Source organism: Hermetia illucens, chromosome 1, assembly GCF_905115235.1.
Source record: "Hermetia illucens chromosome 1, iHerIll2.2.curated.20191125, whole genome shotgun sequence".
Lineage (NCBI taxonomy): Eukaryota > Metazoa > Arthropoda > Insecta > Diptera > Stratiomyidae > Hermetia > Hermetia illucens.
In genome coordinates this window covers 40,718,304-40,847,016 of record NC_051849.1, presented here as the reverse complement: position 1 = coordinate 40,847,016, position 128,713 = coordinate 40,718,304, and the positions used below count along the sequence as shown (strand labels likewise).

At 40.5% G+C, this 128,713-nt stretch overlaps 8 protein-coding genes across 17 annotated transcripts; 6 read left to right on the top strand and 2 right to left on the bottom strand.

The window, feature by feature from the left end:
- The first annotated feature begins 290 nt into the window (after positions 1–290).
- On the top strand, positions 291–1,869 carry LOC119661168 (non-structural maintenance of chromosomes element 4 homolog A-like). The gene is made up of 6 exons (XM_038070384.1): positions 291–608; positions 669–898; positions 1,032–1,202; positions 1,267–1,359; positions 1,420–1,662; positions 1,716–1,869. Exons 1-6 carry the CDS (start codon positions 542–544, stop codon positions 1,758–1,760), a joined length of 849 nt encoding a protein of 282 aa, XP_037926312.1. The 5' UTR covers positions 291–541; the 3' UTR covers positions 1,761–1,869.
- Positions 1,870–6,662: 4,793 nt separating this feature from the next.
- Positions 6,663–23,894, bottom strand: LOC119652833 (microtubule-associated protein RP/EB family member 1). Of its 4 annotated transcripts, none has more exons than XM_038057171.1 (9): positions 23,575–23,894; positions 16,603–16,730; positions 16,399–16,544; positions 15,947–16,205; positions 14,104–14,246; positions 12,100–12,182; positions 11,961–12,033; positions 7,822–7,845; positions 6,663–7,288 (listed from the first exon to the last, which is right to left on the bottom strand). In XM_038057171.1, the coding sequence occupies exons 2-9, from the start codon at positions 16,721–16,723 to the stop codon at positions 7,238–7,240; spliced, it is 900 nt and encodes a 299-aa protein (XP_037913099.1). In that variant the 5' UTR covers positions 16,724–16,730; positions 23,575–23,894; the 3' UTR covers positions 6,663–7,237. The 4 variants fall into 4 exon arrangements, with proteins under 4 accessions (XP_037913099.1, XP_037913105.1, XP_037913114.1 ...); XM_038057177.1 differs by lacking the exon at positions 15,947–16,205 and adding an exon at positions 15,192–15,429 and having other exon boundaries at positions 23,575–23,893; XM_038057186.1 differs by lacking the exon at positions 7,822–7,845.
- A 297-nt stretch (positions 23,895–24,191) lies between these two features.
- LOC119661326 (vacuolar protein sorting-associated protein 4) lies at positions 24,192–30,131 on the top strand. Of its 3 annotated transcripts, XM_038070626.1 has the most exons (8): positions 24,192–24,344; positions 24,397–24,532; positions 28,084–28,257; positions 28,323–28,458; positions 28,517–29,239; positions 29,293–29,377; positions 29,536–29,679; positions 29,734–30,131. In XM_038070626.1, exons 3-8 carry the CDS (start codon positions 28,122–28,124, stop codon positions 29,833–29,835), a joined length of 1,326 nt encoding a protein of 441 aa, XP_037926554.1. In that variant the 5' UTR covers positions 24,192–24,344; positions 24,397–24,532; positions 28,084–28,121; the 3' UTR covers positions 29,836–30,131. The 3 variants fall into 3 exon arrangements, with proteins under 3 accessions (XP_037926554.1, XP_037926552.1, XP_037926553.1); XM_038070624.1 differs by lacking the exon at positions 24,397–24,532 and having other exon boundaries at positions 24,197–24,344; positions 29,734–29,875; XM_038070625.1 differs by lacking the exons at positions 24,192–24,344; positions 24,397–24,532 and adding an exon at positions 24,977–25,139 and having other exon boundaries at positions 29,734–29,875.
- Positions 30,132–48,754: 18,623 nt separating this feature from the next.
- LOC119661145 lies at positions 48,755–58,709 on the top strand. Of its 2 annotated transcripts, none has more exons than XR_005250557.1 (5): positions 48,755–48,888; positions 57,307–57,600; positions 57,659–58,331; positions 58,388–58,507; positions 58,568–58,709. XR_005250557.1 is itself a non-coding variant. In XM_038070354.1 (5 exons), the coding sequence occupies exons 3-5, from the start codon at positions 57,348–57,350 to the stop codon at positions 58,401–58,403; spliced, it is 942 nt and encodes a 313-aa protein (XP_037926282.1). In that variant the 5' UTR covers positions 48,772–48,802; positions 48,865–48,888; positions 57,307–57,347; the 3' UTR covers positions 58,404–58,709. The 2 variants fall into 2 exon arrangements, 1 of the variants encoding a protein (XP_037926282.1); XM_038070354.1 differs by having other exon boundaries at positions 48,772–48,802; positions 48,865–48,888; positions 58,388–58,709.
- A 4,000-nt stretch (positions 58,710–62,709) lies between these two features.
- LOC119661128 (CDGSH iron-sulfur domain-containing protein 3, mitochondrial) lies at positions 62,710–67,051 on the bottom strand. The gene is made up of 4 exons (XM_038070327.1): positions 66,896–67,051; positions 63,064–63,184; positions 62,910–63,003; positions 62,710–62,834 (listed from the first exon to the last, which is right to left on the bottom strand). The coding sequence occupies exons 1-4, from the start codon at positions 67,025–67,027 to the stop codon at positions 62,711–62,713; spliced, it is 471 nt and encodes a 156-aa protein (XP_037926255.1). The 5' UTR covers positions 67,028–67,051; the 3' UTR covers position 62,710.
- A 6,242-nt stretch (positions 67,052–73,293) lies between these two features.
- LOC119646175 (acidic mammalian chitinase-like) lies at positions 73,294–82,243 on the top strand. Of its 4 annotated transcripts, none has more exons than XM_038046558.1 (4): positions 73,294–73,460; positions 73,515–73,685; positions 73,755–74,757; positions 82,069–82,243. In XM_038046558.1, exons 1-4 carry the CDS (start codon positions 73,391–73,393, stop codon positions 82,166–82,168), a joined length of 1,344 nt encoding a protein of 447 aa, XP_037902486.1. In that variant the 5' UTR covers positions 73,294–73,390; the 3' UTR covers positions 82,169–82,243. The 4 variants fall into 4 exon arrangements, with proteins under 4 accessions (XP_037902486.1, XP_037902485.1, XP_037902484.1 ...); XM_038046557.1 differs by lacking the exon at positions 82,069–82,243 and adding an exon at positions 74,817–75,012 and having other exon boundaries at positions 73,296–73,460; XM_038046556.1 differs by lacking the exons at positions 73,515–73,685; positions 73,755–74,757 and adding exons at positions 80,766–80,936; positions 81,006–82,008 and having other exon boundaries at positions 73,307–73,460.
- A 6,294-nt stretch (positions 82,244–88,537) lies between these two features.
- On the top strand, positions 88,538–122,334 carry LOC119646644 (ras-related protein Rab-3). Its single transcript, XM_038047157.1, has 5 exons — positions 88,538–89,039; positions 115,721–115,945; positions 121,040–121,158; positions 121,246–121,417; positions 121,525–122,334. Exons 2-5 carry the CDS (start codon positions 115,721–115,723, stop codon positions 121,669–121,671), a joined length of 663 nt encoding a protein of 220 aa, XP_037903085.1. The 5' UTR covers positions 88,538–89,039; the 3' UTR covers positions 121,672–122,334.
- Positions 92,468–93,502, top strand: LOC119647174 (histone-lysine N-methyltransferase SETMAR-like). Its single transcript, XM_038047981.1, has one exon. The coding sequence runs from the start codon at positions 92,468–92,470 to the stop codon at positions 93,500–93,502; it is 1,035 nt and encodes a 344-aa protein (XP_037903909.1).
- Positions 122,335–128,713: the final 6,379 nt, after the last annotated feature.

Sequence of the window (128,713 nt, the reverse complement as noted above, 5' to 3'; positions counted from 1 at the left end):
GCTGCAGCCCAAAAAACTCTTATATAGATCCGCTTGGGCATTACGTTGCGGTTTTGTACAAATAAAGCAAAATATGTACAACCCCGTTTACCCCTTTTCTGAATATATATATTCTTTACGATGGTGTCCGGATTTCAATGTTTCTCATTATATATTGTCTCTTCAAATGATGTTGCGACTAAAAAACAAAATAATTGGGTAACGATGTATTTATGCAATGGAATAATTTATGATATTATGACTATCAGTTGCGAGATAACAGTTTCCCATTGATAGACAGACTGTAATTTCAGTGCAGTGGCCACCGGGGCGTTCCTACTGAACGTAAGTGTTTGTTTTGGCGCTGTGTGTGGCGGGAGCTCACAAATGACAGCTGAGGTAAACGGTTTGTTTACGTGCTTGTATCGTTGAAATTTTTGCTCGAATCTAAAACTGATCAAACTAGAAAGGAAGTAGACAAAACCTACCCTTCAACAGCATATTTATAGCAGGAGAGCAACCGCGTCTATGTACAAATTTCACGAGTTCAGCAGTGACTACAATGAATACTGAGGAAAGGAAACGTTTTTATAACAAGTTGATCGACGGTGTAAGTGAGCTTCATAAAGGTATCTATGCTTTATTCTAGGCTTGTTACCAGTGATTTGTAAGTTGTTTTCTTCCTTCAGAAATCTCGGCAGATAGCGTGGACAATTCAAGCGCCATAAACGAGGTTTCACAACTCATAAACCAATCGAATGATCTGATCAGGCTCACAACACCCAATGACCATGTTAACAACACAGCAGAAGTCGTTATGGATGCGCAAGTTATGCAAATGGGGCATGAAATCGTGGGGGAGATCGTGAATAGAGTTTGCACCTTGGAGTTCTCCACGGAGGAATACTGCGCCGCAATTGTAAGTGATATTTCCGCGCCTTTGAGTGACACCTACACATCCCCAATCTTTCCTACTGTGGGAAAATGTCTTTAAAGCCTGAGGCACCTACACGATTCTAGCACCATTAAACTATGATTCTGAATATTTCCAGCAAAGCAGGTTTGGCGGCAATGGTTCAGTCGATTGGAATACACTAGCAAGCGTCGTTGCAGGGAAGTTTGCAGCACATAAGAATAGCATCTGCCTTCTGGGTTCATTTAAAAACGAATCGCCAGAAGTTGTGCAAAAGGCAGCGAGAGCAAGACAACCTAAATCGGCCCCGGTAAGTCTCTGTTAAAGGAAACAACTAAAAAAGTCAGAATTTACGGCATTACTTCCATTATCAGTCGGTTCTTGTCCAGCCTGAAGATGTGAAGAAAGTGGAACCAGAATCACAGTCAGGGAAAAACCTGAACATATTCCTGAGCAAAATCGCTAAGGTATTGAGCGCTTCTCATTTCCTTGCTCAAAGCAGTGAAACTTTTAAGTAACCCTTGCAGGTGTTTATAACCAACAAAAAACAACCAATCCCGTATTATAAAGTCATTATTGACCCTGCGGATTTCATGCAAACAATAGATAATGCCTTCCAGGTTGCTTTTCTAGTCAGCAATGGGTCTGCTGTGATTGAAGAAGATGAAGACGGAATGCCAGTGGTCAGACCGGTGTTGGACAAATCTGAAAGTAACTCTAAAAAGGTGCCAGTGCAAGCTGTGTCCAATGTTACAATGAGGATCTGTCAGGTAAGAGATAAATGTTGAAAATTCGAAGATTTGCTGAGCGAACTTACTTTCAGGACATGGCCAAACGTTACAACATAAGAGAACCTCTAATTAAATAGTTAAATTGCGGCGAGCTGGATTACAGGTTAAGGCAACGGACAAAATATTTGGAAGTATTTTTTTTGCTATGTTTACTGTTAAAAAAAAGAATCCTTTTGATAATCCGAAGCTTGCATTTTTGTTTTTCATAGTACAGATTCTTGGTATGGTAACAGAGACTGTTATTGGGTTAAATTGCCGTCACCACTAATTCTTGGCTGTGTGCTTAAATTGCCGCCAACAATTCTTTTTTAGGCGTTGGCCCCTTCGGTAGCGGGACTGGCTCGTCTAGATCGAATCGATCGCCGATGTTCATATATCAAATGTCACCATAGCCGATCCAACGCACTGATGCTTTGTGAAACGCCACTTCACCCAAGTTGTGCTGATACGTGAAGCACCTTTACAGCATAATTCACTGTTGTCTGATAGCATTGATCCGAGGTGCTTAAATCGATCAGTTTTCGGTAGATTGCTGCCGATGATTGTGATAGTCCCTGTTTCATTGGGTTCAGTTATCAAGACCACGTTACATGAGGCTATCATTACAGTCAGGAAAACATCATCGGCATAGAGCACTATTTACGGCGCAGTGCTTGGATGCCCCGTGTGCCAGGGTCCATAAGAACCAAGAGAAGTAGCGAGTGCTTCCTTGATTAACATCGAGACAGACATGGGACAATTCTATTATACATACCACTCTCTGGATCGCGGTAACGCAATTTGGCGCAGCATAAGAGTTCCTTTGACAGTAGGTGTTGCCACAATGCCTACTAGATGACTGCCTATGGCACACTATCAAACACCTTCTCTAAATCCAGGAATGCGATGTAGACAAGGCGAAACCGCTGGCGTTGTTTTCCCATGAGTAACCGCACAATGTCTATTGTAACGGTAGTTTTACAATTTTTGACAAACCTGGCCTGGTTCATTGTTATTTGAACGATGTCGCGAATGCGGTTGTCAGAAATACATTCAAAAATCTTCATGCTATGGTCATTGGAACATTTTGCTGGACTAACTTTTCTTACTTAATTGTAAACTCCATTTATATTACAATCACCCGTATTTCAGGAAGAATTTATTCCCTTCTTCAGTGCAATGTGTTCTCCTTCCACACCGGATAACAGCAATCACCTTTGGTTTACTGATTGACATTCTTGCAAATTTGCTAGCGTGTTATCCATGAAGCACTTATGATAGGGGCATTTCTTCGCACGAACCAGATTTGAATATCCAAAGCCAAGTATGTCGGTTGATGAATAATTTGTCGTTTTAAAGTGTGTTGTGGCGATACTTGCCTGGATTTAGGACTTATTCTAATTACCTTCCAATGAAGTAATCTGCTCGCTAAAAGTTAACTAATTGCTAGAGAATTAAGTAGAGCAGTCACTCGGTAGAAAACGGGATCCGCTCACTGCCCTCACTTTGTGGACACTACGATGAGAACCAAATCAGATGTTGAATTCAATTAAACTCATTCCAGTTTATAAATAGGTCTTTGATTGAATTTCTGCTTCCACCATTAACATCACCAGGTAACTGTTAAAGTGGTGATCCCCAGTTCAAAAGAAGAATTGCTGGGTGCCATATAAACAGAAAAGCAGTGACAACGAGAATGGCGAGAAGAAGCAACACGAGTATGACTGCAACCACGGTAAACTGCCTCCCAATATTTGCGCGCTTCAATCCCCTCGTGCCTGATATTTGGTTCAAAGTAGTGGAGACAGGGTTTGTGAGGTATAACATAACAGACGAACAACAACAATTTTTGCAAATCATACCACTACTGCCGCCGAGGTATTCCAACGAAGTCCACGACATAATTATAGATTCGATGACAATAAGCTCATACAGCCGCTTAAGCAAACAATTAATAAGGCGGTTGAATGCCAGCCCGGATGACAAAACGAAGCACCTCATAGGGAGTGCTTTCATGGGTAAGGAAAGACTCTCCCAGTTTCTCCGTCGCCTGCAATGTCTTGGCGGTGCCTCTAATATAAAGTCAATGGCTAAGACGCCTACCATATTTTGTTTGGATTGAGGGATCCTAAGTCTGCATCCACTTGATGTCGGACCGGACCAAATAGATAGCAACTTCGTCCCTCTTGTTTTGCTCCACTTCGTTTCAAGAGCATCATCCCAAACCTGTTAACCACACAACAAAACGAGCTGCTTTGTATTTATTTAAAGACGCCTCCAAGCAAAGGTAGTCTCCCCAACGTGTGTCATGAGCAGATTTAAGGCCGAAACTGCAGCTATGACATTGTCCGCAGCTGCTTTAATTTTCTCAAAAGCCCTCAAGGTGCTTAATTGTTGATTTTCACTATTTAATAATCTCACCGATCGATACAGGACACAGGGTCGAGATTTTTGCCTTAATTAAGGTGACTACTCCGGGGTTATCCATCCGCTTACCGATCGATTCAATATGCTAACTCTGCTTTGTGCCTATTCAATAATATTCCCGCATTTCTGGCATGTTGAGTCTTAGCAGACTATCGAAAGAGATGTTCGAGAGGTCCGGCCCTGTGCTCCCTTCGACCTGATTTTTATCTTTTTCTGGCCCGTAGCGTCTTATCGGACGTGGAGCAGACTCTCAATATGCGCAAAAGATATCCTGGCTCGTTGAATGAATTGTCTAGCATATCTGCAATTTTAGGGAATTGGATGCATTTCTGATATCAAGACTTTTGAGACGACAACAACGGCACTGTGCCTCAGTTCGATGAGTGGCATCCACAATCTCAATGGTAATATCCAGTGTGGATTTTCCAGCTCTAAAACTGAACTGTCTTGGGGATGATTCCGCGGCAGCACATATCGCTTCGGCAAGCATACTCCTCATGAGATTTTCGAGTATTCTAACAACTGCATCAAACATATAAAATGTTGACTGAAACTCAGGATCTCCTTTGCCTTAACTTATCTACCCCAGTCTTAATTTATTCCTGCGACAAGGAAGCGTTGGGTGCGCAGAGGAGTAGGTCCTGTCCATGGTGGGACACCAGCTTGTACACCTTTGGCAGAGTACCCTCGGGTTCTGCCGCCTTCTTATTTGTTATGGAGAGGACTGCCTTTTTCAGGTCTTTCATGGTGAAAAGTGTGTAATCCATCTATGTTTTTGGCACTAAGTGAACAGAACCTCGGTCTTTCTGGTGATCAGTTTATAACGGAGCCCATGACGCTGCGGAGTCTACTTTTAGCTGATCCATACCTTGTCGTTGTATTGCGTACCGTTCTCCGTCATGTAAACGTTGTGCTCAACGGCAAAACTAATGACATTCTTTCTGCAGGTCTGCAATAGGAAGGATAGGATAGGAAAGTATAGAAACCCCGTAGGATGTCGTTACTATAACTGAATTTACGGCAGAGTCGATTATAGCACTATCCTCTCCGTCCACTGATTCCGACGCGAAGGTCGGGAATGCTTTCTTCACACTCTACCACTGCCAGTCCCGTTCTCATTTCCGTTATTAAGATCTGTTTCCCTTTGGAGTCTGAATGGGCAATGTTCTATCTTATTCGTTATTACATAGCCGCTGAAAAGCGGCACTGTTGGCTGATTTGCACTAGATCAGTTTTGAGCTCCGCAGCGAAAGACCGTTTGGGATTGTATCTCAGGCTGTACTGCATTTGAGTTAGAACAAAGTTTAGACCACTGTGCTGATAGTACTGTCATGGATATGGCCAAGAAAAGTGGCTTTTAAGAGGAAGACAATATTCCATTTACTATTCTAATGTTTAGACAGGAACTACAGAATCCTTCCAACTTCTGAGTCAGGTAGATCATGAGTTGTTCGAATGGCACAGTCATCATCATCATCAACGGCGCAACAACCGGTATCCGGTCTAGGCATGTCTTAATAAAGAACTCCAGACATCCCGGTTTTGCGCTGAGGTCCACCAATTCGATATCCCGAATGGCACAGTACACAATGTAAAGATTCCCAATTCTTGTAGGAACTAACATGATACTCAAATAATGATATTATCGATCAAAAGTTAAATTCAGCGGTTAGCTGCGACTCCTAGGATGAAAAATTGAACATACGGGTTTCCCATGTAGAGGCAATTAATTTTGCTAATGGTTTGCTTAAGCGCGACTAAGCGGAGCTTTACCCCAAAATTGTTGCCATACACATAACATTGTAGAGATAAAGCGGTAAGGCTACTGTACCACCTAACTCCACCAAATCCGAATATCAGCTTCACCTGCATTTTTCGTGCGATTTTCTCACATATCACTTTAGCGTTTTATTCTTCTGGTTCCTTCAACACACAAAACACATCATGATCTGGAGGATTCGCCATGTTTCAGCACTCTTTTCTCAATTTTCAAAGGTCACCAAATGAAGAAATAACGCAACTTTTTTTACGGATTCGGCCTCTTTTATGTGCTCTAACACCCGGGTGTGGATTAACCGTTTTGATTACCCTACATAAATCATCTAGTGTGGGCAGGAAATCTTATAAATGCCACTTTTCTCGGCACACTCTTTTTTATCCTGGACTGATTGTATCCGGGTCTTTAGTAAGTATGGTCTACTGGTTGAGGTGACCCGGAATCCACTTTTATGTAGTTGCCTTTTGACGTTCTTCTTCAAAGTCAAATCTTTCACTTAGATTCCATAGCAGCCGTGTTCAGCTCAGTAGAAGTTTCCTTGCTAGCCCGGTTAATATGCGAAATGGGGCAGGAAACAAACAACTCAATTAGCTCCTGGCTGCATTTTCAACCAAAACTGCCTGCAAGTACCAATACAATATTGTTCGAAATGAAAATACCAAAAACGTGTAAAGTGTAATATTGTTTTATTTTTTCCTGTTAGTGTGTTTATGTTTGCTTTGTAGAGCCATTTATACAATTGTATCCGAATTGAGCAAAGTTCCATACAATTAAAAGATCATGAGCAAGATTTTCCTTACTTTAGAAATATTTTATATATATATTTTTAGAAAGGAGCACATTACATCGTAAATGCAAATACAACTATAATAAGAGAGAAAGTACAGAGATAACCACAGCGTAGTGCAGATAAAAAGCAATAAATCGGGGGCAATTTGAGATTCTCATTCAAAGGGACAACGTAAAAAGCAAGAAAAACATTATACGATACTGAAAGCGATCTATATTGATTATGTCGAAATGCAGTCACACGTCTGCACAGCACTGCGGCGATATGATTGACATGAAACATCAACTTAATAAAGAAAACCAATTACAATAGTTTTTATTTTAATCTCTCGATTATTGTTACAAAGAAAACGTCCTGAATATTTTTCTCCATTTTCATTACAAATCAGTAATAAATATTCACTGAATATCGGCGTAAATGAATAGTTTTATAAAAGTATAATCGTATTTTTGATCATTAAACGTTACATAAATGAGAAATGTATTCGATGTAAGATCATCATCAATAAATTGTTCCTGGTTTTACAACAAACTGCTTAACCAACTTTGCATTCTGACTAAATACAATAACTCAACTTTCTTTTAGTATTCCTCATCCTCCGCTGGTAGTTCGTCTGGGGGTGCAAAGCCGTCCTGGAAAATTAAGAAAGGAGCTCCTTAGAATAATTCAACATCGTTACAAGCTAAACACATAAAGAACGAATTGCTTCACGTATTTAAAACAGACGAAGTATCCGATAACGTTCCTAAATCTACTTTTAGGCCAACCTTCACATACTGACGATGAGCACAACAACGGAATTTACGTTGTTATTCGCCAAATTTGCATCTGAACTGGATTCACCGTGCAATGAACTGCAACATTACAATACATGTTGCGTCCCATGAATTTTGAACAAAAATGAATGAAATTGGTCAGAAACTGCTCGGTCGTGCAAATGTCAACGAAGATTTTAAAAGACAAGGCGTGCAATTACAGAAACGATCAAAAACAAAGATACCATCATGCATCATAGAAAGAAAAGTCCCCCTTCGACCATGACAAACTCACATTTCTGAGTGGTTCTACGTGGAAGTTTTGAAACATTTGAAAGATACTATCAGAAAAGACAGATCGGAAATGTAGAGATACATTAAAAACGGAAAAATGAGAAAGAAAAACTTACCTGGTTCCGGATCGTTTTGTCGACCTGGAACGCGGCGTACAGTAATAAAAATAAATAAAAGAAAATGATAATCAACAAAAGAAAAGAACTGTACGTAAAAGTGAAATATAAATTGCAAAAAAATCAATACCCACGCACCGAATCAAACTAAGTAACGTTTTGGCTAGTTTTTTTCCGACCATGAGCAATAAACCGACAAAAATGACTCAATTCCAGCAAAAATGCGAAGAAAATTTTAGCAGACTAAAACTGATCGAAGCCGAAGGAAGATATAAAGATTGTTGAGATATTCACATAATAATTTCTTTTTGTTTCATTGAGTAAATCGTGCACGATAACCCAAAGGTATTATTCTAGGTTTAATGGATCTGAGTGATTGATTTCAAAAACGCAAAGGCGTACAAAAATTAACTAATTTTAATTGCAGACGCTGTCGACATTTTCGATGGAGCACACCCTAAGGACACTAAAGGTAACACAGGGGAATCCCGATAATTCGTACAAATCTGTTGTCCCTAGAGTTAATTTTCTTCATTTTGCACTCCTGATATTTCGTACTAAATCGTCGGTCCCTTAACGATATGAATCATCGGGATTGTACTGTACAAACAACGACTTTGTTTTCTTTCAAGTGGTTACCTGCCTCCTGAAGGTCAATCTCGAGTTTCACAGTCTTGTTGCTTTACTCGCCCGCGACGCAGTCTACCATACATATACATATATACACCCAACCTAATTTGTTTGATAAACATTTTTTTATGGTAAATATTAATCTTTCACCCCCTGCTTAAGTATAAAAACTACTCTGCACATAAACATAACCATCGCCCAGAAATTTTACAAATTAAAATTTTCTTTATCGATCGGGTCTTTTCCTATTTTTTCGATCCTACACATGAAAGTATTGTACAACGAGCTAACCCATGTGAATGTGAATGACGTCGAGGAACAAATTGTTAAGAACTGCGTCCACTATTTCAGACCACCGTAGCAATATGCAAGCACCTACCGACGGACACCTCGATAGAAATACATTAGGTCTACCGGAAAGTTCTGTCCGACAGTATCACTTCAAGTTGATTTGAGACATATATGATTATCTCTCTTTATTATTGCATTTACACACATGTACTCTCCTAAATAAAATGAAACATAGATGCCTCATGTCATTATTAAGTGAGACACGATCTGGTTTTGGTGCAGGTGGAGTTTCTGATAGAACGTACAGAAGATGGTTTGAAAAATTTGAATCAGGTGATTTCGACCTTAGGGACAGCCACGTTCAGGTATCACGACTATAATAGAGCGAGATCCCTCTTTGACAACATCGGAGATTGCAGCTGAGTTAAACTCAACAAACCATTTCCTACCATATTCAGAAGCTAGGATTGGTCTATAAATATTCCAGATGAGTCCCCCATGAGCTAAGTAAGAAAAATTTACATGATCGGGTCGTCGTATACACATCTCTGCTTGTTCGATACAAAAATGAACCTTTCTTGGACCGGATGATAACTGGTGACGAAAAGTGGATTACATATGAAAACATCGTGAGGAAAAGAGGATATTTTCAAGCCCGCTCAGCCTGTCACCTTCACTTTTAAGCCAAGCTTGACCCTGAAGAAGAGAATGTTGGGTATATGATGGGACATCCAAGGACCAATACATTATGAATTTTTGAAACCTGATGAAAAGCTAAATTCGGAGAGATACTGTAAGCAAATTGATGATTTAAATAAAGCAATAAGAGAAAAGAGGCTGGCGATGTTCAATAGAAAGCACGTTATACTGCATCGTGATAATGACAGACCGCATGTTGCTTTGGCTACTCATCAGAAAATCACAGAGCTAGGCTGGGAAATTCTGCCGCATCCCCAGACCTAGCACCCTCCGTTTATCACATGTTTCTCTCGTTGCAAAACTTTTTACAAGGGAAAAAATTCGAAACTGAAGCCGATATCAACCAGGCACTAGCTGAGTTTTTCGTCTCTAAAAATAGAGCACTTTTTAAAAATAGCATTTACAAGTTGCCAGTGCTAGCAAGAAGTCATGAGTAACGATGGAAAGTATATTCTACAATAAATTTTGTTATATGAATGAAAATTGTGTTATTTTCTTTCAATTCAAAAAGAAACGGAACTTTCCGATAGATGTTATATTCAAGTGCACCCGAATCATCACTTTCTCATCAGGAACTCTGGTTCTGGTTTCGTGATTGTTGAAAAATAACTCCCGGTACCTCGGTACGCCTCAGTATGGAGTTCATTAAAATGTCATGGCGAGCGTAAACAAAAAGTCATGACAAACTTTGTTTCACTGAAGCTGAACTTGTCGCTAGTAGCATAAATTCGTAAGGATGGTTAGTGACATACTAGAATAAAATTTTCTGGAGAAACTCCCTGCCTTGGTAGCTAATGGGACTAAGGAAATTTTCGGTATGACGAAAATTCCCCTGATATCTCGAAAAAACATAAAATATCTTTATATAGCATCGCATATAATCGTCAAGAACCGCATTTTTGCGTCTTCAATCATGTTCAATAAATAAGATACTTTTAGATAGCAACCGTTCACAAATTACAAAATCATTGTCAACCTTATCAACATGAGGACCGCAGTCGAAATGATGGTATGACACTCGCAAAGATATTTGATGTATTTTCCTTAAAAATTCAAATTGTAAGATTTTAATTTAGCGATGGAGAGTGTACTGCTCAAATAAATGCCTTCAGCAATAGTCAATAGTCATTTTAAGGATGCGAATCTCATCGAGACGTCAAAGCGCAATCATTAGACAAGAATTTTTTAACTTTTACTACGTATTCGTCAAAGAGAGTAGATGCGGCTTTGCGAGTTTCCTGCCAATTACTAAAAATTATGGCAATGTACTATTATTAACTTTATTTGAACAGGTATCGGTATGGATGGTATTTCAGAGCTCAGGCACCATATAGTGGCAGTCCCTTGATTTTTTTTTAGATTTTTCGGTTGGGTAGTTTCTGAGAATGGGTCCGAAGCTAGAGAAAAAAAATATTGGTATGGAACTCGACCTGGAACATACAACTATCTGGCATCACGCAAAAATACATATAACCAGAAACTCCGATCGTCATGAGTTGAGTGTGATACGCAGCTGAAATGTGTTGATAAGAACAAGGGATGCTAAATCCTCAAAGCCTAACTCGATCGATATGCATGATGTCCCACCAGAAGGGAATCTTCCAATATGAAGTAGATTACATGATTGTACTGTCAACCCGAGGGAATTATGTCAGGCAATTGCATCACGAAAACACATTTCTTTCCCAACTTTTTCGATAGCTCATTAAAAATTTGCTAAAACTTGTCCGGGAAGTTTTGATGTATATACCCACTCTCTCTGCCCCAAATTATAGGACTCATTATTCCATTCAAATGGTGGCTACCTAGACGACTATTTGATAGTATTGATTGCCGAGATAATATTGCTTTAGCTAGAAGGAGTAGTCCGTATCTATATATCATTTTGACTTACCCATGAAAGATAGAACTTCATGAGACACAGTTTCACTTCGAATCATGATGAAACGATCCTTCCAGTTCTTAAAGTGGTTATCAATAAGAACAAAAAGCGTACAACTAGCTAATGTATTAATGAAGCCATTAAAAAATTTGCGGTTTCCTTCAAATTCTTTGTCGATTTTAGGTGTTATATTTTCCTCCATGGCAGGGGCGAATCAAATGAATGTATTGTACTTTTCATTGCTTCCATACAGATCGTGTGCGTTCAAATTAATACTTTTTTTTATTTTCATTGTTGGTGGGAGATGCAATTACGATTCTGGTAGCTTTGGGATCTAAGGAACATACAACGCACTCGTCGAGTTTAAGACATATGATAACCATGTACACCTTCCTCAACTGGTTAACATAACGGCGCAGAGATATGCTGTCGATTACTTTTGTGGATTAACACTTGCCCTATGCGGCAATTCCTCGTTAACTATTCAATGTAAAGTATAGATCTGCCCTCGTAGTTCAATTGCCTTGTTTCAATGATGATAACATATCATATCCCCTATGTTTTATTTCCCCTTAACCAAATAAGATCATCATCATCAGTTGGCTTTTAGGATTCAATAAAATATATTCACACTCACCTCTGTTGCATACAAAATGTCCAGAATTTTTTGTACCAGGGGATTAGGTTCCGCATCGTCAACATCTTGACATCTGCATCGAAAAATCACAATTAGCATTGAACGAATCAGGAAAACAACGTTTGTGTTAAGAACTTACAAAATCTCAATATCCCTCAGTTTGCTAAAGTAGAAATCACGTTCCTTTTCTAATCCTTCCAAATTCAAACGCATATCCATAATCTGAAATTATAAAATGTGTTACATTATCATTAAATAAGATGATAAATATCAATCAATCCAATAAAATTGAGATATAAGTTTGTCCCGTTTATTTTCGGTCACTCTACCTACTCATACTGTTTGTTTAAGTGAAAATATAGCTTTTAAACTGATATTAAATCAGCATCAAGCCCACCGCCACTTCATATCGACTTTAAACAGATCATTTGAAACATTATAAAAGATACTCAAGATTTACCTCGGCGTTAGTTATTGGTTGGGAGGAGGCGGGGGCCCGGGCAATTTCTTGAATCTTTGCAACGAGTGCTTCCGAAATACGTCAATCGATATAGCCGTTTCTGGGGAACGTGCTTGAGACAGACAAAGAGCCGATTTTAATAAGGTTTTGTTTTGTAAACAGACCCACATAAGAATAACAAACTTTCAAGCTATACTGCCAAGGAAAGGAAACTCTACGGTGCAGGTATCTGAGTGAAGCAAAGGAATTTTTACTTTTAAGTAAAAGTTTGCAGACATTATTCTAAAAATCAAGCGTACGTAAATCCAGGTAGGAGTCAAGTTGACAGTTATTGGCGGCAGCCTCCGATGACTTCTCTGCCTTGGACGAAGCCGCAAGTCGTCTATATATGTATATTAAGGTTCTAGCCTATAACAGAGAGGTCCGCGAACCAGAAACTGAGAAAGAAAGTTTCCAATTGGTCCGGCTCGCCATAAGCGCACTCAGATGCCTCATATCCCTAAAAAAAATTTATTCCAAAATAAGTTATTTTCCCCAGGTTCCCCTCTCGAATGTTTGAGACCCGCGTTGACCGCTGTTTACAATGAACTGGCTTGAATAGAGTAGGCGGATAACTATCTAAGCTGACAGAGAGCCTTCTACAAAACAGCTTTAAAAAAATGACGAAATCCGACCGTGCAGATTTCGCCAGTAGCGACGACATTGAAATGTCCCGTCAACTAGCACGTGACGATATGTTAGTCAAACTCAGGGATGTGGGCAGGCCCTAACATTTCAGTGCCTTTCGCAGTTGCGTCGAAATGGAACCACAGTCCATAGGTAAGCAAAATCGTAAAAAGAATCGTATTTTCACTAGTCGAAATTGGAAAATTTAAGAAAAATAAAACCAATTCAACCACCTGAAAATCCGGAAAGACTCAGACTTATTTGGCGTGGAATGAGAATCTCATTTAGAAAATCGACAACAATTTAAAATGCAGTATTTTGACAAAGTCATGACTTCGAAATGCCAAGGTAGGAAGGTCCCAAAGTAGCTGAGACTTGAGGTTATCAGAGGCAAGTTGATACGTCCGATGAAAATGTATAAACTATCACGATTGAACTCAAAACTTCCAAGTGCGCAAAAAGATTGATAACGAAGATACTATTCGTCCGGGAGGGTCATGTAATATGTCTCCCAATGTTTAAGTTTACAATGAAGTTGTAGATGGAGACATGGAGAAAGTAACTACCGCCTTAGGCTGCTTATGATCCTAGACAGTGGCTGTATCCTTTTTGAATTGTATGTTGTGCGAAATGCGCGAAACGACCTAATAAATGCAGAACTACAAAGTATAACTGAGGAGACTTTGGCGAGCTGATGAGAAAAGCAGGAGGAAAAAAAGCCCGAGGTAGTAATCCAAATAATATTGTATAAAGAAATTATCATATTTTTTTTCCCAAATTTCCAATAAATGATTTTCTGAGAAGACATTTACATTTTGTCATCGGTACATTTTGTCCCCTCATCTTTACATATTAGAATATTTTTAATTTGGGACTAAGGAAGAGGCAATTTTTTTCCATATGACAATAGTTTTTGCAGCATATACCCAACTATCAGTTCCGAAACAATTATAGGAGTGACCAATTATTTTGGGGATGTCATTATATTTACAAATTATACAAATTTCATAAAATTACCTGATTGGAAAGCTCTTCAATTTGTTGAGATGTTGCAGAATTATTCGTCGCATTACTATCTCCCGCTGATTTCTTCGTAGCATTCGTAGTAGTTTTTGCTGTATGTGTTGGAGCGGTCATGGTTTTTGGTGGAATTTTCGCGGCTGTGTATCATTGTAGAATGCGGCAATTTGGAAAATAAAACAGAAATAAGCATATTTATTGATAAAGGAACATGCAAAGTGTACACAGAAAAATGATAAGCGAAAGTATGTGTACAACATCTAAGGGAGCAAATTAACGGAATACGATGAGACAAAGAGAAGATGTCAATTGAATAAATGGATTATGGTGGAGCTAATAGTGCCATTTGTGTTTTTAAAAATTGCCTGATTTACTGATTTTAAGTTTTGGGGTTCAAATATAATTTGTTAATCCTAATTTTAATCTGATTTCTAAGCCGTTTTTTGAATAGGTGCAAAATAGTAGGAAAATATGTATCAAAAATGAGATAGGGCTGTTAAAGGTCTTTCCTTTGGTTGAAAGATATTTTAATTTTTTTTATTTTTCGTTATTTCCTAAGTAAATTCTAGGATTAATTGGAAATGCTAATGAAATTTCTTAAGTACCCAAATTAATAACGTGTCGTTATTCGTTTCATAAGATCTTGGATTATTGAATGTTGTATCAAGTTTAATTTATGTATTGCAGTCGGATATTAACGTAAATGAAGGGTTGTCGATCGAAATTCTTAATTTCTACTCAATTTACTTCTTGCAGGATTCCACCTACCTTTCACGGGAAAATAACTTTATCATAAACATGTCAGAACTTGGGAATTTCAAGAACCTAAAAATAACTACGATTTAAGACAGATGGCTACGATAATCGAAATTGTAAAAGCTATTGATCAGACAACGAGAAATGGAAAAAACAACTCTACCAGGAGAATTAACTTGAATCTGTAGCTTTGACCATATCATTTACACCCCGCGTGTTGCAGGAACAAGGAAGAAATACTTGGTTAATAGTAACTAGCAAAAATAAAGAAGCACATGAACATTTCATTATTTCTTAAGATAGATAAAAAGTTGAATAATGTGACATACTCGGCTTAGCGACACTACGCGGTGCACTCGTAGTTGTCGGAACCGTTGGTTTTCTGATCGAACTTGCTATTGATTTTCCACCAGCCGACGAACCGAAACCCATAGGTACATTATCTCTTGCGGCTAGAGCATCATAATCTCTACCATCGTAATTAGCATCAAAGAATTTCTTAAACCATTGTAAAAATTCAAAGTTATCTTGAAACCGACCTTTAATTAGTCTATCAATAGGTATAATCTAGAATGCAAAAGAAAACAAGAAATTAAGAAAATTAAATTGTCAAAACAAAAGAGAAACTATCGAAAAAGAAAATTATAAAATCAGAGAATCTGAAAAGGAATTGAGAGGATGAGTTCGATCTGAATCGGCGGATTACGTTCATTTCCGAATTGCACTCTGCTGTGAAATGCTACTTATTAGGTGTGCCCATCGGTTTGTGTTTAAAAAAAATGCTGAAAATGAATTTTATATGAGCAAGCGTGCTGCAAACAAGCTCCAATTGTCTATGTGCTTCCAAGGAGAATTGCTAATTGAAATGAACACATCACGAACACATCTCAGATTAAGCTTGTTGGCAGCACATCTATCGAAATATGAGCGAATTAATCTAAACAAATAAAAATGCTGCAAATTAGTCGGGACTGATTAAAAAGAACAAAAAAAATTATAAGCGTTAAGACAGAAGATCGTGCTCCCTTTTTGGTTTGTTTTGATGATGACGAAAAAGCACAAATGTTTTAACAACGAAACTAACTGCCTGTATTCAAAGTCCGCATGGCCGGCATATTCGACGCTTTAATAGAATGTTGAGAGCGATGTTGTTTCTCGATATGACCTCCGCCAGTTCCTAATTCGTTCTGCACCGCATTTCGTCCCAGCTGTATCCCACCACGGGCTGCTAAAGGATCATACTCACGCCCGTCATAGTTTGCATCAAAGAATTTCTTGAACCATTGCAGAAATTCGAAATTATCTTGAAATCGTCCTTTGATTAATTTATCCACCGGAATAATCTAAACATTGTTTTATTTGATTGAGAAAAACATTTTTTTTTCACCATTTTTTGCTTTCTTAGAAAAATCTGAATTAATTTTAACTGTGGTCCTTATGACTATTGAAATTTATAGAAAGCACAGTGAACTTTACACCAATGTAACCTACAGGAAATTCTCACATCCGTAAGAACACAAGATGCTATCTACTCACTTTATCCACACTCATTTTCTTGAAGGAAGCTTGTAAGACTTTGAAATTTTGAATGTATTCATGTTCGAGATTCGTACGGAACTTTACGCGCTTCATCTGCACACTGCCAGGGAATAACATGTCCATGAATTGACAATATGCTGCCCCTGAAAAGAGAAGTCAATCAGCACTAACACGTAGACCAATGACCATCCAGCAACTCACCTGTACATAATTCCTCAATTTTGCCAAATTGAGCCTGTAAACAGTCATTCACCCATGATAGCATGTCATGTCTAGAGAGGTTATCACTTGTCACATTTGTTGAATAAACATTTACTGCCATTTTGTTGCTATTGGATGAGAACGGTACAATATTTCAGAAAAATACTGATGTGGTGGTCATAATTTAGTCATTGCCTTATTCTATTATAAATCGCTAATTTAATCAACTAAATATCTATAGTTGGGTTAGTTACAAACATATGAAACGCCTTTTTTGATATTTCGAGACAGGATTTGTCATTGTTTATGCATCCGCCAATTTCTAGCGGATTCGTTCGTAATTCAATTTGTATTCGCTGCTTATTTTCCTTCTCGTTAATAATTTTGGTGTGGAATTCTATTTTCAATGGTGTTTTCAAATGATGGATTTCCTTTGAGGATGTTCACTCTGTAAGGTTATAAACACAAAAACAAAGACCGACGATTGGCAATGAGAATTCACCAATCTTACCGCACAGATCAACGTGATAAACTTCGACGCGTAGGAGTAAATGTTTCAAGTGTTGATTTGAATCAAGCAGTGTTTGAACACTATTACACAATTGACAACAGTTCGCTTTCTTTCGTTCGGAGGCTTTCTGCAACCATTGCAGTCCATTGAACTTCGCTGAAGAAACGCTTGGATTGTTGTTGTCTCAAAAGCGAAGTGAAATTACCTTTATTGCCTAACCCATAACATCCATTGCTTCATGGTGAAATATCAGAGTCATGCCATTTTCTATCAAAGGATGTTTCCGTTTGGAGCAGACATTACCGAAGAACGTAGATTCAATCCGACGTTCAAGGTAATTTCTGCTCGAGAGAGTAAACCTTTATTTCGTTTGGTGCATGTTCCCTGTTTACTTCTTTGTGGGGGTTTAGAGCAACCCCACAGTCGCTGTTGTTTGTCACACAACCCGTGGACCCTCGAATTTTTATTTCTATAGTGAACGTTGCATTGCAGATTGGGCGCTTTCGAGTTCCAAACCAGCACTACTTTTGTTACGGCTATTCAGAAGAAACGTCCTAAATGCTGCTTATCACGATATGATCGATCTAATTAGAATTTCGTTACCAATCACTCGAAACCCAATCGACCTTGTGGTAGCCCGTGCACTCAAGAAATGTTCCATCGCTGAAAGTGGTAGGGAGAAACCTACAAACGTTTCGGTATTGTTGCTACAGTTACTAAAACTATCTCTCCTCATCGCATGTTTAAACAGCAATAACGATCACAATATCTCCCCAACGAAGCTGAGCTAAGTGCAGTCGCTATGAATAGCATCCTTATCCTCTATATCGAAAAATTCAGTTATTGCGTAGCATTGTACAATTGTGATGCTCCTTTGGACCTGAATCTCAGTCAAGATCTTGTCGAAAACGGATTCCTAATCATGAGAACGCGCTTTGAGGTAGGTATCAACAACGGCCCAACATCTGATTTGCGTGGAATTGGCCCGATGGTTTGGAAAAATGACGACCATATTCCAAGCGGAGATTTATGACATTGGCAGTAGAAGAATTTTTGCGACGAAAAAGGAGGGGTCGTATCATTCGAGCTTGTTCCGACAGTCGGAAAACATTATCAACTAAACAGGATCGACATATCAAGCCAATTAGTTTGAATTTGTTTCTCATTAGGTGCTGCTGAAACTTGGCCAACTGAACGAAACATTCCTGATGTGGGTGCTAGGACACTCAAATATCGCTGGCAATGAGAAAGATGACAAACTGACTCACCAAAGGCCTGGGTTCGCAATGGTGAGTCCAGAACCAGGTTTAGGCAACCGGCCATCCACTGTCAAGTATACTCTGAAGGGTGAAATTGAAAAGAATCACGCAGCCGAGTGGAGAGTCGCTAGAGCGGCATTTTTGTTGTCCCCTAAGAAGTAGGGCATGAATACCTTGGTAGGGCTTTTAACACGACATTGCTCCTTAAATTACCATATGGAAAAGATTGAGGCGGTGGTTTCGGCCATATGCAACCAATCGATAACAGGATGCGGCTTTGGCAGCTTCCGCTTAGAAATTTAAATTCCTCAGAATTTTTACTTCGATGACTTAATTAACTTTTAACATCGTCACATATCGCTCTGATAACAATTTTTAATTTAATTTAATACTCTCACTATTGACACTGTCAACAATCGCGAACCAGTTTTTCCGACACCTTATGCCATTCCCGAAAAATTAGCCATTGCAAACACCAAATTGATATAATGACATTAAGATATATTTGAAGAATTAGGTAGTCAATTAAATGTCGAATCGTTAAAGAATTTTAGACCCAAGAAACGAAGACGGTAGAGAAAGATATTAAATCCCAAACAGAATAGCATGAGTAGCAGATGACTGATCAATGAATTCCCAGACAGCTTCAAAGGAAAGGTACAAGACATGCATTTACCAGAAACATTTGGGGACAAACGAGAGTTGGAAGAGTCTGTCACAAGCTCCTATTCAAGGATATAGCCTCCACCTCGGACACCACCTTGTCGTGGTGGGGGAGCTTGTGGTAGTTTACTACTACACTAAGAGTGTCCAAAAACACATGAAGATGGAAACAAAGCATTGTAACTCTCCAAGTGGTAAGAAGTCACAGACTTCAAATCCACCCGCGACTCTGAGAAATGCTGTGGCCGAGGCACGGATTTTGGAGGCCTCACCTAATTCATGTTCCCCCACGGAGAAATTTGTGGAAGACAGGCTCTCCACTTCAGTGGAAAACCTACACCCGGTGTCTACGGCGCGGTCAGCCAAAAAGGATAGTATAGCAACTCCCTTATGGGAGAAACTGGAAATCTGACTACAGCCGAAAGAAGGCGAAGTTTCTTGGGAATGAGAACATGGACGTTGCTACACCACCAAGTATGGCAATATCCAGAAAAATCGGACGCAAGAATGCGGAACTTTCGGTGGAAGGTGAGGACAAACTGGTAACCCCGGTGAGATGCACACTGAACGCAGCAGACTTTTCAGTTAGCGGCGGTTTTCATATTAGACTGCCTTTATGGCTACAAACATAAGAGTTAGTCAAATCAACCTGCAGCATGCCAAAGCTTCTTCCTATCTACTGGCGGCAAAGCTGGCAAAGTTGCAGGACTGTCCTTATATATTTCTGGTTCAAGAGCCATGGGTTCGTTTTAACAGAATCTGTGGTATTGGATCAGTCAAGGGGACGAAGAAGATCCTTCGATGAAAGATCTTCGAGATCGAGGGCCTGGGTTCTGATGTCAAAATTGTTAGAAGCAACCATGCTGAGACAATTCTGTTCCCAGGACCTTCCTTGTTGCGGTCAACTCATAATACCAGGTTAATGATAAGAGGAGAAACGTTTTAGCTGCCTCTGCCTACTTACCCTATGATTCTTTGTGCCCGCCGCCGACGCAAGAACTAAGGGACCTGGTAATGTATGCAGAATCAAGTGGCCTTGAACTTTTAATAGGTTGTGATGCGAACGCTCAGCATATTTGTTGGGGCACTAGCAAATCCAATCCTAGAGGAGAGAAGCTGTTTGATTTTATCACTTCAGCTGGTGTGATGACCGTGAAGGTAGGGTGCACTGCAAAGAACGGTGTGTCTGCGTATCACTGGCGCCATGAGCACGACACCCGGCGCAGCTCTGAATGCATTACTCAATTTGCAGCCCCTGGATATATTTATTGAAAGCACTCCAATGAGAGCAGCTCATAGACTAAATTTATTAGATCTATGGGGAAACAACGGATGTGGGGGGCACAGAGCATTGGAAGAGTTACTGGGAGGACAGAATCCAGTTCGTATAATGCCTTCCGATTCTCGTGCCCCCATACATCTGTTTGGTAGAAGATATGAAGTTACCCTGAGGCGTAGAGAAAACTGGGAGGTCCCAGAGGAATGCGTGGCGGGATATTCGGAAATCTTCTACACCGATGGCTCGAAAACAGAACAAGGTTTTGGAGCCGGAGTCTACCTTGCGAATAAAAACGAGAAGTGGGCTTTTCCGGCAATATGCAATGGTTTTTCAAGCTGAAGTTTATGCGATCCTAAGGGCGACAAACTAGGTGATTGACGAGCGATTGAAGGGCAGACGCATGGCAATCTTCAGTGATAGCCAAGCTGCATTGAGGGCGTTGAGTAGTCCTTTGATCACCTCGAAAATCGTTCAGGAATGCAGAAACCGTTTGAACTCTATCTCTAGATTCAATACGGCGGAACTACTCTGGGTACCTGGTCACTGTGGCGTAAAAGAAAATGAAACCGCAGATGCTTTAGCGAAAGAGGGGTTAATCTCCCCTATGCCGGAACCGGAACCAGCAATTGGAGTATCAGTAGCATTGGCTAAGTCTGTTTTCAAAAACTGGGAACAAGCTTCCCACAATAACAGGTGACAGAGCCTAAATGCTGCTCGACACAACAAACTTTTCCTGCCAGAACCGAACATGCGTGCCGCAAAGTTAATCTTGTCGAAAAACAGGACTTGCAGGTGCATTGTGGGCATTCTGAGAGGCCATAAATCACTAGCTGGGCATATGTTTAGAATAGGAATTACACAAGATGAAACGTGTCCCTCCTGTAATGAGGAAGCATTTCCTATGTGAGTGCCCCGCCTATGGACGCATCAGGCATCAGATCTTTGGTGCCGATGTTCTACAGTTGCGAGGGGTAGCATCGCATCCACTAACGGGAATCGTGCGATACGTCAACGAATCCGGAATATTCCGTTAGACGGGGTTGGCGAGTACAATTTGCCAACACGGCCTGAGTGCTCCGAAGCTGTAGCTTCTCCCTCACCACACACAAGGATATGGTCACCGGAAAATTTGGAGATGAGGATTTCAGGAAGAGGAAAAACCAAAAGAAAATTAGAGCCGAAAACTGCTTTGAAAGCGTACATGTATTCCCCGACCTTTGCTTTTTGAAGTATCTACTTGAAGCGTGATAATTTATAACCAGCTCCTATGTTTACGTGGCACAGTTCTTATAGGTGATGTCAAAATCGCAGGCTACTTTGCTGAATCTTTCACTAACACCAGAGATAAATTGCTTATCGACTGGCATTGACGCTAAGCCCTCACTTAAAGTGACCGGTACCATATGGTCTTATACGGAAAACTTCCGAATATAGTCAAAAAAATAAATACAAAAACAATGAGGTCAGTCCCACATGGCAAATACTTATGTAAAACTCGTTTGACCGTCACTTTATAAATCATTCCTGAGAACACTTCCCAACTCTTATGGTTATCCATCTTCGTATTTATTTCTGTCGCAACTGTGTGGGAATCAACGTCACAAATAGTTTGAATTTTGAAGACATAGATCACCGAAAATATGCAAAATCCAGTAATAAACTTTCTTCGACTTGGCTTCCCAGACCCAGAATGGTATCGAGCCATGAAATCAGATGCTGATTGCTTACGATCGTCAATAGATAAATCCTACGCAGGTAAATTGCTTGAGAACTTTAGTTCTAGAGTGGAACCAAGTATTATAGCATTACGCATAGTTCTTCGCAAAACAGTTGCAAATGTAAATGAAAATAATCAAATAGAAGCCAACAGTTTGGTAAGATTTCTAGAAAATTAGGAGCAATTACCAATTTAATGCCTGGTGAACTCCTGACAAGCCCGAGTGTGATTAATTAATCATTCTCAGATTTGTCATGCGAAATTTCAACAAAGTGACTCATGTCTGGTCGGAAGAAATGCACTTCCAGCTAACCTCACTTAGTTTAGATCAATTTATTCGGCCATTTCCCTTTCAATTGGCAGGGGTAAGGTTCCCTTCCCTTTATTCTGATCCGAATTATTGCATGAGTTCGCGCCCAAAGGCGGGAGCCCCTCCATTAACATGCAGCTCTCGATGTCCACTGCTAAACGCATTCAAGTTTCAATTTTGCTAGATTTATAAATAGAATAGCCACTTTGTGCGCTCAGATGCAAATTATTTTCTGCGCAAATAAGAATAAAAATGTTATTTCCCGATGAATAAGACCGAAAGAGCTGGGCGGCGAAGACAACTCACGAAATCTCTCTAAAAACAAACAAAAACGGAAATCGAATCGTAGAAAATTGGCTCATAACCACGGGTCATAAATTTCAAGTCGATTGCGAGGTTACGCATCCAAAGAATGTGTGCAGCTGCTGCAACTTTGTCCAGATTTGGGCCTGTTCATGCTTCACGGGGTGCCCAATCGAGCTGGGCGCAACTCCCAACTTCAAATTCCACTTTCCCAGACATTTCATCCAGTCCCCTCTGTTCGCAGACAATGCACGGGTATTCCAAGTACACGGCGGCTTGCTCGCCCAACCCCAGACGGTTGCCGGCTCATTAGCCATGACCTAGACAACTTCCGCACGCACTGAGATTTTCCCAGCCGTGGATCTGCGCCCCGGTAGCACCGATCACGCCAACAGCACAGGCTGCTGGTTTTTCTTTCCGCTGTAGCTCCCAAAGACTTGAATTCTATCCAAAACGGTTTCGTCGTTGACGGCCGCATACCGCGAGGCATTAATTCCATCCGAACGCTGACACATAATCCACGATCCGATGCTCTCTTTGCGAATAATCTTGGAGAAGCGGCCGCGGACGCATTCTCCAAGATTGTCGATGATGCGTAAGCGTCGGTCGGGCGGCTAAAAATGCCAGATTCCCGTTGTTTTTTGAAAGCGATCTGCGAAAATGCCAAACGACACACTTTGGGTTTATTCTTTCAATTTATGGATCTTTCAACTTGCGATTTTCACCCGTTTTCACTGGCCCCCGGCTACCGTTCCGAATTACAAGCAGAAAGTCCGCTTTTCTACGAACTCCTGCCCGTCCCCCACGTTCATGTCAACCGAATATTTTTCTTGTACAATTTCAGCCGCAAATCATGGGCACGTTCCTTCCGATCAAACAAATCAAATGCATAGCATTGTAATTTTTGCGAACACAAAGCAGCAAACTCACCTTTTCTTTGATTATTGACAAAAAACAGTAAAGATATGGCCGTCGCACCGCAAATGCTCACACACACGAAACGTCGCACGAACTCGTGGAAATCCAGTAGTCAGGTAGGTCGGTGCCGGCTTGTTCAGATTTTCTAAGCTTATTTCAACTTTTCTCTCAAATCACAATGAATTTTTCTAAAGATTTGCTTCTACATTTACTCTTTCGTCGTTTACTATTTTAGTACTTGAGCTGAATCGGAATATATTTCACAGAAAAGTTTTCGAAACGATTTGCAATGTCATATGTCACTGAAATTTCTCGCAACTGTAGTAATGTGCACACTGGTTTGAAATGTTCTAAAAAACGTATTTGTCACTGAAGCGACGACTGCGACATCTGAGAAGTCGATTTGTTTTCAGGTGAAAGTGGGAAAGAGAACTTTGGACACGAACCTTCAAGACTGTACAACTTTGCTTTAGACGGAGTAATTGAAACTTAAAAGGGACCTGGAACACAAAATATATTCTGCGCCACATTTGCCGCTTAAAATTCTTATACTTAAAGCAATATTTTAAAACCGCAATTTAAAATTCAACAATTTAGTACACTTCAGCGCTCCCTCTTCATTCTCAATTAGACTGCCGCGCTTATCCGTTGCACGAAGTCTACATTGCGTCGAGAACGAAGCCCTGTGGTGATTGATTTTGACAGCACGCAAGATACTTGATGCTTGCAATTTGTGAATTAGTTTAAACAGAATTTGAAACTCGAGACAACCAATTGGAAAGGTGAGATTGTTTATTTAACACTCAGTGATTGCAACGAATCGGTCGTTCACAGAATTTCGGTTGGTTTGAGGCTCCAAGCTGGATGGCATTGCTTGCTATTAGTCATCTCGAGGGAAAAACTTATCCAAACTAGTACCTGCCTTGAATTTATGAATCTGTTCCGTGGAAATCGGATATTCAACTAAGTGGTAAGTGGTAGTGTCGTAAGGAGTCCCTGTGGGCTGTTTTTGTTGCAAGAAAACGACAGGACGGTTGACCTTCAAGCGAATTGCGACTTATGAATTGTGCAGGACAAATTAGGGGTGGAACGCTTCGAAATTGGTCTGGGAGCAATCCGTATAGAGGGCGAAGTCCTGAGGGTCTTTCCTGTCCATTTTCCATGAATTTTCACCATCAGAATAGCTATAATCGAACAAATTGATTAACATTCTCACGGCTGACAGGTCATTTTGGAGATGACACTTCGTCGCTGACTCATGAAATATTTTTATTTGATATGGGACGGAGCAATGGTAGCAGTCTTTCTGCTGATAATTACTGCGTCGGTTAACACTAGCATAGCCTCAACTGGTTTTGTGGAGGAGGCAGGTAGGAACTCAGCACGGAATCTCATTGTTTTGCCGCAGGGCCAAGGGCAAATGCACACTGCTCGGGGTGATGTCACGATAAATTGTTTATGACAGTTACCGTTCGTCGTCTGACAGCTCTCAGTGGCTTGTGATTCGCTTTGTTTATTCTTTTGGTTGTAAATAGAGGCGGATCGCATTACGTGCACAATATACTCGTAAACAGTTGGTGAGTTGGTGGGTAATCAAAAGTGCTTTGCATCCTTTTACTAGAGGTGCGGTACAGCGTAAATTACCGAAATATTCTTTATTGTTTCTGATGTCGCCCACTTGCAGCGGTGAACTACTAATTAGTTTACAGTGCGAACATCTTATATGCATCCACATAAGGTTTTGACGGAGGAGAATCAAACGATCATCTTAAGAGGCGTGCAAGAACGTGTCAATCGAGCACTTTAATGGAGCTTCAGTCTTTGCGGGCGGACTTTCACGGCCAATTTCGCGAGCTTTTTAGGTTTCTGGAATAGTTCTTCCCTCTAGGTCTTTCTCAGCCACTTAGGATGATCGTCTGATTCTCCTATTTCCACAAGGTTCATTACAAATGGCGCCCACCGTGGGGCTTGACACTTCCTTGATTCAGGCCTAATTTCTTAGTTGCAGGTTTTCTGAATGAGTGGAAGATAGCCTATTTCGGCTAACAACTTCGTTTGGTGGTGTCGGATATAGAATCAATAGATTCTCAACGTTGTTCTCCATTCTCCTCCACATTTCTAGTTTTAGGTTTCACGCTTTTTCCCCGGAAGCCGCCCATTGTTCGGACCAAAACTTGGCCGGAGTTAAATAATTTCTTTTTAGGGATTGAGAAGTCCTAAGTTAGCATTCATTAAATATCGGACCGGAACAAATGAAGAGCGACTTGCTGGTTTTGGTCCGAACGCAGCCAAGTTTTGGTCCGAAGTATGGGCGGATTTACGCTGAATATAATTTGTACCCTTGTTGTCTTTTACGAATTATAAAAGGGAGCGTACAACAACTGCGAGCCGCTTTGGTCACGCTGCTCCCAAGGCAGAGGTGAGGCAGCATCTGAGGATTTGCCTCTGCCCTGGTAAGAAACCGTAGCCGTCTTCGTCCCTCTTTTTATTTCTGAACTTCGGGTGTTAACAAAAAAAAAGGAGTCCGTGGAATATAAAGAGTGGGAGCAAGTTGCTCTCCATTTTGTCCGGTCCGAAATTAAATGAATGCGGACTTAGCACTCCTCAATCCCTAAAAAGAAAATCTTTTTCTTCCTCGTCTAAATTTTGTTGTACCAATTCTGTGTTGCAATACTCAACAATTTTTGTTTGGAAAGTGGCACTTCAGAAGTATTAATTACGTCAAATATATCCTCTTCATCGATTTCATCAAAACCTATAGTTTTCACAATCTCAAGAATTTCTCTGTTGATTTCTGAATCGCTGCCGATATCAATGCCAGAAGGAGACTCAACCGCTTCTATCCAGATTTTACGCCAGGCTTTGTTCATTGTGCCACTAGCTACCTCTTTCCAAGAAGCTTCAATATTTTCAACAGCCTAGAGAATACCAAAATTTTTCTAGATTTCTTTCGCCCGAGATTATTACCCTGATTTGACTCAGCTACTCATTCACAGCTGATTCGACTGGCATCCGACGTCAAATCACGATACAAATTCCACTGTCACCAGTGAGATTTGAACCGCGACCTCCGGTACGACAGCCTTGTGCTCCAACCACTCAGCTATCCGGACATCATAATATAATTGCTTATCTTTATCCAATGCTATTGTATCGTCTAAACGTTCCACCAACTGCCTGAAAGTTCGTTGCAGAGACTATGCTTTAAAGGCAGCAATTACATCTTGGTCCATGGGTTGCAGCAGAAAAGTGGTATTTGGCGGTAGGAAGACCACTTTCACATTCTCATCGTTTTGGTTGAGAGTTACAGGATGTCCAGGAGCATTATCGACTAATAGCAAAACCTTGTGCGATAAGTTCTTCATCTTACAGTATTCTTTGTCACCTTGACAAAATTCATTTCTAAACCATTCAGTGAATAACGCCGAAGTTACCTAAGCCTTTTTATTATGTCTCCAAATAACTGGCAGTGTGGTTTTCGAAATATTTTTTTAAGGCTATTGGATTTTCCGAATGGTACACTAGTAGAAGCTTCAGTTTGTTTGTGACCGACGCATTAAGGAACGTTTTAAATTCAAAATTTATATCAGTGCCGTCTGACCTGCCACCCTCTATGATTGTGAGTAATTGCCGACTGTCGAATATAACGAATGACGCCTCGCGATAATGGAGGTAAAGATGTTGCGTTGGACCAGTGATGTAACACATCACATCCGAAATGAGAACATCTGCGATCGATGTGGGGTTGCGCCGATCTTATAAAAATTGCGAGAGAGGCGACCGATGGTGTGGACATGTAACTCGTGCTGACGAGAATTCACTAAGATTGGTCCGAGCATCGAAATCGTAGGGAAACGACCAACATATCAACTCTCTCCAGACCAGGCGAGAAAACTGGCGTAATCGATCGAGAACAGGAGAAAGGTTAGAGAAGAAGAAAAACTGTTCTTGTCGAAACCTGCCACTACAAGGATAAAGTTCCTACTGTACAAGACAATGATCTTACCAATCCTTATGAGAGACACTTGAGTCCTTAGCTAGAAAAATTTCGAACTCTTGGTGGCGTTCGAGAAGATAGACGGTGAAATTTATAAGCGATATCATAACCATTTGGTCATGGAATAAATTCGGCTCAAAGGTTGAGAGTGATCCAGTCCGTCAAGTTTATAGCGGCAATATTTACTTAAGAGAAAAAAGACGTTCCTAATCGCACCTCAGTTGGTGTGATGAATTAGACGTGGATGTCAGTCGACTACTAGGGATATTGAATTGGCGGATCTCGGCGCAAAACAGGGCTGGTTAGAATGGATTTAGGGGATGTTCCCTGTTCTATAATATTTTTAAGATTTCAAATCAGGATATAGTTCGATATTTACATATATACAATTGAGTCTTCTTGGTTACCAGCTATTTTAATCATTTATATTGCAATTTCTCCTTCTAACAGTCTTGAAAAATGCCAAATTATTCAGTCCGCTAGTTTAACTCTCATCCTTACCATGTTTGTGTTATTTTCAACAGACCTAATCTTCACACAATAGACATAATTTTGCGTCCAAATGGCAGCAGGAACTACATTACAAAAAGCGATAGATTTAGTGACGCGTGCAACGGAGGAGGATCGTAATAAAAACTATGCAGAAGCGTTACGACTCTACGAACACGCTGTAGAATATTTTTTGCACGCAATCAAGTGTAAGTCCTCTCTGATAACTGATCCAAGTTGATATTCTTATTTCCGATCATCTATTTCCTTCTAGATGAAGCACAGGGTGATAAAGCTAAAGATTCCATTAGATCAAAGTGTTTACAATATTTAGACAGAGCCGAGAAACTGAAGGAGCATTTGAAGAAGGGAAAAAAGAAACTGGTTAAAGAATCAGATGCTGGATCTAAGTGAGTTTATAAATAGTTACGGTTGTGTCGAACTGTGTCTAGCTATTTGCCATTTCAGAGAGGATAAGGACAAGAAAAGCGATAGTGACGACGAAGATGGCGATGACCCTGAAAAGAAGAAACTTCAGAGCAAGCTAGAAGGTGCAATTATCATCGAAAAGCCACAGATCAAGTGGTCCGACGTAGCTGGATTGGAATCGGCAAAAGAGGCCCTAAAAGAAGCTGTCATTCTCCCGATAAAGTTCCCCCATCTCTTCACAGGCAAACGAATCCCCTGGAAAGGAATTCTTCTGTTCGGACCACCCGGTACTGGCAAATCATACTTAGCAAAAGCAGTTGCCACCGAAGCAAACAACTCAACATTCTTCTCTATCTCAAGTTCCGACTTGATGTCGAAGTGGTTGGGTGAGTCGGAGAAACTTGTGAAGAATCTTTTCGAGTTGGCACGACAACATAAGCCGAGTATTATATTTATTGACGAAATCGATTCGTTATGTTCCGCCCGTACCGATAATGAAAACGACAGTGTACGTCGTATTAAAACTGAATTTCTAGTGCAGATGCAGGGCGTAGGCAACGACAATGATGGCATTTTAGTGTTGGGCGCAACGAATATACCGTGGGTCCTCGATTCGGCTATTCGTCGACGATTCGAAAAGAGAATCTATATACCGCTGCCGGAGCAGCACGCTCGCCTTGTTATGTTTAAACTTCATTTAGGAAATACTACACATGTTCTAACAGAGAGTGATTTGAAGGAGCTCTCCAATAGGACAGACGGGTATGCTACCTGGTTGGGCAAAAATAATAATTATTAATGATGACTCGTTGTAGGTACTCTGGAGCTGATATCCAAATTGTGGTGCGGGATGCATTAATGGAGCCAGTACGAAAGGTCCAGTCGGCGACTCACTTCAAGGTACGTACTATCTTACAAAAAAATAATCTTAAAGGAACAGTAGTCGTAAAGAAATCACTTTTCCTATGCAACTTTTCATTCAAATAGTTTGAGACTTCTCATCTTACTGCATAATTTGCAAATCAGCCATAATCATGAAATGAATTTAACTTTCACAGAGAGTGAGTGGCCCATCCCCTGTCGACAAAGACACAATATGTAATGATCTTCTCACTCCGTGCTCTCCCGGTGATCCGGGAGCGATGGAAATGACCTGGATGGAAGTGCCGAGTGATAAACTGTACGAACCACCAGTAACTATGGTAAGCGATTAACCTCAACATTCTTTTGTCTAAGCGCTCATAATTTATCTACAGGCTGATATGCAAAAATCACTTTCACGTACAAAACCAACGGTGAACGAAGATGATCTTAAGAAACTGCAGAAATTCACGGAAGACTTTGGTCAAGAGGGCTAAGGAAGTCATGGCTAGTTGATTGGTTGGGTTTCTGTTGTCACGCCCTACCCGTTTTTGATTATTCAATATTTCGTTGTTCTAGAGCCATTTCATTGATCTATTTTGTTTAAGAGCAAATATAATTTAGGATTTAACACCGAATGCAAAATAATTCTCACACTTAAAAATGAAACTGGTACGGAAATACAGAGAGAGGGGAGAGAGCTGTCTTGTTGTTATTTCCAAGTGCTTATACAAAATATATATGAAAAAGAGCATTATATATAATAAAGTATTGATGAAAATAACTTTTTAAATTTTCTTGTTTGATTTAACATAAGACTTGAAAATGGGCCTCGTAACTACGTACACTATATGAGCATAGGTTTAACGCAATAGCGAATAATAATTCGTTGAGTGATACTAAGCTCGTGATAACCTAACATTCCTTAAAAGATCAAATTATACCACGCCAACTTGTATCCTATCATAAAAGATGGGTCAAATCGGAACACAATCGCAATGCCTTTTGGTAGCCTATAACCGACACAAAACCACTTTAAAAATGTAAATCGGGTACAGAGGATTGCAATAATCGAATACACAGGCTCTGCTTACTCTGCCACTGCGGAGGAACGTTTATTATGTATCTTGTCCATTCATATATAAATGTTCCTAGTGCAAGACTTGTAATACATATATAGAAAGCTGATGAACCCTCCGTAATTGAGCTGCGACAAATCAGAGCCCAATAATTATAACTGACAATTTGACCGGATGGGCCATTGAGTGAAGAATCCGACCGACGAATGGTAGTGAACGTGCCTTGCTGGAAGCATTTGTGGTGGAAAGATGTATACTTTCCAAAGAAGATTAAGACAGATGGTAGACTTCGCGTATGTATGTTGGTGAAAACCTAATTCACAGTGACCGATATATTGGAATGGGTCAAGTAACATCACTAGTAGAGTACATCAAAATGACTTTTCGAGTCACTTAATGTTAGATGGGAGTATGTCATGGCATCATACCCACAAAGATTTAAAATTGTTGAAAAAAGGGTATGGGAGAAAAATAAAAATGTGTACTAATGCACAAAACCCAATAAATTACTAACAGACACGACGCTCTACCGACCTACCTTTCTATGCTATAACAGGCGGTTAACATGGAAAATAATAAATGGCAAGTTAGTGATAGTATGGGTCCTATTTTGTATGTGAGTGGATCTGTGAGAAATGCGGCAGCTTGACGCAGTTCCACAAGGCAGTCCCATCATCTCACTTCCCTTAGACCCTAAATGGCCAACCTATATCACTGGAATTCTCTCTGAAGTTGGTGAAATGGAGCATCCTGGGGACCTTCAATACCAAGAAGCGAAACCAATCATAAATCGTTAACAATAGCCCAAGGTCGTAGCTATCAGGTCCGTCCTTACCCAAGGAGGTCTTAACGTTTCGGTAGCAAGAAGATTCGAAATCTGGTAGCAGACGAAAAATATATTTCTGTACAAAAACATGTGGTGGACCGATATATTTCAAACAAGCTGAATTAATTATTAACGTTGTGGATTTGTTCGACTGAGTATTCGGATCCAAGCAATCGACGAGAATAGAATACTTTTCTGTGGTTTGGACGTGTAATTTTGAAGCAGGAATAATTATAAATACCATATGTTGTCCAATTTAATCCAATAGAATTTAAGCAAAGCAAGCACAAAAGATTTAAATAAAATAATGAAAAGTTGTGTTTAAATTACCAGGGCAAACGTTCTATATTAGTGACCCCGACAGAAAAGAAAAACGTGACCAAAGCCTAAATCAAGGTTCGCACAAAGAAAGATAACGTTGTTGATGTCACTCTCCACGTATTTGAGCCTTACCAGAACGGACCTGATACCTACAAGCAGGCTGGCTTGGCCCGTGGTGGTTAACAGTTGGTCAAATTAAAGAACAATTATCCTAAGTGCTGTAAAGTTACTTTTTGTAATTTCGTTAAGAAATGTAAAACTTTTCCCTTTGGAGCAAAAGGAAGAATATTTTAAAGAGTTTTTATTGTTCGCCAAACTGATAACTGCAACATAGTTGGAATCGAACGTTGTCCTTAAACCAGTATTTTCCATTGTTGGGTATTTAGTTTTTTCGTTTAAAATAATCGCGTTGGTTTCCCAATTTCTTGAAGTCTATTTTTAATAAAAAAAAATGTTAAGTCCCCTACTGCAATTGATTTTATTTTTGGGCAATGCATGCATTTAGGGAACAACAACTGCTACTGGGTGGCAGGGTTTTTATTTTTATTTTTCCTTCACTGCAGTTTTATTTAGATTTCTGTTTGTTCGAAAACGAGCGTGTCCCTTTGAATTCGTTTATGTCAGCATAACGTTTCGTTTCTCCTTACAATCAATTTGCGGAACGCATACGCGGTCTAACTCATAAATTTTGAAAAAAAATACATGAAGGTGTGTTGCCTTAACTTAGCTCCGCTCAAGTTCGTTTACAACCATATTCAACCACGCGCTCGTGGGGCTCCTGGCCGATACTCTAAACGAGGGCTCCTACCCTCGACTCAAGAAGAAGTTCCTCAGGCACCTGTTGGTGAGACAGCAAAGTTGAATCACTTGCTGACGAACTTAACGCAACGGTAGGGGATAAGGTTGACGCAGAGCTACTGAAGTCTTTGTGGCTTCAACGAATGCCGGAGGGCTAGCAGACTATACTAGGTTTGGCCGCGATGACCGGTAAACTACATGAGGAGCACATGCATCCCGCGATTGGGGAAGTATCGCCCGAGACCGCAGAAATGCGGGGACAAGTGGCTGCTCTCACGGCCAATATGATCACGCTGGCAGCGGCAGGGAATGCTGTGCGTTCGAGAGGGCGGACTAGAACACGTTCGACATCCACCCCACAAAATGAGCTGTCGGGCAGTCGCGCGTTGCGGTCCACATCCAACTCCGGCGTGTGCTGGTACCGTCGCAGATTTGCAGACAGAGCCATTAACTAGTACATGGTCTGGGATTTTCCCCCGGGCCCGGACTTTTATCGGGGGCCGCGGTAAACATTTCAATGAAAAAAGCGTAGTGCTTACCCCAGACTCATATAATTTTCCGGGCCCGGATTTTCTCTCTACGGCCCTGACGAAATCACTTTCTGGTGGACACAGGCGCAGAAGTTTCGGTCCTCTCCTTCACCAGACCCAACAAATTATTTCCACAGCAGCTAAACTTAGCGGCACGCCCATAAACGGATACGACTGCAGACTGGTGGCACTCCATTTTAGCCGACATCAGTATTCGCATATTGGGCGCAGACTTCCTGTGGTAGATATGTAACATTGGTCCTTACAGACCCCACAACCTTTTTTAAGTCGTCAAGAACAAGTTCAACCTATTCGAACAACAAGATTCTTTCTAATATTTTTCAAGATATCTCTGATCCTTGTATTCGCGCACTCCTTCAAAAATACCGCAACATTACTACCGAATGTATAATAGTATCTCCTAGCCAGTTAAGCATGATGTTCAGCACCATGTCAACACTAATGGCTCCCCAACCTTCATGAAGATGTGTCCTTTACAACACAACAAGCTCGCTTTGCGCAGAAAGAATTTGAACAACTACTTAAACAGACGAGATGTAGATTTTCCAATAGATGTTTGCCATCTCCGCTCCATATAGTCCACAAGCCTAATGGCGAATGGCGCCCTTGTGGACATTACAAACGCCGGAATACTCAGACGATTCCAGACCGATACCAGTCTTCACTGAACTAACTTCACTGAACTAAGTGCATAACTTAGCAAACTATTGTGTTTTCTCGACCTTGGAGATCGCCAAGGCACCACTAAACCCCTGTAGCTCCAGAAAATATTCCAAAAATTGTAATTGGCATACCTTTCGGACTCTTCGAGTTCACACAAATGACTTGGCCAATTTCTCCTTAACATCTTCCTACCAGGGCCTGAAACCAAGCAATTGCAAGAGATTGTGTGGATTTCAGAAGCAGCCCGCTGGTAGACGCTACAAGTTTGGCATTCTCTCAACAGGATCGTCGGTGCCTCAGACATCGCGGTGGGTGCTGCTCTTCAAAAGAAGGTGAATCAAAGCTGACAGCCGTTGAATTTCTTCTCGAAGCAGTTGAATTCCGCTTAACGGAACTTCCGCGCCTACAATCGTGCACTATTATCCGGATATTTGACATTCAAATACTTCCGTTTTTCCTTGAGGACGGGTCGTTCACCTTGTTTACTTCGCCGATCTCCGAAATCAACATCCCAGCTGCAGTTAATTTTTTGGTAATCACTGTGGCACAGAAAGATGATGAAGTTTTTCAGAGCCAGTAGTTACACTCCAAATACTGAAGCGAGATTTCCGAAAAGCGATCTAGGCCATATATTCCGACCGCTTTCCGTATGGAAGTATTTCGTTCAGTGCATGATCTTGCGTCTTATCTTTGAACAACGAACTGACTAGTCGCTAGCAACTACTTCTTCCGTTCATGAACAACGGCGTTAATTCTTGGGCCAAAGAGTGCATAACATGCCAAGAGTATAAGGTCACATGTTAAAAAGGAAGTAAGAGTATTTCCTATGTCAACAAAGTGTTTCGGTATCATACATGTCGACATTGTAGCCCCTTTGCGAAACTCGGCTACAAGTATTGACTCACAATTTTTTGTTTAGATTTAAAATTTTGATGTAATCAGAAATATGAAATGAAAGATTTTTATGATCTAAAACATAGCCGTTTTGGACTTTTTCAAATATAAATCTCTTCCTAGAAAAGTTTAACCTTCAATTGTTGATAGACCAGAAGCAACGCAGTGACGAATAAGGATAGCCCTACGGCCCAGGTATTGCAGATTAAATTGTAAGTTTCTCCAATCACATTTTACACAATCATTTATCCTTAAACGTACTCTCTCCCTCATGCGTGCCAAGTGGTGGCAGATGCGAACCCGGTATTGGGTTGCTTCTGATGGCTTACGAAAGGCGCGCTATCTTCACCGGACGGCCGGTTTCTGACAGATTTCTAACTGCAAGATTCTGGTCCAGATTAAGGAGCACCATAATTGTACAGTGTTACGCACCAACGAAAACTTCCGATATAGTGGAGAAGGATACTTTCTATGAGCAGTTAAATGTGGTTCAGGGAGGCTTCGTAAAGGTGACATTGTGATCGCGATGGGTGTTCTGAATGCCAAGGCGGAATCTGATAACACCTTGCTCGCACATTTGATGAGGAAACACGGTCTTGGCGACTGCAACGGGAATGTTGGCAGGGTAGGGGATTTCGGCAACTTGCACCGCGTCGTCATTGGTGGCACATTGTTCGAGCACAAAGCCTGCCATAAGGTCAGTTAGATTTCAACTGATCGACAAGATAACAGCAATCACATCGATTACTTCGCAAGCGACAGTAGATTTAGGAGTTGTTTCCTGGATGCAAAGGGGATTCTCCCAGGCCCTAACTTTTATCAGGGGCCTGTGATACAAATTTCAATGAAAAAATGGATAATATGGGGCCGGCATAATTTTTACCATATAATTTTCACCCCGGGCCCGGATTTCCTTTCCACGGCGGATCTGCGTGAGAAAATAGGTGCTGACATCCGCTTAGAAAAGAAACAATATCAATGCTGATCGGATGGCAGATACCCTGACTAACCCGCCTGAGAATATCGATGAGCTTAGGCCGCTATCAAAAATGCATTTTTCTCGGGAGCTAAGCAAGTCGTCGGTCACGTCCTGCGAGGGCTGACTGCGAAATTGTGGAAGCGGATCAATGAAGGAAGGGCGATGCGAGTGATGGTGGGTGTGATGCCCTCGAATTAAGATACCGAATGAAATCCCAAGAAGTTCTGCGTAGTGTGCGCGTGACAAAAGGGAATTTGCTGTTACGCTGGTCAGGAAAGCCGAAGATGCCGCAGAAGTGTATACCGCATGTGGCCGCAAATTTTTTGATGGTCTGTGAAGGACGTTAACGGTCGACTTCTCAACCACAATGACGAGCAACTGTAGAGATGGAAAGAACACTTCACCACGGCTCTTAACCGTACCACAACCGGTGAGATTCCACCTCTTGTGTATGACCGTTACCGTAACATGCGAACACGGACTGTTCCTCCAAGCAGAAGGGAAACCATTTCAGGGATAAATGTACTCAAACAGAGTAAAGCTGCTGGGCTTGAAGGTATCCACGCAGAGTTATTGCACATCTACTTCCAGTGAGACAATTGAAGAGGTATCTACGTGCTCCCTGCCGTCGCAAACATAATAGCTGGATTGCATCAAAGAACACCACGAAGAGAGCAGAGGGTTCCACTCGGGATTATCCTGCATCGACTACATCAAGACCCTACGGATCTTTTTGGAACAATGCGCTGAGTTTAGATGTTCGTTTCATCTGTTGTTCATCAATTTCGAGAACGTTTTCGATAGCGTGAATAGGGAGTGTATTTAGAGTGCTGTACGCAGGAGGGGCATTCCATTCCATTATCAGAGCAAAGTAAAATCTCGGAGGACTTGAGGTGAAAAGCGGAGTCTGGCAGGGTTGCATCCTATCGCCGATACTATTTCTTTGCATTATCGATGAAGTTTTCTTTGCTGTTTTGGATGAATTCAATGGACGATGGCATCTTTCCTCAAGCACCTCAACTACGCTGATGACATCTGTTTGCTCTCTCATCCACCTTGGTTCTCATGGACCTTGGCCGAGTGGCCCTTGATTTGGAAAGAAAAGCAAATAGAGTTAGACTGAAGATAACCTCCAACAAAACCAAGATTCTCAGTCAGACGGGTTATTGCACTATTCATATCTGTATCGATCAATTTGTATATCTAGGAAGCGTGGTTTCTGCCGGCGGTGACACCGAATTCAATGTTGCTCGACGCATTACAAGTAATAACGCTACATCTGCTTTCGCTGCTTTGTCTAGAATCTGGAAATGCAGTTGTCTCAACAAATTCAAGTTGAGAATGCTCTATGCTAGTTTTCTAAGTGTGTTGCGATATGGGAGTAGAACATGGAAAGTAAACCTCACTGTTACGCAAGAGCTCCAAGCCTTCGTTAATACCTGTCTGCGTTGTATCACCAGAGTACGCTGGCCTGATACTCTCTCAAACGAAGAACTTGGCCGGCGCGCAGTAATATCATAGGTCACATTTTAAGGAGGGGCGACAATTGCATTACTGGGAGTTGCCCCAAGGGCACTTGGCGCAGAATAGTAGAAAAGGAATGCGGGCACCTTGGAAATTCGTGGGGAGAGCTGAAGCGCTTTTCATGTGACCGCAGGCGATGGCGATGTAGTTTGCACTAAACTTATCAGTTCAAGTCCTCTATTATCATTTGTATTGCTGAAAATGCGTAGGGTAAAGTTAAGCTTATGGGAATTTCTAAAATATAGTAACTTGATCATTTTATTATGTTTTTTTTGAGTACCATAAATACAGGAATAGAGTGCCTTTTATGGTCTAGATTTCATATAGAGACATCATCAGTCGTTTTAAAACTTTTCCGTTGAGTAGTTTTTGATAGTGAGTCTGAGTCCTGTGCTACTCTAAACCATGTCATTCACTGCAGGCGGTCAGACAGACAACGGACAGATTAGTTTTGACAAAGCTTTGTCTTGTACGTGAATGACATAGTATACGAAAAGTTGTTCGCCTGTATTGAGGGAGACACACCTAAAAAAGCACCCATTTTCTGATCTCCGGCTTTGTAGAATTCATAGTTTTACTCACTCAGATATATCTATCCTTGGGGCTGTGTTTGTATCTTTTCCCTTCTTGAATATTGAGTCCATTTTCTCCTCAATGGATGCATACATTTACTTTTTCAGGATGTGACAGCCTATTCGTCCGTTTTTATGAAAATCTTCATGAATCTCACGTTAGAATACGATTCATCACTTCCCTATTGCGTGCTTGACGGCGACTGATAAGGATATTCTATGACAGCCTCAAGAATGTGAGGTTTAGGAGCGTCGATCAGACACGTGACTTCTTAACCGATTAAATTGGCTTTTGAAAATCGGGTGATAACTACTCACGATGGTCATGTGGGTTTCAATTTGTCTGCAAGTGCAATGTGTTGATATCACCCCTAATGAGGTTTTTATTGGGTAATATCCTGGAAGAATGAAGGAGGCAGTGGTAAGGGGTTTACCCTCCGCTTCATTTCCAAGCGCATACATATATTATTTGTGTCTTTTTAATACTTTCATACTTTTATATCGATGATATGTATGTACAATATATATATCAACTTCGTGAAAATACATACATATCTTTGCATAGGATATTTTTTAGCCACAAATAGCTCTCCATCACGCGTAAATATGAATAACCAATAGCTAATAATCTTTTCATGAGGAGCTGGTTTCGAAATGGTGTTAAGGATTAAGGGGATGAAAATAGGCTTAGTGGCACGTGTTGACTTTATTTGAAATTTATTTAGGAAATCTCACAATCAGATAAAAGGAAATGGGAGAAGTCAAATGGCAAGAAGACCTAATTGAAACCTAATAGCATTTCAAATCAAATTATTTCAGTTTTAGGAAACATAAATTGAATGAGTTTGAGATTCTTACCGATTTCCCATTTTTTGGGAGGGATGGGGGATTCTAAAAACCATTAAATATATCTTCTTTTGCTGTTGTACATTTGAGAGACTACTCCCTCCCTCACTTTTATTAAAAAAGCAAGAATATTAATTTAATTTGAATTATTTTCAGCTAAACAATATTGTTATTTTTACAATAGTGGGAAGTAAGGTGCACTGGCACCGTAGAAAAGGTAAATAATAAAAAATTATCAATGGAAAAAAATATAAGGAAATTCAAAATCTTTTGCAGTGTTCGGTGAAAAAGATTGCAAATGTTTTTAAGTTTGAATGTAAACTGGAAACTTGAGGTACGAAAAGAGCAATGTCATGGTTATCACTTAAAAAGCTAGTCCTTTATAGCAAGACGAACCCTTTCAAGACGGAAACCCAGTTAAAAAACGACTGTGATAGCTACTGCTCACCGAAGGTTGACAGGCAATCATTTAAAAGTTCGACAACCTAGAAAAGTTCCTCTTCAGTTTGTCAATGAGACCGAGACTGAGCCCGCCTTGGCAGGCCAAGGAACATTTTATGGTCTAGTGAGTGCAATATCGTTTTGTAGGGTGGTAGAAGGTCCTGCAGCTATAAGGCGGTTTTGACCCTAAGTACACATTAAAAACAATTAAGTACGGCATTACAAGCATTATAGTGTGAAACTCTATATGTTTGTTTGAATATACTGTCAATTTGTATATACTGCAGTTGCCTTATACCAGTGAGAAAATGCCAATAAAGTGGGTCTTCCCGCAAAATAATTACCCGAAACATAATAGCGAAATACAAAATACTGATTTGAGGACAATAGGGTAAAGTTGTTAAAATGGATAGCGCTAAACTAGACCTCAGTCCTTTTAAAAACTTATGGGATGCTCCTAATGTTGAAAAACCTGAAAACAACACCATGTTTGGCGCGTGGTATTATACATTAATCATGAAGTACCATTTCTGCAGATCGGTGCCAATGACTTGTCGACTCAATAAGCAATCGCTGTAAGGTGGTAATTCTCCCCCTCGGACACCACCTTGTCGTGGTGGGGGAGCCTGTAGTAGTTTACTACTACACTAAGGGTGTCCAAAAATATGAATATGGAAACGATGGATTTAAACTCTCCAAGTGGTAAGAAGTCACAGACTTCGAATCCACCCGCGACATGATTGCTCATGGTCGCCGAGGCCGAGGCGCGGATTTTGGAGGCCTCACTACATTCATACTCGCCTACAGATCAATCTGTAGAAGGCATGCTTTCCGACTCAGTGGAAAGTTTGCACTTGGTGCCTACGGCGAAGTTAGCCAGAAAGGAAAGTACGGAAATTTTCAAATTGGGAGAAACTGGAAATCCGACTACGGCTGAATTCTACCCGTCAGAACCTTCTCCTTCATCCTTACCAGGAAGAGCGGAAGAACGGGAAGCTGGTGACGTGGACGCTACTGGTTTAACGCCGGTGTGTGGAAATGGATCCAAGCGGTCCGGACACCGTGAACCTGGAAAGGCCCGAAACCGACGGCAGAGGAGAGCACTGCGAAGGAAGATGAAGCACCTTGGGAATGAGGACATGTACCACTAGGCGCGGTAACGCCCAGAGAAATCGGACACAAGGAAGCGGAATCTCCGACGGAAGGTGGGGATAAACTAGAAACCCCGGTAAGATCCACACTGGACGCACCAGACTCTTCTGTCAGCGGTAATGCGCGCAAGAAGCGTAAGACCAACACATCTGCTGTGGACAACGCTTTATTGTGCTCCGCACCAGGGCTTATATCCACGCGTCTCGCGGGGATTAGGACTGGTGTGCAGTACAGAGTGAATCCTACCTGCTAGTAACTTCTCCTACACCTTCCAAGGAACAGGCGGAAGGAAGGGAAGCCAGAGACGGGAACGGAACTGACTTGATGCCAGTTCGAGTAATCGAATCTATGCAACCCGGACACCGCAAACCAATTAAGGTGCTAAGTGGAGAACAGACGAATGCTCTGCGGGATGAGATGAGATCTTTCGTGGATGAGAACATGGGAATTGCGGTACTTCCAAGTACGGCTATTCTCAGAGAAATCAATCACGAGGGGATCGAGTCTCTGGCGGTACGGTGTGGGGGAAACCCCGTCATACGCGGACTGCCGCATACGCTTCTAACTGTTTTCCATAAGACAATAGACTAAGTTTATGTCGAAAAACATAAAGATTGGTCAAATCAACCTGCAGCATGCCAAAGCTCCCTCCTACCTGTTGACAGCGAGAATGACAAAGCTGCAGAATCTCCCCTATATCTTTCTGGTGCAAGAACCGTGGGTTCGATTTAACAGAATCTGTGGCATTGGATCAGTAAAGGGGGCTAGGATCTTCTACGACGAAAGATCCATAAGACCGAGAGCTTGCGTCCTGATGTCAAGACGGTTAGAGGCAACTATGCTGAGACAATATTGTTCTCAGGACTTAGCTACGGTCATCATACAATACCAAATAAATGGCGAGAGGAAAAACATCATAGTTGCCTCCGCTTATTTACCCTATGATTCTTTGTATCCTCCACCGACGCAAGAACTTAGGGATCTGGTGGCGTATGCAGAATCAAGTGGTCTCGAACTCTTAATAGGTTGCGATGCGAATGCTCAACATATTTGTTGGGGCAGTAGCAAATGCAATCCAAGAGGAGAGAAGCTATTTGATTTCATCACTTCAGCTGGTCTTATGACTGCAAACGTAGGGTGCGTCCCTACGTTCGTGGGACCGAGAAGAAGCGAAGTAATTGACCTAAAAATCTGTACCCCAAAATTGTTAGAGTTGATTACACACTGGCGAGTGCTAGACCAGGTCTCACTGTCAGATCACCGATATCTAGAATTCAATCTGACTATTGCGGGCGAACAGTCTGCAGTACAAAGACGGAACCCTAGGAAATACGGATTGGGCAAAGTTCAATGAACTTCTTGGCAATAAAGTACAGTTCCCTAGGCGACTAAGGACTCCTTTGGTGCTGAAAGATGAATTGAAAACTCTGAACGGCACACTTTTAGAGTGCTATGAAAAGGCTTGTCCTATTTCCCGAGGTCAAAGCGGTAAAACGGTTCCTTGGTGGAACCGAAAACTACAAAAACTCAGGAAATCAACCAGGCGACTTCTAAATCGTGCTTGCAAAAGTAATAAGGACGAAGACTGGTTAAATTTCAGGAACTCACAACGTGAATATAAGGGGCTCGTGAGGTGTTCGAAACGAGACTCCTTTAGAGCGTACTGTGAGGAACTGGAAGGCGAAAGGGAGACTTCAAGGCTGTGCAGAGTCCTCAAAAGGGATGAGTCGGCCAAGTTGGATTCTCTTAGAAAACCCGACGGTACTTTCACGAGCTCCAGACTGGACTCAGTACAGACCCCCCTGGAAGTACACCACCCGGGAGAACGGGTGAGAGAAGTGGTAGGGGGAGAGTTGACGGTTCTTGCAACCCCTTCAACACGCAAGCGTTGCAAGGGGAACTGGAACACTGCGGAAGCGGTTGTTACCCATGAAAAGGTGAGAGCTGCCATACTGTCCTTTGAACATTTCAAAGCACCTGGCATGGATGGCATCTATCCGGCAATGCTAAAGGAGGGTATGGAGCATTTAGAGCGACCTCTAAGAAATATTTTTCGAGGATGTCTTGCTCTGGGCTACGTGCCTTCTTCTTGGCAACAGGTTAAGGTAGTTTTCATATAGAAACCTGGGAAAGATGACTATTCTAATCCAAAGAACTTCAGACAGATCAGCTTGACTTCATTCTTGCTGAAAGGTTTGGAGAGACTGGTGGAGCGTCACATTCGTGGAAACGCACTTAGGTCACACCCACTTAGTGAAAACCAACATGCTTTCCAACATGGAAAGTCCTGTGAGTCTGCTCTTCATTCTTTGGTCACAAAGATAGAGGATGCAACTTTGAATGGTGAGTACGCGATGGCAGTGTTCGTGGACATTGAAGGGGCTTTTGACTGTGTGCCTTTTCAAAAACTTTGTGATGCCGCCAGAGCGCATGGTGTTGATGATGCTTTAATTAAGTGGATCCATGCTATGCTAACGCGAAGATTGTTGTGCGCTGAGGTAGGGGTCGATCGCTACCTGACTACGAAAGCGACGAAGGGCTGCCCCCAAGGAGGTGTGCTTTCGCCGCTTCTGTGGAGTATGCTGATCGACTCACTGCTATGCGAACTGCAAAATTTGCCAATACACGCTCAAGCTTATGCTGATGACGTGGCTGTACTTGCTGTTGATCGGGATCTTGGTACGGTGTGTAGGAATATACAGCGTGCCGTTGATTTGATAGACAGCTGGTGCCTTAGACATGGTTTGTCAGTTAATCCAAATAAAACCACAATGGTTTTATTCACAAAAAGGAGAAAACAGGATGGACTTTGTCTCCCTGAGATGAGGGGTACTACCCTTCAACTCTCCGAAGAAGTGAAATATCTGGGGGTCACTCTAAATAAAAAACTTCTTTGGAACAAACATGTAGAAGTAAAGATGAAACGAGCTCTCACAGCTTATGGGCTGTGCAGACGGACCTTTGCCTCGACATGGGGACTCAGGCCTCATGTGGTAATGTGGATATACGTTGCCATCATTAGGCCGATGTTCGTATATGCATCCGTAGTGTGGTGGGTTAAGGTGAGACAAAAAAGTTTTCACCTTAAACTAGCCGCACTGCAAAGAACTGTTTGTCTGGGTATCACTGGTGCCATGAGCACGACATCCGGCACAGCTCTGAATGCACTACTCAATTTGCAGCCCCTGGATATATTTATTTAAAGCACTGCAATGAGAGCAGCTCATAGACTAATTCGATTAGATCTATGGGAAAACAACGGATGTGGGGGGCACAGAGCATTGGAAGAGTTACTGGGAGGACTAAATCCAATTCTTACAATGCCTTCCGATTCTCGTGTCCCCATACATCTGTTTGGTAGAAGATATGTAGTTACCCTGAAGCGTAGAGAGGACTGGGAAGACCCAGAGGAATGCGTGGCGGGATATACGGAAGTCTTCTACACCGATGGCTCAAAAACAGAAGAGGGTTCTGGAGCCGGAGTCTACCTCACGAATAAAAACGAGAAGTAGGCTTTTCCTTTGGGACAATATGAAACGGTTTTTCAAGCCGAAGTTTATGCGATCCTAAGGATGGCAAACTGGGTGATTGACGAGCGGTTGAAGGGCAGGCGCATCGCAATCTGCAGTGACAGTCAAGCTGCACTGAGGACATTGAGCAGTCCTTTGATCACCTCGAAAATCGTTCAGGAATGCAGAAACCGTTTGAACTCTATGTCTAGATTCAATACGGTGGAACTACTCTGGGTATCTGGTCACTGTGGCGTAGAGGGGAAATGAAATCTCGGACGCTTTAGCGAAAGAGGGGTCAATCTCCCCTATGCCGGGACCGGAGCCAGCAATTGGGGTATCAGTAACATTGGCTAAATCTGTTTTCAAAAACTGGGAACAAGTTTCCCATAACGACAGGTGGCAGAGCTTAAATGCTGCTCGACACACCAAACTTTTCCTCCCAGAACCCAACATACGTACCGCAAAATTTATCCTGTCGAAAAGCAGGAGGACTTGCAGGTGTATTGTGGGTATTCTGACAGGCCATAATTCACTAGCTGGGCATATGTTCAGAATAGGAATTACCGAAGATGATACGTGTCCCTCCTGTAATGAGGAAGCGGAATCCACGGAGCATTTCGTATGTGAATGCCCCGCCTATGGACGCATCAGGCATCAGATCTTTGGTGCCGATGTCCTCCAATTGCGACGGGTAGCATCACATCCACTAACGGAAATCCTGCGATACGTTAACGAATCTGGAATATTCCGTTAGACGGGGGAGGCGAGTACAATGGGCCAACACGGCCTGAGTGTTCAGAAGCTGTAGCTTCTCCCCCACCATACACACACACACAAGGGGGTAATTAAAAATAACGGTCATATAATAAAAGATTAACCATAAATTAAAGTTTTCTACTCATTCAAATTTATAAAAATTTATTTTTTTTTTTAATTTTTCAACTACTATTTTTTTGAGCACTTGTTTTTCTGATTGTTGATACTTTGTTTGAATTTTCTGAAACAAAGTTGGTCAAAGGGTAATATAGGCCCCAGGGCGAAATGTATATTGGAGCGCGATGGAGCATAAAACCTGGGAAACGCCTGCAGAACAAACACCTACAACTCTACTACCAAACCCTATCTCCACCTCCATGCGGTGACCGCTGGGAACTCTTTCTTAACGAAAAACTGCAAACTGCAAACAGGTTGGGGGTTGGGTAGGGCTGACAATCCTATACTGAAAACAACTTGTTACGAAGCCACAACAGGAGCCCCGACAAACCCGGCAACGACAAAGGAATAACGTTTTGCGTATTTTCTCATGGAACGTGCGCTCCCTGTACAGAGATGAAGGTGCTGAGCAGCTAGCCGATACCCTGTCCTAATATAGGACTGATGTAACAGCGTTACAGGACCGCTTTCAACCAAATTGACCACGTGTTGATCGTTGCCGCCACCTCTCAGTCTTGATGAATGTCAGAACATATAGGGGGGCCAATATAGACTCGGATCACTATCTCGTTGGCATGGTGCTCCGAGCTCGAATAACAACAATACCCAGAATCCCCTCTGACAATCAGGTGATAGCTAACACTGAAACCACCCACAACACAGCCCTTCACAACACCTATAAGAGGGAAATGGATACCGCAATAACCGCAGTCAAAAGAGATCCTGGAGATGAAGCATCAACAAATGATCTTCACAACCACCTGAGGAACGTTATCATAAATACGGCCACAAATATGCTTGGCCCCAGCCGCAAAAAGAGTCGGAACGGCTGGTTCGACGATGAATTTAAGCTAGCAACGGAACAGAAGAATGTCGCATACCGCATACCGAGTAATATTGCATTTTCAAAGGACGCGGGCCCGTGCGGAGACTTATCACGAACTCCGGCGAGCGGAGAAACGATTTCATCATCATCATCATCAACGGCGCAACAACCGGTATCCGGTTTAGGCCTGCCTTAATAAGGAACTCCAGACATCCCGGTTTGGCGCCGAAGTCCACCAATTCGATATCTCTAAAAGCTGTCTGGCGTCCTGGCCTACGCCATCGCTCCATCTCAGGAAGGGTCTGCCTCGTCTTCTTTTTCTACCATAGATATTGCCCTTATAGACTTTCCGGGTGGGATCATCCTCATCCATACGGATTAAGTGACCCGCCCACCGTAACCTATTGAGTCGGATTTTATCTACAACCGGACGGTCATGGTATCGCTCATAGATTTCGTCATTGTGTAGGCTACGGAATCGTCCACCCTCATGTAGGGGGCCAAAAATTTTTCGGAGGATTCTTCTCTCGAACACGGCCAAGAGTTCGCAATTTTTCTTGCTAAGAACCTAAGTCTCCGAAGAATACATGGGGACTGGCAAGATCATAGCTTTGTACAGTAAGAGCTTTGACCCTATGGCAATTCACACCAATATTTTTATATTGGTCACATTGTGCGACATGGGTATGAAGCAAAGCCAAATAACAACAGAGGTGAAAATCTTCTCTTTTTTCTTGAACCTAAGTGTGCTCTTATAAAGGTATCATTTATTACGGTTTATCCATACTTTTCGATACCATCACTTTTCTGCTTCCGACGACATTGATCATGAGACATACCCTGGCAGAACAGGAGCCTACCCAAAATGGGCATAGAGTCGCGATAGCTCTTCAACCGAGTAAACAGACTGCGGACTGGCCAAGGTGCAGAAACACACTGATGACGTATAGCAATGCGATCAAGGAAACAGCAAAATAAGTTCAGGAAATTCTGTAAAGGGATTGAACTCCAAATCTTTCAGACCAATCCGTCTGATATCCTCAATACAGAAAACAGTAGTCCCAGACAACTACATTAGGTCTAACGTTCTAACGCGTAATTCTTTAGGTTCATGCCAACATGCTTCCCCGGGCAGAATGATCAGCCGAAGCTGCCCTGTATTAGCTAAAGAATGTATTACGAAATTAGAGACAGCAAGATGCAGTTTTGGATATCCAAGAAGCTTTCGACAACACATAATACAAAAATACGGAATGCCTTAATCCGCAAACGAGTCAGGGACACCCAGACCTCTTGGATGAGCAAAATGAAGTACCAAAACGTACCAATTATTTTGTCATGAACATAGAACAATGTTGTGAGAGTGGGGTACTATCACCACTAATGTGGAGTTTTGAAAAAAGTTAACAAATATTGACTAGAGGACAAAATCCAGTTGGGCTACGCTGAGTATCAATCCAGTCAAGATTGCCATATTATTATGCACTAGAAATCGCAAGTTTGACCACTTAAGAAGCATTAGATTTCGTGACTCGTAAGTTAAATAGGAAATTGTGGCGAAATATTTGGCAATTACACTTCATCTAAAGGTACCTTGGAAGGCGCACGTTGGACACACGTGTAGGAAAATTATAAGAGCTCAGATTGACTCCTCTTCATCTTCAGAATATCCAGCGGTATAAACGAGTCGGAGGGCTGCTTCAATAGGAGAAAGATTGACATTATTTCTAGGTGATATTCTGAATTACTTATACCGAGGGATAGTAGGACAATGAAGTTTATTTTCATGAGCAATTTTGCAAAACGATGGAGCAACAGGACGAACTGGGGGAACTCGGTGGTGATCTACTGCTTAACCCACCAGCAGATTATTGGGTATACTGACGGGTCCCTCTGTACCAACAGAAGCCATTGGTCCAAGAAGCACTTACTGCGAATCAGTGGCTACCAATATATGATATTTCAGGCGGAAATATACGGCATAGATAGGTGTAGGCTCGCTAAATGAAGGACTATACTGTGGCATCTGGTTCGTGGCCATGACAATAAGGGAGGAAGAGCAGGACCATAGAGAGAGAATCCAAGCCCGGGGTAAAAATTATGCGCTCCCCCTTTATTCCATTTTTCATGGAAATTTCTATTCCAGATATCCGAGAAAATCCAAGGCCAGGGAATTCTTCCCACACTTCACTCGTCAGACCTGACAAAAAGGAATAGGTGAAAGCAAACATACCAGGAATGAATAGTCCAGGTTGCCCGTGTATGAATATGAACTGAAGCGTTCGCAAGATTGTTTCAACTTCACCCAGAAGAGCCTAAACTACTGCCTGTGGAAGCTAGGGATATCTACGGATACTGTTTGCAGATCATGTAGAGATATAATGAGAACATATGTCAACAACCGCCAGTGATTGTTTACTATGCTTAGATATTTATATGAGTTTAATAGTCAAGTCGTTTACAGGCAGAAATAATATTACATTTTTATTAAAAGCATTATTCAAAAGATATGCTGTTTCTGAAGAACATTAATAGCGAATCTTCCAAGATAATGACATTATTGTCGCGCGAGTTTTAATTTAAAAGGAACCTCTTGATCTATGAAATAAACAATGCAAGATTTTATCAAAGAGCTTAAAATGGCTCCTCCTTTATTCACTTGGACTGTACGAGGATACGTGCATATCTATAAGCACGCATATTCGGTTTTTAGTCACTCAGCAAGACTCCTGTTTGAAACAAAATACATTTGAACAATGGCCGCTAGGTGTGTATATAACAAAATTCCTTTAGTCCACCTTTTCATTCCTACAAAACACGCCCCTTTTAGATAAACAGACATACACGTGTACACAAATCTTGAAAATCCCCTTCTCCGTTTGATTGTCCAGCGTTGCTGATTGAAATGAGAAGCAACCCCATAACAACATTCAGAACTATTATATATGGAATGTGTACGTGAAACATTTTCGACTGAGTTGTTATTTAGTCTGGTTTGCTTGTGGCTTCATTCAGGATGGGGTGGTTGTCCCGTTAGATCAAATTTTCACAAAAATTAAGTGAAAAGAGCGAAGTGTATGCCAGCTTGACTGGATGTGTTTTTAGATTAGCGTTAATTCTCAGACGAGGATTTTAATTGAGCCTCCCCTAATCGAGTCATAATAGTAAAAGATATATGCCACATACATATATATTCATTAGGGTTTGGAATGTCTGATATGTTTTATGAATGTCAACATTCGAAATTACTATTTTCATAAGGAGTAGACTAAATATAAAGCGAAATATTCATGTTTGTTTTATACATTACAAAACCTAATAGGGCAATAGTAGCTTTTTTAGATTCAATCCAAAAGAACGGCGAAATGGCAATCCTTCCAATCTTAATATAAAGTGATTTTTCCTTCCAGTTACCAACTGTTCGGCTCCACCCCTGAAGGCGTGGCAAATTATATAAAGGATTTTCACGTAGATGCGCTGATGAAATGTTTGAATTAAAGTCAAACGTCGGGATTACGCCAAAGTGTGAGGGTCTAGTGTAAATTTGGTAAAAAAAATTAGTTTATCATCACTTACAATAAAACTTTAAATTTTCCGATTTGTTTGAAGGTAGCTAATGAAGCAGTTAATTCAGTGAGTTGTAAAAAAATGTCGAACATAATTTTGCATGTGTTTTTGTTGGTTTCAAATCTTTAACAGTGAATAATTCAAGCCCATGTGAACTGTGCCATGTATAGTATGAAGTTGAGTTAGCCGATATTTGGATAAATGTGGAATTGTAAAAAAGGTGAAGGGCTCCAATTGTAAAACACCGTACTATTGTCTACATTGATTGATTTCTGTAAATTCTCCCTAGAAGGCTGTTCGAACAAAATCATAGAAACAGTAGGTGTATCTTCAGAGCAGATTCGATTCCTTTTTTGAAGCAAGAATATTAGTACGGTTTGAATATTTGAGCTATTTTCAAAAATGGGACCGCATAATTAGGTAAAGTGTAGAATTTAAATTTGAAATACAAAAACAAATCATCCAAAGCACTAGTAGTGCGTAAAGGGACTTAACATTTACCACCGGAATCAGCATAACTGCAGGAGCAGGAGTCTCAAAGCAATATAACATATGTATGGGGATAATAAGAATCTTTAATTTGCATTTTTTTCTTAATTTAGATACTTTACTTTAGTAATCCCTTCTTTTTAATGTTTTGTGTAAAACAAGACCCTATTAGAATCATGTCTGTCACACCCGATTTGTTCGGAAACCACTAAAGCTATTAGGACGAACTCAGCTGAGAACATATGGTCTGTAAATTCCTTTACATACAAAAAGTGACGCCATTTTGTGTTAAGTTTAAAGAGAAGTTTCCCATGTACGTGAAAGGGGGTATACATTTTTTTTCACAGAATATGGTCATGTGGGGTATCAAATGACAGCGACTGATTAGTACTCTGTTCTTATTTCTAATATTGGATGAAACATAAGAGCTGAGTGAGAGCTCAAAATGCATGCCCCCGAAAAGTGTCATTTAGAACTTGTCCAACCGAAAAATCTGAAAAAATCATAATGGCGTATCTATACAAAATGTAGGCCTTAAAATACATCCCATTCCGGCATCTGCTCAAATAAAATTAATAATGGCATGTTACCATATTTTGTAAATTTATCCGGAAACTCCTCTAAGTTAATCCTAGAGGTATAAAATTTGGTACCGCCATAAACGATAATGTAATGTAATGTACATAGTTTCGGAAAATTTGAAAAAAAACTATTATTAACAAAGTTACAGAAGATCAAAGTTTTATATTTCACCTGAATTTATCACAATCTAACACTTGTTCGACGTCAGCATCATAAGTCAACTGATACGAACGGCGGGGTTGGATATATCAAGGAATATTTCTAGTTTTTAGCTATGTACGAATGGAAAAACGTACATAGGAAATTCCTTATATAAGATGAACACAAAACTTTTATACCCGATTTGATTTCTTAAACCTGATTTTGCTGTTTTCCTATCATTTGGGAGAGGGGAAACGTCTCACTATTGGGTCAAAGCTCTTACTGTACAAGATAATGGTCTTGTTAGTCCTCATGTATTCCTTGGGGACGTGAATTCTAAGCAAGAAAAATTGAGAATTCTAAGCTCCGTTCGAGAGAAGAATGCTCCGAAAATATTTGGCTACCTACAGGAGGATCGACGATTCCGTAATCTATATAACGACCAAACTTATGATCGATGAAACGATCATCTGGTTGTGGATAAAATCCGGCTCAATTTATTGTCGCAGGCGGGTCATTTAATCCGTATGGGTGAGGATGATTCAGCCCGGAAAGTTAATAAGGGCAATATCCATGGTAGAAAAACTCAGAACGAACGACGGCGTAGACCAGGCCGTCAGACAGCTTTTAGGGATATCGAATTGGTGGACCTCGGTGCAAAACCACGATGTGTGATGTCTCTTACTAAAGTAGGCTAAGGAACTACGGGGGGCAGAACAGAGCTATTCTCACTGATAGCCAAGCAGCGATCAAGGCACTTAGGTCCAACCAGGTGAACTCTAAACTGGTATGGGAATGCCTTGAGAGACTGAATACACTCGGCTCGTCCAACAAGGTCTGGATACTTTGGGTTCCAGGCCATGCTGGGTTGGAAGGCAATGAGGCAGCGGATGAACTAGCCAAGAAGGGAGCAGGGATGCCTTTACACGGGCCAAAACCCTTCTGTGGAATCGGAAACGGTTTCATGGCTATGAATCTAAGAAACGAAGAGAAACGGTTGAGGGAACTATATTGGGCGGGCCTACCAGGGATGGAGCAGTCCAGGGTGCTTATTGGGGGATACGAACCCATGCGCACAAAGGATTGTTTAAACCTCACCAAAAAGAACCTTCGAATCATAGTGGGAATTCTCACTGGTCATTGTCGGCTGAACTATCACCTAGGGAAGCTAGGGATATCTACGGACACTGCCTGCAGGTTCTGTGAGGAGGAGGACGAAACCTCTATGCACGTCCTGGGACAGTGTCCGGCACTTGTGCAAAGTAGGTCGATACATCTGGGAGAACACTTAATACCAGATGCAAAGCTGAAACTTCTGGAAGTGGGGAACATACTGAAGTTCCTAACGGTTACAGGCCTGCTTGAGATACTATGATCAACATGTACACTATAACCAGTAAAAGGGGCACAATAGTTCTTCAAGGACGCGGTGCGACTTTCCCTTAACAGAATAATAATAAAGTAGGCTAGGTACCGGTTGTTGCGCTGTTGATGATGATGAAGAAGTTGAGGCCGAATTTATTTTATGCATGATATTTCATTCGGGAAGACCATCTCAGAGTTGATTTTTGTCAACCAAAAGGGTTGAGTTATACTCACTGTGGAATGCAACGAATAGTGGCCATTCAAGTATCTTTGTACTTAAGTGCAGCTTCGCAGAAGTATCTGCCGACGCGCGAATTCTATACAAATATCCATCCGCCAACCGAAGACCGTCGGATGGTTTTCTCTGACCACTTCGATACTTCTTGCTACCGTTTTCGTTTCGTATTGTTTAATTCCATCATTTAGAAACCCCTCATGATGACTATCGTCTATTGTCTGCTTGCTTCTAGGCGTTTTTGCGTTTTTTTTTCATTCCAATTTGAAGTATGCAGTGCATCTATCTAATAATTGTTTGTATTTGTTTTTCTGTGGCCAAAGTTGACTCCTCTGAAAAAAGGTATGTGGCTGTTGGAAAGCATATGTCCATTTTTAGTAATCTGAAACTAACAATTCGAACGTATACTTCTTCTGTATATTGGCCTTTGCCATCCGAATCACGATTATAATTTTATCTTAAAACACATTAAAATAGCGAAGCTGTAACAATAAATTTTCAAAAATCGCGTCTATTTTCGTTGAAAATTCGGAGTAAAAACGAGAAATTATTAACGAAAATACATAATCGGACGAGAACTACGAGAATAATGTGTAACTATTTCAGTCTGATTCGTTCAACAGAATTTCATTTGTGCTTCTCACCAGTAAAGTTTTCGTTTTGTATGCACCTCACCATGCTGCATGCTCTCCTATTTGCTGTAACTTAGTAAGAATTTTTGAATTTCCAAAATTTCTTCAGTATACTCCCAATATGTTATATGTTTATAAAGCAAAAAAAAGATTTCTGGAAACCGTCACATAGGAAAGCCTCCTCATACATCGAACAACTTTCAGTAAAAAAAGACTGGAAGTTATAATAGTTTACTTTATTGGCTAGTAGTAATTTAAAATATATACAAATATGTATTTCGGGGACCAGCTATCCCCTTCTTCAGTGTTTTATCTAAACAATACATATAGCAAATAAAGGCAACTATCTTCCAAATCAATCTTTTTCATTAAAGTTTGGATAACTAATTTTTCATTATAAAATAAAAAAAAATATGCATTTTTATTTTAAATTAAATTTTCAAAATATAGTATTATACTATTATCAGCTTGATTGTATTTTGGGCTCTAAACTATATATAGGTGTATCCCCGCTATTTTTTTCAGGTTTTTCTATTAGCGATTTCTAATTATACATAGGTCCTGTTTCGTTTCATTTTGGTAAATTTTGGTTTTTTGCTACTCTACTTTCCAATTAATATCAAAACTAAAATCTTTTGTAGAAAGTATTTAATAATTTGGCTACACTTGAAGAAAAATAGTAACTTTCGATACTTCCGTAGGCATTAGGAACATTGTCCTCACAGCTTTGTTGTTTAACCGTCTGAATATTGGGGAGAAACTCTTAATATGAGATCAACCTGTGTTGTAGAACTGAAATGACTTCAGATTTTTTTTTTAAATCGTCAAACTTTTGTACCGCAATATCCGAGAGATGGGTTGGTTTTAAGTTCTAACTCCTCGGTACAGTTGCTCGCGAGAACCAACATGTCTATGAACTCAAGAAGCCAGCAAGATAAAGCCATATACACCCCGATGTTCATCCTGTCGAGACAAAGGGAGAAAACTGATTTCAGGCGGCATGGGCTAGGTTGAGTATTTTGATGAACTGTTCAACAAAAATAATATTGTCGAATTGGAGTTCCGGCCAATTGATGACGACGAATAAATGCTGAGAGAATTTAGTATCCCGATAAAATTAATAAGACCGACTAGGCTGATCCTGATCAATGTGCGAAGCCAGATAAAAGCATAATCTGGCCCTGGGAAAAGTGATCCATGATGCTGATGTGAATCTGAGAGGCACCATCCTCTTCAAGTCCACTCAGCTATAACCCGTGATCTACAAACTGCCTTCATCCAGATCAGGTAGGCTGTTGCACGTGTAGCCAAGACAAAATCCATAGTGGCAACGTGCACAATAAAAACGAAAGAAACAACATCAAATGACACTGGTTAAACGCGAACAATAAAGATAGGAGAATAGAACTTTGTAACCATTGACAATTTCCCCTACCTAGGGTAGAATATCACAACCGACGACGAAATCCGCGCACCACTATTGGCAGCCTAACATAAAGAATCTATTTCAGCCTAAAATAACTGTTCCACTCAAAATGTGCGACCATAAGGTCTAAGCTCTAACTTTATAAGGTAATGATCTTGCCAGTCATCAGTAAAAAAGGAAATGTGGAGAGTGGACTATTCCGTAGACTTTATAACGATGAAGCTTATGAGCGATACCACGGTCTGGTTGTGGATAGAATCCGGTTCAAGACGTCGCGGATGGCGGGTCACTTAATCCGTATGGGTGAGGTTGATGCGGCCCGGAAAGTCTATAAAGAGACTATCTATGGTAGAAAAACAAGACGTTGGGGATCTTGCTTGAGATGGAGTAATGGCGTAAGCCAGGATGCTAGACAACTTTTGGGGATATCGAATTGGCGGATCTCGGCGCAAACCCGCGATATCTGGAGTTTCTTACTAGACAATAACATGAAATATAAAATGAAAAAAAAAAAATACAATTATTGGCTTTACAATTCTTATACATTTGTTCCAAAAATGTTAGTATCTGCCTTCAAAGATTTTAAAGTGTTGGTGAAAACGCTCGCTGGTTTCGTCACCGTCGGCGCACAAGCAATAATAATAATAATCTTTGGCGCGACAATCCAATAGTCTGACGGCATCGCACGCTGCAACGTATTTAATGTGGAGGTCTAGGGAGAGGAGCTGCAGGAGTACATTGAGAGCATCTGTCGGGCAAGACTGCAGAACTCTAGTAGCACCTGCACACGTGGTTCTTTGAATCCTATTAAGCTTCATCCTCTTGTATTTTTCCTTCACGTTAGGATCAGACGCACTACAGCGGTGTACATCCGGAGACCCCATATCTTTGCAAAGGTTCCCTTGCAGGCATAGAAGGCTATACAGGCCTTCTTAACCCTCAGTTCTATGTCCAATCTCCAATTTAGCTTTGGATCCAGGATTACACCCAGATACTTTATATTAGAGGAAAGAACCAATCTTTGTTCATTCAGCCGTGGTAGATGGAATTCAGATATCCTTGTCTTGATGGTGAATAGCATCAGTTACATTTTGGTTGGGTTTATGCTGAGTCCGTATCTTGCGGCCCACAGGCACACCCTTCGGAACGCTCCTTCCATAATATCGCTCATAACGGACAGAAACATCCCTGATACTAATATCACCAAGTCGTTGGCATACACCACCACCTTCACCTCGCTGCTGTCCAATGTACGTAAAATTTTGGCCATTATTATTAACCAGAGCATCGGTGAGATGGCGTCACCCTGGGGTGTGTCTCTGTTCATAGCTTTGGTCAAGTGGTTGCTTTTCAGATCCGACTGGCTTATCCTGGTACTTAGCATGCATATAATTCAATGCGTGAGATACCCCTCCAATCCAATACCAGTCAAGGCTTCCTTGATGGCGTTGGTACTAACGTTGTTAAAAGCTCCCTCTATATCCAAGAAGGCAGCTAGGGTATACTGCTTGTACTGCAGCGACCGCTCAACCGTGCCAATTACCTCGTGGAGGGCGGTTTCAGTGGATTTTCCTTTGAGGTAGGCATGCTGGGACTTAGAGAAAGGCGTACTCTCCATAATCGTCCTTATGTGAATGTCCAGAACGCGCTCTAGAGTCTTCTGCATGAAAGAGGTCAGGCTGATTGGTCGAAAGTCCTTCGCGGACTCATGACCGCGCCTGCCCCCTTTCGGTATGAAAACCACTCGTGCGCATCTCCAGGACTGTGGTACGTATTCTAAAGAGATGCAGCTCCGGTAAATCTCAACAAGGCCCGGCACCACCCTTTCCTGTTGCTTATGTAGCATAATTGGCATTCTGCCATCTGGGCCTGGAGATCAATCCAGTCAACAATTTTAAAATTTTGCCTATTTATTAATATGCGGCGAAGCTGTTTATAGCCCAGCCGATCTTATCCTCGGTAATTATGGATTTGACAGTCTCGCACAGCTGGGGTGGCCGCAAACTCTCTAAGCAAGGTTCTGACTCACAGTCCTCCTCGCTGGAGGGAAAGTGCGTTTGAACCAGCAGCTTCAGTTTCCGTCCAGGAGCCTTCCGACTTTTTAAGAAAAGATGGGCTCTTATGTTCCTTGGACAGAATCTTACTGAGCCTCGCGGATTCACTGGTGCTTTCGATGTTCTGACAATAGTCCAACCAATTTCAGTTTGACTCTCTTTGAAAAAAATATTTTTTTCATCACTTTCTTTTTATTTGCTAAAATGCTCCTCTAACTCCTTGAAAATTATATCTGTTTGTAATGACATTTTTTTCAAATGGCCGAAAAAGTCTTGGTGTCGATTTGCAAGCAATTTGGGAACAAATTTCGCCATTTAACTTTAGAGTTTTTTTACCCATCAAACATAATATAAATAAATAATGTGTTATGGATTATCGGTGTTTATTAGTCTTTTAAAATATATCACTAGATGTCTCTAGTACTTGAGATATAAGAGCTCATGACAAAAAGTCCGTTAAAAAACGCAAAATAGGCTTTGTCGTGAGTAACTCGTGCTTCTCGCTATTAAATTTTTATATATTGTAATATATTATAAAATTGACTGAAATTATATGTAGAAAAAAAAACAGCCCAATTGGAGATATGAAAAAAACTTATTTGAGTTTCGCTTTATCAACAAATTTCTAAGAACGAGAAACTCCAACATTATTTATACCCCAAGAAAATTCATGGTGATCTAGTGAAATACATAGGATTTGTTCGATTGATTAAAATTTAACTATTTTATGACCGATTTCAGCTCTTTTTTTAGAATAAAGCAAGGTTTTATTGCAAATTGAGGGCACTCTGTTAAAAATCAATATTTTCAAAATATCCTACGTACTTCACTAAGTTTTTGTGTCTATTTCTGAAATTTTTTGCTTTTTTCCTCTAGATAGAAAATTAAGACCTGCAGATTTTCGCTCATTCATACAAAAAAGGGGCTTCATTGAATCAGCTCTTTGGCCGCCATTTTCTTTTACAATGATGTAGAAATATTTTTTTTTATACATTAACCCTTACATTAATTTTATAACAAAAAAAAGCAGAACTGAAAAATATTAATCCTTTTTCTTTTATAAATCGTAAAACATGACCCTTCATTTCTTGCACACAAAGTAGTATTACTCCTTCAATAATTAGCTCATATTTTCTATTTGAAGTACCTTTTCTCCTGCTCATCCTAACTTCCGTAGAACACTAACCCCATAGCCCACGCCTCAATAACAACTGAGGTAGAATGAGGCATCAGATAGGATACAAACTGTTTGGTATCTTTCTCCCTTGTTCTTGACACCCGGATTAGTGAGATGCTGGAGCCCACTCGCGTGCTTGAATTAATTTTTTTCCACACGAAGTGATCTTTTTCGGATTTGTAATAAAAAACCCGGCAGAATTTACTATAGATTTCATGCAAAAAATGGTTGTGATCCTTTGCTTTCAACTTAAAATTAAATACTATTAATGAAAGGTTTTAACTGAAACATGCTCAAATTAACCCTAGTCAAAGTTATCTGCTCAAGATAAACTGACATAACTGGGAAAGTATAATAAGATCTTATATTTCAATAACTTTCAGACCCTAACTTTCGAAAAGAATGAAATTCATCCCTAAATAACATGGACTGGACTGATCAAGACGAACGCAGCTCAAGCTCATCCCCTGGAAGCTCTTCCGATAACGGAAACAAAAAATGTCCCCGAAATCTAACCAATATAATGGATTATTCCGAAAATGAAGTATCACGCTACGTCCACCTTAAAAGGGAAGGATTCAGCAATGGCCTATATTTCGAATCAGATGAAGAATTTTCCGACTTTTCACTCAACGATACTGACGAGGATGAGCAACAGAGTTGCGCAACTGAGTCCGGTGAGTAGCAGCCTTATATTGTTACATGTAATTTTCTGAAATGTATACTTTTTCCTAGATCCACTTTTACGGAGAGAATTGGGTAGCTCCAGACATGCAATAGTTCCTGATTTACCACGTAATTGTGTAGTTCGAAGAGTTTTCACCAATAATAGAGAACGTTGGCGTCAACAGAATGTCGCTGGAGCTTTTGCAGAATTGCGAAAATTAGTCCCAACACATCCACCCGATAAAAAACTATCGAAAAATGAGATCTTACGAATTGCAATCAAATATATTAAGCTCTTGACCAGCTTGTTGGAATGGCAAAAGCAGCAAGATAGCAACCATAATACAGAAACCGAACTGAACAATAACATGATCAACCATAATAGGACACAAGAAAGAGAGCTGGCTCCAATTAGGAAAGTCGAAAACTTGTCTTTGAAACAAACGGACTACACTATTGGAGTTGTTCGTCAACGCAATGGGTTGAATGAAAATAATGGCTTCAATGGTGCTGGTCCCATCCACGTTGTTCGTAAACAAAGCCATTCACCCAACACTGTTGAAACTCCTAGTTCCAATCCATTTACAGAGAATCAAAATCTCTCAGTTAAGGATAAAAATTCAAATTCTGCTCCACATTTAAGCTTAACTCCGATCAGTTGGAAATTAAGCAAACCAACAAAACGTAAATGGAAATATCAAAAATCAAACGATAGCTGCAAACGAAGAAAGGACAGTGCTTTGTAATCAAATATATTTTATATCTAAATACACCAAAAAAAAACAATGTTGTTAGTAGGTACTGCTTATGTTAATTTAGTTGGGACATGTTAAGTCTCAAACAAGATCCGGTGAAAGTCGAATTAAATAAGTAAATTGTTAGCAGCACCTACAGGAGATACTTTCTTATCAGCTTAAGGTATACTCTAAAGTTACTATTAACTAACCTATTTAGAAACTATACTAATCAAATTAACAGGGGGACGAGAAATTGGTGAAGACTGCAGTCCATAAAAAAAATTCTTCTAAAAATTGAGAGCATATTTTCCTTAAAAAAAGTAACTTGGTTCTTCTTTAGTATGAATATTATCACTCCTCCCCTCGGTGACATTACAGCTTATTCTACGTATATTATAACATAATGTAATTAAATATTTTATTGAATTACGCAGTCGTTTTATCCTATGAATTTGAAAGTTATTTTTAGACTGTTTAAGATTCGAATTCCTTTCCTAAAAAGGGATTAAGTCCAACTTTCTTCTGTAACCTCACAAGACCCCTTCTTCCGTATTGAAGTCCATACTAGGATTATTTGAAGTCAAAATTAAATTAAAATTCAATTGATAAGAATAAGGCTTGGGTATCGGAGAGATTAAATATTGTCTGCTATTTGTAGTTTGGCCTAAAATTGATAGATCATGATCCTCCAAACTACAACTTTATTTGTCAATGTAGATATATATTTCGGGAGTAACTTACTCCTTCCATCAGTACAAAGCTAGCTTTGGAGGAAGCTACTGGTCTATCAATTTTGGGTATCGGACTCTAGTGACAAGGCCGCGTAACACAGAGGAGAAACATTTTCATCATGCAAGAACCAAACCAGCTATAGACACTCTTCTACTATGACTGGTTTCTATAATGTGCGCCCGCTCCTCAAGAACGGTAGGGTACAAAGAATGCTCGCTTTCTCCAACTCGAGCGGGAATTCCAACGATATAAGCTGGCCATTCTGGGTCTAAGCGAAGTAAGATGATGTGACTCTGGAGAGTATTTCTATCTCGTTTGCCACACCTAGGTGTGGTAAAAGTGGTAGCAAATGCGAATCTGATGTCAGGTTGTTTCTGATGGCTATCGCGCTCTCTTAACCTGAGAGCCGGTTTCTGACAGTCTTCTGACTGTACAATTCCAGTATAGGTTAAGGAAGTCAGTTGGGTTTCAACTGACCGACACCGTACGAGCAATCAGATCGATTACTTTGTGATCAGCGGTAGATTTAGGAGTTGCCTCCTGAGTGTGCGTAACAAGAGAGGCGCTGACACCTTATCACCATCTGATGATCGCTTACATTCGCTTGGATGTTGCGTCCGCCACTTCTGGCAGTGTTGGAGAGCTGCGACTCCGCCAGTTCAATATCGACCTCTTGTATGATCCTCTCCTCCTCTTGTCAATGAAGTGGCTGGTCACTGTAACACGCGAATACGGACTGTTCCTGCTACCAAAAGAGAAATGATTTCGGCCATCAATGCACCAAAACGGAGTAAAATGGCTGGGCTTGACAGTCCCCCCGCAGAGTTATTTATGGTTCACCTGCAGCTACGGTCAGTACGGAAACCTCCGAGACCTTTCCCAGAGAATGCAAGAAGATCCCAAAGAAGGGCACCCGTTTTGAGTGGGTGCTCCTTACCGTTGCAATGATAATTGCTAAAGTAATCCCGAAATGCATTAAAGTACATCTCGAAAACTTGATCGACAGGGAGCAGACTGGTTTCCGCTCCGGATCCTCCTGCATTGACCACATCAACATCCTACGAATCATTTTGAAACAGTGCGCAAATTTAGATTTTCGCTTCACCTGCTCTTCATCGATTTCGAGAAAGCTTTCCAGAGCGTGAACAGGGCGGTCTCTATGCAAGAATAGCTATTATAATAGCGAAAAACCGGATGTCGCCCGACGCATTAACAGCGCTAGATCAGCTTTCGGCGCCTTATCTTCTTCTTCTTTTTCTTCAGCCTTTGTCCCGTTCACAAGCGGGGTCGGCTTGTCGTGATCGGTTTCGCCATTTAGCTCTATCAAATGCCTCGTCTGGGTGCAATCTTGAGGCTTTTAAATCGGCCTGCCTTTTCGTCGTTTACCATCGACTTTGATGTTCAGACCAATCTTGGCAAGTGAATTCTCGTTAGCACGAATTACATGACCATACCATCGAAGACGCCTCTCTCGCAATTTTTCCACGATCGATGCAACCCTATAACGATCGCGGATATCCTCATTCCGGAAGTGATCAAACCGTGTCACGCCACTAGTCCAACGCAACATCTTCGTCTCCATTACCGCAAGACGCCTTATCTAAAATCTGGTGTTATCTCAACATCAAGTTCAAGCTGAGACTCTTCTTTCTGTGTTGCTATTACATATGGGAGCAGCACATGAAAAGTGACAACCATTGTCACTCAATAGCTCGAAGCTTCGAGGTACGTTGGTCTGATACTATTTTAAAAGAAGAACAAAGACATAAAACTTTTTGACGTAGAATTAAAGAAGATTGACGATAACATTGCGAGCAAAAACACAAGGCAAACCCACAAAGTGGTGAAGTGCCCGAGATGTGGATGCAATCCAAAACCACCTTTTGTAAAAATAAAAACGGAGCAACCATTGGAGATGAAAGTGAAACGTGTGAGAGGTGCGTGCCTTACCATACTTCAAAGAACGCCTCAACACTTCACACGCAACTCAATCATCAGTACCAACAAGAATTATGGTCGAGCATAATTGGAGCATTGAACAGTCAACATTGGAAGAAATATAGTCAGCCATCAAATGTTAAAAAAATGAACAATACGCCGGGCATAGAAGACATCCCCGTTGAACCCATCATATCAGGCAGTCCATGGATCATAAAAGCGATCCATAATCTGTTTTTTTCATCTGGAACCACAAGCAGATCCGTAATGGCAAAATGTGTGATATGCCTTATCCACATAAAAGGTGACATGTGACAATTCCAGGCGCGTCTCACTACTTTGTACGTCCTATAAAATCTTAACGATTATACTAGAGAAAAGCAATAGATTGTACGCCAATAAGACGATTATGAAATACCAAGGAGGTTTCCTTACTGGAAGATCGACAATTGACTAGCTATTTACGGTGCTAGAAAAGTGCTGGGTATTCAACATCGACATCCGTAAAATATTCGTTGACTTCAAGCAGGCATATGACAGTATTGACTGAAATGTGCTGTACAACCTAATTCTCAGCTTAAGCAAGATTGGTAAGCCTTACCAGAATGACACCAGACAAAATATAACGATTGACGTAGACTACTTAGGTGTGCAACTGACGAAATAAAACCCCGAATTCACCAGCAAAGCTCCGAATATATCAAACGATAATAAGACCTGTGCTATGTTCTAGGTGTGAAATATGAAGGAGAATAATAGGAGCTAAATGGGTGGATGACCAATGGCGAATAAGATACAACCATGACTTGTACCACATATTAGCGACTCTGAAGTTTCCAAAGTAATCAAACTTTGGGAGCTCCAATGGGCTGGCAATGTTCAACATATGGTCGACACTCAGATACTTAACGAGGGTATTCGAAGGAAAACCAGGCACATTCAAGTCCCAAAACTTTTTCCTCTTTTTGATCTCTAGTCAGGTAATTTTCTCGACGTGTAATTTGAACATGTGAGATGAAAAGATCTATGTTATGAATTTCTCCAGTGCGCGGTTCGAATCAAGACAATAATAAACAGATGGTTGGCACGGCACTGAGCCTCAGATACTTCAGGGTTACAGGTCTTTAAATGAAAGACGACTGAGGACCAACGCAGGCGCGGCTGCTATAAATGAGGTAGTTGAATTTCGTCACAAGTGGCGTTCGGTTAGCTATGGGCGAAGACATGGCCTATTTGAAAAAGCGAGTTCACCTGTCCCAAGGGATTCTCTATAAAAACCGAAAAAGGGCAAATGAGTTGGAAGGTTATAGTGACGCAGACCATGTAGGTGATCAGCTCATGGGGCTTGTTTTCAAAGTCAACGAAGGAGCTGCTGGGACCAGACAACAGTGAAACATTGCTTTGTCAACAACTGAAGCTGGCGGTAAAGCAGCAGAAGATACTATTTGGCTAAATTGTTTTTATGGTAAAATAGCACTTCTGCTCAATGTTCCAGTACCAATTCAATTGAATAAAGGGGGCGCAATCAAGTCCACTCGAATCCAACTTTCCGAAAATTGTCATTTTATAATAAAGGTGTGGATTTACCGTTATCCGGTACAATTCGGCTGGCTTCATTGAAATCCAATTTACTTTAAAAATAGCTTTATTTACTAGTTTCTCTTACTTTTTCCCTTAACCAGCAGATTTTAAAATTTGCTAACTTGAATACCGCTTATTTGACAGCTTGCTGAACGTGAGGTTGTTTATGAGTTCCATCGCAAAAGGGTCGGTTTTTCGTCTGCTTACAGTTGCAAAGCCAGTAGGAGCCACTTTTTTCGACAGCAAATCGCACAGGCCTGTGGGTAAATTAAAATAGATTAAACAATTTTTTCATCAAACTGATTTGTAATTAATCAAAAGCAGAAATTTACCTTAATTTAATTTTCAGGTGAACATTTTTGTGCGTTCCATCGCATAGAGGTTGTCCTTTAGATTTTCCACATAAGCACCATGAATATTTTTTACCTAGAATTTATTTTTTTCGTTACGAGTTACATCCTCAAATATCGTTTTAGTTGCATTTACCTCCTTCTAAGTCAATTTTGAACGGCTTTTTGTCATATATCGCACCATTTTCTTGCTGCAAATGTCCTGTTTGCTCTTCTGCTAATATATTTTTTGGTACTTCCGTCGCATATAATCTCACCTGAAATACCAAAGAAAGTATTCAAATGTACAATTGAAAGCTGCGAGATTACGAACTAACAATAAACAATATAATAAACTACCATGTCAATCTCATCTGCACTTTATAATGTTCGCGTTTCGCAGAATCCGCATCATTTCGTTCGCTTTGTCTTGTGACGAGCTGATAAAAGATTCATACCTTTTTATGGAGCATATTTCCTTTTTCTCCTATTTAACTCCTTCAACACCTAAATTATGCTCCTTTTAAAACTAATCATTTAAAAAATTAACTTGAAAATGATCATTTTTGTTTTCCTTTTTAAGATTTTGTGTAAAACAAAACCTTATTAAAATCAATTCACCGTCTGTTTGCCTGTCTGTCTGTCGCACATACTTTTCTCCAAAATGGCTAAACCGACCCGAATGAAATTTGGTGGACAGATGGGAACTATGAAATCCCACGCATACAGCGAGTGACATAAATTTAGGTAGAGTTGAAAGGGGGGCTCCCCATACATGGGGAGGGGAATTTAAAAAAAAATTCACCGGATATAGTCGTGTAGGGTGAGAAAGTAGTTAAAATGTACGCACTTAAAGTGAGACAGGACTCATTTTCGGAAACTACCCAACCCAAAAATCCGAGAAAATCAGGATGGTGCGCTTAGATGAAATTTAGGCCTCAAAATATGTCCCATTCCGATATCTGCTCAAATAAACTTACTAATAGTATATTACCAACTTTTAGAACTTAACTGAACCCCCTTTAAGTTCATCCTAGGAGTAATTGGTCTTTTGTCTTCGGAGTCATGCACCGTGTCCTTCTTAGGGATAAGGTAGGTAATTCCCGCAGTGAGGAAGGGTGGAAATTCCTCCGGCCGACTCATGACCTTTTTTATACTGTGTGCCAACCGACTGTGTGCGCTGGTAAATTTCTTATACTAGAAATTCTGCACCCGGTCCAGATCTGGGCCCCTCCAGTTCTTCGAGCTGTTTATGGCTCGTCGAACTTCCTATTCTGTAACAACTGTTTTGGCATGGCGGGTGCCTTCGGCGGTGATCCACTCAGCATGCTGGGCGAGTAACTCCCAAAGTCCACCCCAATACTCTTTCACTACCTTCACCGAAAACTACTGTCTGGACACTCCGTTGGGATTCGTTGGGAGATCTGAAAAAACTCCGCTGGTTCATCGCGTATGTTGCATTCTGGACACGTTTGGAATGACTTTCGCCATACCGTCGTAACCGACTGCATATGACAGAAAGTTTCTGTTTTAGTGTATCCAGAATTTCAATTACGGGTGTCTCATTGGGGATGGCATAGTTCCGATAAACCCTCTGCACTTTATTCTTCACCTTTTCTCTCTTTTCTCTTTCTCTTTGGTCACTCAAACCAATAACACTAAAGCGAATCTTCTGACCATGCAATCTGATAGCCGCAACTGCACCACAATACACAAGTGATTATAGTTGCAGCAGCGACATATCAGCACCGAGATGCAATCTCATCATTGATTTGAGATAGAACTCCCGGAGTTGCTGGAGATGCATAGAGCCTGGGAATACCTGGTCTATGCAAAGGATCCATATCCGAGAATTCTATACACGCTCTTTGGAATTCGTCCCGAACCTCAGCGGAAACCTCAGCTGGACGGTGGAGAAGAGTGCTTCGGCGAGTACTGAAACTGTTGCGTGCAGTGCGGCGTAGTGCCGTTGATGCCGCCACCTCTGCCCCTATCGACTCTCGGTCACCAGTTTTTCCGATGACCTCAAGTCAAACACGCTCCCTGATGGTGGGCGGGATTGTGTCGCTGCGAGTAATAAAGCGGTACTGGTCTGCGACTCGCTGCAGTCACGTGGACGAATTGCGGGAAACGCTTGACGAATCTCTGGTGCAACAAGGGGCAGTAAGATGTTGTACCCGCCCCCACCGTCATTTCGTCTGGTTATTTATTTATTTTTTGGTTATTTACTTTTGTTTTTAATTTTTTGTTTATCTTATTCTCTCATTAATTTTGTTTGGATTATAGTGATATCATTCCGATCTGAAATTTTTGAACTGAAGATTCCCTCTTTTAATTGGGGGAAACCGAAAGGCCGCGCCGCATAGGCATCTGAGGCAGGAGAAGCATCTGTTGAGGATGTGATCCGTTTGACAGTCGCGCATGGTCGAGCATTTATTTTTTTCTTTTCCAGCTTTAGATCGCGTGTTTGTTATTCAGATTCCGGTGAAACCTAGGCATAAGTTTAAGGGCGTATGAAGTTTTGTGCAATGATACGTGAGGGACTGAAATGTTCAAAGGATCCTCTAACATTCTTGAATCTGGCTACCACAGAGGCGTGCAAGGCAAAGCTCTTCTCTGTAGGTGGACACCGGCCATCCAGGATGGTTTTCTGACCACCACCAATCCATTTAGTCACTACAACTTCCCTTTTATTGTATAGGTAGGAGAGGTCATTTTTTCCATCTTCCCGCAGATGTTTATTTATTCAGCGTGCGGATTAAGCTTAGACTAAGAAAATAATTCTTCTCCGAAGAGGAGTTGTAAGCATTATGAACTCGACTTGCTGGGGTCGGTATGGAATTCATTAGCCCAGAAAGGTTTTTAGTGGTTATATTTACGTTCGTTTTATATATTTACTATAAACTATTATTTCCTTAAGGTTTTATATACATACATAAAATAAAACCTTTTCAAAATCGTCACTTGTGTGTATTTGCTGCTAGTGAAAGTAAATAAAATTTGAAACCCCGTCGCTAGGCAAGTATTTATTGATTTGCATATTTCGAGAGCAAATTGTTCCTTTTCTTAGTACGAGTATCAACCTTCACAATGCACAGCAGGGAAGAAGTTGTTCCTAAAATACTGGTATATGTGGAATAAAATGACTTGGCTGGCAATGGAAGCGGTTTTCACAATTGCGCTTATGAAGGCCGCACTTTTCTAGAAAAACGATGTACTTATTTAGACATGTATAGACCAGAAAAATACCACGCATTCAGTGAATGCTATAATTTTACACGGAGTTTAAAGGGGGAGCTCCACACAAGGGAAGAGATGGCGTAATTTCTTCCCCAAATTAACCATGTGAGATAACAAATAAAAGGTCTCCATTAGTACTTTCCAAAACAGGCCTAAACATAAAAAACACGATGTTGGAAAATTTGGAGGAAAACTTACTCTACATAAATTCTTTTATACCTGAAGCGCCAAGTCTCCAGTTTCCAACTCGACTGTTACTAAGGTCATACTATACAGAAGCAACTTCAGCGCTCCGTACAGTTTTGTGCATTAAGACTGCAGCCACGAGTCACCGTACCAAGCTGGGAGATTTTTTTTCAACTATCCTCAAATGAATAATTACATAAAGAAAAGCTGAACCAAAGGTATTTCGCAACTTTGCTAGCAATCAAAACAGCAAGAAGTTTGGTGCACTATCGGTGGTTATGGTGACTACACCGTTTCTCCAGTAAAATCAAAGCAACATCTGCTCAGTTTGCTTCCACTTTGAATGAAATTGCTCATTATCCTTAATTTTAATAATGGAAAATGTGTTCCTTTCATTCAAATCACTAACTACTTCTATTTCTCCTACAGAACAGATAAGTGCAGGGACTAAAGTCGAAAGTAAGAAATTGAAGGTCGGGAAGCTGGATACTGGGAGGCAGTTGCCTATTTCTTACTGAAGAACAAATTACTCTTATAAATTATAAAACACAACTTCAACTTACGAGGTTGGAAATAGCCAAATTACTCTGCCTGTAAACCCTTAACATGTTGACTCCTTCCCGGCAAGCTGTCACTTCAAAATTTATTAAATAACCTAGCCAAAAGTGGTTATCGCCTATTTGACAGGAGCCCATTCAACCATAATTGTTTCAATTTATTTCGACAAGCAAATAACAGATGACTCTGAATAGCTTACCTATTCAAATGTAGATGACCAAAGGTGCATTGGATTTTAAATCGCGACAATTTTCCGGAAATGAATAAATATATGGAACGGATAAACGTAATAAAAAACGTTCTTGAGAAACTGAACTTGAATTTGGCGTCGAACTTTGTTGCATAAAAATGACATTTGAGCTCGAACAGCGTATCCTTTTATGGAATTAAAGAGTGATAATCTTATGTACTTTTTCTCTGGTCAGCATCGGCTCTAACACACTTCAAGGACGTGATCCAATTGCATGGCTGCACCAATTTATTATTATTTTTTTCCGAGTTGTCACAATCTCAGCAGATGCCGGATTTTACTTAATACTATCACTAAGTGCTAAGCATTTAGACTTGGACGTGGTGGTGGCCGGTGATAGGTCAACGGGAGAATCCGTCGAGAACTCTACACAAGATAAAGCACGTATGCAGAATGGTATATTTCTGCATGGTTTGAACCAGACTGTGTGAGAGTCCCAGGACATCAGACATCATTATTATTATTATTATTATTAAGCATCGGCTGGTGTCGTTTAATGTCAGTTAATTACAACAATCTAAGTTTCAATTAATTGTGTAAATATAAGTGGAATCCCGATAATACATATATCGATTATTCATAATCCCGCTTTTTCGTACCAGATCGTCAGTTCCTTGAACGTACGAGTTATCGCGGTTTTACTATACTGTGTTTAGTTAGCAGCTGCGTTGAAGCTGTTTTTCTTCTTCTTTAGCGTTTGCCTTGTTTTAAAAACGAAGTCGGATCCTTTGGATTGAATTCGTCATTTTTCTATGTCATAGGCTTGGTCCAGTCCAATATCTAGCGTAAAAAGTCATCGCACTTTCCTTCGCCTTGTGGTCGTTTCCCATCGACTATAGTGGTCATGCCGATCTTAGCCAGTGAATTCCCATTAGGGGGAATTATATGACCGCATTTTTTCTTAGGTGGGTAGTTGCCCTGCGCTTAGGGCATTTTGTTCTGTTTCAATATTATTGAAGTGCATTTATTGATAATATTAATGCATGATATAAAAATATTCACATATAAAGCAGAAAAAGTGTAATTTCATACGTCTATCCTCTGATCATTTTAATTTCCCGATTGCTTGTAGTTCAGTGGTTTTTTTAAACAGCTCTTTTACTATAATAAGTTTATTATTCCTTGCATTTGCTGGTAGCATACAATTAACAATACTCAAGATTCCTATCATTCCATTCCGTTATTAACTATACGCTGTCTTCAAACTTGAGCAATTATTGCAAGTAATTATGGCTGCTATAATAAAAAAACCCAAAATACAATCTGTTGAATAAATAATTGGCATAGTTTGCTTATAATAATAAACTTCCAAACTTGTAATGAGATATTCTATAAACTGTATGTTATCTAAATTATGCACGCAGAAAAAGCTAAACAGGTACTGACTGACAACAATGAAAACTCGGCTATTTATAATTCGAAGATATTTAAAATTGTTATGAGATCCTGCTCCCTTATGTAAGTTAATCAAACTTCAATAAACATATGAAATTCTTCTTTTTCTTCAGCCTTTGTCCCGTTCACAAGCGGGGTCGGCTCGTCGTGATCAGTTTACCCATTTGGCTCTATCGAATGCCTGATCTGGGTGCAATCTCGAGGCTTTTAAATCCCAATCCAACGTATCAAGCCACCGTTGTTTCGGCCTGCCTTTTCGTCGTTTACCATCGACTTCGATGTTCAGACCAATCTTGGCAGGTGAATTCTGGTTAGCGCGAATTATGTCACTATACCCTCGAAGACATCTCTCTCGCAATTTTTACACAATCGGTGCAACCCCATATCGATCACGGATATCCTCATTTCGGATATGATCAAAACGTGTCACGCCACTAGTTCAACGCAACGTCTTCGCCTCCATTACCGCAAGACGCCGTTCATTGTCTTTTATAGTCGGCCAACACTCAGAACCATAGAGGGCGACAGGACGGACGACATTGCGGTAAATTTTAGATTTGAGACGTTCATTGATACGTTGATCACAAAGAACACCAGTTGTGGAACGCGACTTCATCCAGGCTGCGTTAATGTGTGAAGCAATTTCATAACTCCATTGGCTGATAGCGTTGACCTGAGGTATTTAAATCGCTCAGCTCTGGGCAGATCACTGCCAGTGACAGTGATTGTGCCTGTTTCATGGGGATCGGTCGTCAAAAATTCAGTTTTGTTTAGATTCAATCTGAGACCGTGTTGCATGAGGCGATCATTCCATTTTGGGACAAGTTGCTCGAGTTCATTTTTGCGATTAAATGCTAGGAGAACATCATCTGCATAAAGCAGTGTGAAGGGTGCTGGACATTAGATGTCCCGTGTGACAGTGACCATATCAAGAACAAAGAGGTGTGGTGAGAGGGCGCTTCCTTGATGAACACCAACAGAGACACGAAGTGGTTTTGATACACTACTTGGAAGTTTACTTTTTGGATCGTCATTGAGAAATTGAACCGAGCGCACCAGTTCTTCTGGAACCAAGTGTTGTCGTAAAGCGTACCAGATGAGTTCGTGTGGCAACCGGTCAAACGCTTTCTCTAGGTCTAGAAATGCAATGTAAAGAGGGCGAGACTTCTCACGGTGTTTCTCCATGAGTAATCGCGCAGCGTGTATTGCGTCAGTAGTTCCGCAATTTCCTCCTCGACTTCAGTTGCGCTGACAGATGGAACTGGTCCAAATGTCGGTTGAGGCTCGACGGTTGGTAAGCAAAGTACCGTTTTTGTCATTAACGCAACAGAAGTGTTCGATATCGAGTGTACGTTCGTTACGGCTTTTAGCAAGTCGACACAGATCTCTCTCGCCATACCGAGTGTCCAGTTCATCGTAAAGATTTTTGTAATGGTCCGCTCGGGTGACAGCGACCACTTTCTTTGCTTCCCGGTTGGCATTCTTATAAATTTGCCAATTGGCTAGCGTTTTATCGTCGAGAAGTTTGTGGTAGAGGCGTTTCTTTTCACGGACCTTCATTTTAACATCGTCATTCCAAAGCCAAGTATCTCGGTTGATGTACTGCTCAAACGGCTTGGTGACCCCGAGGGTTGCAAAGGTTGCTTTGTGAATCGTGTCTTTCATTTGGTTCCACGATTCTTCCACATTCGCAATGGTCGGTAATCGCATGAGTGAGATCATTTCTTCTTTATCCTCACGAAATCGCCAAAATTTAATGTGCCGCGAGCCAGTGCGCTTCACGTTTTATCGGTGGCTTAATTCGCAGGACGGCAATCAGCAGGCACGTGAAAAGTCTTTTCATCGAGAAGTCGCCAGAAGGCATCTTTCTCGGCATCAAGTCGACCTGTCTGTGTTGCGTACGCGGTGAAAAAGTGAATAGTGCGATCAGCTGATATAATGGTGAGCTTCATCAGCCGATCATCAAACCGTTCAAACTTCTTTGATGGCGTCACGGAAACCCTCTGAGATGGCAATGTTAACACCATATTGAGTGTGTGGACTACCAAAATCAAGAAGTTTGTAGCTATTTTTACCGCATTCGCGTTCAATGTCGCATGGCACCAGAACATCGGGTTTTTTGCAGAGCGCAGATATCAATACGCCTTTTTCGAAGCGCTCTTACGAGTTCCTCGGTCACTCCAGTTAGGGTACCAACATTTAGCGTGCAGACACGTATCTGTTTTGTTCGGAGTAACTTGTTTACGTCAAAAACCAACCCCCCCCCCCCTCCCGCCCATTTCTCGACAGGACCGAGGCCCATCCTGCCGCGCCGACTGAGGTGGACGACGTAGCATTTCTCTGAGGCTTGCGACTCAATCCGATCATCTTGTTTGTAATAACATTGTATGCATTTTCTTGGTCGGCCTGTCGCGGAGCTTGTCACCAAGAGAAATCAGGTAGAATTTAGCATAGTGGAATAACTCCAACTATACCCTATTTATCTCATTCCCTGATCTCAGCATTTTATTTTCGTTATACTGAGGATAGTACAAACCCTCCTCTTTTACCTAGGCTTGGGACCAGCATACTATGTTAATAGCATAACGGAGTTAACACATGATATTACACAGTAACATCTTTCAGAAAGATTAATTAAACGAATTTTTTCATTTTGGAATACTTGAAGGACATGTCATTGACTTTCATTATGTAATGTTCCTTGTGCTTTTCTTTTGCCTTTACCCTGTTTCCAGCACTGGGTTCCCCTACGTTATTTTTCGGCGGGCCCTTAAAATGTTGCCTCGTTTTATTTCCTAACGGTCAAAAACTGAAAGAAAGATGCTGTCGCGTAGCATTCTGGAACATTCAGCGAAATGTAAAGGGCCCGATGTACGACCTTGGCGCCACCCCAGTTGATATCCTTCGACGACATTATCTCGTGGGTGGACTTGGCCACTGTGGCACCTATTATTACAAAGAAGGAGTTCAAACTCAGAACGTCGCTCCCGCTCAGTGGAGAACGGTGGATGTAAAAAGGCATAATGGCCTCAACTGAATCCAAGCGTAGGGGTCACCGGATGCTCTTAGATCCGATCAAAAGAAGCTCACTTAAACGCATAGCTTCTCCTTTACAAGTAAATTCTTATTTTCGCACATAAGTACTTATTTCGGGATCTACTTACTCCCTTCTTCAGTACAAGCTAGAATAACTAAGTAGAATGATTTCTAATGTTGGTGACCCGCGATGCACCTGTGGGCTGCCTATAGTTAGAGGTGGGAGCTCTATACTGTTCTTCACAGCGCCACTTTGCACCATATACAATGCTCAAAAGATGATTGTGGTTTATAGGGGGTATTTTGTCCAATATGATGCCGCGCATGTACTAATTTACACAAGACGCGGTGATATCGTAAATATTTGTATAGGTTTAAACTGGACAACTCACCTAACTATCCCAGCTGTGACGGTATTCCGAAAGACCTAGAGAATGTCTTCTTTCTTTGCTCTAGATTTGCAGAAGAGAGGAAGGGTTTATAGGAGATATCGGGAAGAACAGTAGCTCCTGAAAGTTTAATTTAGCAGATGCTTGTGTGGAAAACTGGAATGTAGTTAACCACATGGTGGGGCGGATTCAGTGCAAATTGATAGAGACAGACGAGGCAAGAAAGGTGCGAATAAGAATACAATCGGTGAAAGAAGGGAACGGCTACAGCCACGCCGCGAAGTATTATTTTGCGTCGTTCCGGGGGAAAGAAAACAGGAGTTAATGGTCGGTTATAATGAATCAAAATCTCACACGATGGAAGATTGGAAGATTTTCACCTCAGAAAAAAAAAACAGACGGGCAGCTACACACATAGAAAGACACACGGCAAATGAACCAACCGATTTTAATGACGTTTTGTTTTTATACGTCCCTTATTTACGCCTCTTTTTGGAACCGACTATATCTGTTTTGCATCATATGTTGGAAATCCCTTTACAATATACTTTCGTATCGTTCTATCTTCTATTATACATTACCAACACCACGAGTACGAACGTTAAGGACAAGTCAGCCTGAGCAGCATTTGTTGGTTCTTGTCCCATTGCACTTAAGTCAATATTGTTTGGTATTTATATGCTAATATTCCTATTTACTTATATGTTCAAAACAGAATCATTATCTTATCAGAAGTTTTCTAACAATTTGATTACTGTCATTAAAGATACCCCAAAAGTCATCTTCATCTGCAGCTGGATGAATTTGCATGACTACCAAATAGATACAGTATATTGGTCAAGAGCCCGAAAGAAAATTAAGTGTGTCAGCAAGAAAGCGTATGGTAGAAATAAATTTCAAAATTAGAAAAAAAAACTCAATTGCAGGCATTTGCAATGAAATGCTGCAAAATTCAGTAGTACACCATGAACAAGACTTATCAATGAACGAAGTAACCTCGATAAATCTGAATGATAATTTCTTTCTCGTCGTGTTGTCTTAATAGTATATTTTAACTAGATAGTCTCAATTCATAATTTTTAAAAAATTTTTTACGAAAGATATCGTTTTACCCCTAAAATTATTCTGAAATAGATAGGAGACCAAGTCAAATAGATAATTTCCGGTACCCTAGGCGAATAACTCAGCACGCAGGGTATCTGCTAGAATATTTACTTATCTTCTCTAATTTTCCCAAAACCATATCAACTTAATTGCATACTATAGAAGATTTTCGCAAACAACCGGTTAATAGTCTTTGTTCTGCTTATCATTAGATGGATGAGTCTATATAACAGCATGTCAGCCACAAATTTAAGCCAAATTCGTCAAGTTCTTGGTTCCTTTATTCCCAGATTCAAAGTGGACAATTCAGAAAATTCCGAGTTCAAATGGTGTTGAAGTTAGTGTTACTTGGCTTAGTGCTTTGCGGGCAAGTTCTGTTGGGAATTGCAGCAACAGGTGCTACCTTCGAAAAACTACTTATAGAAAGATAAACACTTCTTGGATTTCCAGACAAAATATTCTGTTACTTTGGAAGTTGGTCGGTGTATAGGAATAGTGCAGCCCAGCTACCAATTAATAACATTGAACCAGCCCTTTGCACCCATGCAATATACGCTCATGCCGGACTGGATACGAGAGGCACCATGATTCCCATGGATGTGTATAACGACGTTACGAATGGTAATTATTGAAAGCAGTTTTAGCTTCACAAAGTGCCCAAATATATGAATTTTCGAATTTCTACTTTAGGAGCTTACACGAAATTCGTCAAACTCAAGGAAAGGAACTCCAGTCTTAAAGTTCTAATTTCACTCGGAGGTAGGAATGAAGGGTCCAAGAAATACTCGGATGTCGTTGCCAGTGCTTCCCTGAGATCAAGTTTAGTGAACAGTATTGCTTCCTTCATCTCCAAATACGGATTCGATGGAATAAATATTGACTGGGAATATCCCACTCAAAGAGGCGGCTCGTCAAATGACTATTCGAACTTTGTGCAATTTTTGACGGACCTCCGGGTCAAATTAGGTCCAAATCTTTTGATAACGATAATGGTGAGCGGACAGGCCACCTTAATCTCAAGTGCCTACGATGTTGAGAGAATAAATAATCAGGTGGATTATATACACATCATCGCATATGAATTTAATAGTGCTTATGTTGGAAAAACAGCTCAACATGCCGCCCTCAATGCTCTGAACCCTTCAGATACTCTCAACGTCAACTCTGCAGTCCAATCTTGGTTAGGTGCTGGGGTATCAGCTGAGAAACTTATCTTGGGAATCGCAGCGTACGGGCGGAGTTACATTTTGGCCAATCCTAATAATCGGTTCGTAGGAGCTACTACAAGTGGACCTGGACCTGCTGGTCCTTACACTAACACACCTGGTACCCTGAGCTATTTGGAAATCTGCAAGGAACAATTGAATGGTGGATGGACTGTTGCTTATGATGATACCCAGGAAAACCCGTACATGTACAAAGGTACCACCTGGGTGGGATTCGACAACCAGGAATCTGTTACTCTAAAAGCGGAATTTGCAATATCATATAATTTGGGTGGAGTTTATCTATGGTCTTTGGATTTGGATGATATTAACAATGCTTGCGGAGATGGTAAATTTCCATTGCTGAGAGCAGCAAAAGCGGCCCTTGATGCTGGCAATGAGACCCCAGTTATATCTGAATGCGAAGCCGGCGCTATTGAGCGTGATGAGACGGACTGTACTGTTTATTACGTTTGTGTGAAATCAGAGTAAGTATCCCGGAAAAGATAACGATAACCAAAAATATCTCACTTTTTCTATTTCCTAGCTCCGGTTTGTATGAATTTGCGAAAAGGCAATGCTTGTACGGTTTGTATTTCGACATCACTCGTAATTTATGCAATCATCCCTCTGTTGTTGATTGCTAGATCTGGACGGACTTTAGCTACACTTCACATGCTGTTATATAGACTCATCCATCAGGATAACTTTATTAAAGTTTCTAATAAAATTTGGCAATATGATTCCATGATTTTTATCTATATTTTGGAGAGAGTTATAATTTTTCATTAAGAAAACGCGGTTAACGTTAATTTTCCTCCCAAACTCTCGAAATTGGTGGCTTGATTGAAAACCTAGGACAAGTTGGTTACTGCTGATCACTCCAAAAGACACAGTTCCCACCGAAGTTAACTTGTGCTTGAAGAATATGGACTGCGGATTGAATCAGAAAGTACAAATCATATGTAGATGGTTGTCATTCACCCCTTGGTGGAGTACAGCGCTTCAAACACATTTACACGCCACCATCCACAACTCTCCTAGGACTTTGCGAGACGCCCGCAATCCACTTCTACTGTTCTGCACTAAGTGCTCTTGGTCATCTTAGGGCATTCGGTTCCGCTGCGTGGCATAGATAGCACTGCTACTTCCGCCTACCAATCACATCGTCCTCGGTTAACTGTAGATAAGTGTTGACGAAGGCTCGGAGCTTTTAGGTAACAGTGGCGGTAATTTCCCTTGTGCTTCTTTCATATAGCAAAACAAAAAAACACAAGCTCACAACAGTCTCAGCTTGTTCTTGGTCTTGAGATACTTGCATTTCCAAATTTTAGACAAGGTAGCAAAGGCGGATCTAGCATTGTTAATGCGTCAAGCGACATCCAGTTCGATGCCACCGCCGACAAAAACCAGGCTTTCTAGATTTGTATACCTACAAATTAATTAACGCATTTGATGCTCTGCCCAAAGCAGTTAGGAGAAGTACGGTGATCCAACAGACTGAGAACCTTGGTTTTGTTGGCGTTTATCTTTCGTTCAGTTCGACTCTACTTGCTCTCTTTCCAAATCCAGAGCCATTTGGCCACGGTGTGTGACTCGGCGACTTGCGAATGTGTTGCAGAAGCTTATCTGTACACATCAGAGATGCTAAACAAGGAGAAGGCATAATCTTCGTCAAATCGTTTTGGTAAGAGACAGATCGGTGAGCTTGCTATTCTGGTACTACTGCCGTGCTCACCCATGTAGCAAAAAGTTGTTTCACGTATTCACTTAGACATAAGCAAAAACTTGCCGATCTCACCAATACATTGGCAAGTCCGGGCGGTATGTCAAACACAGCTGATCGGATTTTCGTTACATTTCGCTCATGCTCAAGGGCAAAACAATTTGAAATCGTGCGTACTCGCACTAATTCTGTTCAATCTCGCCCAACAGTTAAGTGATTTAGCTTTGCCGTTTCCGTTACTGACAAGCGTTAAACGAGGTACTCCTTCAGCCGTATGTAGGAGCAGTTTTCTAAGACTTCGGAAATGAGCCCAATCGTCTCCTTGTCCAATCCGACAAGTACGTGGCTTCCGTCGTCATGCCGGCCAACGCAAATTGGGCCTCAAGGTGGCGGAACTATCCTGTCGGGTTTCTTTGCCAAAATCATGGCAACTGAATTGCCCCGGGGGTTACTGATGGTGGGCATTACCTTGGTTTTTTTTGTGTCTTGCAGTCTTGCAACGGAAAATGAATGTTTGGCTGAATTTTAAACAATTCATCACCTCAGGAAAAAGAATAATACTCACAACCCCTTTTTATACGCAGAGGATCACCAAACAGAACGTCATCAAGGATGAAAGCTTCGGCCCGTCTTTTCCAGTGTCTCGTTTTTTGCTTTGTGCATCTATTTACTTTACAAAAATTGTAATTATAAACTGTCTGGGGTTTTTCCATTCACATTCAGGCTTAGGCTTTGTTGGCGGACAACAACCGTGCGCGGATTTCATCATCGTAACTGTTATCGGTTGTGATTTTCGACCCTAGATAGGAGAAATTTTCAACGGTTTCAAAGTTGTCGTCCTATCTTCATTGTTTTCGTTAACCAGTGCGGTTTGTTGTTCTTCCTTCTTTTCGTTTTGGCGCTGATGTTGCCACCATTTACTTTGTCTTGTCTGCATTAATATGCAGCCCAAGATCTTGCGCCACCTGCTCGATCGGATGAAGGTAGACTGTACACCTCGGGTTGTTCTTCCCATGATGTCGATATCGTCAGTGTAGGCCAGTAGTTGGGTGGACTTGAAGAGGATGGTGTCTCTCGCATTTACATCGGCATCGCGAATCACTTTCTCCAGGGCCAGGTTGAAGAAGACGCATGATAGGACATCCCCTTGTCTTAGACCGTTGTTGATGTTGAATGGTCTTGAGAGTGATCCTGCTGCTTTTATCTGGCCTCGCACATTGGTCAGGGTCAGCCTAGTCAGTCTTATCAATTTCGTTGGGATACCGAATTCTCTCATGGCCGTGTACAGTTTTACCCTGGCTATTCTGTCATAGGCGGCTTTAAAGTCGATGAACATATGGTGCAACTGTTGTCCATATTCCAACAGTTTTTCCATCGCTTGCCGCATAGAGAAAATCTTATCTGTTGCTAATTTGTCTGGAGAGAAGCCTCTTTGGTATGGGACAATGATGTTCTGGGCGTATCGGGCTATCCGGTCTAGCAAGATAGATGGTACTCAGCAACGTGATACCTCTATAATTGCTGCACTGTGTGATATCCCCCTTTTTATGTATGACACAGATAATGCCTCTTTGCCAGTTGTCAGGCATTGATTCGCTGTCCCATACTTTGAGCATCAGTTGATAAATCACTTGGTGTCGCCTCCATATTTAACCAATTCGACTGTAATTCCATCGGCTCCTAGCGACTTATGATTTTTTTAACCGATGAATTGTACGGACATGTTTCTCCTAAACAGTTCATCAAAATACTCAACCCATCGCTCCAATATGCCCATTCTGTTGGAAATCAGATTTCCCTCTTTGTCTCGACAGGATGCACATCGAGGTGTATAAGGGTTCATCCTGCTGACTTGTTGGTAAAACTTGCGCGCTTAGTGCGGTTGCTCCCTGTACTTTTCGAGTTCACAGACTTGTTCTCCCAGGCTTCCTTTTTCCGTCTGTGAAGTCGCTTCTCCGCTCGACGGAGTTCGTGATAAGTCTCTGCGCGTGCCCGCGTTCTTTAAGAATGCAACATTACTCAGTATGCGGCATTCTTCCATTCCGGAGCTACCTTACATTCATCGTCAAACCAGCCGTTCCGATTTTTCTTGCGGCTGGGGCCAAGTACTTTGTGGCCGTATCAATGATAACGTTCTTCAGGTGGTTGTGAAGATCATTTGTTGATGCTCCATTTTCGCCCTTATATGTGTTGCGAAGGGCTGTTTTGTGGATGGCTTCGGTATTCACTCTCACCTGATTGTCAGAGGAGATTGTAGGTGGTGTCGTGATTCGAGCTCGGAGCACCATGCCAACTAGATAGTGGTCCGAGTCGATATTTGCCCCCCTGTTCTGACATTTATAAAAGCTGAGAGGTGACGGCGATCAATCTGCACGTGATCAATTTGGTTGAAAGTGGTCCCGTCTGGAATGGCCCACGTATGTTTGTGGACCGCTTCCCGCGCAAACCAGGTACTTCCAACAACCATTTCGTGCGATACTGCTAACTGAATAATCCACAGTCCATTATCATTGGTATCCCTACTTGACTATTGAAATCTCCAAGTATGATTTTGATATTATGCTTGGGACAGGCTTCGACGGTCCGCTCAACTACCTCGTAGAAGATATCCTTCTCAGACTCCTCCTTGGTATGTAAAAACGTTTGTTGATGGCTTAGTTATGGGTTTAAATGGGCGTTTAATGTTGACGATACATAGGTTGTTTGGGTACATACGGTATTTGCGGCCTGCTGTTTATATTAGAGGGGCGAGTGCCCTTTCCGTACGGATCTTATGGCTGTGTGTTTCTGGGACTGATGCAAGATGGAACGAAGTCCGTTTGATGGCAGAGGGGCGCGTTCAATGATTGAACAGAGCAAGTTGTAAAGTTATGGATATAAGCTCATGGAAAAGCGCCCAAAGGGTTGTAATAGGGAGATTCAAAGATCAGACAGCTCCGGAAATTACAAGTTCTGATATTCTACTGAATATTTTTTCGGAATTTATATGACTTATAGCCAGCCTTACGGGCAGGAAAGGGCCGATGAACCTGCAGATTGATCCCAGCATCAAGGTGTGGACGCAATTTCTAACGGGACATGGCGGATACCGTGTACCTATGCAGGTTTAAACTGAACAGCTTATCTAGTTACGTTTTCCCCGCTGCAAAAGTACTCTAGAGTGTTCGGAACATGTTTTCTTCCATTGTCCTAGGTTTGCAGAGGAAAGTAAGATTCTAGATGAAACATTGGCAAGGACAGCAGCACCGGAAAGCCTATTTAGGGAAATGCTTGGGTGGTAGGAGAACTGGAATGCAGTTAACAATGTGGTGTGGCGAATTCAGTGCAGGTTGAGAGAAGCAGAGGAGCTCCTAGAGGCACGTCCATCCCACGGAGTAGTGTTTCGCACCACATGTTGTAAATCCTTCTATAACATATTTTCGTATTATTTACTGAAATAATTTTGAATTCTGTTATCCTCGTACGTGTTCGAATAGCTGAGGGGTTACAGCACAAGGTTGTCGTACGATACCAGTCGACTCAGCTGTGAATGAGTACCTGAGTCGGTTGTCGTACGCACAAGGTTGACGTCGGATACCAGTCGACTCAGCTGTGAATGAGTATCTGAGTCAAATCAAGGTAATAATCTCGGGCGAGCGCAATGCTGACCACATTGCATCCTACAGTGTACTGTGGTGTACCGCTACGGTCTTGAATGAAGTGCTCTAACACACTTCAAGGCCCTGATCCAATATGGATTTTTGCGCCACCGATTATTATTATTATCCTCGTACATTATCAATACATCTTCAGTATGAACATTAAGGACAAGCCAGTCTGAGTAGCACCTCTTGGTTCTCTCCCCATTGCACTTAAGTCAATATTGTTTGGTATTTATATGCTATCATTACTATTTACTTATATGTTCAAAACAGAATCATTATCTTATCAGGAGTTTTCTAACAATTTGATTACTGTCATTAAAGATACCCCAAAAATTCATCTTCATTTGGAGCTGGATGACTTTGCAGGCTGCCAAATAGATATGGTACATTGGTCATGAGCCCGAAACAAAATTAAGTGTGTCAGCAAGAGAGGGTATGGCTGAAATGAATCTCAGAATTAAAAAAAAAACTTAATTACAGGCATATGTGTTTATAGTGAAATTCTGCAAAATTCAGTAGTCCGCCATGAACAAGACTTATCAATGGATGGAGTAACCTCGATAAATCTGAAAGATAATTTCTTTCTCGTCTTGCTGTCTTTATAGTTTGTTTTAACTAGATAGTCTCAATTCAAAATTTACACACTTCCTTTTTCAAATTCTTTTACGAAAGATATCATTTTATTCCTAAAATTATTCTGAAATAGATAGGAGACCAAGTCAAATAGATAATTTCCGGTACCCTAGGCGAATAACTCAGCACGCAGGGTATCTGCTAGAATATTTACTCATCTTCTCTAATTTTCCCAAAACCATATCAGCTTAATTGCATACTATAAAAGATTTTCGCAAACAACCGGTTAATAGTCTTTGTTCTGCTTATCATTAGATGGATGAGTCTATATAACAGCATGTCAGCCACAAATTTAAGCCAAATTCGTCAAGTTCTTGGCTCCATTATTCCCAGATTCAAAGTGGACAATTCAGAAAATTCCGGGTTCAGATGGTGTCGAAGTTAGTGTTACTCGGTTTAGTGCTATGCGGGCAAGTTCTGTTGGGAATTGCAGCAACAGGTGCTCCCTTCGAAAAATTACTTATAGAAAGATAAACACTTCTTGGATTTTCAGACAAAATATTCTGTTACTATGGAAGTTGGTCGGTGTATAGGAATAGTGCAGCCCAGCTGCCAGTTAATAACATTGAACCAGCCCTTTGCACCCATGCAATATACGCTCATGCCGGACTGGATACGAGAGGCACCATGATTCCCATGGATGTCTATAACGACGTTACGAATGGTAATTATTAAAAGCAGTTTTGGCTTCATAAAGTGCCTAAATGTAAGAATTTCCAAATTTCTACTTTAGGAGCTTACACGAAATTCGTCAAACTCAAGGAAAGGAACTCCAGCCTTAAAGTTCTAATTTCACTGGGAGGTTGGAATGAAGGGTCCAAAAAATACTCGGATGTCGTTGCCAGTGCTTCCCTGAGATCAAGTTTAGTGAACAGTATTGCTTCCTTCATCTCCAAATACGGATTCGATGGAATAAATATTGACTGGGAATATCCCACTCAAAGAGGCGGCTCGTCAAGTGACTATTCGAATTTTGCGCAATTTTTGACGGACCTCCGGGTTAAACTAGGTCCAAATCTTTTGATAACGATAATGGTGAGCGGACAGGCCACCTTAATCTCAAGTGCCTACGATGTTCAGAGAATAAATAATCAGGTGGATTATATACATATCATCGCATATGAATTTAATAGTGCTTATGTTGGAAGAACAGCTCAACATGCCGCCCTCAATGCTCTGAACCCTTCAGATACCCTCAACGTCAACTTCGCAGTGCAATCGTGGTTAAGTGCTGGGGCATCAGCTGAGAAACTTATCTTGGGAATTGCAGCGTACGGACGAAGTTACACTTTGGCCAATGCAAATAATCGGTTCGTAGGAGCTACTACAAGTGGACCTGGACCTGCTGGTCCTTACACTAACGCACCTGGTACCCTGAGCTATTTGGAAATTTGCAAGGAACAATTGAATGGTGGATGGACTGTTGCTTATGATGGTACCCAGAAAAATCCATACATGTACAAAGGTACCACCTGGGTGGGATTCGACAACCAGGAATCTGTTACTCTAAAAACGGAATTTGCAATATCATATAATTTGGGTGGAGTTTATCTATGGTCTTTGGATTTGGATGATGTTAACAATGCCTGCGGAGGTGGTAGATTTTCATTGCTGAGAGCAGCAAAAGCGGCCCTTGATGCTGGCAATGAGAACCCAGTTATATCTGAATGCGAAGCCGGCGATGTTAAGCGTGATGAGACGGACTGTACTGTTTATTACGTTTGTTTGAAATCAGAGTAAGTACTCGGAGAAAGATTATTGACAACAGGAAATGTCTCACTTTTTCTATTTCCTAGCTCCGGTTTGTATGAATTTGCGAAAAGGCAATGCTTGTATGGTTTGTATTTCGACATCACTCGTAATTTATGCAATCATCCCTCCGTTGTTGATTGCTAGATCTGCAAGGACTTCAGCTACACTTCAAACAGAGGATAACTTTTTTAAAATTTCTAATAAAATTTGGCAAAATGATTCCATAATTTTTATCTATATTTTGGAAACTGTTATTATTATTTTTCAAGAAAACGCGATTAACGTTAATTTTTTTCTCAAACTCTCGAAATTGGAAGCTTGATTGAAAAGCTAGGACAAATTGGTTACTGCTGATCACTTCTACAGTATCTACAAGAGAGACAGTTCCCACAGAAGTTAACTTTTGTCTTAAAGGTATGGACTGCGAATTGAAACAAAAAGTACTAATCATCTACATGGTGGGGTATACCGCGTCAACCAAACCTACGCACTATAATTCATGGCTCGCTTAAATGCGCTTCAATTCTCCCAGGAATTTCCCAGACTCCTACATTCCTCCTTTATTTCTGCTGCTACGTTTTGCAGCATCCGCGTTCTGATCACATCGCCCACGGATAACTGATCCGTGCACGCCAAGTTTGTTGTTCGAAATAGTATCGGATCCACGTACCTCGATAATACGTCGCAAACAATTGTTGACGAAGACTTGTTAGTAACGTGGGCGTATTTTCCATGTACTTCTCCCATATAGCAACATAGAAAGAATATTAGCATAGTCTCAGCTTGATCTTGGTTTTGAGATAATTGCATTTCCAGATTTCAGACAAGGCAGCGAAAGCGGATCGAACGCTGTTAACGGGTCGAGCGACATCCAGTTTGACGCCGCCGTCAGCGGAAACAACGCTGATTAATGCTGTATCCAGATAGGGAGATTGCGATGATTCATCAAACAGGACTTGGCCAAGGTCCATGACCCGGTGAGATAGCAAACTGATGTCATGAGCGTAGTCGAACTCGACCACGTCCTCCAGACAAGGAAGAAATAATATCGGGGACTGGATACAATCCTGGCGGACTCCATTTTGGACATTAAATTTCTCTGAGATTTTAGCTCGATGCATTACGTGACAATTCACTCCATCATATATCACTGTAATAATAGTTACAGCAGAGTCGTCAGTTTCAATCTATTCTTATCTTCCACTCTGCGTACCCCCATATGCCTTCGTCATCCCCTTTATTGCATTCTGCTCTATTTTGCTAGTATCCAATTATTCCTTTAGCGAGAAAATAGAGTCTGCGGTTGTTCCTTTTTTGCCGACTTAGCTTCTTGACCGCTTGCTTGGCATCAAAGCCTTCACCCATACCACCGCTATTCCGTTTTCCCGCTTTCTTACCTACCTCATGTTGAGGAGGTTTCACCTGTGTTCCCCACATAAATTTACCACTTGACTTTTACGCCCTCCAGAGGAAACAAGCAGATAAGTTGATGCAAATTGAAAATATTTATGGACGACGTAAAAAACAAAATTAACATTTCGAATACATGAACAGAAAGAGAAAGTTCAGTAAGTTAAATGAAACCTGTCTACATGCCCCAATTGACGGTGCTGTCGAAGACGTCGATGTATTCAAATTATTTGAAATAATATGCCCCATCAAATATTTCAAATTGCGTGCCAAGGAAAGGAGAGACAGGATAGCCGGCATATTGCTGCTCAAGATTTGTTTGTGAAATTATCGCGAAATTATCCAGGGGTTGTACCCTGAGAAACCTCTGGATGCGACTGATGAAATGACGAACATATATAACGTTAAGACCATCTCTCCTTTGGATAACCTAGATCGAACCACCTTCAGTTTCACTTCATAGGGGTTCCATGCCACAGTCGGGGGTGACTTTAGCCACCCACATTGCCGTGTCTAGGCCAGTGCCTTTTCAAGATTTCTCTCTCCTTATATAAAAAGGCAGTCAAACAGAAATCGAATTGATTATGTTAAACCTTAAAAAAGGAATAAATTCCCTATGATAACTACGGAGGTATTTCATTGTTGTGTATGTCCACGCAATGACAACAGCATAATTTGCTGAATACTAGTGCGACTTCTGAATCAGGCCTTAATCCTTAACGTTAGGATTCAGTTTCGATTTATATCAGCTCTTCGTACTGGAAGAACTGGCGATAAAGTTCTACATCGGAAGACTCGGTCGATGCGTGCATTTGGGGCTTTCCCCTTTTTACAGCCTGAGAATGCCAAGGTGATGGGAACTCCAAAAGCCTAACAAAAGAGGGACTGAAGTGTCCAAAAGGGGCCCCTTTGCCTAGAGGTGGTGCATCGTTGTGTTTTTTTTTTCAAATTTTCCAGATGACCTGCTGCAAGCTGCTAATCAACGCCTTTCATTAATCATTAAATGGAATAAATTCTTGCAACGCTTTGTTCTGATGCCCCAGCCTCCAAGCTTTTTACACGATTTGATATTATTTCACTACCGACCAAATACGTCTTGTACAAGGATCTTACCGCTACCGCTGTAGCTATCGAAAACCAACTTCGAATGATTTTTAGAATAGATGCACGCTCTTCAGCGGGTACAGACTGAACATTTCGTTTGGCGAATTGCCTTTGTGATTCTACCCTAAAAACAGAAAAAGGACGGAATTGTTCATCTCCATCAGTGTGTAAGTGCAACTCCAGTGAAGTGTCCCGTCGACATACGCTTAGATAGCTCTATGCTAGTCAATAGAATACGATAAAATTCTTTTGCAAACTTTATTTTCCTTTACGTCATTTACAAAACTTAATGTACTTGAACACTAAGCTGCATTGGGTTTGCACTAGGATGGATCCCTAAATTCATTATTCTGAATTATATAATATAATATATAGCATGAAATCGCCAAGTTTGGTGGAAATCACACTTTTACAAACTAATAATAGATCAAAATTGTCGCTTTTGTGCAAATTTATTGCAATCTAAGACTTTGAATGTCAGTATCACGCTAAAGTGAAGTTTGACATTTTGTATGCATATACTTACATGCACTCGGCGACAATACTACCACATTTTTTTAAAAAATTAACGTGTGTGTTTGTTTAACGTATCTTTACTAACTATTAATCATCAAAAGTTTTGGGAAACTTCGTTTTAAAAATATATTGTTTTATGTTGGTCTTTAGGAATTGAAAGTTTTTAGGTGGCTTAGAGAATTATTGCGTTTGAAGCCCACTATAAGGATTTTATTCCGAGGTGATTCTTAAATTTTTTTGGATAAAATGAGAAAAACAGTTTTTCCTTGATAAGGAAAAAATTGTTTCTTTATCATCACGGGTAACTTACACAAAAATTCAGGAAATCAACCAGACGACTTCTGCTTTTAAAAGCAATAAAAATGAAGACTAGTTAAACTTCCGAAACTCACAGAGTAAATATAAGAGGCTCGTTAATTGTTTGAAATAGGACTCCTTTAGAGCGTACTGTGAGGAACTGGATGGCGAAAGTGAGTTTTCAAAGCTGTGTAGAGTCCTTAAAAAGTATGAGTTGGCCAAGTTGGACTCTCTTAGAAAACCTGATGGTGCTTTCACGAGCTCCAGACTGAAATCAGTACAGACCCTCCTAGAGGTATACTATCCGGGAGAACGAGTGTGGGAAGTTGCAGGGAGAGAGTTGAAGGTTCTTGCAATCCCTTTAAACACGCAAGTGTTGGAAAGTGAGCTGCAACACTGCGAAAACAGTTGTTATCTCTGAAAAGGTGAGAGCTGCTATACTGTCCTTTGATTACTTTAAAGCACTTGGCATGGATGGCATCTATCCAACAATGCTTAAGGAAGGTGTAGAGTCTAAGTGCTAAGTGCCACCAGCGCACATGATGTTGATGATACTTTAATTAAATGGGTCTATGCTATGCTAACGCAGGGATTGGTGGGTGATGAAGGGTACAACCCTTCAACTCTCCAAAGAAGTGAAATATCTGGGAGTCGCCTTAGTTAAAAAGCTTCTTTGGAACAAACATGCCGAGGTAAAGTTGAAGCAAGCTCCCACAGTTTATAAGCTGTGCAGACAGATCTTTGCGTCGACATGAGGACTCAGGCCTAATGTGGTATTGTGGATATACGGTGCTATCATTAGGCTGATGTTCGCTTATTCATCCGTAGTGTGGTGGGTTAGGGTGAGACAAAAAGGTTTTCACTGCCAAAATCCGTCGCAGTTCTAAACGCATTACTCAATTTGTAACCCCTTGATATATTTATTCAAAGCAATACAATGAGAGCAGCTCACAGACTTATTCGATTAGATCTATGTGGACACAACGGACGTAGAGGGTACAGAGCATTGGAAGAGTTATTATGAGTACTGAATCCAGTTCTTACAATTCCTTTTGATTCTCGGGTCCCCATACATCTGTTTGGTAGAATATATGAGGTTACCCTAAAGCGTAGAAAGAACTGGGAAATACCAGAGGAATGTGTGACGGGATATACAGAAATCTTCTACACCGATGGCTTAAAAAAAACAGGGCTCTGGAGCCGGAGTCTACCTCTGGAATAAAAACGAGAAGTAGGCTTTTCCTTTGGAACAATATGCAATGTTTTTTCAAGCTGAAGTATATGCGATCCTAAGTGCGGCAAACTGGGTGATTGACGAGCGGTTGAAGGGAAGGGGCATCGCAATCTGCATTGAGGGCGTTGAGTAGTCCTTTGATCACCTCTATATTCAATACGGTGGAAATACTCTGGATACCTGGTCACTGTGGCGTAGAGGGAAATGAAATCTCGGATGCTTTAGCAGTAGAGGGTTCAATTTCCCTATGCTAGGACCGGAACCAGCAATTGGAGTATCAGTAGCATTAGCTAAGGATAACTTCAAAAACTGGGAACAAGCGTCCCACAATGCCATACCTCCCGAAAAGTGCAGATGACTTGTGTTTGCATGTTGTAAACGAGTAAAATCGCAAAACAATTTTCTATCGAAAGCGGCATTGAACAATTAAAACAGCCGGCTAAATCGCCAGATTTGAATCTGATTGAGCATCTGTGGACCATTTTAGAAAACAGAATTTCATTAGAAGCTCGTGTGAATCTGGACTCCTTCTGGGGAAGCATGCAAGAAGAGTGGATAAAAATACCTAGAAATACCCTAAAAACTTTAGTTAGCAGTGTTTCAAAAAGACTGGCAGAGGTGATAAAAAATAAAGGAGCATATAACAGTTATTAAATGACATTTTTTGACACTTTGTTTTGAAGTAGTTGTTGAACTTATTTCTTATTTGGCACTTTATTATGTCCACCTTGAAATACAGGGTCCCGTTTATTGTTTTTTTATAAAACTTTGAAGATTGAATAATATAGTTTTTGTTAATAATAACAGTATATGTTATGAAATAAGGAAAGGAATTCTATTTTAAAAAGAAAATGCTTCCATTTTTGAGTTTGTCTGGTGAGAATACTTCTTGTGACGCAGCGGGGTAACAACATGCGAAATAAGTGACGCAGCGGGGTTAACAACATTCGAAAGTTGAAATTAGTGTCCATGTTTTTTTTTTACAGTTGGTATATAAGTTGAAAAAAGAGAACTAGGTTTTATTCCTTATCCTGTAAATACTTTCATTTTTTTCCCGCATACGATCGTTCCGGAGACCACGTGCCTTCATCCTCAGTGCTAGTACCTAATTAAACTATAAATAAAATATTTACAGGATAAGGAAAAAAACCTAGCTCTCTTTTTCAACTAACATTCGAAATTTATTTCGAATGTTGTTAAGTCGATTAACAGTGGCCATCATCGGTGTTCTCCGTGGCAGAGCAGGCCATGATAAAATCATAAATTTAAAAAAAAAAATTAACTGTTTTTCAAACGTCAGTGCAGAATTGGAGTTGTACAGATGGACATCAATTCCTATTATTTTTTAATTTAAGCATGAAGATTAATTTGTATTTTCATTTGTTTAAGTTTTAAAAATATAAAAAGAAGATAGTGGCCACTGTCAATAGATCAATAAATGATGTGGCGCATTCTTGCTTTGCTTTGCACTTTATTGTGTTCGACAAAAATACACAAAACCTTTCATACCTGAATCATCCATATTCCGGTTTCCCTACTTGTTGTATTTCAATCTCTTATGAAAACAAAAGGTAGTAGCAAGTCACGGTCGCAATAGTCACTAGAATAACTATCTTTAGTAAATCAAATTTTGCTAGATCTTTAACAATTCAAAAAGAAATTCACCTCATTGAGAAAGTTGCAGCGGTTTCTTGCCAAATGCCTCCCACATTCCTGCCTCCTCCCCATTTATCCAACGTTAGTCATCTCCATGACAATCAGCTTGAGGATAATAAAGCACACGAAGCATAGGCGAACTTCCGTCACGGGGGTCATGGAAAACTACGAGCGCGCATGTTACTGTAACCCACTGTAATTTCATTCATGAAAAACGTGAAAAACTCGTAGGAAAACACGATATGAATGCATTCGGAGCTTTTCCTAGCTTTTTCCAGGGAAGGGAGTCGTACACAGCACACGAAAGTTCTCCACTGGAAACTGAAAATTGAAAGTTAAGTTATCCAACGTTGTTGGTGCGTGACGAAATCTCGAGGTCGATTTTTAGACTAAGAAACATATTGTTGAACCTAGTCCCGAGTGGAAGTGCGAAATCCTGAACTAGCGCGAGTCCTGAAGTAGAGGAAGCCAACGGTGACCATCCCGCAGTATCCATCTGTCGATTTTCGTCAGTTAAAGTATAAGAACAGCCTATTCTCGCGCTATCGACGGGTGCTCCTCGGCCAGGGACGCGAAGATTCGCGGAAATTTCGTTACAAGATACATTTCTCGCTCAAAGGATTCCCCAATCGTTCTTGTGTCGCAAAATATTGATTTGTTTGCTCTAGTCCCGTGCAAGTGAACCTGTCACAGCTGTAAATTAACGAGCATACTCGGACCGAGGGAGCAACGTTGCTGGAGACATTCAGATTCCGTAGAGGTTCCTGCGCCCCTTTCGTGTAAACTCATTGGAAAAAGGTAAGTGAGACGCTCGATTTCCTTGCGAAAATATTATCCTATCTTCCAAGCGCCCCGGTAGCGCCGTGAGTGTCCTGAAACCTAATATCAAATCGTTGAAAAATTCGCCTGAGATACGCTGTGAATGTGGGGATAAAAAATCGATATCCATCAGAGAAATGTTTCAAAAACATTCGTTTATTTTTTGCTGCTGCCTTGCTAAGCAAATAGTTGCGGAGAGAGTGAGGGCATCGCCCACACGTTTGTTTGCGTTGAATTGGGGGTCTGTGGCAGGGCCAGCGATAAGCCAGCCAAAACAAAGACTGCATTAGCTGTTGATTACTCGAATTAGACGATTAAACATGACGACGGTAATCGGGGGCTTTTTCGTGCCTGAGGTCGTGGAAATGCGATAAAGTGCAGCCGCTCGGGAATCGCCTCCTCAGTGGAAACTGCATCCAGTGTGGGAAGACAGCGACGCAGAGGAGATCTTCTCCCATCTTCAACCTAATTTCTGGTAGTTTTAACAAAAGAGGAAGAGCAGGATATGCACGGTGTACATTGCATGGACAAAGTCCTCGAATTAGGCCACAGCCTCTGAACTTTTTTTGCAAACTAATTTCCATTCACGACATTGTGTGCTGTGTGCAAACGTTTTACATGACAACCATTAATTTCTGGCTCTTACTCGTAGATAAGGCGAGAATCTGTGCACATAGTATCACCCCATCTAATCGAATTATCACATTATCACTGCTTTTCGGGCGAGAACCCTTTTATGCTTAATCTGCGTAAATTCGTAGGACACAATGCTCATACTATGGTGTCTGAGCTGAGATTATCATTTGATTAAATTTTTTCGTAGGCGTTGCCTACCTAGGGCTCCAAGTGGATTTTCGGAATGTTTTCTTAGAGTTTAGTGTTTTATAGACGATTAACCGTTTAATAGTCATCCATAACGATACACTAGCAAATGTTTTATTCAAATTCTATGACGTGAAACATCCCCAACAAGAAACACATATTTCTTGCGTGGAATTTGTTAGCATTACTGTGTAATTGGTGATAAGGCTCAGTCATCAACTTCCCATTGGTGATTGGAGAGAGCACTGAGATCTATCAATCTTATCAACTTTTTTGGGGGATTTTTTTTCTCCATCCTCCTCCATGCAAATCCATCCCTGTATTTTTATCTAGCATGTAAATATAAGATTTGGCATTAATTAGAAAATTAGATGCAAGCGAAATTATACATTGTGGGTTTTACTTGGTTTCCGGTGGGCCCCCTATGTATGATAAGGGAGATTCTTGGTTAATAAAAAATGGTCATGTGAGTTGAAAACTGCCTTTAATGCCTTTAATTAATTATTTACAAACTGTCATATCAGAAGTAGTGTTTGCGATTTAGTTCCCATTAAAATCTTATCCTATGAGCATTAGATAAAACCAAAAATCAAAAGTCAAAATGGGTAGAAACTTTGGTAAATATAGAATTCTCAGCCTCATTCGCGGATTTGGTGTGAGGATTGTGGAGAGGAAGGAGGAGGTCTCCCCTCTTTAACTACGAGCTCATGGCGGATACCCCCTTCAAAAATTATGGCGCCCCAAAGAAGGGTTTTTATTTCATCACAAACTCAACTCCACCTCCGGAGGAGGAGGGTATATAGAAGAAAGAAGAACTCTAACTTAATATTGAAGAATTGTGACGGTCAAGGTAAGAAGGGAGAAGCGGAAGGTTCTTTCTCTCCTACGCTGTCCCAAAACCGGGACCACACTCTTAAAAAGTTGTGGAGCTCCACGGTGGGGGTATTTTGATATAATTATGGTAAAATTAGATTTGTCTACCCAAACTCCTTGAAGGGCAGGGATAAGGAGGGCATCTGTGAGAAAGGAGAGTCCCCTCTTTAGCCCTATTAAGGAATGACTTCCTCTCACAGGTCATACCACACAAAAAAGGACTATTTTCATATCATTAACAAGTTTAAGGGGGTCATCCCGTGTGTCGGATCCGGGGAATCTATTTTTTTTTCGGCATATATTGAATCTAGATATAGTGTATATGGGCAAAGTGATTTTTTGATATTCGGGGTCGTTCGGAAATTATAGTGTTAAACACGTGATAAGTCACATGCTAGATTTATGTCGATCGTCGTAATAAAGCTCGTATTTATCGGTCCAAGTGACGTTCGAATGACTTGCCTAAAAAGACAAGAATTGAAGCCAAGGCCGTACATGTTTTTCTTCAAGAAACCGAAGGTTTATGGACTAGGCATAGCAAATTAATGATCAGTGAAGGTAGCCATAAAACCTTAATAAAATCGCATTCTACTTTTTAAATACGTTTTTCTCGAAACTGCATGTTCAAAATCGGCTGCCACCATAGCCCAAAATCTATCCAATAAAACTCTTTGAAATTTATATGACTTATTCAGAACATGTTTCTACGGTCCGCAAGCTAGAATAATTGCGATTCATTCAGTGTTTTTTTTTATTCATTAAAGAAGCCGCAAAAAAACACCAAAATTCAAAAAAAAAGTTTAACGAGGCACCAAAAATTTAGTTTTTAATATTTTTTAATAATTCTAGTTTACGGACTGTAGTTAAGTCTGTACGTTAAAATGCCGTTTACTTTTTTTTTTTAAGATCGCAGCGCCCTCTAGTGGGGCCGCAGAAAAAAAACCTTTTTTGGAGATGGGTGTATAAATTGTTCTGTATTTCAATAACGAACTATGCAATCGGGCTGAAAAAATTACTATGCACGCTCAAGATATTAATAAATCTGTGATGAAAAATTCGTATTTGTATCTTCATCTAGTTCTTCACAAAAAATTTCTAAAAACAGTCAGAATAAACGGCCTTCACACGGGATGACCCTCTTAAGATAATCTCAAGTCCAGTGTTGTCGGAAACGAAAAAATTATGGTATCAAAATATGAGACAGAAATGTACTAAATCGTACCTTTATATAAGTATGTATACGTCCAAGTTAAATAAGAGTTTTCACCGCTGCTGTTGTTATATGATGTGTCATACTCATGTATTGCGTGTGTAATACTATATTACTATACACCATAATAGCAGATCACGAAAATATTAGTACACAAGAAAAATCATTCTAAAAGGGGACGCTGAAAAACGATCTAAACGAGAAGATTTTGTTCCAGGCTTTCTATAATGCAATAATCATGGTCTGGGGAAGTTTGGCGTTTATAGATTAACATTTACCGATTGCGCCTACAGACTCCACGTGGAATATTATACAACAACCGTTCTTCATCTAAATATTAGGGGTACCCATAAGTCATCAATTATTTGAGGATGAGTAATTTGTCATCAGTCGTGTACTAACAGCGAAAGTGATAACATCTAATTTACAGTGAACTTAAGTAGAGCAGGTAGTGAGTAACGTGTAACTAAGTGCATAGCAAGATTAAACTTGTTTTGACAAAATGGCGGCATTTGTACCATCAGAGGACCATATACGGCATTGCATGTTGTTTCATTTTCACGCTAGTTTGAACGCAGCTGCTGCGACTAGAAAAATTTGCGATACGTATGGCGAAGTGTTGGAAGTTAACAAGTGTCAAAGTTGGTATAGAAAATTTGCCGCAGGTGATTATGGCCTTAATAATATGCCGCGAAGTGGCCGACCCGTACAGTTCGACGAAGACGCGCTGAAGTCGCTAGTGGAAGCAGATCCGAGATTGACCATACAGGAATTATCGAGAAGCCTACAATCAACCTGGTCAACCGTACAAAGACACTTACATCAAGTCGCCAAAAAGTGTAGACAAGGTGTTTGGACTCCACATGAATTAAGCGAAAGCAATAAGGACCAGCGACGAACAATTTGCACATCTTTATTTACGAGACTGAACTCAGATCCATTTTTAAACAGGATCGTAACTGGTGACGAAAAGTGGATCCTGTACGATAATGTAAAACGCTCTAGACAGTGGCTTTCAGCAAATCAGGCGCCAAGACCGACATCAAGACCAACATTGACAATGAGGAAGGTTTTACTCTCAATTTGGTGGGATTGCAGTGGAATCATACACTTCGAGCTAGTGAGAGCAGGCGAAACGATAACAGCAGACTCATATTGTTCACAATTGGAACGACTTCAATCAAAGCTAATTGAAAAACGGCCAGCTCTAATCAATAGAAGAGGAGTCATTTTGCAACATGACAATGCCCAGCCTCACACAGCAAGAATCACGCAAGAAAAAATAAAGGAGTTAGGATGGGAAGTTCTACTTCATCCACCTTATTCACCAGATATTGCCCCATCGGATTATCATTTGTTTCGGTCGCTGGAACATTCCTTACGAAATAAAACTTTCAACTCTGTCACCGACGTCGAAAGGCACCTTCAGTCATATTTTGCTTCACGGCCGGCAGATTTCTACAGGAATGGAATTGAAAATTTGCGCAGCAGATGGCGAACTGTTATTGATAATGATGGAGATTATATAATTGATTAAGAAATAAAAATATTAAAGTTTTAATAAATTTTTAATATATTACTTAAAAATAATGGATTACTTATGGGTACCCCTAATAGTATGTGCTTTGGTTGGCTGTTCTGTTGAAAAAAAAACTTTTGCTCTATGTCCCAAGTTATAGCGGTTGTCATAAGATAAAACGCAATACATCAACGTATACATTCTTCTTTTTCATCTGGTCAATAAATACAAAATGTGACTACACTTCTGGCCGCCACAAAGCGCAAAACTAACTATTTCGCACCACTATCCTCGATGGTTACATGGATCTCAGAAGCTTCAAGCTCCGTATTAACTTACTTCCAGACATTCTCACGTGCAGAACAGAATAGCAGAGGTGTAAAAGTTTTATGGAAGAACTGTTTTCATCTGACAACACGATCAACAATTTTGGCTACCCCGATTGATCTAAGCGTGGAACAGGCAAACATACATGTTTTTAACGTTTTTTTTTCGGCGGATTACGAATGTCATTTCACGTAATTTAATCTTTTTCGACATATTGAACTTATTTTCACTTCCTTACGTCTCTCCGACGCTTTATCCTTACGTCTTATTGCGTTTCAATGCAGGATTCAACTTTTTCTTAATGATACAGAGAACCATAGTTGCAGTGCTGAATACTTTAGTGGACCCATTGTACCATCCCCTACAGACAATAACAAACATCCATGACCAGCGGGAATTCGTTCCGGGTGCACGACGTCGAGATTGACCGTCCCATTGTTAATAGTCTGTTTAAATTTTCGGGTATTTTGCGATTCACAATTTATGCACCATCGCTGGTTTCTGAGCTACTTGCATTCCTCTCTTGTTACACCACGTAATTCCACGGCGACCCACCCAATCGTTGGCCATCCTAAGATAGTGGGTTCTATCGCATGGCATTGCTCGCAATTAGTTGTCAATGGGTGACCTATTCATTGCCTTGAAATCGTTGAAAAGCAGGAGGAGCGAGAATTTAAACATCGCAAACATAATGGTCAAATGGTTTTAAAACATGATATTGCTAAATATTAATTTCATTCCGGTTAATGTTAGAAAATACTGAAAAATGACTTTTTAATTAAAAAAGTGCTAAAAAATGTGAAAAGGGTACCCAATTTGTTACCTTTAATAAAAAAGGCAACAATGGTCAAGACTTCCTTTCTTCGGAATTCTGACAATCCTTATTCTACTCGTTGGAAAATATTTCAGAGTTCTAGGATTTACGATTGATTGCGAATGACAACTCTGCAGAAACTGTAGAGGGGGGAAGGAGCATGGAAAATTCCCATAGGAGGATCGTAAGGCCTGCGGTTATATTCAGTTTGTCCGGGTTGATGGCAAAAACAAATTCGATTTCATTAGGAGGAATAGTTGATGTCGGCATGCTATATCATCTATAAGATGTAGAACTTGACCGGATGCCATACGATTTAGAATCGTGATGAAGTGCTGTTTCCACCTTTTTGAACTCGTCATCGTGTATAAGAAGCATCCCGATAACACCCCTCACAAGACCATCGAATGGCTGACCACCACGCCAATCTTTTTCGTGGTGCGATATATGGTGAGGTGAACACCGGTTTTTGCCTCACTTAACAACGCGATAGAAGAATTCCCTGTATCACGACCCAAAATAAACTGTACTTCTCGTACTTTTTCACGATAACCTCCGCTCCTTCTACGTTTCCAAGGCCAGCGGGGTCTTCATTCACACCGAAGAAAAAGCACTTCTGATGATGCTCATTCTCACGCGGATTGTTTTAAAGTTGTGCTGTATAAGCGAGAAGAAAATTTTCCCAGTGTATTAAATTCTTAGGGCTGGCGCTCTATTTCCCTGTGAGTAAAAGCAGTACTGACACGAAAAACGAACATTCAGAAGGCAACTACTAAATCTATTGTCGATTGCAATATGGTCAACTTGGTTAGGCAATCGTAACTGGTTAGCCAACTGACCTTGTGATAGGCCCCGTAGTCGAACAGTGTGCCACTGATACAAGCTAGTAAAAAATGTAGTTGTTGACATAGCCACCAACACGATGCCTCTCCGTCACATGTCCGAGCAAGATGTAGTCAGAGCCCACTTTAGCATTCAGATCATCCATCACGATCGCAATGTCACCGTATCTTTCTCCATATCGGAAATCTCCGCATTGCGTGCAGTTGTTGTAGATTTTAGTTGTCCCACAACGTCCTTGCAAGCTTACAGGGAAAGGTAAGTTCTCTGGTCCGGCCCAGGAAGACTGTCCCGTGGGGACAAGAAATTGACCAAGTTTTCGGCCTATGTATGATAGCTGTAACTCGGTTTTTGGGCACTGGGCCCTGTGTTGCTAGACTCGTTGTAAGTTAGATAACCCACGTTTGTTTCAATACGCTCAGCTTCATTTCTTCAATAATCTGTTGTTTTGCCAATCGAATTTTGAGTTCAGTTAAAATCAATGAATAAGGTTGATTAAAATCAATCTCATTTCTTCATTACGTTTAAGGCTGTTCTGAATACTGGGCATCTGCATCTGCCTACAGCACCCCGGCACTCAATATCCTCCTTTCTCTGGAAAAGCATACATTCATTTTACTCATTGAATGTGTGGTCGCCCTTAAACCATAATCTAGTATATCAAGTCTTCGTTTTTTCGGGTTGGCCTTTTAGTTATTTCCCATCGCCTTTGATACTCAGCCCAATCTTAGCTAGTGAGTTCTTGTTAGTGTAGACTACATGACCAATTTTCCCGCGGTGGGTGCAAATCCATATCGATTGCGGATGTTTCCATTTCGAATGTGCTAGGATGTCTTACGCTACTGATCCAACTCAACATTTTTATCCTTATTACTGCTTGTTGTCGTTCATTGTCTTTAATAATTAGCCAACAACCGAAACCATAGTGCGGTGGAGAGGACGACACTGCGGTAGATTTTGGATTTGAGGCGTTCGTTGATGCGTTGACCACAAACAATGCCAATTGTAGAATTCCACTTCATAGAAGTTGCGCTGGTACACGAGCGAATGTCATAACGCAGTTTACCAGTATTGATCCAAGCTATTTAAATCACTCATTTCGCGACAGGTTGCTGCACTGACAATGATTTGCTCTTACTATTTCATTTGGCTCGAACGTCAAAAATTCTATTTTATTCAGATTCAGTCTCAGATCGTGCTGTGTGAGGCGATCATTCCTACTTTTTGTTGTGGGACAGTAGCAAAAAATCATCTGCGTAGGGGAACGTATAGAGAGCCAGGCTTTGTCGATGACAAGAATAAAGAAGGGTAACGAAAGGACACGTCCTTAATGAACATCGACAGAGATACGAAACGGTTTTGATAGACCTGGCACACTTCGACTTTTACTCTTGGGATTGCAGTAGAGAAATTTAACTCAAGGCATCAGTACTTCTGGCATTAGGTGTTGCTGCAATGCATACTACATCAATTTTTGGAGCCCACGGTCAAACCGTGAGGGGTATATTGCATCAGTAATTCTGCAGTTCTTGACAAACGCGGCTTGATTCACGGTTATTTGAACGATGTCGCGAATGCAGTAGTCAAGAATACGTCTCATCTTATACTTTAATTTTAGTTCGGTTTTCTTGGTGAGACTTAGAATTGGAGCCCTGATTTTCAATCCTATCCAACTCCCTAGTCCGCTTTTAGGTACAAGTGTTTTTGGGCACTTTTTGGTTGCCCAAAGTATTCTTCTTTTTTCTATACATGCTGTTTATCTGCACTTTGTCTTATCTCATTCCACCCCCCCCCCCCTTTTCCTTTCTTTTTTTCTGTAACATTGTATGGTGCTCAGAGGTGGCGGTGAGGAAGACGGTGCGGCAACCCTGTCGACCAAAGCAAAACCAAGTGGCCGAGGAGAACCTCCATAGTGGTGGCACTGGGAGACGCTGTACTCACTTGGTTTGCGGGCCATGATGCAGTAGGCGAACGCTCCAAAGGCCTAATTAGGGCGATCAGGCCCGAGTCTGCACGGGGACTCACCTGAAGTGCCAAATTGGTCACGAAACCTCACCAGGGGTATACTGGTACCATGGGAACCGGGAAAGCCCCTGGACTCTCATACTTCGGTTGAACTCCCGTTGTATGTGAGTACAGCTCGGTTATTTGCGGTTGGCCCCCCTAGTGAGAGTTTCATGGTGGTTGTGGTTATGCTCAAGCGAGAAGAGACCTTCGGGCCTCCGCGTGGTGTTGCGTTTCAACACGGGTGCCATACTCCTTAGTTCGGTAGAGATTTAGGTAATTCTTGCATCCACCAGTATGAATGCTAAGCCATGCAGTTGGTATAGACTGGTACCGTTGTTGCTTGTCTCAGCGGGGCTCTGATTGTGGTCACAAAATCAATCCGTGTCTGAAGAGGACCATAGGATTAAGTCTCCACGACAGGTATCTACGTTAAACACCGATGGGCTTAACTGTAACATTGTGTAGAGTACCATATTTTAATAGTTTGGGGCTTCAGAATATCTTCCATTCCCGTCTATTCTGAGCTAGATCGCGACAGTAGTCTCTTCTGGATCTTTCATCTAAAGATCTACATTCCAAAAAGTAGAAATCCAACCGATAGCCGCTTGTTAAGAACTGCCGGAGAGAGAATGGAAGAACTTTTTCACCAACTCTTCTTTTATCACCCTTTTTCGTTTCGGTATTTTTTCATTTGAATTCATTGACACTATTCCTGCTATAAGATTCGTCGCCTCACTTAAAGTTATCTCAATGAACACTTCAAAAACTTGGTGGACAGAGAGCAGGCTGGTTTTCGCTTTTGATCCTTCTCCACTGACCACATCACACCCTGCGGACCATTTTGGAGTAGTTTGCGGCTTTTTTAAATCATCGCTTCATGTGGTTTTTCGTCGATTTCGAGAAGGTTTTCGATAGCGTAAGGATTACGGCGGTTTGCAAGGGGCTCTAGCTAATGTGAGACCATGCCAGCATACACGGTATACTTTATAATTCGCATTGTAGCGGTTGCGGAGAGAAGAGAGAAAAAAAGTTTTCTCCGAATGAGGCCCTTTCGGGCAAGTGCAGAAAATGTAATTTTCGTTTGGATCCATCATTGTTGCCCCTTTGGAGTATTTATTCTCGGCATTTCCATACTTCGTTTGAATATCAATGTTTTCAAATTACGTACATATGTTAGATGTCATGGCGGCCAAGTTACATACGAACTTGAAAAACAAGAGATATAGTAGACCGGGTGGCCGTCCGCCCCCAACAACACTACTACACAACTACTAGAGTTTAAGCCTCTGCTCCATCAGTCTTTTCATTTCGTTCATCCTCTATAAATGTGTTGTTTCGTAGTTGCCCTTCCCATAGCCACTTGTTCCAACAATAGACCAAACGAACATATTTTGACATCAATAGGTGTTACCCCATATGCCTATGGGCGCAAATAAGGTAGAATTGGCCATTCTTCACAGAAATTTTTGTCCGTCTTTTGTGATACACCTTTTATTCGGAAAATACTGGTTCATTGATCATCAAGTTGGCGGCACCTTGCACGTACTATGAATTGTGAATGTGGAGGATAAGGAAAGTTCAGTTAGAATTGACTAAATTTAATCATGATAGAACTTGTGGTTGGTTACCAGGTTTCTTCCTTTTAGGCCAATTAAGTAGGTTATTGGTAGACCTTTTATCGAAAACCACGTCCGGGATGATAATAGAAAGTTGTTTTCTGCATTCAACAGGGAATATAGCTAGAATTTCTCGCACAAGCGATGATATTCCAGAAAAACCAGTAGCAAGCAATCAACTGAACGATCATAAAAATTTGGTATGCTATATCCATGCATGCAGTTCAAAGTAGCGTTCAGAAGTTATACTTTGGTCGAAAGTTCCCGGAATCATCTCTTGTTTTTTGTTAGGTTGCCATATCTCTTACTTACATTCCTTCTAAATTTCAGCGCCATAGTTCAACAGTTGTGAAAACTATCGAGAACATCTGCCTGGGACTTGTTTTCGATTTTCTTCTCAATTTTAAAAATGGAATAGAATTTGGAACAACAAGTTTGTATTAGATTTCTCAAAGGACATGGTTTCAATAGCTGAATCCAATCATTAGTGGAGACAAGACGTGGGCTTATTAGAACGACACGCAATCTAGGCATCAGACGAGTAATGACTTACTAAGACGATGCTCACGGTGTTGTGAATCACGATTTTTTGCCAGAAGACCTGTAGTCAACAAGGCGTATTATTTGGGAGATTTGTGAGAGTTATGGGACATTTGTGAGAAGCAATTCTTCAAAAGGATTTATAGGCAAGCAACACATAGATTAGAAGAGGCAAGGAAGATCGAACTAAATAATTATATTCACACAACTAGGGTTCTTATTATAGTCTAACTGGTTATCTGACTATTTCTCTCTGCTGTGAAGACTTCTAAAGCTATTGCCACGTTCGACTTATAATCGAATGTACCATTAAATTTGACATACATATATACATGTATGTCACCGGTGCCTCATGTCCTGTCTCTAACCCTCCGAGCTTGCGCTCCCAGAAGCCCAACTGGTCTTAGAAGCTATGGCGACACCTGAGCTAGAGAAAGGAAAGTGACAAACAGGCTGGAGTAAGCAGATAACAGACGCGGATTTTATTTATTTATTTGTAATACTCATTAACCGTTTTATTCATGAATGGAATCAACCATTCATTGAAGTGAATTTACAGAGAATTTGCGTTTCAACAGGTGAATACCGACAATGTGAATTTATTGGATAAAGTTCGAAACAATTGGTATTCTAGCTATCGTCTAGATTCATCACAGTTCCTACCATCCAACTTTTCCCACTGCTATGCAGGGCTTTTTTGAATCTATCCATATACCAGCTTTGACGCGGTGCGACTTTCCCTTAACAGAATATACCAGCTTTATGCCTTCTTTTCCTCCAGCACCATTCCAAAGTATATCCAAGTGTGTCAGTAGTTAAAATGAAGAATGGCGAACTCTCTGTCGTCTTGCTGTCTGCCTCGGCGAGTGTATGGATTTTTAATTTATTTATTCCTATAAATAGTGTTACCCCTCAAATCCTCCATACACTTGTTCGTAATCCGCTAAGAATTTTATTTTCTTCTATACAGAATCGAGTACACACTCATACACTGATAAGGGTTGTATATAATTAAGATTAGATACTTATCGTAACGTTTTACTTTTCAAATTATTCCCTCAAATTATACTCGAGGTTGCTTTTATGAGGATGCCTCTGTTTTCATAAAACGTATATTGATTTCTCAGCTAGGTAATCAAGAACAGACAGGTTGCATTGTCGGATCTAATAAATTCACTTCTATCTCCTAAATAGGACAATAAGTGATTCCATCGGAAGATATTTCGCCCACTTATAAAGCTATGAATGATTTTATCGACAAATAGATAAGGACAAGATAGCATAGCGTGGATTTTGGTTATAAAACTGCGGAGTATAGCAAATTCGTATTGGAATTTGACAATTGAACAACATTTTCATACTAAATAGGTTTCGCTTCGAATGGGGAATGAGACCTTTGCAAAGCCCCTCAATCGAAACCTATTGTCGGCCAACTTTCTCCACTTGTTTTCAACCCTATCAGCACCGCTCTTGGCCATGTTGTGCGCCGCCTACCCACGTTTTTCTTGCCCTTTGGTTGTCAGACCTGCCTTGTGCTTGCTAGCCTTCTTAGAGTGTATTCAACCCAATACTATTTGCTCCTGTGATTTTTTTCAGTTTTACTAGAATGTCCTACTTTTAATTGTGGCGAAATTGTTGACGAATAATTGTATTTCGTTTATAATGGTCTTCTTAGCGCGCCATGTTTCGCTACCTTATAAAAAAATGCCTAGATGCATGGGTTGAACAATCGAAGATTCATTTTAAAGGTTTTGTTCGAAGCAAAACTTTATTAAAATCGGTTTACTAGGTTTCTGTCTGTCCATTCGTCTGTCTGCCTGCCACGAAATTTGTTGAGAGGTGGAAACTGTGAATCCGCTTGTATGCAGTGAGTAACATCGTTCTATGTTACGTTTAAAGGCGGGTTCTCATGCATGGAAAAGGAGGGAGCAACGTTTTTTCACCGAATATAGACATGTGAGGTATCAAATGAAAAGTCTCGGTTAGCATTTTTCAAAGCAGATATTAGTTTTGACATTGGTTGCAAATGGAGGTAGTGCGGGAATCAAAAAAGAAGCAATTATTCCAAGAACCGGTTCTAAGAAACTACCCTAACCAAAAATTTGAAAAAAAATCATTGTGGACCGGGCGCATAGTATCTAAGCCTCACAATACTCTCCGTTACGATATCTGCTCAATTAAAGTTAATAATAGTAGATTATTATATTTTAAAAGCTTACCGCTTACTACTTCATAATAATAATTGTTGGCGCAACAATCCATTTTTGGATCAGGACCTTGAAATGTATTAGAGCACATCAATCAAGACCATAACGATATACTACAGAATTATAGTATCCTGTAGGAGGCAACGTGGTCAGCATTGCGCTGAACCGAGATTATTATCGTGATTTCACTAAGGTACTCATTCACACCTGAGCCGGCTGGTATCCGCTGTCAAATCACGATACAAATCCCAGTGAGATAAAATATATTACATCGAATTGAATATCGTGTATATTTAACATATACTAATATGTGACCGGCTCGAAAGAAAGGGCTCTCAAGCTTAAAATGTTGATTCTCATGTTTTGACAGTTTTCATTGTAGGTATGAAATTCGTACCGCCGTCAGCCCCTTGGCAGGACGAATCATCGGGATTCCATTATATGAACTGGTCTTTACACAGCGGTTAAATTTCAGCTCTTACAATACGACGCTCTTCAACGTTCCTTAGGTAATTTACTCTCTTTTTTTATACAGACTGCACCTTACTTATCAGAAGATCCATCAGGATCATTCCTGCAATAATACATGCTGCTTTATCTGAGATTGCCCTGAAACGACAGCACACCCTTAGCGTCACTGTACGGTAGATTATATCTACTCTCTTTCGAATTCTCTCACACGCTAGTGTTTCCTTCTATATGATGTCGCATATAAAGAATTAACCTCTCAGGCTACGAATAATCAATAGCTATATGTCGAGCCTTCGACATTGCAGAGTTCACTTACGCATAATTCAGAGTTTCTTGAAACTGAGCTGCGTTACAATCATCATCACTAGGTAGTTTTTAATCGATTTCAAACTGATGAAATGACTATGAACCCGAATGCTAATTACATTCCGTTTTCTTCGGTTATGAAGGCTACTTCCATCTTTTGTTCCTCTAGGTCAAGTTCACCAATTCCCTCGATCATTAGGTCCCACCCCTATATCCGATGATAGGTAAACGTCTATTAGAGATGAACATCTAGGGGGTGGCCCCTATCGTGAGTATATGGTAGATTGGCAGGTATGTGAATGAGCCTCCCATTTACGTATTTTTGGCTTTAGAAATAAAACGAGCATCTGGATATTCCACCGAGCGAGGAAAAACTCCTTCTACCCTGTATATCCCCAAAACGCTAATAAACCGATTACAGCTGAGGACCTTTTTAGAAAGCTTTATTATCACCGGTTTTCCAGTAAGTCTCCGCATCTCTTTTAGTTACCGTAGGAGTTTTACCCAAAAGAAAATAATCCTATATCGCCACCTTGCCAGCTACCTATTTTCCCATGATCCCCTGCGATATGATAGGAATCATAAATTATAATAATAATATAATTATAACCACGTGATGTCCTTCTCACAGATGACCGGCCTGTGGGGCAATGATTGAAGTTGATTTATTTTAACCTTATTTCTTAATTCCATTCAAGGTTCTTCTGAGTACTAGGCATTTCCAACCGCCTACGACATACCGACAATGAAGTGCTTCTTTCCTTCCAAAACCCGCCTTCACCTTTTTGACCTATAGCTGTTGCCGATTCATGTTACCGTTGGCATGTGAAACAGCGCCTACGCGACGTCTATTCTCTGAGTCGAAAAATGGGTCTGTCATCCGCAGTTTGAGCGCTTCTTCTACTAGTAAAATGATGGTTGCTGTTTGTGTGCCACCACACACCCTCTTGAGTCTCTTCACTGCAAACTCCTATAATTCGAACTACTTTTCAAAGCATCACGGATGTTTTCCTTCATCGCAACTTCCTCAGTCTCCTCATCATGAAATCTCTCTTTCGGAAGCCTCCGATTCAGCTAACGTTTTCTCCAAGATCCATCAACTTGGAGCGGTTTTGGTCTTCCGGAAAATTCAGGGTACATCGTATATCATCACATTATTCTTTTGTAGATGATAATCAGTTCTTCTTTTTCGCTTTTGCGTTTCCTTTTAAAGCTTTACCTCTTTGCATTGATTAAAACCAGTTTCACTGCTTCGGTAGTCGTTGACTTTGGCTATTGCCTTCGAGTTTTCTCTCTCCGATTTGAAACGCTTCCGCCCTTTATTGCCTTGCAAGCATAAGAAAAACCCCATCAAAAACGGCACCAAGTCCGTTTGAGAAAGTCGGAGGGACGAGTCACTATAGTCTGGATGGTCGCGTAGCATTCACACGTCTCAAGCAGTAGGTGCCCCCAATAGTAATCGTTATTATTTTTATTACATTTTTACTCCACTGAGTTAGTGACGACTCAAAGGGATAGAAATCTGTGGGGTAGCAACTTGCTGATTTCGAACTTTTAATTTACTATGGAAACGTTATCCATGCTAGGGATAAGGACGGGAACCTCAGTAACAACTTTCGGCTACTGAAAAAAGCTAGTCGGCTTTTAATTTTTGCTATTATTTTATTTTAATACGCATATACTCATATTTCGGAAACCACTTTTCCCCTTCTTCAATGCTGTGGTCCAAACCGTCCAATCATTTCCACTGATTTTATCGCTTATCCAAATGGTTCTGAATTTAGAGAGAAGTATGATTGGTGATCGCACTCACCCTATCTGCATTAATGGGCAGAGCATCAAAACCGTTAATCAGTTTGTATATCTCGAAGCGTATTTTATTTCGACGGTGGCAACGAACTGGACCTCGCTCAATGCATTAATATTACTAGATCCGCCTTCGCTACTTTGTCCAAAATTGTGAAATGCAGTTATCTCAGCCCTAAGATCAAGTTGAGACTTTTTGCAGTTTTATGAGAATTGCACCTAGAAAGTGACCAGCACTCAAAAGCTCCAAGCCTTCGTCAACACGTGGAATCGGGTTACGTTGGTCTGATGCTATTTCGAACTCAGGTTAGTGAGAAGGTGGACACTAGATAGGTTACACATTAAGGAAGGGCAATAACTCCATCGCTAACTAAGCCATATAGTGGAATGCCTTATCCCAAGATGATGAGTAAGTCGCCCTAGGATCGCATGGCTGAAAACAGTAGAGGATGAGTGCAGAGTTCTCGGGATGTCCTGAAAGAAGCTGAAGCTCATTTCAACAAACCATGAACGTGATCTCAAACAGCTCATCCATCTCCCAACACTGTTTCTCTGCTTCAATTTCTGCGTCTGAGAGCTCCCTGACTTCCTCTCCCGTGAAGTCGTTGCACCTAATGACAAAATTTTGTGGATATGTTAGAACTATGAATTATAACTTCCTGTACTCAGGCCTTCAGTATGACCATTGTACTATCCTATCCGCTTTAGACAATCCCAAGCGTCCATGACCGTGGCCAAGATTCGAGCCTGAGATCAAATATAGCCCTTTGGGATATCAAACCAAAGGTTTCGATTATTACTTTTTCAAGGAATTGTCGATTTTGACATTAGTTATAAAGGAACTGAATGATGGAGACGCACAATATTATGAGCTGCATTTTAGCACTGGATGGCATTTGGTATTGGATTCCATTTAATTTGATCTTTAGTGAGAAAATAGAGAGAATTTGAAGATACGCTAGATTGTCCATCATCTTCGTCGTTACCCACCCTAATGTATATCATTACATCAATTTTTAATGATTTCATCTTTGCCTGAGAATTCACTGTCTGGGCGATCATTCGGAAAAGGACATCATTCTTAACATCTCTGTCGGATACATAATATTAAATAATCAATTCTCTTTTGCTTTGGGATTAAGATGTATTAATTCCACCACTAGCTTGATAGCGGACCAGACCAATTTGCAGAGAAATTGTCTCTCTCCTGCCCTGGGAGCAGCCTGTAGTTCTTAGTTGTTAATCGCTTACTGAAATAGATCCGCCAACGCGCCAAATCCAATTGAGACGAAAAACCACCTAGTGAACCAAAAAGCGAAAAAAAGTGTCTCTCTTTGATGCGGTCCGTCATCATGACGGACTCAGAACTCCCTCAATCCCAAAACAAAACAAGTCGAGAAACCGGAAGCTTGAGATTTCAGGTATAAAAAGTTTTGTGTTTCCCTATGTGAGGAGCGATGAATGCATGACAGTTCCGCGTGTACATAGTTAAAAATCCCATTTAAAATTTAAATCCCTCGTTTGCATGTATGGGGAGCCTCCTTTAGACTCCACATAAATTTAAGTCGCTCACTGTATGCGTGAGATTTTATAGTTCTCATCTGTCCATGGAATTTCGTTGGAGAATTTAAAGAAAATTGCGTGTGACAGACAGACAGTGAATTGATTTTAATAAAGTTTTGTTTTACACAAAATCTTAAAAACAATAGTTCTGCTGTAGCCAGCTAGGTTGAACAATTAGGCGGTTTTTCATCTCAATATGAGTGATCCGTTAAAAATTTGTAATTCCTCTGTTTAAATGTCCGAAACTAATTGCATTGTTTTGACAAATCTCTTCTTTGATTCAGTTAAAATAACTTGAAGTGAAACTGGAAAACCCCAACTCTCTTATCCCTTGAAACAAATGAGATGGGGTCAAACAGTCGTATCAGTTCACATGAAACAAATTTATGATAGTCAACAAAAATCAGAAATTGTTGAGTGGATGGTAACTAACATTTCGCAACTATCAGTATAAGAATCCTTTCTTTACATTTTACTATCATCGCTCTGGAATATCCGCCAAATTCCGGAGCCCCAATAGTCACGTTCCAAAGCTATTAGCTTTAGGATGAATAAAGCCTGCAATGAGAGCTTTCGCACAATAAAGTATGAATCAATCCTAGGATAACCATGACAACTCTCCGTATAGTAAGAATTGCATAGTCCACCCCATTAATTACATAATTCTCATAGTCCGCCGCAGCCATTTTATTGAGCTGTGTGCCACCAGCCTGTAGACATTTCCTTTTAAAGGTACTAATATCTTTATGTGAGTAGCAGTTAAGTTAGTAGCGGTTAGTGAAGCAGATAAAACACACATACAGTGTGTCAAAAAAGTAATCATCTCTTTACCTTTTCCGTGATTAACTTAGGATTTTCAAAACTAAATAAAAAACAGAATGTTCAGTTCATGTCGGAATTTTTTCTCTATTTTCTTTTCTTTAGAAATAAAATCAAAAATAAGCGCTTAACTCCATTGTTATTAAGATAAACCAAAAACATAAAGTAGACGCCAGTATTACATATCAAAAAAGTATTCGTCTCTATGCATTTTCTCTTGAAATATTAGCAGATAACGGTACTTACTAAAATCTTTTGGTGCGTAGTGAGTCGGCACTTTCATATTTCTGTAAATACCCACATATCTGACACATTTCTTATGAAGGATGTGCCCACGGCTATCCTCTTTTGGAAATCTCTTCCGTTCGTTCTCAAGTCCCTGTTAGCATACACCAAGCCAACTTGAAATATAATACATATAACTGTTTTGCACATTTGCGCATTGATTTTCATCCCCTAACTGTTCATGAAATTTATATTATATGATACAAATATACCTGAGCATATAAACTTCTTTTGGATTTCAATTTGCATCCTGGACGCGTAGCCATGAAATTATTATAGTAGTGCCTAGAAATATGACTTTTAACTATAAGTGCATATGGTTTTAACAAATGTGTTGATCTAGAAGAGTAATTTGAAAATGTTGTTGATAAATCACAATCCTTGATAAATTTACAATAACATTGCAAGGGAATGTCACTGCGTATAGCCTTAAATGAGTAATATTTGCTGCCAGCAGACCGTGTGACAAGCTGTCACTCCAAAATTGAACTATTGGCATTTCGTGCAAATAAAAAATTGGAGTAATTTGTATATCCACAGTAAACATGTACACGGTTAAAGTAATTGTTAATACTTGTTGGCCTGATAATTCAGATGGCTTAAAGGTCACGAAATGTTTACTTAATCAAAGTAGTTATTTACTTACATACTCCGAATGATAATCTATAGGTGGCCAGCTGACTAAAGATGGGAAGCGTTATAGAAACTCTGCGAAAAATGGTTTTGTTTTTATCGCTGTAATAATGCTCCTACAAGGCCAATAACCGCTCATAATGACCAGCAATTTGTATTAAATGTAAATCTGGAATAAACAATATTTTGAATTGTCCTTGATATTATCTTCAACTTTTGCTTTTATAATTCAGTGGAACTTATTTATATCCTGATAAAAGCACCCACACTTTCTATTAGTCATTCAATATCTATCGCTCATACTAGTCGCAATTCAATCAATACTTTCCCAGGAATGGAGGAAATTGGCGCTCATTATTCACCGAAAATAAACAGGCATTATTCCCCGGAGAACAGCCGAAAAGACTTACACGATTAATCAATTCGCAGATAAAAGGTGTTGGCCAGGGTGTCATGTATTCACCAAATCAAGCAAATCCCTCTCCTTCCAGGAGATATTAAACTATATTATGTAAGGCAATGAGAAAGCTATACACTTCCCACAGCTGATGGTATTCTTCCGTTCCGTAAAAATAAATATTTCCTACCTTGTATTCTGTAAATAGAACTCGGGCACCAGGATACGTATACCTTGAGAATCCGATGAACTTAATTGGATGAAGTTTCATTTCCAAGCTCTTTGCCCGGTTGTATTGCATTTCCATACTATGCTTTGCACCAGTTTTATTTATAGTATCGCGTCTTGCCCCATTATTACCTTCAGATTGCAATGTGATCGATGTAGGACGCATATAGACAGAGTATCCTTGCACACTGAGTAGTGCGTGTATCATTTCATATTACTGAATGCATACTTTCGATATTGGACACAGAATAGTGATTCGCCCTTGTGGCTCTGTTAGTTCTCTCGTCTTTCCTTGATATTTTTTCGGTAAAGTTACTTTCTGTTTGTATTAAGGGCACTGTAGACCTTAGAATTAAATTATTCACTTAGCATAAATTATAGCTGTTGTTTGGTTCCTGACTTGATTTGTCATCAAATCACTTTAAAACAAGTCGGGAATCCGGAAACTTTGACGCTTCAGGTATAAAAGGTTTTGTGTTTCCCTATGTGAGGAGCATAACGTAGTTCTCCATTGGCTGATAACATTGACCCGAGATATTTAATCGCTCAGTTCTGGGCATGCCATTGCCTGAAGTGAGCGATTTAAACATCTCGGGGGACAGGTTAGGTGCCATTGCCAGAACTCAAGGATTTAAATATCTCGAGTCAATGCTATCAACCAATGGAGAACTTCGTAACGTAATTGCTTCAGGCATTAACGCAACCTAGATGAAGTGGTATTCCCACAACTGGTGTTCTTTGTAATCAACGTATCACGTCTCTCTATAGTTCTGAGTGTTGGTCCGACTATAAAAGACAATGAACGGCATCTTGCGATAATGGGGACGAAGATGTTGCATTGCACTGGTGGTGTGACACGCTTTTGATCACGTCTGAAATGAGAATATCCGCGATCGATATGGGTTTGCACCGATCGCTGGAAAAACTGCGAGAGAGGCGTTTTCGATGGTGTGGTCACGTAATTCACTGCTAACGAGAATTCACTTACCAATATTGATCTGAAAATCGAAGTCAATGGAAAGCCGGCCGAAACAACGCTGGATGGGAATTTAAAGGCCTCGCGATTACATCCTGATCCGTCATTTTATAAAATAAAATGACGAAACCGATCCCGACGAGCCGACCCCGCTTGTGAACGGGACAAAGGCTGAAGAAAAAGAAAAATCATGCTGAGGAGCGACGAGTGCACGACAGCTCCGTGTCACATAGCTAAAAATTCCATTGCCCTCCTATTTTTTAGAAAACGATTTAAATAAATCATTTCATGGAAACCCCTGTATTGATAATAGTCAACCTTCATACGCTTCGCACTCTGAGTTTAATATTATTAGCAAATGCCAAGAATGTAACCTACATCAAATCTAAAACAAGTCGGAAGCTTGCGCTTCGGGTATAAAGGTTTTGTGTTCATCTTATATAAGAAACTTCAACGCATATTTTTCTATCCGTATATAGCTACAAATCCAACATAATCCTTCATATTTTTCCAAACTACAAAACATGCGTATATATTACAGCCATAGATATATACTCACCCTAAACAAACAAATTGCCTATTACCGAATACTGTACATACACGTATATAAATTAATCGTACCCACATTTCCGATTTACTTTGGGCACAAAAACATACATATGTACATATATAGTTCGTATATTAAATATAAACCAGCTATATGCACAAATATATCTATGTCAATTAGACACTACCGCAAAGTTCATTAGCATGCATATATCATACTAAATACCTACATATACATATGTCTGGTTGGAGTAATAGATATTCATATACAAATGACTAAAAAACTAAAATAAAATAATCCTTTGTGATCCCATTCATAAGAACTCATTTCGACGCGGTATTGATGAATTGATATGTGATAATGACGTCATACACGTTGTAGAATCCACGAAATTCACAAAAATGGCAAAGTTTGACCCCCTATAACTTTGTTAATAATAGTTGGATTTTATTCAAACTTGACCAAATTGTGCATTATGCTCTTCATTACACCCATACCGATTGTACTTCTGGAATGAACATAAGGGGAGTTGCCGGGTAATTTCTAAAATGTGGAAATATACTATTACTAACTTTATTTGTGCAGTTATCGGAACCGGATGTATTTTCAGGCCTAGATTTTGTAGAGATGCACCACTGTGATTTTTTTCAAATTTTTTGGTTGGGTAGGTTCTGAGAACGAGACCTGTTACACTTTTTCGGGATTATATTTTGAGCCCTCACTCCCTTATGTTTCACCCAATATTAAATATAGAACCAGTTTTGAAAAGTACTAATTGAGACCTTTCATTTGATAACCCCCATGGCCACATTTTATGAAAAAAAAATTTGCATCCTCCATTCACATGTATGGAGAGCCCCCCTTAAACCTAAGAAGAAATGGCGCCACTTACTGCATGTAAAGGGAACAGTAGAATCCACACTCTGACCAATTTTTGTGACAATCGGTCAAGCCATTTCTGAATAAATCGGGTGTGACAGACAGACAGACAAACAGACACCGTCTCGTTATGTTTCACACAAAACCTTAAAAAGGCTCGGGAGAATTAGATTCTTCTTGAATGGAATTTTAATATTTCACTCGAATGTCAATTATTCTCGTTAATTATCACGTTAGCATCTTATTTGTATGGCTTAGGATGCTGTTAATTCGCACGAAATTGATAAGTTGGAACTGCTATAACTTTGACACTAATAGTTGGATTTTCATGAAACTTGGCATGTGTATGCACGAGGCTGTCCTCTATGTCGGTGCACACCTAGGATGAATTTAAGGCAAGTTTTTTAATCAATTTCTAAAAGTTGATAATATACCGAAAGGGGACATCTCTCGAAGATTAGATTTCACATAAATATTTTATACAAAACCTTAAAAAGGGCTGCAAATAAGTAGATTCTTCATGAATGCGACTTTAATATTTCACGCTAATGTCAATTATTCCCGTTAATTATGACGTTAGCATCTTATTTGCATGGCTTTGGAAGCAATTAATTCGCGCGGAGTCGCTAAGTTTGAACTGCTGTAACTTTGGCGTTAATGGCCAGATTTCCATGAAATTTGGCACGTATATATAAAATATTGTCCTCTATGCTGGTAATCCTAGGATGAATTTAAGGGTTTTTTTCAGTAATTTCAAAAAGTTGGTAATATACTGTTAGTAAGTTTATTTGAGCAGGTATCGGAATGGGACATATTTTGAGGCCTAGATTTCATCTAAATGCACCAACCTGATTTTTTTGGTTGGTTGGTTGGTTTGGTAGTTTCCGAAAACGAGTCCTGTCTCACTTTAAGTGCGTACATTTTGACGCCTCATTCGCGCAATTTGCAATTCACGACTGAACTAATATCAGTTGCGGAAAGTACTAATCGAGACGTTTCATATGAGACCCTACACGACTATATCCGGTGAAAAATTTTTTGAATCGCCTCTTTGCATGTATGGGGAGCCCCCCTCTAAGCTCCACCTAAATTTATGCCACTCGCTGTATACGTGGGATTTCATAGTTCCCATCTGTCCACCAAATTTCGTTCGGATCGGTTTTGCCATTTTGGAGAAAAGTGCGTGTAACAGACAGACATACAGACAGACATTGCATCGATTTTAATAAGGTTTTTTTTACACAAAGCCTTAAAAATAGGTAGGTCGTCAATTTGAATTCGAAATAATAATAATTAGTAGTTCCCAAAATTGTATAAGAATAGAGTGAAAACTTAGTTATCATAAAATACTTGATAACAGATGGCTCAGTATGTCGATAAAAAGTTCCGCATCAAGAGGAACAAAGTAGTTTTCTAACAAAATATTCGCATATCCTTTCTGAAATACTCAGCGAGAGTCAGGGCAATTCCCCAGTTAGGATGATGTGCGCCGATTATAAGCACGATTCGAATATATGGAACTAAATGTTATATAATTAAGTGTAACTTAAACGTTTTTATTGTATAAAAGTTATGGAACGGGGTTTTTGTTTAGTGTTACGCAATCCAATCATGCAGATTCACAGAAATTATGTGTGGGAATCTTACGAATATAAGGAATTACGTGCGAAGGTCTTGAGTATGGGGACCTCGACATCTACATAAGCAATTACGTAACAATCAGCGACAATGGCGGGATTGCGTAGCTTCAAATTATTCGGAGATGGCCCAAAAAGAGAAGGAGAAAATTATGAAATGATGGAAGAAAAAAATGAAGTGAGTGTATTATAAGCACGGATGATGGAATCGAAAAATCTGAATCGACAGGAGGAAATGGAAGGGTGGCCAGATGAAGAGACTGTTCCTCAAGAAGCTAACGGACAGAATAAAGAATAAGCCGGAAGAAAACATCCGATAAGCAGCAGAAGAGAAGGCCATAAGGCAAAGTGTAAAGTGGCAGAAGGGGATTACTCGGTGTGAGCATACCTGGCAGGATACTGAAAAACTGGCTGTATGAGAGGTGATAAACCGACAAACAGTGTGAAGAGCAGAGCTGACAACAGTCATATACCACATGGCAGGAAATCTAACAACCTGCTTAATGAATTGAACGTAATCGCTCGCATGGTAAAACATTTTGAAAGTCATTGTTATTGGAAGCGTCCCAAGAAGTGGAAGGTATCAGAAGGAACGGGTAAATGGAAAAGACAAGCCTTTTGGCATAATTACTGCAGAGAAATTGCAATAATGAACAAAAGAAAACCGGCAAAATTGAAAAGTTAGAAAAATAGACGAAAGACGGTTTTGGAAATGTTTGCGGCTTAAGAGCTACTGCGGAGAAAAAGCTAACTTTGGCCGAAGTAGGGAAGGATATGGAAATGATATAAAAGTAAATTAGACAATTAATTTGGGGGAGCAGAATCAAAGGTGAAATTTGGATGGAATAATAGCCAAAAGTTAGATAGCTAAGGCCTATGACGGCATGGTAGGTGCAATTTTCAGCAAGTGAATGGATATGTAAGCAAAATATAGCCATTAGATAAATGAGGACATTTCCATGCATTTGTATTCGTACTTTTCATTGTCCATAATTGAATACAGCTTCTGATTCTCAATCTTAATCGAACCTGTCCTAAGCGTTCACGTCGTGCGTCTTGCTCATCGGAAATTGTAGCAGCTCCGAAACATACGTCTTTGCTCTAACATTTGTAATTCGTACAGCATGTTGTTGAAATGTTTCGGTAGCTCTTCAAATGGAAGCTCAAACTCACAAGTTTTCAAATCGTGCATTGCACTTTATCATGTTTCAGCATCTCTTGAAAGAGAGGCTTTCATTCGTTGGCCTCCCGAATCTCATTTTCCAACAGCTCTACAGGCTGACAGTTACCATCCTTGTTTGGTTAATATTCCAATGTTTGATTTTTGGATGGGATTTTCAATGATTTTTAGGTTATCAGCCTCATTTTCTTTTCGGAATTGCAGCCCATCGTATAAAGGGTGAGGCTACGCTTATATGATATAAAGGCACCATCTACAATAGTACCTTTCTGTCACATTCTTTCGACACCATATTTTTTTTTTGTTACTGATAGCACCGGAGACAGACTACTGTAGAAGCCTTGAGATTAATTCCGAGGAAGACATAGGTTTCCAGAACCAGAAGTGCATGCTCAACCAAATGACCTTTTCGGTTGAGGAGTCGGAAGTCCAGAATAAAGCTGAAAAGGTTATGGCGGTTAGTATACAGGCCATGAATATCGTTCTTTAGGAAGGACCACTGAATACCTACTTCTAAATGGACTTCGCCGAAGGGTGCTCTCATGGTGGATGTCTTGAAGGATATCGTCCGTGCATGTTGGCATGAATTCGTTGCATCCATTGACGAGGCGTCCCGTTAATTTTATCGTTAGAAACTTTCTTATTCCATGGGAGCTGTGACACTCTAGGTTTGAAGGATTGATTTTTTTTCAATTGACGATCTTACATCCAGAGCTGAACACTCTAGTGGTGAACACGAAAGGATAGATTCCAAAAAAACTTAGTCGTCAATTTTAGCACGTGACTGAGTGTGGGTTTTACATGAATAAGTACTGCCTTACCAGAGAGAATTATTAAGTTTGTTAGTGAGCAGCAGGTAAAAAGGATGCTTGCGGAGTGTTGATTGTGTGACTGCACAACGATGGCTTTTGGACAAACCGCTGAAATGACCCAATTGGTAATGGAACAGTGAAATTTGAGCACTATATACTGCATACTCTCGTACAAATCGATATTACCATCAGTTCAAATAGAGGCAATCTGACAGAAGCCATTGGAAGTCACCAAGAATGAGCTGAGAAAAAATATGAGAGGATCGGCAGCAACAAAGCGCTAAGATCATTCTCAACGAAACTTTAACAATGGCCGTGGAGACATGGTCAGACCTATTTGAGACAATCTTCAAAGAATGTATATTCCCTGTTCAATGGAAACAGGCGAAATTCATACTGATACGAAAAGATTGTTAAAGGAATAATCTACAACTTCCACAACCGAAAACAGCGTTTTCCGTTCAAAAAGATACCGTAATTGTAGGTGTCGCAGATGAGTTGGCTGTAACCATCACCATAAAACGTCAGAAAGATCCGGATGTATACGGTACGGAGACGGTACGAATAGTGAAAACCCAGCTTGTGAGAATCAATTTCATTTTGGCAACAACTTTAGGTAAGATAACCTTCACTCTAGCAGGTATGATCTCGATGGACATGTTAGTATAGAAATTGTAGCTGTTCTACAAGAAAAAACGGATGGAGGGTGGAAATTGCCTTCATTTCGGAAGCACACCGAAAGACCCAAATCACGTGTACACGGAAAATAAAGAATTGGGTTGCTAAATGGTGGTCTGGCAAAAGTAGAATTGGAAGAATGGGGGTGATCTTTAGTGTTTGAGATTGTCATATGCAATCGCTCTATGGTAGTTCATGCACCTCCTGGGAGGTAGAAAATACGAATTCTGTGGTATGCCCCAACATTAACTTTTAGTTAACGAATGTGCCCAATTCTTGGAAATTCTGAAATTGTCGTAAAATACACTCATTGAATTTCCAGTTTCCGCACGATCCATCTAGATCATTACTAATCAAGGAAGGCAGTTCGAATCATCCCTTTTTAGAAAACTGAATCACTTGGTTATTATCATACTTTCCGTTTTCTAACTAAAAGTTAATATGAAATTCACATGGGACTGGGACGTTGTCAAGGGAAACACGCCACTACCCACTGGTGAAACCGTCAGTCAACTCTGTTTTTTTTAACAATTTGAAAACTAGTTCTAGTAGGACAAAACCTATCTGAAACCAAAACCATTTGTATTATTATTCTCCTTGCTATTCTCACTATTATTGATAATATTTATGGAATTATACTCATGCAATATATTTTAATTTAATTTTAGATGGCTGCCGGCGGTGATGCAAAATGGCAAAAAGATGCAGCAGATCAAAATTTTGACTACATGTTCAAATTACTCATAATAGGCAACTCTAGCGTTGGAAAAACCAGTTTCCTGTTTCGATATGCAGACGACTCATTCACTTCGGCATTTGTGTCGACAGTTGGTATTGATTTTAAAGTGAAAACCGTATTTCGACATGATAAAAGGGTGAAGCTGCAAATATGGGTAAGTTTACTTCCGAAGGATTTTTTCTTTCTTTACTAAGAATATAGAGAAAAGTCATTGGAATCCAATTTTCTCCTTTAATAAAACCTGTATGCAGTGACACACATATGTATAGGGTCACTCTATACAGCTAATTACGCCTACGTGTCATCACTGTTGGTTTCTGGCAATATGTGTTAGGTTTTTCCAGGACTTTCCAAAAAGCTTACAGGCGAATTTTGTTGTGGATGCTAGCTTCCGGGTCATCGTTAAAAAAGTATAATTCTATATTGTATTTGGATCGCCATTTCCCATCACTGCACCTAAAATTTGCCTAAGGATTCACCTCAGCTCCTCAGCCTAATTTATCATCACCCGAATCAGTGTCTCGTAGATTATTAGCTTTGTGCTTGCTTGCTTATGCCATTGGACAAGCATCATCTGCTTCTTGACCTCTTGCAATTTTCGGATCTAAGTATATGAAGCAGGTCATTCACTACAAGTTGTTACCTTTGTTTATTTTTAGTCACACTTCTTTCATGGTTTCGTCTCCGCTTTTTCTGCATAAGGCCACTATCTAGGATGATTTTCACTACAATTATGCACTTAACTCTACTGGGATCTTTTAGATAACATGTTCCAGGACAAGGTTGAATAATGTTGAGGCTAGCTCATCGGTTTCCTTCAGTACGGAATCTGTTCCGAAACATTTTGTTAGTTGATTCATCGCCTTTCTGATGAACCAAACTAATTGAAGTAATAAAAACTTGTTGTTTCTTTTTCGTTGGTGTGGGTATTTTATTCTTGCAAATACCGATATTTCGGGAACCACTTGTTCCCTTCATCAGTGCAAACAAGTTGCAACTTCAGACAGTACAGATCGGTCTATACTGACTTGCGCCTATTTAAAGGCCACGAATATTTCATATACATCAATGTTGTCCTCCCAGCTTTTTTAAGTATTTTTTCACCAAGAAAATATGCTCAACCATTGATTTGTATCGCTGAAATCCCCCCTGATATTTATCAACCGCATTTCTTGTGAAAGGCTGCAGTTTCCTTTCAATCTTTATATATAAAAATGAAGCCTTATTTCCTTTTATCATGCCATAACTTGAGAACGGTTTTGCCGATTTGATTAATCTTTCTTAAAGTTTCCGAAAACGTTGTAGAAGGTTCTTATGGAAAGAAAAGTGAAGAAAATTGGAAAATTACAGAAAACGTCTGCGTTTGACGCTTAGTACATGCACTTTTTTTGGTATTGGAGGTCAGAGCCTCTCTACCCAAAACGAAAACGTGTATGTAGCTTAGTTAAAACCAAGGCTACAAGCCTGGTGATTTCGTTGTTCCCTCCACCTGCTCAACGGCGTGGCAGTGTGTGGTACTGATGTTCGAGATCACTAGCTTTCATAAAATTTAATTTTTGGTAATCATTGAATAAATATCAGTAAGCAGACGCTTTCGATCCCGCTGCTTTGCAGACCAGAGGCTTGAGGCAGTGTCTGATAAGACCGCCTCTGCTCTGCGATCAAAATCGATCAGCCGAAAACATTTGTAAAAGTATTGTATACTCGGTCAAGAAAAAGAGTGGTTCGTCCACCGAAGGAATAAGTTGCTCCTTAAATCAGCACGGCCTCCATTAAACAGATGGCAACCTCAGAACCAGTCTATCCCAAAGCAAAATATGTATGTATCTTACCTGAAACTAGCCAAGGTTGGAATCTTGGCGGTTTCGATGAATATAATTCAGAACCTTCTCGGGTTTTGAATTTAATACCGAATCCACATATTTGCCAAACTTCAAAATCATCATCAACGGTGCAACAACCGGTATCCCGTCTGGGCCTGTCGCCTGACGCCGAGGTCCACCAATTCGATATCCCTAGAAGCTAAAAGCAAGGTCTGCCTCGTCTTCCCTTTCTACCATCGATATTGTCCTTATAGACTTTCCGGGCTGGATCATCCTCATCCATACGGATTAAGTGACCCGCCCACCGTAACCTATTAAGTCGGATTTTATCCAGAACCTGACGGTCATGGTATCGCTCATAGATTTCGTCGTTATATAGGCTACGGAATCGTCCATCCTCATATAGGGGGCCAAAAATTCTTCGGAGGCTTTTCTCTCGAACGCGGCCAAGAGTTCGCAATTTTTCTTGCTAAGAACCCAAGTCTCCGATGAATACATGAGGACTGGCAAGATCATTGTCTTGTATAGTAAGAGCTTTGACCCTATGGTGAGACGTTTCGAGGGGAACAGTTTTTGTAAGTTGAAATAGACTCTGTTGGCTGACAACACCCGTGCGCGGATTTCATCATCGTAGCTGTTATCGGTTGTGATTTTCGACCCTAGATAGGAGAAATTATCAACGGTCTCAAAGTTGTAGTCTCCTATCTTTATTCTTCCGTTTGACCAGTGCGGTTTGATGTTGTTGGTTGGTTGATCTCGCGCCGCCTGCTCGAGTAAAGAGTATCGTACCTCTTACATTTACCTTATCACGGATCACTTTCTTGGGGGCCAGGTTAAAGAGGAACTTCAACAAGCCATTGTAAATTCAGAAGTGACGAGTAGAGTATCTGGTTTGTATAGGTTTGTAAGCGCCGACCCGATCAAGTGTCGGTTTCTTGGACAATTCAAAGGGAATTTGCTTGCCTGCTCAGAAAAACTAACGCATTTGCTAACGTGTTGAAAGCGGTTCGACAAACGTTTTTAGAAGTTTGGAGTTTGCGGAACGTACCAAACATATGGAGCCGGCATCATATGGACGCATCAGACAAGATCCGTAGCCGTTTTTGGTCACGTTGCTCCGCAGAGTAAATGTGCGTGGCGGCGTTTGATCGCTTTTGCCCTGCGATCGAAACCGAAGATGAAAAATCGACATCTATGGATCAAAAAAATATCGAATCAAGACTCATTATCAACATCAACGGCGCAATAATCGGTATCCGGTCTACGTCTGCCTTAGTAAGGAACACCAGACATCCTAGTTTTGCACTGACGTCCACCAATTCGTTATCTCTAAAAGTTGTCTGGCGTTTTGGGCTATGCAATCACTCCACCTGAGGCAGGTTCTGCCTCGTCTTCTTTTTCTACCCCTATCTTCCGGGCTGGACCATTCTCAGCCATATGGATTAAGTGACCCGCCCATCGCAATCTATTGAACCGAATGTTATCCACAACCAGACGGTCGTAGTATAACCTTCGTTGTTATATGAGCTATGGAACCGTCCATACTCTTGTAGGGGACCAAAATGTCTTCTCTCGCAACTGAAAGTTTCGACCCTAGATAGGAGAAATTATCAACGATCTCAAAGTTGTAGGCTCCTATCTGTATTATTTTTATTGGATCAGTGTCTTCTAATATTGTTGCTTCTTTAGTTTTCAGTGCTGGCGTTGCCACCATATATTTCGTCTTGTCTTCATTAATATGCAGTGCAGACCAGGCAGTTTAGTACATATCTTTTTGTTGGATGTCAATATCGTCAGCGTAGGCCAGTAATTGGGTGGACTTGAAGAGGATAGTACATTAGCATCACTTCTTCCAGGATGGACAATAGGGCATCCCCTTGTCGTAAACCATTGTTGATGTTGAATGACCTCGAGAGTGATCCTGCTGCTTTTATTTGACTTCGTACATTGGCCAGGATCAGCTTAGTCAGTCTTCGTTGGGATGTCGAATTCCCACATGGTCGTTTACACTTTTATCCTGGCTATGCTATCATGAGCTGCCTTGGACTCAGTAATGGCCATATTCCAACAATTTTTCTATCGCTGCCGCATAGAGAAAAATCTGATCTGCTGCTGATTTGCCTGAATTGAAGCCTCTTTGATATGGGTCTATGATCTTTGGGCATATGGCGTTATCTTGCCTAGCAGTATAGAATACGAGTATCTTATAGATGGTACTCAGCAACGCAATACCGCTATAAGTGGCACACTGCACGATATCTCCTTTTTATGTATGGGACGAATTATACCTCTTTGCCGTTGTTTCACAACTTGAGAATAAGTTGATCAACCACTTGGTGTAGTTGGTCGTCTTTGCAATTTCATCAATTCCAATTGTTTCTTCCATGCTTGTTGGTAGCAGCATTTGTCGTGGTTTTCAGTTGGCAGGCCTTTTACTCGCCGATATTCTGGTTGTTGAGCAGTTAATCAAAATATTTAACCTATCCCTCCAATATGCCTATACGGACGACAAACAGATTTTCCGCTTTGTTTCGACAGGATGCGCATGGAGATATATATGGCTTCATCCTGCTGATTTGTTGGCGAAAATCATGCGTCTGTTGTGGTTGCTTCCTATGCTTTTTGAGTTCTCAGACTTGTAGGTTCTCCCAGACTTCCTTTTTCTGCCTGTGAAGTCGCTTCTCTACTCGACGGAGATCATGGAAGTAGCCTGAAGGCGCAACTAGAAGCCTATGATTTTCGCCCAAGTTGTGACAAAGGAATCAGCCCGCCTCTTGCGCATTGAAGTCTTTAGTTTTTCGGTGCCACAACAAAAGATGATTTTGAAAAGCTAGGGGTTTCTGTGGTTAAGTATATATGTTATTCTTAGCTCCACTCACGCGCCATCGCTGTCGATTCCCAGCAATGTGCTCTATCCCGTGTTATTTCGAGAAGGTTGCACTCCACCTCCACTGTTCTATGTCATATAGTTCTAAGGCGACCCACTTGTCAGTAAACCTGGGATAGTTGATTCTATTGCATGGGATAACCTGCAATAAAGTTGTTCCCCTTTCTCAATGTATGACCTACCCACTGTCACTTCCGCTTTCTTATCAACATGTCCACGGTTTTTTGATCCGTATGCCGAAAACGTCTTTCATTAGTTGTTGTCTTAGGCCAGGATACCCCGATGGCACTATGTAGACATGAATTGTTAAAAATTTAAAGATTTTGAGTAGCAATGGCGGCTATTTTTCACGTAATTCTTCCATATAGCCACATATAGAGATCAGTCCCTATCCGAAGAAAATTGTTTCACTCGCCTTTTACGACAACCTCAGCCATCCTTTTGAATAAATTCGATTCAGTGATTCCAATTGAATTCTGAAAGCTCCCCTGGTCAGAGTACAGGCTCCATAAATATATTAACTTCTGATAAATTACAGGACACAGCCGGTCAAGAACGATATAGAACAATCACAACTGCATACTATAGGGGAGCGATGGGTTTCATCTTAATGTATGATATCACAAACGAAGAGAGCTTCAATTCCGTACAAGATTGGTGAGTATCGGTTTTCTTTATTCTTAGTGAAAAATGTAGAATATAGATAGAGAACAATAAGAACGTAACCTTTTCACCTTCTTCCAGGGTAACGCAAATAAAAACCTATTCTTGGGATAACGCCCAAGTTATTCTCGTAGGAAACAAATGTGATATGGAGGACGAGCGTGTGATCTCATTTGAACGTGGCAAACAATTAGCTGACCAATTGGGTGTCGAATTCTTCGAAACTTCAGCGAAAGAAAATGTTAACGTGAAAGTAAGTAACGCAGAGATTCCAGCCGCAAACTAGGTTTGGGTGATCCTCCCTTCCTTATTGTCCTTTGCAAGAAACTTGAATAATTAATGATTGGACTTAAATTCCAGGCGGTATTCGAAAGACTGGTGGACATCATTTGCGATAAAATGTCGGAAAGCTTAGACTCGGATCCATCCTTGGTTGCTGGCGGACCGAAAGGTCAGCGGCTGACAGACCAACCTCAGGACGCACCAAACGCTAACTGCAATTGTTGAGATCGACGAATAATGGCCGTACAAGTTTTGCCACTCGTTTACACACACAAAATGTACCTACATATAAATCAACATAAGAAAGAGAAAAACATTATAAACACTAAAACAATTCTGTTCATCTTGAAATTTGGCTTTTGCTAAGAACAAACTATAAGTGGATCATATTATTGTCGATGTAGCAATCAGTTCAACTAGACACTGTACTCTATAAGTTGGGAAGTCTCATTCGTCCTTCATTTCCATTGATTTGTTGCTGATCTGTCAATTTTGCGAGGAATTTCGAAGGAGGCGGGGACAACTAAAGAACAATAAATTAAATTGTCTTAAGGTGCAACACTATTTACGCATGTTATAAACAGAACTCTATTACAGGACAAGGAATATCTAGCCGACGGGCTTTGCAATGACGAAGGAATGGCGGTTTTCACGTAGGAAAGCTAGAAATCGTTATCATATTATCTAATGTGTAGTAATTATAAATGATGAAAATGAAATGAAAAAGACAAAAAATAACATTTGTTGCATTTTGAGCAACAATTTAATGTGTATAAAAGTTATTACTTTAAATTGTAATTAATGTTACTCCTACATTTCATCACACATCCTAAATTTATTGAGTTTTTAATAAATAGAATTTCAGTGGAACGAAGTATAAATATAACACCCTCTGTTTGAATTCGTCCTGTCTATGGTTAGATTATAGGTTCACCAAATGGAGCAACAATGATGAAATCCGCGCACGGTTATTGGCAACCAACAGATCCTATTTCAGCTTACAAAAACTGTTCCGCTCGAAACGTCTCACCATAGGGTCAAAGCTCTTACTGTACAAGACTATAATTTTGCCACTCCTCATGTATTCCTCGGAGACATGGGTTCTTAGAAAGAAGAATCCTCCGAACAATTTTTGGCCATCTACATAACGACGAAATCTATGAGCGATAACATGATCGTCAGGTTGTGGATAAGATCCGGCTCAATAGGTTACGGTGGGCGGGTCACTTAATCCTTATGGATAAGGATGATCCAGCCCAGAAAGTCTATCTATGGTAAAAAAAGAAGACGAGGCAGACCCTCCCTGAGACGGAGCGATGGCGTAGGTCAGGACGCCAGACAGCTTTTACGGATATCGAATTGGTGGACTCCGGCGCAAAACCGGGATGTCTGGAGTTCCTTATTAAGGCCGGCCTAGACCGGATATCAGCTGTTGCGCCATTGATGATGATGATGAAATGGAGTAACATCCGTAAAACGAGATAAATTTAGGGTAAGAGATAGGAAATTTCCATTCATAAATTGAAAAATTTGCAGTAAATAAGCTCATTGCGTCAAAAAGAAACAAAATGCCCGATTACTAGATTTAGAAGAGCAGTATATGGTGGCTTGAATGGTGTGGAGTCTGATAAGTCGAGAATAGTGCCGATTTGAGAAAAAATAAAAGTGAATAAACTTATCGACAACGCTGTTGAGGATTCCTAAAATGCTTGCTTATCCAACTTAAGCGAAAATTTCAGCGATATCGGCTGAACATTCTGGTTCTGAACGAAACCCTGGACAATCATCTGATGTTAGGTTGATCCCACCATTAACTAATAGGAACTTACAATATAGAGAAAAATGATTTACATAAACAACTGCACGCGGTCCACGAGAGGCTTCTAAATGCCAAAGTGAGCTCTGATAACAGTTCGGCCAAGCATATGATGAGGAGACATGTCGTCGTAACCAAAAAAATAACCATGAAAGGTTTCTAGACTTTAAAAACTTTCACTGCGTCTTCATTGGTGGCATATTGTTCGAACAGGTTCTTCATATTCGTTTTAGGAATGATGGGGTCCTAAGTCTGCATCAACTTAATGCAGGACCGGACCAAATGGGAAGCAACTTACTCCCTCTTTCCTGGTCCACGGACCCCTCGCTTAGGGCTTGCACCCAAACTTCTCAAAAAAAGTGAAGCGATGGCGGCTTTACGGTTTCTTACCAGGGCAGAGGCAAATCGTCAGACGCTGCCTCACCTCTGGCCTGGGAGCAGCGTGACCGTAGCGGCTCGCAGATGTTAAGTGCTCCTTTATATAATTCGTAGAACACGACATGACAATAGGTCACACTTCGAGGAGGAGTGACAATTCATTGCTAGCTATGTCGTGCAATGGAATCTAAAACCCCGGAATGGCCACCAAGTGAGTTATTCTAGGGGTAACCACATGGCGTAAATAAGTGGAGGGGAGTGCAAGTTTTTAATGCAGATTTATGACAGCCATATAAATCCTACTAAATGTACATATGTCCCTGATTTTTTAGCGATTAAATCAAATTGAAACAATAAGTGGGTTTTCTATTCCCTAGTGCTTTTATTTAAGTTTAGATATACTGATATTTCAGGAGTAACTTGTTCCATTCTGATGAATCAATTGATGCAAGATATTAATAGAGAGACAATCGGGGCCCGGGATTACAATTATGTTAAAAAACTGGGCCAAGGAGGAAATTGATTCGGGCACCCGTCCCTTTCCTTTTTCTATTGGAAACTCTGCTCCGAGCCCCGACAAAACTCCGAAAATGCTTCAGGAAGAGTCCATGCCATTGTGACACCACATTACCACGACAAATCTGGGTAAAATAAATTATTCAGTATAGGAAGTAAATGGAACTGGAAAAATTGGTATAAATAAGCAAATTATGCGGCTACCGTTAATATTTTAGATTAAAATGCAAAAACAATACGGAAAATCCTGCAGCAATGATAATGTCAATGTAACCATATATCCATTCCTCATTACATACTGTATATATAGTTTCTCAACGATAATAAGATTCGAAACAATCTATATTGTCCACTTGTTCTATTTTTCATCCACCATTTCGACAGGGTAATCATTTCTGTGTTCGGGGCAATTTTTTCCTTGAGGGACGCAAAACCTATCGTAGAATCCCTCTAGCTTTCTCTCATTTGACGATGTTTACAAAAGCTGGGATAGTTCTCGTCGGCCATCAAAAAGTTATACACCATTTTCACTCACTTTCGGCAAATTTTTGAAAACTGTAAAACCTCCATCTGGTTTCAGGCGAATAATTTATACTCAACTGCCGTTAGTGTAATTCCATTTTGCAATAAAACCCTTTTCAAAATCGATTGTTCGATGCTGGCGAATGAAAATTTTGCCACTATTACGTCACGTTGCCTGTGCCGATGAAATCGTTTTAATTTTAAAAACTATTTTCTGATATCCGGAATTCCAAAAATTTTGAGTATATATAAATTGTTATATATACTTTCGAATGAAAATTTTATGTTTATGTGTTATTTCATTTCTGTGTACGAATTTTGGGCACAATGTTACCCTTTATCAGTACATAATCAACCATGGTTTTTGGTCTATTTTATTCTTTAAATATTTAATTTTTCCCAAGAATATTTTAATTGCTATAAGACAATTTAATTAGACATCGGGGTTTGGGTGACGATAATATTGACCAGTTTCCCACTTGCCACTTCTCTCAGAAGGTTTGATTGCAAGTTGTCCGTGGTTTAATCTGTTCCCCTCTGGTTCCCGTAAGATCGCCAAGGTCTTTTACGCATCTAACTCCCTACTGTTCCCACATTCCTTGATGACATATACGTTGTCCCATGTGATGCTGTGCCCTTCCTCTATAATGTGCCATACCTTCTTCTTGTGCCATACTCCCTTCTTGTTCGTTTCCACTACTTTCTCGTGCTCTCCTCGATTCTTGATTTAATTTGCAGTCCTAGAACGATCCTTGCTTGCTTTTGAGTTGGTGCACCGTTCGTTTAGCATCGATGAAGCCGCTGAGGGTGTCACCCCTATTCTTCGTTTCCGTTCCAAGTTGTTAAGGGGGTCATCTCGTGTGATGGCGTTTTTTTTAGCTTTTTTTAAAATTTTTTTGTGAAGAATTGGATAAAGATACAAATACGAATTTTTCACTAATATATTTATTAATATCTTGAGCGTGCATAGTAATTTTTCCAGCCCGTTAGTTCGTTAGTGTAATACAGAGCAATTTATAAATCCATATCCAAAAAAATGAATTTTTCTCCTGCCACGCTAAAGGGTGCTGCGATCATCTTAAAGAAAAAAGTAAACGGCATTTTAACGTGCAGACTTAACTACAGCCCGCAAACTAGGATTATTAAAAAATATTAAAAGCTAAATTTTTGGTGCCGTGTTAAACTTTTTTTTTGTGAATTTTGGTGTTTTTTCATATGAATGAATTAAAAAAAAAATTATCGAATGAATTGAAATTATCCTAGTTTGCGGACCGTAGAAAGATGTTTTGAATATGTCGTGAAAATTTCAAAGGATAGATTTTGGGCTATGGTGACAGCCGGTTTTCAACAGGTAGTTTCGAGAAAAACGCATTTAAAAAGTAGAATGCGATTTTTAGCCATAAAACCTTAACTGATCATTAATCTGCTGTACTTAGTCCATAAACTTTAGGTTTCTTCAAAAACACATATACAGCCTTGGCTTCAATTCTTGTCCTTTTAGCGAGGTCATTCGGACCGATAAATATGAGCTTTATTACGACGATCGACATAAATCTGACATGTGACTTATCACGTGTTTAACACTATAATTTCCGGACAACTCAGAATATCAAAAAATCGCTTTGCCCATATATTCTACACTATATCTAGATACAATTGATGCCAAAAAAAAATTCGATTCCGCGGATCCGACACATCGGATGACGCCTTTAATGAGGAATGTCAGTGCCTGTATTTCTCGGGAATTCTTCACTGTGAATCTTAAGTTCTGATTTAACTTATTCAGAACTCTAGCATCTCCTCCACTTTGTCTTTATGGGCAATGGTGAAAATGTCATCTACATACCTTGCCCAGTTTTTTTGGGAGTAGGCTTTGGAATGTAAATCATTCTCAATCTTGTTCATGAATATGTTACTCAAAAGGGAAATCAGAGTATACCTCATTGCCACCCCTCTTGTTCCTGTTTACAACTTCCTTTTAAATGTCAGGTAGCTGTATCATGAATATCCCCCAAGTTTCATGAGCATCCCTGTTTCTCTTTTCCATGCCAAGAATTAGGGATTTTTACTACTTAGTACCGACTCCTCCAGATAAAGAAGCGCCTCCTTGAACGGGATGCTTGGAAACAAGGCCTCCCACGACGAATGTCAGTAATCCCTCATCCGATTCCATGTTCTTTAGTTTCCTGATGGGATCCTCTCTATTCTATATTTGTTGCGGGTAATCCCTACAGTTCTTTAAAGCCACTTGGCAATATTTTGTGTAGATGAGTTTGTAACTATTATAATTTCTCGGAGTTGGCTGCCAGGTTTGTAAATCTTAGGTAGACCCTTTATTCTTGGCAGTACGGGGCATTCTAAGTTTGGCTGGATTATTCTCGATTATATAGCAGCATTCCTTTAATACTTTTTCCACCCGTTCAATTGAATCCGGTAAAGAGTCTTGCCTCAATTCAAAATGTACCCTTGTTCGAAGTTTTTCCAACATTGCCGAGTCGTAGTCCGTCGTCTTAACTATTACTAAATTGCGCTTTTAAAAAATTACTGGGTTTTCTTTTAATTCCTTTATGGTCTGTCCTTATCTTTGCGCTGTCCGTATTTCCTTGAAGCAAGATTTATTATAGGAGAAGAGGATGTTAGCAACCTTATTACGGGTTGTTCCTTTCAATTCCTTGGCGCAGTTGTTGGAATGCAAAGTTTAAGCTCATGTTTAATAGTTCCTCTTGGTGTTTATCAAAAATTTGCTTGGATTTATTCACTACGAAGTTCGGAAGTATTGCTGTTCTATTCGGATTAACCTTCTTGCCCGACGTCCGTATCAAATGGTTTAGTTTTTTCTATAAGGTTAAGGTTAAGGTTTTCGTGCCTTTTTGCATTGGAAGGCCCTCTGAATCTTGCCTACAGTGTTAGTCATACCCCCTTCCCTTCCTTCGATCTCTCCAGCGAATTTTGAATTGGAACTGTATTCTATCCAAGACATTCTGGCTGACTGCCCATGTTTGATTAAGATTTTTATTTAAAATCTGATTATCCAAAATTCTTGTTTTTTTTTTCAGTTTGATGGCCTTGGTTGTACTTTTATCCGATGCGATTTTGGTGTGACTTCCAAAAGCCTGCTTCCAAAATTCTGGACAAGATATGTAGATGACATTTTCACCATTGTCCATACAGACAAAGTGGAGGAGATGCTGGAGGTCCTGAATGCAAAGACCCACAGATTTTTCACTGTCGCCCTTAGCCCTGCAAGATTTATGAAAGAAGTATATCATCGGCACCGAAGTGAAGAATAGCTTCCATCTATCGATTATTGATAATTCTCATGAGGAAAAAGGCGAAACCCCATGAACTACGGGCACTGACATCCCTCATCAACAACTTGGAATCGGTAAGAAGAATAGGGGCACACACTCTGCGGCTTCGTCGAAGTTTGAAAAACGATGAAAAGGTTGAACATCGACAGGGTGCCATCGAGTAGGATGCACCAACTTAAAAGCTCCGGTCAGCACCACCTGCAGCAGCTAAATTCTTAACCACATCTGTCTTCGGGCAGAAAACAGTTTCTGCTCATACCGCCTTCTAGTAAAACAATGCCTCCGGGCAAACCACTATCGACCAAACCACCTCCGGTGAAACCATAGCCTCCGTGTTGTGCTAAAGTTGAGAGGAAATGATCGTCCGGGGCATCTGCGACTAAAGACAAATCGAAGTGGCTTCTAAGGCCATTGAAGGGGATATATAACCCAGAACATTTTCATTTCAAACGTAGAAGAAGTGCCAAATAAATTTGCAGCATTGTAAAACGACCACCGATTTTTATAAACATCATTACAAGAACCATTTGTTGTTAGGTTGTTAGTGGGGAAATCAGGGTTTAAACTTCCGACGTGCTGACCTGTTCTGTCAGTAGAAATGCCCGCTTTTGCATGATGATTTCAAAAGACCTCCAGATGCTAGAAGTTGGAAGTTTTTTACTTTGTTTTATTTTTTTTTATTATCAATAGTAGTTGTGGCATTGTTATAATTTTGAAGTTATTA

Excerpts from the sequence above, each read along its gene's own strand:
- LOC119646175 (XM_038046558.1), top strand. The coding sequence starts at position 73,391 with ATGGTGTTGAAGTTAGTGTTACTTGGCTTAGTGCTTTGCGGGCAAGTT. Across the intron at positions 73,686-73,754 it reads GTATAACGACGTTACGAATG|GAGCTTACACGAAATTCGTC; the intron begins GTAATTATTGAA and ends TTTCTACTTTAG. Across the intron at positions 74,758-82,068 it reads TACGTTTGTGTGAAATCAGA|CTCCGGTTTGTATGAATTTG; the intron begins GTAAGTATCCCG and ends TCTATTTCCTAG.
- LOC119661168 (XM_038070384.1), top strand. The coding sequence starts at position 542 with ATGAATACTGAGGAAAGGAAACGTTTTTATAACAAGTTGATCGACGGT. Across the intron at positions 1,203-1,266 it reads GACAACCTAAATCGGCCCCG|TCGGTTCTTGTCCAGCCTGA; the intron begins GTAAGTCTCTGT and ends TTCCATTATCAG. Across the intron at positions 1,360-1,419 it reads TCCTGAGCAAAATCGCTAAG|GTGTTTATAACCAACAAAAA; the intron begins GTATTGAGCGCT and ends TAACCCTTGCAG.
- LOC119661326 (XM_038070626.1), top strand. The coding sequence starts at position 28,122 with ATGGCAGCAGGAACTACATTACAAAAAGCGATAGATTTAGTGACGCGT. Across the intron at positions 28,258-28,322 it reads TTTTTTGCACGCAATCAAGT|ATGAAGCACAGGGTGATAAA; the intron begins GTAAGTCCTCTC and ends ATTTCCTTCTAG. Across the intron at positions 29,240-29,292 it reads CTCTCCAATAGGACAGACGG|GTACTCTGGAGCTGATATCC; the intron begins GTATGCTACCTG and ends GACTCGTTGTAG.
- LOC119661128 (XM_038070327.1), bottom strand. The coding sequence starts at position 67,027 with ATGGGCTCCTGTCAAATAGGCGATAACCACTTTTGGCTAGGTTATTTA. Across the intron at positions 63,185-66,895 it reads ATTTGGCTATTTCCAACCTC|GTGAGATTATATGCGACGGA; the intron begins GTAAGTTGAAGT and ends TTGGTATTTCAG. Across the intron at positions 62,835-62,909 it reads CACCTGAAAATTAAATTAAG|GCCTGTGCGATTTGCTGTCG; the intron begins GTAAATTTCTGC and ends ATTTACCCACAG.
- LOC119661145 (XM_038070354.1), top strand. The coding sequence starts at position 57,348 with ATGGACTGGACTGATCAAGACGAACGCAGCTCAAGCTCATCCCCTGGA. Across the intron at positions 57,601-57,658 it reads GAGTTGCGCAACTGAGTCCG|ATCCACTTTTACGGAGAGAA; the intron begins GTGAGTAGCAGC and ends ACTTTTTCCTAG.
- LOC119647174 (XM_038047981.1), top strand. The coding sequence starts at position 92,468 with ATGGCGGCATTTGTACCATCAGAGGACCATATACGGCATTGCATGTTG.
- LOC119646644 (XM_038047157.1), top strand. The coding sequence starts at position 115,721 with ATGGCTGCCGGCGGTGATGCAAAATGGCAAAAAGATGCAGCAGATCAA. Across the intron at positions 121,159-121,245 it reads TTCAATTCCGTACAAGATTG|GGTAACGCAAATAAAAACCT; the intron begins GTGAGTATCGGT and ends ACCTTCTTCCAG. Across the intron at positions 121,418-121,524 it reads AAGAAAATGTTAACGTGAAA|GCGGTATTCGAAAGACTGGT; the intron begins GTAAGTAACGCA and ends CTTAAATTCCAG.
- LOC119652833 (XM_038057171.1), bottom strand. The coding sequence starts at position 16,723 with ATGGCAGTAAATGTTTATTCAACAAATGTGACAAGTGATAACCTCTCT. Across the intron at positions 12,034-12,099 it reads CTGAGGGATATTGAGATTTT|ATGTCAAGATGTTGACGATG; the intron begins GTAAGTTCTTAA and ends TTTTCGATGCAG. Across the intron at positions 7,289-7,821 it reads ACAAAACGATCCGGAACCAG|GACGGCTTTGCACCCCCAGA; the intron begins GTAAGTTTTTCT and ends TTAATTTTCCAG.